Genomic DNA, 141,417 nt, shown 5'->3' on the forward strand with positions numbered 1-141,417 from the left:
TCTGCCCACAGGAAACCTGGGCCTGCTCTTGCTGCCACCTCTTTGTACTGTAGTCAGTGCCCCCATGCCTGCCCATCCCCTCCCCCGGTCACTCAGGGCCCCCTTTACCTGTACTGGTTCTCCATGGCCCTGCTCTCAGCTCGCTCTGGAACCCAGGAGTAACTGTCTGCCGCATTCTGGGGCTTCTTCTCCTTCTTCTCCTCCCTCTTCGCTCTCCGCTTGCGATAGACCAGTAGCCCCAGAGCCAGGGCCAGCAGGAGTAGGATGGCCACCACGGTGCCTAGGATGTAGAATAAAAGCAGCTTTTGCCCGTCAGTGCCATCGTTGTTTTGTGTGGCCACGGAGGAGTCCCCACCTGCAGGCTCCTGGGGGCCAGAGGCAGCTGTGGCGTGATGGATGCTGGGCTCCCTCCAGACGCCTGGGGACCCACTGGGGGCCAGCATCTTGAGTGGGGCAGATGTGATGGGGGCGTCAGATGACAGCGAAGGTCTACTTGTGGTGGGTGTAGCCTTGGGGGTGCCCTCGGGGCCCCTTGTGGGACTGGCTGTTGCAGCACGGGGCACGGTGCTCCCTTCTTTCTCTCCTTTGTCCTCCTCATCGGGGGGCCCAGATGGTGGTCCCAGAGACACAGGCCCCATGGTGCAAGAGACCCCATTTGGGGCCAGCACCCAGCCTGGCAGGCAGCCACAGTGGAAGGACCCTTGTGTGTTGAAGCACAAGCTGTCGCAGAGGGGGCCCCCCGGGCCCACACACTCATCCACGTCCTGGCACTGAGTCCCGTCCTCCCCGGCCAGGACGTAGCCCTCCTCACAGGAGCAGTGAAATGAGCCATCTGTGTTGGTGCAGCCCTGGGCGCAAGGCGAGCGACCCAGAGCACACTCATCCACATCCTGACAGGCCCCCTCTCCAGGACCGCCCGGCTCATAGCCAACCCAGCATTCGCAGCGGAAGCCCCCAGGGGTGTTGACACACTCCTGGGCACAGGGGGAGTCCTGGCATTCATCCACGTCCACACAGTCCAGCTGACTCGAGTCCAGCTGGTACCCTTGGGGGCAGCGGCACGTGTAGTTTTTCCCATGGGGTCCCAGGACGCACGTGGCCCCCCCACGACATGGGCTGGAGCTGCAAGGGTTTCGAGAGGCACAGGTCACCAGGTCATCCAGCAGCCGGAATCCTGGTCGGCAGCCGCAGAGGAAGGAGCCATCCCCCCCTTCAAAGCAGTCCTGGTGGCAGCCCCCATTGTTGAAGTTGCAGCCATACTTGGGGCTGACACAGAGGGGGCCCGAGCTGCCCCAGTCGAACACATCGGGGGCCTTCTCCTTGCACAGGAAATAATGACTCTGAGTCTCGTCCTTGTCACCTTCCCCACAGGCTACATTGGCCGCAGAGGCAAAGGGCACAGCCTCCAAGGAGGAACTGGTGGTCTGGAAGGGGGTGGTGTAGGTCACCTGACCTGGGCCCCCCAGGGCCAGAGGCCGGCACATGCCTTTGAAGCTGAACTTGCACACGAAGCCCTCAATGTTACTTCCGGGGGAGCCTGGGCTCCCACAGGGGCCCTCAGACCACTTGGGGAGGCGGCTGGGAAGGAGCGGCTGGGACAGGTCCAGCAGCAGAGACACACAGCGCTTGGAGATGCACGAGTTCCGGAGCTCCTTGTGCCAGTTAGAGTAAGGCGTGTCCTCCCCCCCGCCCACCCAGCTGAAGCCCTTCAGCGGCAGACTAGGGTCCAGGCACTTGCCCTTCTCTCGCTGGAGCCCAATCCAGAACTTGCTCATCCTCGCCGTCAGGGCTGCCTCCCGCCTCAGGAGCTGGGCCAGTACTCGCTGGACGTGCTGGGCCTCCTCCTTGCTCTTCACAGTGGCCAGGTTGCCCCCGTTCTGGTTGCAGTGGTTCTGGGCCTCGGCAGCGCTCAGCTTGCCCGAGTGGGCCGTGTAGCAGGCGGTCCCCACGCAGACCACCGCCTCCGTGTCAGCTCCCGTCCCCGCCCCGGGCTGGGTCAGGAGCAGCAGCAGCAGCAGCAGCAGGCCCATGGAGGTGGCCATCCCGGTCTCTGTGTGGCCCTCTGCGGGAGGCGAGAAGCCCAGCGGCGACAGGAGCTTCTATCTCGGCTCCCAGCTGGGCCCCAAGGGGAGCTGAGGGGTGAGCTGCAGCCACTCCGGCGCAGAGAAGGACACAAAGGCTGAGGGCTTTCCACGTCCCCCTGACCCAAGGCGCATCCTGTACTGTTGTACTTCTTATTTCTCACCGGATGTTGGGGCTTCCTGCAATGAATAGTTCTCTGACTCCTGCTGCCTTCATCACGGTGCTGTTGTTCATAAAAGGAGTCAGGCAGCTCTGCCGGGTCCCTGGCTCAGCACTGTGGAAACAGCGACGGGGGGAAGACGTTACAGCCCCGAGATACTGCCGGCTTGATTTTGGCTCCATTCTCTTTCTCATGGCATGAGGAGCCTCGGAGGCATGCCATGGAGTGAGCAGGGGCTTTGGGGGCTAGGAACTCGAGGAAGCTCCCTTAGTAACCCATAATAAAATTCCACTTTGGTTTGCAAACCACCAAAAGAGAAAAAAAAAATTCTGAGACTTAAGACACAAGGCCATGGATGGTTATAATTTTCAGCCTTTTTTAGAAGCAAACTGGACTTTCCTTTTGCCTAGCTCATGTTCTCTGTTGACTTTGGGAGCCTTTTTTCTTTTATCCTCCCATCGTGAACCTTAAATAGACAGGCATTTTTTAAATAGGATACGGGTCGTGGGAATGTCTGGGTTTTCAACATAATGCCAAGCTCCTCGATAATGTTAATCCAAATTGGGTGAAATTTGGCAGTTCTGGGGGTTTCATAGTGGAAATATTGCATTGTGAGGTGTCAGGGTCACAAAAAGCATCAGAAAGAAAATGAAAATGTGTCCGGCCTCGTGGCGCAGGGCTTGCAGGCTCACTTCCCCCGGCTCAGGATTCCTAGCAAGGGCCGGAAATCTGGGCAGGGAGCGGGAATCGAAGCCCGGGCAGGCCCTCCCGCGACACCGCGACTCGGCAAAAGCCAGGGACTCACAGTGTGCTTTTCCTGCAGCCACAGACCTTTGCTCATTGGTTGGGATCCCCCAGGAGGGGACCCTGAGACAGGATTTGGGGAGACTAGTTTATGTGGGAGGGGAAGTGAAACAGACAAGGAGGAAGCCAACCCATGATGACTTGCTGAGAAGGTGACCCTGGGCTGCTGGAGCCAGTGCCAGGAAACTCTGGGGGCCTGAGGGGACCACACCTCAGCACCATCTCAGCTGAGGGAGAGGCTCCACTGCTCTCCAAGTCCCCTGTCATTGGTAGCAGGCTGTATCTCTCACTTTGAGAGACTGACTATAAATTCTAGCCCTGCCCAGTGACCAGGGGTCTCTCTCACATAAAACTTGTTTCTATGGACAGACACCCTTGTGGCTCTCGTCTGACCCATGTCCAGTTTATTCCTATCAAGACAGCCACTTCCTAAGAGATCCCTGATGGGAGGAGAGTTGGGTTGGGGTGTGGGTCAGGGGAGATGCAGGAGGCAGCACAAGAAGACACAGGAAGCAACACAAGCACCGTGTCACTTACAGATCCCAGGGAGAGGGCAGTGCACCCCACGGGGCCAGCAAAAAGTGGGGAGCTGTCTGGGTCACAAACACTCACCTGGAGGGGGGTGAAGGGAGAGAGAGAGACCTGGGTCCTAAGCCTTTATTGGGGTCCAGGACGTTTCCCAAGCAGGTTTCCCAAGGGGACTTCTCACTGGTGGGTTTAGAGCAAACAGACACGGGCTCCGTGGGGTCCCTGTGGCTGAGAGGTGGGCATGGCGGCATGTCTGGGAAGTCCCTGTGGGGTGTGGAGTCACTGAGACCATCAAATGGGCTGTATCTGCCTGTCCCACAGGGAAATGGTCACCAGGAGGTGGGTGTACAAGGCAGATATCTGGGTTGGCCGCATTGAGGAACTGGGAGGGGGTGGAGCCCTAGACACCGTGTCAAGAGCAATAAACCCTGCTTCTGGTAGGAGAGGGTCCAAATTAGATTCAAAATGGATGCAATGCACAATTATAAGAATTCTCTACACAGCGGCAACTCTTTGGTGCTCTGCACTGACCGTGAGGGCCCCAGGGGAAGAAGCGCCACGGTGGAGAACACAGTGAACGCCTGTGGACCCGGCACCAGCGACCACCACAGTGGCCTCCATGGAGATGTTGAGTTGTCCCGGGGGCTAGGAGCTCGCTGGCTCCCCAAGGGACAAGGAGGCATCTCTGACTCCAGCTGGATACCTCCTAAGAATGTGCCTTAAGTCCTTGCATTTTAGCAAAGATATTTGAGACATTTTGGGAACTCTCCATAGAAGCCACCAGACCCTCCCTGTGCCCCTTCATTCATCCATCTGTTTGTCCATCCACCCATCTAACAATTGTTGATTAAGACCCTGCTATGCACTGAGTGAGGCACTGGATTCCAGGAGGGGATCCCTGCCTCTGTGATCCTGGAGTCCTGTTAGAGTGGACAACTTTGAACAAGTCACGGCACTGATGGCTTTATTGCAGGCAGCACAGGGGAGCGGGGAGGTCGTGGTTGATACAGGGGTGGCATCCTGACTGGGGGATGGGCAATTAGGAGAGACTCCTCTGGAGAAGACAGGCAGTCAAGCCGGAATCTAAAGGAGAAGCAGCTCAGATGTGGAATGGTGTCGGGATGGGGGAACAGCATGTACAGAAGCCCTGGGGACAGAGAGTGAGTGAAGGGCAGGGAGACCAAAGCCCAGGCAGTGGGAGGGAGGATGCAGGGGAAGATGGAGCCCTGTGAACCCCAGTAATGAAGGCTTGAGGCTTCGTCTTGAAATCCACGGGGAAACACTGAGGGCTGGCATGAGGCCTACATGTGGAAGGGGACTGGTCAGTGGACCCAAGCAGTGGGTGGGGGGGCCCTCAGCAGGTGGCCGCAGGTTTCCAGGCTGTGGAGTCCAGGTCAGATGTTCTCGGGGCTGGGTGGAGGTGGGGGGAAGGGCACCGGGCACGCAGAAGGACTGCATGGCTCCTGCCGGGAGCTGGGGTCCTGGAAGGCTGTGTCCGCTGGAGGTACCTGGTTCTGAGAACACAGGGGATTGCCTCTTGGGGCTCAGGGTCTCCCAGACCCCCTGTCCTTGTGACCTGCCTCCTCGGGACGCTAAGTGTGCCACCAGAGCTGGGTAAGCAGCCAGCTGTGAGGGGTCCAGGGAAGGCTGGTGTCCCTGGCTCCCAGTCAATATAGCTGGCCATGCATTTGAGTTTGGCAAGGGTCAGTCTTGTTCTCTGCTTGGGAGAAGCTTCATTTCTAAGGGTTTATTTACAAGCAGGTAACTTCTTAACATTCTGTAAAATCAATTCTGCAGCCCTAGCATCCACTCATAGCAGGGAGCCGTTCTCGTGGTCTAGGCCCCTGTTTGTGCAGCTCGGAGGTAGATTCCTCAGAGGTAGATTGTGATCTGCAGCATTCGCTCAGCATTCTACTTAGTTGGTGCTTAAGGATATGGGCTAAATGAGTGACTTTCAGCATGTTAGCCACTCTGACCCCCAGATCTTTGTCAAGATATCTTCTTTAGCTGTAAGTTATTCATCTTCCATGTGGGAACTTTCAAACCAATTACTGTTCACTTAGCCAAGTGATGACATCTTAAAGAAGAAAATGAACTAGCAAGACATATACTCTGTTTTTTATCCATTAACCTTGGAAGTATTTGTAAAGCACCAACAGTGAGAAAGACTATGTAAAATGCAGAAACTGCCTTGCCCTGGGGGTCCTTGGATTTTACTTTATTATTTTCAGTAACTTGGTTAACTCAGCCCCACTTCTCATCTATAAATGCAGAGGTGGGAACAGGGCCTCTGGAAACTTTCTTGCTCTAACATTAATAAAAGTGAAATCATGCTTAACTCTCCCCTCTGGAATTAGGGAGAAAGCAAGTTGGGAAGAGAGTGGACACTGAGACCATTGCTGAGCCCTCGACATACTGCACATGTAAGCAAACCTCTGTCTAAACTGCACACACCCAATTTCATCCCAAATTGACCCGCTGACTGCCAAGACACAGGGTAGTTTCCTATTCCTTGTCCCCCACATCTGACTTCCACTGTGTCCCTTCACCCTTTGGCTGATCCCTGCTGGGCTCAGGTGGGTTAATTCACCTGGGACACTTACAGCTAGGTTCTCTAGCTCCAGCCCCGCCCTTCTGTGTCCGCTCCCACCTATAGGGGACGCTCCTTAGAGGCTGTTCAGGGGATTCGTAGAGGCTGAGGGCATGGTGCTTCGACCTCAGGGGAGGATGAAGAGCTTGCTTTTCCTGGGAGGGATTTGGTGGAGTTTTACAAAGAATTTAAGATAGTCTGAATGCAAACTTTGAGGGAATTCTGCACCTCACATACTAAATTCCCCATGGATGGTGTTTCATCCCATTTTATTTAGAGAGCAGATTATACCAGACCTCTCCAAGGACCGATACTTAAACAGCAGGAATCAGCAGAAGGAGATGGAAAAAGTTTTTCTCGGCAGATCTTTGGACGGAAGCCACGTTAGGTGTTCTAGAACCATGGCGAGCCTAACAGCATGGCATGTACCCTGAGCAAAAGGCTCCTCACCATTTGTGTGTATTCTGCAGTCTTTATGAGTACTCTGAGCTTTCTTTTTAAATTGCCTTAAAAATTTACTTTGCACGATGCTGGAATGGAATGTTCTGATCTCAAATATGGGGCGAGTTTAATCTCAGTTATTTGGGAGCAGACTAATTGGTTTGTGGATCATTCAGGCATCCGGCCTGTCTTTTTCCTTTTTTTTTTTTTTTGTAACTAAAAATTAAATTAAAAAGGGAAACAAAGCACACTGCGTATTTCCTGGCATAACATGGTATATGGTAGACTCACAATGAGCAACAGTGGCACAGAAATGGTGGAGGAAATGAAACAGAACTGGAGTCACTGTGACCTGTCATTCTATGGGACCACTTAGGGATTTTGTGTTCAAAGTTTAAAACAGAAACAGAGTGAAAACTGTGAGACCTGATATTTTTGTTTGTCAGTACAGATTTTAGTTCATACATGAGGCGCTTAACAGAATTTGAATAACATTTTTGTAAAATTGAAATTTGTCCTTTATTAATCGTTTGCTTTAAAACTTAAAAAACTAGGAAAATCACTAATATTGATTATGACATGATGATTTCTGAAAGTCATTGTGTTGTACAGAGGTGAGGGGTGCTACAAGGTTCACCCTGGGCACAAAGATGCCAGGATTGCTGCAGGCAACCCCACTCGAGGACACCCGTCTGCCCTTGGGGGAGGCTCATCGATTGACCATCTGTCCTGCATTGAGAGGGATAGAGGCTGGGGGCAGTGGCTCTTGCCTATAATCCCAACAATTTGGGAGGCCAAAGTGAGTGGATCACTTGAGCCCAGGAGTTCGAGACCTCATCTCTACTTAAAAAAAAAGAGAAAAGATGAGTGGAGTGTGGTGGTGTGTGCCTGTAGTCCTAGCTACTCGGAGGACTGAGGTGGGAGGAGGATTGCTTGAACCAGGAAGGCAGAGGTTGTAGTGATCAAGCCACTGCACTCCAGCCTGGAAGATGGAGCCAGGCCCTGTCTCAAAAAAAAAAAAAAAAGAGAGAGAGAAAGGCTGGAACCTGTCTGCACTGGGTTACAATCCCACTCTGTGACTTACAGCTGTGTGACTAAGGTCACGTCTGAGCCACTCTGTCCACTGTTATATGGTACAGCTATCTGTGACTCCACACCCTCAGCTGTCTCCGACTCTCACAGGGCTTTGTGAGGGCTAAGAGAGTGCATACCTAAAAGAAGCTCAGAAAAGCACCTGGCAGGAACAGTGAATTCCTATCACACCAGGACACGGTGGCCTGAGACCACCCTGACTCTACTCCCGCAACTGGAACTGGGGCCTCAGCCAGTTGCTGGCTTTGGGATTGGGACCAACACTTTCACTTCTTGGGGCCTTGGTTTCTTAGTTTACAAAACAGGGAGGATAAGAGTCATGATGCCGCTGTCCTGTCAGTGGGATTAAATTAAAAGAGGTCCTAGTGGTAAGTGCTTCCTGCAGGGGCTGACACGTGGCCGACATCAGTGGACAACAGTCATGTCAATCTGATTGCAATGAGCAGAGACAGAGCCCACACCCCCAGGGCCCATCCCTGCCAAGGCAAAAATGAAAAGGAGTAAAACCTCCCTTATGTTTGCTGGAGACACGGAGCTTGTATTTTTCAAAAACTTCCCTGGCTTTAGAGTGTTTGTTTGGATCCTAGGCTGGGTAAACATTCTTCTTAGAGTGTTATTGATTTTTCCACATTTAGTAAATAGTCTTCTGACATAATTAATCATGTACCATATTTATAGAAAACTTGGCTGGGCTGAATGTTGTTTTTGAGGTTAACTTGTGCTCACCTCTTGACACTGGCCGTGATAAGCAAAGGCTACTCACCAGCCTTTGGAAAGAGATAAATCATGGAGGGAAACAGAGTTTTCAGCAGGATCGGGTTCACACATTTGATCTCCAGGGACAGCTCTGAGCATGAAATACAAGTCTCTAAATTATGCTCACACAGCTGGTGTGGATGATTTCAGGTTCCATTTGACATTAACAGCATCCTCAGTGATTCCAGTAAGTTGTCGTAACAATTTAGCCATATTTAGACAATATAATTTGATAGAAATAAAAATGATCTATTTAGCCTAACTTGTCAAGATCTAATTCTTCAGAAAAATGAGAACAATGACATCACAGTTGTTTGAAAAGAAGTCATTTAATTTGAATAGATAAGCCTGCTTTTCCGGGAAAATTTAATTTCCTTTGGGAAGCTGACTGGGGAATTCTGAAGATTCCTGAGGAGTATAGACTACAACTGGAAAGGAAGACCTCACAAGCACTGGTTGAGAACCCTCCAGTGCTAGGTGTATTTAGGTCCACACCCAGGAACCCTTGGGATGAGGGTTTGCAACCAGGGAGACTGTCCAGGAGCAGGAGGAAGCGCTGGGTCTCAGCCCAGTCTCCCAAGGCCAGGACTGCTGCCTTTGCCTTGCCGCATCTCAGTGGGCATCCCCAAGCTCCACTGACTTAGCACAAGATGGGAATAATAGCCCCTATCTTCTGTAGTTTCAACCACTAGTCAAAATGTGCCACTTACTAGCCACGTGCCCCTGGGCAAACACCGTTCCTCTCTGGGCTTCAGTTTCCTTACATGTAAATGGTGTCACATCCACAGAGCCATGAGGATTAAATGAGATGACTCAGTAAAGCGCTTGGCATAGTAGGTGGTAAGTCTGTGGTTCCACGATTAGTGGTATGAATACAATCTCACATTTACTGAATAACAGTTCTAATGATTTATGGTTATTATTTTTGCCCTAGGTGATTCTCTGGCAGGGAAGTCACCAGGAACCCTCCAGAAGGAAGAAATGTCTAGCATGTCCTAGGTCCCCGCACCCTTGCAAAGACCCAGAGATGAAGCAATGCTGGATAGACCCCACCTGCACACAGAGAAGAAAGGCTGCTGGAGAGACATCATCAGAGGAGAGAGACAGTGGCTCTAATCCAAGAATCCAGGCAACGTGTGTAGGGCTCAGGGTGGCATGTGTGTGTTTTCATGCCCAGCACCAGGACCTGAGCACTGAGAGCTTTCCCTACCTGCCATGGGATCCTGGTATCAAGGTGTTGCCCGAAGGTTTCAGCACCATGTGGTCAATTGTCCATGCATCTTTATGCCAATCTATCATCCCCGCTGCTGGGTCCCAGAGCCATTCAAGTTGGTCTGAGGCATTCAGGGCTTGCCATCTCCCAGTGGGCACAAGGCAGCTCCCCTGCAAGAACACTTCCCAGCTTTGATGACCTAACCCTCCTTGCTGGGGTGCAGATAAAGGACACGGCAGGTGCACTACCTCTGTAACCCTCACTCAAATATGCCAGTCTGTGGGCTCATATGCCTTGACCTCCAAAGCACAGACATGCCAGCTGGGCATAAGCTGGGACCCCTTTGGAGGGGAGCCAGAAGCATTCAGAGCCATCAGCAAAGCAGAGTCTGCCTCTCTGCAGGGAGCTGTCTGTGGAGCTCCCTGTGTGCCCTGATGGTAGGATTCAATCGCTCCACAGAAACCTGGAATTCTCCCTGTTGTCCTGAACTGTGAGAAGCCAAGTCCTGTGTTTTAGATACAATACCATCTGAATTCTGCTCTCACTGCTGGCCCATGTTCTGTGGCTTCAGCCGAGTAATTCCACTCTCCAGGGCTCTTTGTCATCCATCTGTGAGAGCCAGTCCGGGCAGAGAAGGAGAGGAGCAGGGCAAGCTGAGAATGCAGCCCATGATGCCGCCCCGATTATGGTGTTTCCTCACTGGACACGTGGATGAAGCGTGCTCGGGTTTTGACATCTCATAAAGAATGAGCTGACAGAATTGGGTTTGATTCAGTCATTTTGAAAATAAGCGAAGTTGCTTTTTGATATCCTTTTTGTCGAAAATGACAAATAGCTTGCCTTTGTGTATACCTGCCTCGTTTCTCAGTCCGGATATATCTGTTTCTTAGGAAGTGGGGGGACCAGCAGGAGGGGAGGAACATGGCTGTCTCATGGCCCCAGCAGCCAGAGAAAGCCCCCAGGTAGGTGCTGGCTGTGACATCAGGTCCCCGTGCACTAAAATAGTGGGGAGCAAGGAGCATGGGTAGGGCACATGCCCAGTCTGCCCCTGGTGAAATGACAGAGAAGAGCCCTTCCTAGTTAGGCATTCAAATCACGACTGGATCCCCCAATACACAAAGGCGTGGTTGATGTTTCCATGCCAGATCCTAGCACGGAAAGCTGTTCACCCAATAAGCGTCCACCCACGCCCCCACTTCTGGCCTGTTCCACTGATGAAGGTGCCCGTATATGTATCTGTCTGCCCATAGTGGGGTTTCTTTGCCTGCTTTTATTTTACCAGTGGCTACATTTCATCATCCAGCTTCATTTCCCATAGAAGTTCTGAATGTTGTCTGGTTTTCCTCGAAACTATGAATCACACTGTGCACGCCCTACCTCTCTCTAGCATTGTAAGAAAAGCACTCCTCTGTGCAGGACACAATCCTGTCTACTGCCCCTGAGAGCCCTGGTTCATCTCGTCCCTCCATTCCAGTTCCTTCTAGAAGGTAAAAGTTGGAAAGTGACCTGAGCCCAGTGCGGGACAATATGGCAGTGCTCTTCAAGGCCTCCGCTGGAACATCTTGTGTCTCCCAAGCTGGATGCTGTGCCTGGTCATTGGAGAAAGTAAAGGCAAAGCCTCAGGACAGCTTCCAGACACCAGTCTCTTCATCGGGACGAGGTCAGCTGCTGGCTCCCAGGTTGGGTCCAGCTCTTCATCATTTACTATTAGACCCACACAGTGTTTTAAATATTTCAGTGAATTGTGCATATTTAAGAAATGTGAGATTTTACAGAAAGATTTGCATTTCTGGCTTTTCTAAAAAAAAAAAAAAATCAAAGTGTCTTGCAATGCTGGCAACCAGCCCAACGTGGCAATCAGTGCCTGCATTAGCTTCCTCCTTAGTGCCGCCAGGCTGGCTCCTGCAGCCCTGGGAGCCTCAACATCACTAAATACCTATAACACAATAGCCTATGCATCTTCTATCGAAAGTCATGACAGTTCTTCAAATGAAAGTTAGCTGGGAACTATCCAGGATTCTCCCTATACCAAGCTTGTCCAACCTACAGCTCAAGGGCCCATGAGGCCCAGGATGGCTTTGAATGCAGTCCAACACAAATTCATAAACTTTCTCAAAACACTATGAGATTTTTTTGGTGATTTTTTTTTAGCTCATCACTATCGTTAGTGTTAGTGTATTTTATGTGTGGCCCAAGATAATTCTTCTTCCAGTGTGACCCAGGGAAGCCAAAATATTGGACATCTCTCCTCTTTATAAAGCAGGGAGGGTCCTTCTAATTGTAACATCTTATGAATTCTTGAAGACTCTACAACTGTTACTCTCCCTTATTCTTCTTAAGACCAGCTCCACTGTGCACCTGATGCTAGTAAGCGTTGGGACGTGCTGGGAGACTCCCCTATTCAGGGGACAACCCTGACAGATCTGAGCAATGATGACATTTCTGTCCCCAGCTGACACCTGGCTCAGGAGGGACCTGGCTCAGGAGGGACACAGACTGGCCCATGTGGCATAAGGGAAAGTTCCATATGCTTCTGGGAAAGTCCCCCTTGCTCTTAAACAGAGACTGGAGAAATGGCCAGCCTGTCCTCTGAGTGATCTTCTGAGGGCTGGTGTGCAAAGCTGCTGTGGTCAGGACAAGCTGGCTCAGAAAGGTGGCAAAAAGAGGGCAGGAGCTCGGGTCCCCAAAAGCCTCCTGGAACTGTGGGATTCACCAAACCTGAAATGATCCCACCTGAGACTTCTTATATGAAATTATTCTCATTCTTAATTGTTTGAGCAGTTATACTTTGGTTGTTACTTGCAGCCAAAAGCATTTTCTCCAGACTTCTGAGTCCTAAAAATTTCATTCTTTGACACAAGAGCTGACCCAGAGGCCCTGAAGCCCCTCTCAGGCCTGCAGAGCTTTGGTCTGTTTGCTGAATCAGATTCATATCTACACAACAGTTCTAGGGCCAAATTCTGCTCTCCCACACTCCCACCCACTCATATTGGAAGACAGAAGAGTCTTCTAGCTGAACTGTTTCTGGTGAAAGAGTAGCCTTCCTTCGCGGGCACTGACACTGAGGGAAGCAGCTCAGTGGCTACTTCCACCTGCAGATATTCCAGGTGGTGGCTCAGAACAGCTGACAACCATACCTGGGGAAGACTGGCCTTTATTTTTCTGGTTGTTCATACTCCAACAGCTAGCACCGTACGTTGGGGTCCAATGAAGCGAGCAGCAGTAGATGGCATGGCCAGGGCAAGGCAGACACGCTGGAGCAGTCGGGAAACCTGGCATCTACACCCATGCACTGGCACCCTCACCTTCCTGTTTCCCGTGGGAACAAAGTGGGCGGCAAATGCAGGGTGAGATACTGGGTCACTTCAGGCTCCAACTTGCAGAAGCTGTTTCAGACCCACAATGGGAGCAGGCTGCATCTTTTGCCTACTCAGGATAAAACGTGACACTGCTGCGTCATACAGAGATAGTTCTGCATGGTTTCCTAAGAAAGGCAAAGCCAGAATGCCCGGGGACTACCAGCATTTTACCTGAGTAATTACCATGTGAGCATGTTATCTTCAGGAACAATTTTGCTGTGCTTTAATAATTTATCTCTGAGCTAAAAAATTATAATTGAAAATGATAAGCACTTTCACGAGTTGGGTTGCCACACTGCAAAACCAATTTATTGCACAGAAGATTATAAAACACATTTCCATTCAACTCAGTCTCAAGTGATGGGCAGGTTGGAGGGGCTACAGAACCACAGTAGTATTAGGAAACTGCACAACTCGTATACCAAATAAAAGCATCAAGGATATGGGGGCAGCTGGAAAGCAGCCCTGCTCTGGTTGAGGGTTACTGTCGACATCTCCCTGTAATACAGCAACCTGATTCCTAAAGAAACAGATACAGTAGGCACTTCACTCAAACTAATGCTCTCCTCAGCCCAGGGCAGGGGAGCTCAGCCACAGGCCAGGTCCAGCCTCAGCTTTGCCAGATCCTTGCACGGGTCATGGAGGAGGCTCCTGGACCCGTGCAAGGATCTGGCAAAGCTGAGGTCCAGGCCAGCACAGCCCAGTTCTCTCCTCCTGCTGCAGCCAGGCTCTCAGCACGTGCATTCACCCCCACTGCTTTCCATCTGCCCACTTCTTCATTCATGGCTGTCCTTTCTGCCTCTCTGGTGTCCTGGGGCTGCTTTCACGTCGGCCTCCTCTGACCTCTGCAGGCCAACCACATGGGCCCCATCAGTCCTCTGCTCCCTGACCCTCAGGCATCCCTCCTGGAAGTGTCCAGTGTGTGGGCACCAGGTGGTCCACATTCCCTGGGCCTCTTCCCTGCTCTGGCCTCCACAGGGTTCCCTCCTGGGCCCTGTCTCTCTCCTGCCCAACTCACCGCTGCTCGGTTGCATCCACTCCCCACATGTCTCCTACTGCCCCATCTCGCGGCCTCACAGATGTGCCTGTCCACATCAGGCCTGTCCTTTCATCTCCCAATCAGAGCACCCAGCTGTCCACTATTTCCCAGAACATCTCAGAGTCACCAAGACCCAAACTACTCCCACTTCCTCCCCCAGTCCACCATCCGTCCAGTGATCCACGACGTGCAGGCGGCATCCTTCCTCCCACCTTCCCAGCCTCTAGGGATGATCTGGCTCCATGCCCTGGGCCAGTCCTCTTTTTCCCCGCCCATGCCCCACCTCCACCGCCTCTCACATGGGTGGGCACAGCACTGGTGTCCTGACCAGCCCCTGGCTCCAGCCTCATCCCCTATGCTCCATGCTGTAAGGTGAGATCATGTTGAAATAGAAGCCTGATCATTTGTTTTCCCATAAGCACACACACCACAGTGAAATGCTGCTGGGGCTTGCCATTGATCATAGGATAAAAATCAGATTTTTTTTTTTTTTTGAGGCAGTCTCACTCTGTTGCTCAGGCTGGAGTGGCACGATCTCGGCTCACTGCAACCTCCGCCTCTTGGGTTCAAGCGATTCTCCTGCCTCAGCCTCCCAAGTAGCTGAGATTACAAGCATGTACTACCATGCCCAGCTAATTTTTTCTATTTTTAGTAGAGATGGCATTTCACCATATTGGTCAGGCTGGTCTCAAACTCCTGACCTCAAGTGATCCGCCCACCTCAGCCTCCCAAAATGCTGGGATTACAGGCATGAGCCGCTGCGCCAGGCCAAAAATCAGATTTCTAACACGGCCCTGTTAGCCCTGGGACTTTGGTCCTTCTTGTTTTCTTTTTTCTTTTTTTAATTTTTTTTGAGACAGAGTCCCGCTCTGTCACCAGGTTGGAGTGCAGTGACGCGATGTCAGCTCACTGCAACCTTCGCCTCCTGGGTTCAAGTTATTCTCCTGCCTCAGCCTCCCGAGTAGCAGGGACTACAGGCACACGCCACCACGCCCAGCTAATTTTTGTATTTTTAGTAGAGACAGGGTTTCACCATGTTGGCCAGGATGGTCTTGATATCTGGACCTTGTGATCTGCCCACCTCAGCCTCCCAAAGTGCTGGGATTACAGGCGTAAGCCACCGTGCCCAGCGGATCCTTCCTATTTTCATGTCCACATTCCCCAGCCACAGTTCTGTGGGCCACCCAGTCCTTCCACAAGGCCAATACACACACACGCACACACGTGTGTGAACATGCATGCAGACTGAGTGACTGATGAACTCTTTTAACTGCATTAGGCCTTGGGGAGCTTTGCCCATCTCCCCACTGTAGATTCAGCCTCCTGGTTACATGCTCTCACTGCAAACCTCTCAACCTTGCTCCTCTTCCTCCCAGAACTGAGCATAGTGGTAACTTTGTATATGTGAAATTGATCTCCCAACAGTAAACTGTGAGACAGTCAGAGCTGGAAACTCATCCCTCTTGTCTATTGCTGGCTCCCTAGTGCCTGCTATAGGGAGCAAGTGATCAGTAACTACTTGATCCCAGCCATACATGGGAATCACCTGGGGTGGGGGACAAACCATAGTACCAAGCCCCATTCTGGACCAACTATATCAGACTTGCTGTGGGTGAGGCGCACGCGCACACACACACACACACACACACACACAGGTGATTCTTACACCAGCTCTGAGAAGCACTGAGGTTGGGAAGTGAGAGGTGGAGAGCTTGCTAGCATGAATATTGATGTCACAGCGTGAATCTTCACTGTTCCTTGTTCCTTTCCCCAAGGCCAAATAGAAGAGTCCCAGATGTTCTAACTAGCTTTATTTCCCCAAGTGTCAGCATTTGGCCAGCATGCCTGAAGATCTAGAAACTGCAGCTTCTCTGCCACATACAGCCAATGCTTCACCACCCGCCTTGTGCAGGGAGAGCAAGCCTCAGCTTTGCCTGTACACTGTGCTGTGCACACCAGATCCCCAGCATAGGACAGTAACAGCACAGGCACTGCAGGGGACTTCAGGGAGGCCTGAATGGCCCTGGACCCCCAGCCCAGACTTCTGTGCAGAAGAGTTAAGAGTTATTGAGTGACTGCAACCTAAAGGATATTTCTTCTTTAGGTCATTTAACTACACTACCAGCTTCTTGAAGCCAGGGGCTGCGTCTCGTGGACCTTATTGTCTGCTCAGCAATAACACAGGGCCTGGTGCTTTCTGACGAATCCACACACATGCACTGAGTGGAGCTGCGCTCACGGATGAGCACAGCTGCATCTTTCACGGAGGCTGCTTTCCTGTCAGCTTGCATTTCCCTGGATCTCTGTGTACTGTGGAGTACAGGGCCTTGGGCTGAGCCCAAAGCATTCTGAGCAAAGCATGCATGTATGGGCATGTATGGGAACTAGGAGTTCTAAACGCTTTCCCTTACCCTGTCCCCTTAATCCTCTTACCAACCTGCAAGACAGGTCCTTCCACAGTTTCATGTGAGATGAGTAACGGCAGTTTTCTCAGCTGTTAGGCAAGCTGATGCCTTGCCAAGCTCAAACCTGGAAGACTGATGTTGAAGAAGCAAGGAGGGTTGAAAGAGCCATGAGTGAACAAGGAGCCAGGAGTGATGGGGAGCCAGTAGTGATGGGGGAGCCAGAAGTGATGGGGGAGGAGCCAGGAGTGATGGGGGAGGAGCCAGGAGTGTTGGGGGAACCAGGAGTGATGAGGGAGGAGCCAGGAGTGATGGGGAGCCAGTAGTGATGGGGGAGCTAGGAGTGATGAGGGAGGAGCCAGGAGTGATGGAGGAGCTAGGACCCTAACTTATACCTGGAGTAGAAAGAGTAGGGACATGAGGAGGAGCATCCACTGAAGGAGTTTATGTTCCTTTTTGACCTGATGTGCCTCCAGAAATGGAGCCTGACAGAAACGGGAATCTGCAGCCAAAGTCCTTTGCCCTCTCTTGGTCAGGCTTTGCTGTATTAATTCCATGTTCATGCAAACATCTGTGCATGAGTGTCTATGACAACTGTATTCACAATAGCCAAAACCTAGAAGCAACCCAATTATCCTTCCACAGGTAAATGGTTGAAAGTGGCTCATCCATACTCTGAAATACTACTCAGTAATACAAAGTAATAGATTGATCCACACATCTACCTGGATGCGTCTCCAGAGAATTATGCTGAGTGGGGCAGCCATAACCAGAGGTTCATGTTGTATGCTTCCATTTATGCAATAATCTTAAAATGATATTCTATCAATTCTTTCAATGGAGAACAGACTAATAGTTGTCAGGGGTTAAGGTGGGGTGGAGTCAGGGGGCAAGTGAGTGTGGTTAAAAAAGGACAGCAGGAGTCATCTTCATGGTGACAGACATGTGCCGTGCTCTGCGACAGGGTCAGTCTCCTAGTGGTGATAGTGTTCCATAGCTTTACAAGGTACTATCACAGGTAAAACTGGGTAAAGGGTACATGGAATCTTTCTGTATTATTTCTCATAAGTTGTATGTGAATCTGCAAATATCTCAAAATAAAATGTTTTATTAAAAAAAAACAGGAGAGATTCTCAGGGCAGAAGTTTACTTATACATTGCATAAGAACTAGATGCAAGTGGCTTTGTCACCTGTTCGCTGCAGGGAAGTCACACCCGTCCAAAGGGCCACCAGCATCCACCTGGATCTCATGAACCAAAGGCCAGTGCTCATTGCCCAGCCCCGCAAAGCTGAGGTGTTCAGTGGGGCCAGAGCTGCAGGCCCTGGGAGGGGTGGGGACAAGCTTTGTGCCAAGAAGGTGCAGGAAGCCATCCAGCAGGGCTTTGATGGTGCAGTGGGCACTATAGCCTCTACCATCCTAAGAAGATGCTGGAACTGTCAACACAATAGCCAGTCCTCTGCAGGCGCTGTCTCCAGAAAGTTCTGTTAAAATGTAACACACTACAGAAGCAAAGGAACACCATTACCATCATAACATCAGGGATCTGCAGCACTTCCTGTAAGAGCCTATACACTAAATATTCTCAGCTTGGCAGGCCACTGGTCTCTGTTGCAACTATTTAAGTCCATCTTTGAGGCTTAAAAGCAGCCATAGACAATATGTACAGCAATGGGCATGGCTGTGTTCCAATAAGACCTTCTTTACAGAAACAGGCCGCAGGCTGGTTTGGTCCACATGCTGCAGTTTGCCCACCCCTCCCATTATTTTATATGATGTTTTTGTAGTTTGCGGGGCTTGTTGGCCCCAGCCACCACTGAGGGTGCATGGATACCTCTTAGCAGGTTCAGAGGTGGACCTCTCTAACTGAAGGGAAGCATGGGGCAGCTGAGGGCCGGATAAGAGCCTGGGGTTCTGGGAAGGGTGCTGAAGACCAGCTTGGATACCCACACTGGCCCTGTCAGGGGTCCTTAGAGCCAGATGGGAATAAGCTAAAAATGGGGTGAGATGTTTTAGCCCTCAGTATTGATGTCAACGGTGAAGGTGTCTGGGTCTTTCTCCCCCTCATGCCAGCTAAGGGTATGTTAATTCACCCTGAATCTGCCCAGGTCAATGTTCAAGACTGTGCACCAGGAAAGGAAAACACTTCATGGAGCAAGAAACCCAGGGCTGGCCTAGCTATGTTCCTAACAGAGCACTCACTCCTGCCCAGTGTTGCTGGAAAATCAGGGGCCGATTGAAAGCGCCTTCCCTGGGTTGTGTGACAGTGAGCTCTCACCACTAGACAATGGGATCTTTATCTGCCTTAGGGATTTTAGTAAAGGTGATCTTTCACAGTCTTGCCTTAAGGCAAAATCGAGCCATTGTTCTCATGCCTTATTTCTTCAAAACCTTCTGCCCAGGCCGGGAGCAGTGGCTCACGCCTGTAATCCCAGCACTTTGGGAGGCCAAGACGGGTGGATCACCTGAGGTCGGGAGTTTGAGACCAGCCTGACCAACATGGAGAAACCCTATCTCTACTAAAAATACAAAAAATTAGCTGGGCGTGATGGCACATGTCTGTAATCCCAGCTACCTGGGAGGCTGAGGCAGGAGAATCACTTAATCCCAGGAGGCAGAGGTTGTGGTGAGCCGAGATCGCACCATTGCACTCAGCCTGGGCAACAAGAGTGAAACTCTGTCTCAAAATAAATAAAAAAATAAAAATAAAAACAAAAAATAAAAATAAAAATAAAAAAACCTTCTGCCCAGCTCTTGCCTGCATCTGGATAGAAGACTCCTGGAGAAACAAACAGTAGAACTCACAGACCATGTTGGCTACCAAGTTCCTTCTCTAAAGCACACGAAGACATTGGGAAATGACTCAAATGCCAGGAAGGAAGTTTAAAAAAAAAGTGGAGGAGCTCATTTAAAAGAACAAAAAATAATGACAGGCAAGCTAAAATAACAAGAAAAGATATGACATCAGCTCAGGGTTTTTTTTTTCCTATAAATGATGCCAACTCCCACTCAGAAGAGTTGGAGTTGGAGAATTTTTCCTTGGCGGGTAGGGGAGGGAATGTGTGCAGATGCTTTCTGTGAAGGTGGGATAGGTGACTTCCTCTGTGCCCGGTTACCTCGCATATGTCATGCCCAGCAGCCGGGGGAATCTTCACCAGCTGAACCCATCACATAACCAGCTCCTAGATCAAGAAGCAGAACATTCTCTGCTCCCTAGACCCCCGGGTCATTCCCCCAGGCTCCATACTCCCCGCTCTGACAGCAGCGATGGTCACGTTGGGCTGTTGAGCATCCATGCATGCAGGGTGTGTGCTCTTTGTATCTGGCGTCTTTGGGCAATTCATCCGCATTGTGTGTGGTTGCAGGCTGTTCATCTCACTGCTGAGTATTCCACTTTGTGAATATGCCACGGTTTTGCAAATCTATTCTGCTATTGATGAGATTTAGATGGTTTCCGGATTTTGTTGTGCATGATTTGAGGGAGACAGAGAAGGGCCCACCACTCCCTGTGATCCATCTGAGTTTTCTGAAAGGCTTCCCTCCAGGCAGGTTGCTTTGCAGGCATCACTCTCACCCCACTGTTCTTAGCCAGGGGAGTTCCCTGAGGGGCCTGCACAAAGTTGTTATCGACTCCCCGACACTCAAGCACCAGGGGCCTTTCATCCCAGCAGAAGGGAGAGGAGAGGTAACTGGGGCACGTTTTGCGCCTTCACCATTGTATGTCTGAGTCATGATGTCTTTACAACTCCTCAGAGGTCCTCCGCATGCAATTCCCTCCAAACCACTGACAGGCAGCCTGAAGACCTGGTTAGGTACCGGGTTTGGGATAAAATAGACAGCCTTGCCCTCAAGGAGCTCACAGACAAGTTAAAAACTCCAAAACCAAGTTTGATTGATGTAATGCCAGAAAATGTAGCCAGAGTCTGGCATGCGAGAGTAGCGATTGAGGGTCTCTCTCAGGGAAGGAGGGGAAAGGGGTGTAGCAGGAAATTAGAAATTAGTAGAGAAATCAAACTTGCTTCAAGAAATCTTAAGTGACCGACTGCACTAGACATTTATTACATGGAAAGAGGAGTCACTGAGTAATGGTATTGGTGTAGAATCAAGTAATGATTGTGCACAGAATTCTCTTCTCTTTGTGGTTCATTGAATTGTTGTGACTTTTATATAATGGCCTGCAGAATAACAGTGCACCTCCACAAAACCTCAGTTCAGCCTAAAGGGAGGCTTTGTTGAAGTGAAAAGGTGTTTTTGAATTTTCCTGTTTTCTTTGGTTTATGCGCTGAGTGCTGATTCCCATGTCTGGTGACTTGTCACTCCTCGATGAACAGAAACTACCAGAGACAGGAGTGGGCCAAGGGAGTTGGCGACTGTGAGGTGAGGTCGGGGTCCTGGGGAGGAGGGTGGAGGGTGGAGAAAGAATAAAGAAAGAGGATGTGCTGGTTAACATTGAGAGTTCTGACTAACACAGAGGGTCTCTGTGCTGATTTGCTCCAGATACCACAGGAGGTGGCCCTGTCAGCCTGGAACCGGCATCGGGAGTGCCCGTGGGACCATTTGATTGACACTTTGCTCCTCCAGTTTTCTGATCAGACCGTGACTTTTGGCTGTGATATTGTCCAGGCCTGCCAAAGTCCACTATGGATGCCAGGTTCAGGGACCCATTCTGCCCTGCAGTTGACCCTTGTCTCCTGCTCAACCCTGAAGCCCCTGCAGTGTGTATAGACCCTGGACCCACTGGGCTCCAGCACTGCCTGTCACACCCCTGCAAGCCAGGTGAGGCTGGCTCAGGCTGGTGAGGAAGTGCTTGTGAGGAGAGCCAGGGCTCCATGCCAGGGTAAGAGTAGGACCAGGAACGATGTATTTGGTTATTGACTTTTCCTGCTTCCTGAGCTTTATAACAACACGGGGAAGAGGGTCCTGTGATCATCTCAATTTACAGACAAGGAGACTGGGGTATGTAGAGACCAAGTTTTTGTGCCAAGGCTGTGCTCAAGGTGAGATTCAAACTCCAGGCTCTTTGACTTCCCTACACTGCCTGTGCCGCAACCTCGGGAGCAGAAGGTCCGGAAATGTGGGGCAAGAAGTCAGGGGCCGGGGAAAGAGCCAATGTGGTCACCATTCTGCTGGAGGTGGGTCTCCAAGTGTCTCAGCTAGCATTGCCCTCAAAGATGCTCAGCAAGTTCTTTCACAGTAAGAAATTTCAGAGAAACTCCAAGGAGCTTCTCTGGAAGAGAACATCTGGGGAATGTCTGGCTTCCATGCACCCAGCCCAGTGCTGGTTGCTAGAATGCATAGCAATGACCTATGAGCAGTGGGCCCAGCAAATTATTAACTACAGCTTTTCAGGAAAAAAAATAACCCATTTGTATCATTTGCCTCTTTCCGTGGTATAAATACCTCCACCAGGGTCAGCTTCAGTCTCCTCATGATGTTGTGGAGCATGGAGCAGGGAGGAGGTGTGAGCAGCCTGCCGCGGAACAGGAGGCTCCACAGATGCAGATAACCTTAAGAGCACACGTTGCAGTAAAAATCATCAGGCATGCAGGTTTTACTATTTATTATTTTAAAAAAATATAATTTACTTACCTGTAGGTTTACAAAGTTTATTTTTAATAATGACTGTGTTTAAGAACCAGCTTGTGAGATTCCTGGAAATTTCACAATCTGCTCTTGCAAACAAGCCTAAGTCAGCCCAGGCCGGCTCCCGTACACCACCAGGTGTGAGGCCTCCAGCTCTGGAAATCTGGGCAGAGAAGGGGTAGCATGAAAAGAAGTCAGGGTTAACCCTGTTTAACCCTGGTGCTTAGTTACAATGCCTAAGCATAGAATGATAAAACCTTCAAACGTTAGTGTCAGGGGATGCTGGGCAATCACTGGTTCTACCCCTGCAGGTAGAATGGAGGATTTCAGTTCAACCGGCCAGCTACGCTCCAAGCCTAATATGGAAGTCCAATGTTTTCTTCTGCTGGTGTGGTGCAGGGCACGGATTTCAGGAAGTTTGTCAAATTGTTTATTCTATGAGAATCAAGAGCCAGGATATTGTGTCAGCCTTGCCTGTCAGCTGTTGTTTATATCACACTCGGCTCCTGTCTCTGGGCTTCTTTGCAGGGCCAGCTTCGCCTTGCTGGGTGCCCTGCCATTCTGCTGTCAGTGGAGCACTGCTGACCACAAGAACAATCGAGCAAAGGCTGTGCTGGGAGGTGCTGGCAAAGCCCATGAGAGAAACTAGAAAAATTCATGTTTCATAGACCCAGAGCCTCTTTAGAGTTTCACGCACAGAAGGACCTGCCATGTGAGCAGTGGGGCTGCATGGCCCAGCCTGAGTGCTTTGCTCTAAGCTGACCTTTGGGGTCGTGCACTGTAGTAACTTAGGGCTGCATCCATCCTGCATGAGGCTGCTTTCCTCTTCTCAAATATTACTTGTTTAAAACCTACTTTCAGAAAGACAACTAGATTAGGAATCGGGAATGCTGTGTTATCGCAAAGCTGGTAGCAATTTTAAAATCTTGAAAGAAGCTTGTTTCCGCTGTGAGCCTCAGTATTCAAATATACTTGTTTAAGGTATTAAAGCTCTAGCTCACTGATGCTATAAGAGTAAAAATGGCAAGATGTGAACAGATTTTTAACACTCTGTGTGTTAAGATCTGTTAGTCACCCTCAGCCTCGGCATTGTCCACATCTACATCATCTGCTTTGACCTGGAGCAAACTTATTGACTCTCCAAAGACCTCATTTTTCTCACCTTGACCTGGTGATAACCCATCACTTGGAAAAGCTTTTGTGGGTTACATCAGTTTCCAGCAGGCACATGGCTATTAGGGGGACTCAGCCTCTTGGGGATAAAAAGCAAAGCAACTTGGAGAGTTCATGGCGCCATGGGGCTGCAGGAAGGAAGGTAGCCCTAGCCTTCAGCCCCAGAACTGGCTGCAGGTGAACAATCTGAAGACAATCAAGTCCAGACTGGATGTCAGGGTCCCAGGGGTCATGTGGTGGATGATTAGAGACCAGAGTTTGGAGGAGTTATGCCAAATCCCCGGAAGCATGGAAATCCCCCACCTCTGCCGAATGTTACTGGATTGTGAGCTCCCTGCCCTGCAGCTGGTCAGTGAGGCTCCCACAAATCAGTACTGACAAATCCACATCCAAAAAGCCCACTCATACTTTGTAGCTCTTGTACATTATTTGTGATTTAAACTATTAGTTTCTCTCCCTGGTTTAAAGAAAGGTGCTTGGGGAATTTTGGATAACTGAATACCTGCCATCCCTAGATGGTACTCCCAAGTCTATGAGAAAGGGAGGTTTTAAGAGACCAGACCAGGCCTAAGTTGATCTCTTACACTGGAGAGTGTGATAGAGTTAGGGGTTTTGTTTGCATGCTTTTCAGTTGTGATTTTAAAACCACCTACCTTTCTCTCACCCATAGTCTTGATACTTGATGTGAGGAATAACCAGAAGAAGTCAACCCTGCTAACGTCACATGGCAGGGCACACAAGCTGGTGGCTGTGTTATTTTCCAACTGAAAAATCATTTATAAATCATTAATATATGGATTCCACCAAGGATACATACAAAAAAAAATGGTTTAGATAGAGGAGCCTACTCAAACATGCTCAAGCCTGGGTGCAGACATAGACTCACTCATTATTAAAGCTTACCCTGGAAAGAGCCACGTGAATCTTTTTGGGAACAATCATCCCATGCTCCAGCTGGAGGGAACCGGAGGCCTTTTTCTTCGGCCTTTTGTTTCACAGATGCAAAGAAATCAGATCCAGAAAGGTTAAGTGACTTGACCATGTTGAAACATCCGGTTAGCGACAGAAGCCAAACTAAAATCTAAGTTGTATGTGTGTGTAAGTGTGTGTGAGTGTGGTGTGTGTGCACGTAGGTGCACAGGTGGAAAATCTGTGTGTTTTTCTCCAGATCCTCGCTCTTAAGAGAGTCCATTCTAAGACAATCATCTTAATTACAAAATCAGTGTTCTGCATTAATATCATGAAACCATTATTGAAACAAAGTAGAGTATTGTACCAATTCAACAATAGTAGTATGATTAGGTAAACTGTCATGTAAACACATGATGTGTTATGCATCAATTAAATTATGTTGGCAATGAGTTTGTGCATATACAAGGCAATGTTTATCTTTAAACATTCAAGTAGGAGAAACCCAAGATCTGAAACTCTTCAGAGTAACCTCAACTATATCTAAAACTTTGCAGAAACCTGATGACCTGCCTGCAGTGAGCCTCTCTGGGTAGTAGACTATGGATGACTTTTTGGTTCCAAAAACATCTCTGTATTAAAGTACAATTCCTAAACTGGAAGGAAAATGGGAAGGTGTAACTAGAAGCTTGCATGCGGGCTCCTGACCTGGAGCAATTTGGTGACTTTGCCTGTTTTGCAGCTCTGGTCAGCACCTTGGCACATCCAGGGACCAGAGGTTGCAAGAGGACCTCTTTCTTACAAAGTCAGCAGTTTTGTTCCATGTCTGGCATGAGTTCAGCCACACAAGGATGGCTCTGGGGTTGAAAGTCCCCTTTTCTGGCTTCCTCCGGTGTGCTTTACTGACCTACCTCAGAGACCACATGTGGCCCTTGGGGCAGGTTCTCAGGCAAACGTCTGCCCCACTCCTTGAGAGAGAAAATGGGCTCCCAGTGCCCTGGACTTTGAATTCCTTTGTGTTTACTTCCCCAAAGCATCTTGAGAATTCACAAGCTTCTAGGCTTTTGCTGTGACCTCCAGTGGGTTTAGAATGCACCACGCACCAGAGAGGAGAAGCCAAAGGGTGGATGCGATGGTTTCCAGCCCTGGCTTTGGCGTCCAGTGGGAACCGGGCCGTCTCCCCCTGCTTTCCCCTTTACTGAACTTTAGTGTGGCTTGTGGTAGAATGCAGTCAGTTCAGGCTCTGTGGCCACCTGCTGAGTAAAGACTGGACCCTCTCCTGAGGTCCAGGCAGGCCATGGGAAATTTGAGTTATGTTCATTAAACAATGGCAATCTCTGCTTTTCATTTTCCTGACTTGGAGGGACTTGCTGGGGCAGGCAACACGCCCAAGGTATTTGTTAGCAATCACGATATGTTGTGTGGTGGGCTCGGCCAGATATGGGAGGAAGCTGAAGTCCTCCATGCTGCTCAAACCAAGGACACTGCCCACCGCCCCAGGACTGTACAATAATAAACAAGTCCTTCCACTGAACACTGGGGTGGGGGAAGCAGAAGGTGAAGCTAATTTTAAGTGTCCAGGAACTTATTTGAAACAATCTTGACCCAAACTGTTCTGAAGTTCTGTAGGAAATTGCATCTGCTATGAATTGTGGAGTTGGAGCTGTCTAGACCAGGATGGAGGGATATAGGCAGAGTGATGGGTATACGCAAATCCATGGAGGAGAGGGGTGCCAGGACCCTTTACACCCCAGGAGGGCACATGGGAAGGAGGGTCTGGTGGAGAGGAAGCTGAAGAGATGGCTGGCTGTGGGTGTGGAGTTCAGACTCTCTCCAAGTGCGTGTGTGTTTTGGGCCAGGCTGGGAGGGGCAGGCGTGACTTGGGCCAGCTGTCCTCCAAGTGAGCTCCCCATAGTAGCATCTGCAGCATGGAGGATCTTGTTACAAATGAAAGTTCCGGCCAGGTACAGTGGCTCACACCTGTAATCCCAACACTTTGAGAGCCCGAGGCGGGTGGATCACCTGAGGTCAGGAGTTTGAGACCAGCCTGGCCAATGTGGCGAAACCCTGTCTCTACTAAAAATACAAAAATTAGCTGGGCGTGGTGGCACGCACCTGTAATCCCAGCTACTAGGGAGGCTGAGGCTGGAAAATCTCTTGAATCTGGGAGGCAGACGTTGCTGGGAGCTGAGATCTTGCCACTACACTGCAGCCTGGGCAACAGAGCAAGGCTCCGTCTCAAAAGAAGGAAAGAAAGAAAGGAAGAAAGGAAGAAAGAAAGAAGGAAGGAAGGAAGGAAGGAAGGAAGGAAGGAAGGAAGGAAGGAAGAAAGAAAAGTTCCTACCCCTGGATTAATGTCCTGGGGCTGACAAAACAAAGTACCACAAACTGGGTGGCTTAAAATGACAGCTCTGGAGACTAGAAGTCTGAGACCAAGGTGTCAGCAGGTCTGCGCTCACTCTGAAGCCTCTAGGGAAGGAGCCCTCCTTGCTCCTCTCAGCTCCTGGAAACCCAGGTGTCCCTGGGCTTGTGGCCACATCACTCCAAGCTCTGTCTCTATCTTCCCATGGCCATCTGCCCCCGTTATGTGTTTACATTTGTGTCTCTCTTTTCTCTTCTTATGAGGACCTCAGTCACACTGGATTAGGGCCCATCCTGAATGTGCCTGCCTTTGAACTTAGTTACATCTGCAAAGACCCTTTTTCCAAATAAGGTCACATGCACAGCACTGGGGGTTAGGACTGCAACATCTCCTTTTGGGGAAATTATTCAACTTATCACAAACTCCGTCCACTGAATGAGAACGCTGGGTTTTAGCGAGCCCTCCAGGTTAAGAAGTGCTTAACCTGGAGGTTAATGTGCCTGTGTTTTTCCAATAAATGCTCAGAGCCTGAGGCAATTGGAGAGCATGTCTGTAGTTTGCAATATACAGGGTTACTCAAAGTCAGGCTTGGGACCAGCAAGAGTTGGATCCAGAGATGCATGATGTTTTAGCAGCAATGATATTCATGAAGCTTTTTGCTTCACTCCTTGTTATGGTTTGAGATCCCACAGCAGACCCTGAGACAAAGACCTGGAGGCAGGTGGTTAACTTGGGAGGTGGGGTCAGGGGAAGGGAGATGGGGAAGGGAGAGGAGACAGGGCAGGTGCTTCCCGAGACTGGTGCTCTGTTGGGAGCTGGAGCACAGTCTCGAAAGGACAGGTGTGAAACGTCCAAGAGCTGACCTGCCAGCAGCTGCCTCCTGCCCCTCACCACAGAGGGTGGCTGAAGCTTTTATGCCCTGGCTCTCCCAGCTGCCCTGCACGGGCTGCTGCTCAGGCTAAGGACCGAGAAGTGCTGATGCTTGAGGGACTCATGGTCAGTGAGGACAGGCTGTGAGCTGAGCTCTGAGCTCGGGGCGAACCAAAGATGGGAGAGGAGCATCAGTGCCCCCCTCCCCATCACCACATTAGAATCCTGCGGGAACTGGCTGGGTTCTCGAAGGCGTTGTTATCGCCCTGTGCTCACACATAAGGACCCTGAGACCCAGGGCCACTAGGGTGAGGCGACAGGGCAGGGCCTGATGCACCTGTCGAAATCCACTTCTAGCTCCCACCCTGCCCCCAGAGACATGCGCCCCATGGGCCGGCACACAGCAAGGGGCTTCGGGGCAGGGTGAAAAAATGGCAAATACACACATTTAAGCCAAAATAATGAAATGGCCCTGGCCCTATCAGCCTCGAAGCTACATCAATGTCACTTTTTTTAAAAACGTAAGAGGAGCTGTGAGGACATCCAGCCCATGGTCACTCCAAACCTGCCACCACAGACAGTTGGGGCCTCCCCGGAGTCCGTGGGCCGAATTTCACAGGCGAGCATTCCCAGGGGTCCTCACCAGCTGACTTAGTCAGTTTGGGCTGCTCTGGCAGCCCCACAGGCAGGGGCAAAGGCAGAAATGTGTCTTCTCACAGCTCCGGAGGTTGCAGTTTCAAGATCAAGGTGTGGGTAGGCCCGGCTCCTCTGAGCCTCACTCCCTGGCCTGCAGATGCCCCTCTCCTCCCTGCTCCGCACACAGTCCTCCCTTTGTGAGTGTCTGCGTCCTCATCTCCTCTTCTCGTAAGGACATAGTCCTATTGCATTAGGGTTTCAGCTAGCCCCCAGGGTCTCACTTACCTTACTCACTGCTTTAAAGGACTTTTCTCCTACTAAGGTCAAGTTCTGAGGTGCTGAGGTGACAAGGTCAACAAATGAATTTTGGGGACACAATTCAGCCAGTATCACTTACATGTTCTGATTTTCCTCCCCAAAATTCTACATGCTACTAGTTATTACTATGCCCATTTTAGAAATTAATGAGATACTCAAAGAAGTGCAGTAACTACAGCAAAATGCCACAGCTCAGATGTCTCCAGCTTCAAAATCCAGAAGACCCAGACAGCTCCTCCAGCACAGGAAGCCAGGACATCAGCTATAACAGCTGTGTGGTTCCTGCAGGTGGAGTTTGGCCTTGCCCAGGTCCTTGGAGGCACGACTTCTGTGTCTGGTGGAACTGTGCAGCATGGCTCAGACCCACAAGCTGTGTGATGGCTTATCATCCCTGTGTAGGCAGGGCATGCTGAGCCAGGCTGACTGGACACCTCTGTTCAGGAAGCATTACCATCCTACCAGCAAGAGCAGGTGAATAGTTTACATGGTAATTAGCCAGCATGCACTGTTCCCATGTGTTCATTCATTTGTTGAAAAACAAAATAAGACAAAACACTCCTTCCTGGCCCTACTAGCTCCCTGGCTTTTCTAGAATATGCTAAGCACAGGCCACTTCAGAAACTGTGAGTTCACCTCTCCCCCTGCCTGGATACTCTTTCTTGTGGTGTTCTCCTCATAGCTCACACACTCAGCTTCTGCAGGTACTTGCCCCCTCCCCCACATTCCCAGGTCTTACCTCCCTCACCTCCCCATCTTCCTTCATTGCACTGGTCACCTTACAGCTCTACAAGAGCAGAGGCTCGCCTGATGTGTGACTAATCCATCCTTAGTACCTAGAGCAGTAGCTGGAGTATGCATCTACGTGGCAAAGGTACTACATGAACACATGGGTTCAGAGTTCAGCCCATTCCACATGCATCTGCAACTCTTCGTCAGGCCCCAGAATGCAGCAGGAGTTTGATACCTGCCATGGGGGCATAAGGAGCAGCAGGCATTGATTGATGGATGGGCTGCCTTACTCTGGTTTCTGCAAATAAAAATAAGAACAATCCAGTCAAGGTAGACAGGAAAAGCCCTGTTAAATTTCTCCTATCAGCTTGCCACTGGAATCCTGCTGCTGTTGCAGAGACCTGGAGACATGGATGGCTTTAGAGGCCCCAGCAGGCACAAGACCTGGTGCACAGGCCCGAGCCAGGCTGGAGAATGACTCAGAGGGCAGGGAGGATAGAGGACCACCAGCCATTTGTCCCGTGAGTTGCATTAGACCAGGAAAGCCAAGAACCACTTCAACTAGTTGAGGAAAGCTGTGCCTGTTATGCTATGTCCTTCAGAGAGCTTTACATTTTTACGAAGTCCAGAATAGCTGTTGGTCGTCTCACAGATACTTACTTACCCTGCTGCCTCAACCTCCCTCCACCATTCACTGTCCTGATGAAATCAGATGATTTGCGAGCAGAGCAACCTTGAGGGGAAATGACAGCCCCTGAGTTCAGTGTAGTCTCAGGCTGGGCACAGAGGCCAGGCAGCCCCCCGTGGGCCTGGGGTGGGCTGGGCACTGGGAAGGAATTGGCATTTGCTCTGCACCTGCTCTGTGACGAGGCACACACAGTTTACATCTAGGGTGCCACTGCATTCTTACATTTTATTTTAACTTTACATTTTATTTTAAAGAAACTCAGGCTTGGACAGTGAAAGAGACTTCCTTGTCTGTGGGCACACAGCCAGCCAGCAGCAGAACTGAGCTTCTTCCTGCTCCCAGACCAGCCCTTCCCCACTCCCCCACAATCTAGAAGCTGTTCTGGAAGCCGCTGACTGCCTCTTGTCCTTGAGCAGACTTCCTGAGGTCTACACCACCTCTCTGGTTCCTGGAGCAAGGAAGGCAGGTGTTTGTGTCTTCTGGCCAAGGATTCTCAGGAACCAAGAGAAGGGATGGTAACTTTGACACTTCTGTTTTCAGAATTGCTCCTTGTTCTTCCCACCGCATTAGAGCATCGACTGCTGCTTCCTCCAGTGGGACCCATCCTGGTGCTGGCAGGTTGCTCCAAGTGTGGGCACCGACACATGCTGGGCAAACCAGCCCTTGAACCAAGAATTCCATTTGCTGAGTCTGAGAGGCCAGGTTCTCTTTGGAGTCTCAGTTGTAGCCTGTAACATTTGGGCTCTCATAGGCCATATTTCCCACCGCTGTCCTTAAATAGTACTTTAGTCAGATCAGATAACATTACCATACGCTCTAACTCTCCTGTAACTACTAAACCGAAACATTTACAAATATGATAAAACAAGCCTAGAACACCAGAATGGTTCAATTTAACACAGTGATGTAACACAACAACAAAAGGACAGTTCCTGGCTAACACCAAGTCTCAGCCTTCAGAGCGCCATGGGGCTCACAGTGTAGGTTCCCCCAATTCCGAATTACTGGGAAACTCCATTTGCCCAGCAGGGCACTGGGCCCATGCGGCCTTCATATGACAAGGAAGTATCATTTAACCTGAAGGACTGCTTCTGGGTCCTTTTTGTTTTTGTGTGGTTTTTTTTTTTTTCTTTTTTTCTTTTTTTGACAGAGTCTTGCTCTGTCTCCCAGGCTTGGGTGCAGTGGTGAGATCTCTGCTCACTGCAACCTCCGTCTCCTAGGTTCACGCAATTCTCCTGCCTCAGCCTCCTGAGTAGCTGGGATTACAAGTGCCTGCCACCATGCCCAGCTAATTTTTGTATTTTTAATAGAGACGGGTTTCACCATTTTGGCCAGGCTGGTTGTGAACTGCTGACCTCAAATGACCCTCTCACCTCAGCCTCCCAAAGTGTGGGGGTTACAGGCGTAAGCCACTGCACTTAGCCATGGTTTTATCTGCCACAAAGAAAACGGTTCTATTGGGCCCTCTAAATGGAAGCATGGGCTCCGAGAAGTCCCAGCCATTCTGAGTTGCGTAGCGGGCCTCCCAGTCCCATAGGCCTGACCCCTACCTCTTTTTCTTTATTGCCACCCAAAAATGTCCCATACATAACATAACTGCAGAAAGCTGATTATCCCAAAGGAGTCATCTGAAAACCTGAGTTCTGTAAAACACTGATCTAGACTTTTAGATTTCTTACTCTTTTTGAGGTTTTATCCTCTAACTTTTTCTTAACTATCGATGTCACCTGGAAAGTATTGTTTTTAATGCAACGTGTCATAATAATGAAACTAAAAACCATCAACTTATCTCTACTAATGTAATTTCAAATTCCAAATGAAAATAAAAGGCTATCCAAATTGATAAATTCTTCTCCAATAAATTAATTACTTATATTAATCTCATTAATTTGACTAGAACTCAGTTTTCTTTCAAAAAATGTCTGCGTCTTTATTGTTGCATAAGAGTGGTTGACTGTAGTCATTTCCCCAAAAGTTCCCCAGAATAAATATAAAAAACCCAGACTGAGTGAATTTCAACTTTCGAGTTCCATGAGGTTGTTCTCTTGGCTATGAGATAATTTGTAGTCAGGGCTATGGTACTTCTGAGAACCCACACAGATGCTGCAGCTCTAAACCCAAGAAGCAGCTGCAGTTTCTTTCTCACATGATTACATTTGAAGGTAATATTGTGCAATTTACAAAGAAGGGAAAGCTCAGAGAGGTTATGCAAGCCTCCCAAGGTCACACAGTGAATTTATAGGTTGGGTCAGGACTCAAGCTTAAGTCTCGGGATTCCTAGTTCAATGTTTTTACCTTGGCTAATTAAAGGCTGGACTGACAGAAGAAAATTATTTCGAACAAGCAGCTTTCCTTATTTCCAAAATCCTGCTTTGCTGCTGGAGCCCCCAGGAATGCATGGGAGGCTCACTGCGGATGCAGTTCCTGCCCCTCTTTTCACGCCAGCTCCACATCTTGAGTCACAGTCATGCCCACTTTCTCTGGCATCATAGGTCTTAAGCAACTTTTTCTACTCACGTACATGTTCATACCAGGGAAATTTTTTCCATGCATGCGTTAGCCTGCATATTTACCCGGAATGTGCCTGTTTTATCTTCTGAAGGCATCACAGCAGGGTGGTGAACAGTGTAGCCTCCAGGGCCCAGTGATCTGCTTCAAATCCTGGATCTGCCTCTTAAATGCTGTGTGACATTAGACAAGTGATTCAACGTGAATGCCAGGAAAGCCTGGGGTCACACTGTTCCCCAAGCTGTGGCTGTCAGCTTCCAAAGGCTCCAGCCTGTCTTTGGATAGAAGTGTCCAGTTAAGGATGCAAGTGAATGTGGCTTATCTGGAGAGGACCCAGGAGGCAGCCTTCAGGGGCAGGGCCGTGAAGCAGGGCAGGGTGGGAGGAGTCATGAGCTCAGTGGGTGCGTGAGCAGGTGGCCTCCACAAACAGCAGAGCTCCATCCTGCTGGGCACCGCTGAGCATGGTCTGGAACACACCTCAGAGTGGTCCCTGCAAGACAGATCCCCTCCAAATCAGGCTGCTGCTCTCTGTGTATCATCTCCCTCACTGGCCCACGACTCACCATCTGGCCTTGGGTTTTAGACCCTGGAGCTTTTTTCTAGTCTGTCTCTCCTGCTAGGTCGTGCATGAGTCACTCAGACCCAATGCCACACAGGGCAAGCTGTACTGGGCTTGGAGCAATCTCAGATCCAGACCAGACCTTTGGAAAATGGGTGACTTTGAACCAGAGACTTACCTCACTGGAGCCAGTTTTTCCATTTGGAAAATAAAGAAATTTGACCAGATGATCTCTGACTGTGAAAACTGCAAAGCCCACCTTTTTGTTCATATTTCCAAATCCTACCTGTATGTGTTAGCCCTTCTCTCTCCATTAGTGAGGGTCTCGGCCGACCTTCTGCACTATTTCTGCATGCGTGGGGTGGGGTGAACTTGGCCTGAGCTTCTGCGACCGCATTATCTTCCAGCCAGGGGTGGATGCTCTGTGGGGATGCCTTTCCTGGAGATGGCCACAGCTGAATTCCAAGGCTCAGATCACGGGCACACAGTTTTAATTTCTCAATCATCTCACCTCAGGCATTTTTCTTTTCTTTCAAAGTTTGGCCTCTCAGAGTCCCTAGAGGTGAGGGGCCTGTGACTTTATTCTGTGCTGGCATTTGAAGAGAACATGAATTATTTTAATGATGATCCTAGGAATGTTGCTGAAACTACAAGTGAAAGCTCATGGTCAGGCATCTTCCGGGAGCAAAGTGGAAATGGCTGGGCTGCACATGCTAGGGCGGAGCAGGCCGCAGCATGTTCAAGAGACTTTCCATCAAGGGATCTGGTATTTTGCAGACATGGCTTTGTTTGTATCCAGGGGTCTTACGAAAAATACTCACCACCGACTGGGCACGAGCACCCGCCCCTCAGAACAGAGGCTGGAGCCGGCTCCAAGCCCTTGCTGGGTTGTAGAGAGCCCTGGAGGAATGGGAACCCTGGGGAGGGGTCAGGAGGCAGGGGACACTCTGGGACAGCGAGCAGCAGCTGCTTCCCGCCAGCAGGCCACACGCATGCCTACCAGGGCACATCAGCCATAACTTCTGAATGGAGTATTCAAGCCCTGCCCAGACCTCCCTTGGGCCACAATTTAACAAAAAATATTCCCTAGCAGTGGCTGCATGCCACTCTGTGTTGTACCTTGTACCTGGTGGAAGGCAGGGCCTGCCTTGCCCTGGCATGGGGCCTGCAGGCTTTAGGGCAGACATCCTCTGTTGGAGTGGTGGGCAAAGCAGAGGGCACCCTGGCTGCATTAGGTGGGAAGTCCGGTGAGGCAGATGAGGGGCTGGTATGAATGGCAACTCACTTGAGAAATTAGAAGCAAGAGGCCTGGAGTGAATATATCGTCAGTCTGAAGGTGACCAGCGGAGAGCTAGAGCTCTAACACGAGCGGGCCCTTGGGGAAATGCCCGTGAGAGGACAGCAGGGGGATGCCGCAGGAGGGGCAGTCCCTGAGCCCACGCTGACAGAGGCTTTTCTCAGAACAGCTGCAGCTGGGGTCTGGGCAGGAAGGAGCTCCAAAAGGTGTCCCTCAGGCTCTTCACTCTCTTCTCAGGCACCCAGGGCCCCCTGCTTTGGAAAAATCACCCCACACTCATTCACACTAGAGTTTAAATGACTTTCTGGGTAAAGAGTAAAATGCCGCAGCCCAGTGAATGAAATTCTATGTCATGATGAATGCATCAGCAAAGACCAGCGGGGAGAAGAGTTTGATGCCAGGAAGCTTGGCCCTCAAATCACTCACAGCCCTAGGGGAGAAGCTGGCTTTGGGAAGAGGTGTTACAAACCCACTCATGACCGAGCCTCTGACCAAGAACCCTTCGTTGTCAGGTGTTGCTGTGTAGCAAACCTCCGCAGTCCTCAGACACACATCCAACAACATCTGCTTTACTCACAAATATGCCATCTGGGCGGGGCTCATGCAAGCTCCTGGATCCCTCACCCAGCATGTGGGCTGGAGCAGCCGAGGCTCCTCAGGCATCTCTCTCCATCTCCCTGTGGTCTTGACACATGCACTCTCCAGCGTGGCAGCCTCAGGGTGCTGGACCTCTGACTGTCAGCTCAACACCATCACCCGCAGCCCATGCCCCGAGAGATCGGGCAGAAGTTCCATGCCCTCTACGGCCTGGCCTTGGATGTTGTGCAGCATCACTTCCACCACAGTTTGTTCATTGAAGCAGCACAAAGGTCCCCCGGGGGTATGAAGGGAGGGGACACAGTCTCTGCTTATGATGGGTGGTGGCGAGGTTCAAGAGGGGCACGTGGGGCCAGAAATATTGCTGGGGTCAGCGTTGAGTAATACCGTCTGCCACCGCCTTGTTCTCCATTGCCAAAACATAAAACACCTTAAACCCTCCCTGGGCTTTCCCACATGCTGGGCTGGGTCCATGCTCCTCCCTCTCCTTTCAAAAGAGTGGTATTTGTAGGTCTATATGCAAGCACATAGCCAGTCTATCATCTCTATACATCATCCCTGATTTGACAGTCATCCCAAAATGTCATTGTTATGGTGTCCATTTTGAAGATGAGCACACTGAGCTCCCGCAAAGCCAGGTAACTTGCTGGAGGCCACACAGCTAGAGAAGACCTGACCTCCAGCTGTGCGACAGCCAAGGCTACACTGTTTGGCTCACATACTTCCTTATTTTGTTCCGCATGAGAAAAAGGGCAGAAGGAGCCATGTGGGGTCACTCAGGAGACTGAGGGTGCACCAGAATTCTGCAATGGGGGTGACCTGGCTGTTGGGTCCAGTCCTGTAGGAGTTTCCCGTGCTCACTCCTGCCCTCAGGCTGCAAATGCGCCTTGAGTGCCCATACAGTGCCAGACCCTTCTTCAGGCTCTGGGGTCCTTCAGGAAAGGGACTAATGCACCCCGACTTCCTGGCCCTGCCCCTCTCCCTCCAGCCTTTTTGGTAGGTCCACCCATTTTAAGCTTCCTTCCTGTGCCTGGAACAATGACATGTTCTGTGCTGAGTGTACAGCCCGAGAAGTCCCAACCATCACAGGCCAGAGTTACAGAAACTGAGGATCTGTTGGGAGGGACGTCTGTCTACCCAGAGCCAAGGCGCTCATTGTTCCCACATCTCCTAGAGCTGGGCTCTGCGCCTCTGCCCTGCCCAGGCCTGCCTGCCGCAGCCCAGGCTTACCAGCTCCCAGCCTGCAACATCCTTGCTCCTGAGCCCGCTGCTTCCTTGAGCACTGGTGTTGAGGTTTGCTAGAGCCGTTCCATGCTCTTCACATCCCCCTAGACCCCGGGTGCTGCGTGCAATGACATAGAGGAGGTTGGCTGGGACCCTCCCTCAGCACCAGATCCACAGATGGATGAGTATCCCTAGGGCTCCCTCAACTCAGCATGGCTGAGCCTGATTCCCTCCGGACGGTCCGCACACACCATGTCCCCCTTTCCTCCACCTCCTACACTTCAGCAAACCCCATGCCTTCGTCCATCCCCAAATGTCCATTTCTTGCCACCAGCACTATGCCCTCCTCCCCAGACCACCCCAGTCCCTTGCCTAGGCTGTGGCAGCAGACACCTGATGGTAGCCCAGTTGCCCCTTGCCCTGTGTGGTGTGGCTGCAGAGTGACCCCTTTCTCAGTGCAAATCAGATACTAAGACACCCAAAGTAAGACCTCCCCTGGCCCGCTTTACGCTGCAGTGGCCATGCTTCTGTCCTCCCCTGCATGGCCACAATCCGGTCCTCTCCCTGCCCTTTCCTTCCTTGTCTCAGGTCAGCTTTGGGATGGGGTGGGATGGGGTGGAGTATCTGCAAACTAAGTTGAGCCCCAAGCACCTGACCATACACAGAGCAAAGACTGCAGGGTTCTTTCTGGCCTCTGGGCCCCTGATGTCTCCAACTTGAGCCTTGCGAGGGCAGGTTCCAGTTTTTCCAACCTTGCCTTTCTCAAGAAGGGTTCTGCCATGATTCACAACTGCCCATTGAAGGACAAGGTTCCCAGAGGCTCTTCCACTGCCTCCTGCTTGGCTAGGGAGAAGCACGCGTGTGGGGAGAAGCATGCGTGTGGTGGTAGCCGACAACTTGTCGCCAGCAGGGACCCTGGGCTGGGAGCCCACTGGTTGGTTTTGCTCACCTTCTGCACAGCACAGCTATTGCAGGGCTGGCACAGGAGAGACCCTCAGGAGACATTTGCTGATTAAATAATTGACTCCCATGACACTCCCAACTCCTTAGGGCACACTCTCTTCTCAGCCACCACCCCCCGCCCCCAGCCAAAACCCGCTAACTTTGTTTGGATTCCACCAAAGCCACAGTCTGGGCTCTGTCCTGCCTCACTCTGTCTCCCAGCACAAGCAGCCTAGACCTCAAGCACCTTCCTAGAGCACCGACTTCTTGCAGCTTTCAGGACCTGCTTCTGGTTTCCTCCTACCCTGCACCCCATCCCCCCCTCCATCTCTCAAGCTGCCCCTTATCTTGCCAGATGAGGAGGTTCACCACAGAAATCAGCAGATGAAGAAGTAGATACATGAGAAACTTGCCCCAAATCCAAGAAAGCAGACTTTCCTCTCGGAACTAGCCCCCTGCGCCTGGATGTTGTGCGGCAGGCCTTGTTTCTGTCGGGCAGATGGCTCCTGGGTTCCTCCCCTCCTGCCCCCCGCATGCCCCGCCCCACCCCCAGGACTGCTGTCACCAGGCATGTGTATCCACAAAAAGATGCTTGCCCAGCGCCCCTGTGCGTCCCATGCCTGAGCAAGAAGCTGCACTTCCTCGGGCCTCCCAGCTCTGGAACCTGCTGCTGGATGCCTCTTATCTGAATTGTGACTCCTCAAGAGATAAGAGCCTTTTTCTTAACAGAAAGGCAGGAGTTTGAAGCCTTCTGTATCCTGCATCTCTGAGCTCAGGCCTCCCGAGAAGCAGGAGCCGACTTCCAGCGGAGAGCACTGCTGCTGAGACCTGCCTGGTGGTCAGCTTGGGCTGGTGAGCCAGGGCCAGGCACAGGATGGTGGGGGTGGTGGGGGCTGCAGAGGGGGAGGGTGGTAGCCTGGAGGACCTGCTGGGCTTGCAGGCCCCCACCTGTCCTGGGGAACTGAGCAGAGGTCACGACGGCAGGACAAAGCCCCTTCTGAGAGAAGGATCTGAATCCATTCCTCGCTTCCAGGTTGTTGTTATTTTTGCTGTGCTTTTGATGACACCAGCACTGCCTCTCTACGTACAGCTGATTAGCAACCCTGATGATGACATTTACGGGGTGTTCATATGTCAACTAGAGCATCTACGTGTTCCTGTGGTTTTGGAGCAAGAGTGATTTGAGTTTCAGAGATTTTTACTAATTCTTCTTCCCCTACCAGAAAAAAAGATCTTACCATTTGAGAGTGAGATGTAAACCCAGCCCTGTCTGACCTGAGTCTGTGCCCTAAGCCTATGCTAAGCCAAGCAGTGCCTGGAGCCACCACAGGTCCACACAATTCGTTAACATGATGAAGCAAGGATGGAAATTGGACAAAATAGTGTGCCTACTGAATCTAAGAATGAAAAATGATTGCACTCCTACTCTGAGTGCTTTGGAGCACTGCCCAGTTGGGCAAAGGGTCAGCGCCTGGGCAGAGGTCCCCACAACCTGGCAGGAGTGTGGTCGGCCACCCTATGGGCCTCCATCATGTGCAGTGACAGCGGGGCTGTCATGTCACCGTGTGGGAGGGCTTGCAGGTGAAGTGGTCTGGGAGGGGTCCCCCAGACAAAGCCAAGGTTCTGAGAGTTGGCCCGAACACTGCTGGATTCCACGGCGGGGGCTTGGGACAGCCGGACTCAGAGACAGTAGGAGGTGACAATGTATATACATCACAATGATCACAATATAGCCCCACACGTGCCTTCCCCACCAACAGTCAGCTTGCCATGTCCCTTCCCCGACATCCCCATCTTAGTCCCAACACAGAGGCTCCCTCTGCCCTGTGTCTGTTTAGCCAGGATGCCACGGTTCTTCCCCCTTCTCCCATGTCCTCCTCCACACACCCTTCAAGGGCAACCCCAGAGATTTCTCCTCCATGATTTCTAAAGTCAGTGGTAAATCTGTTCCTCTTTAAAATCTCATCACACTGTTCACCACTTCCCCTATAATACAGTTCCGCATGGCCACGTCATACAACCCTGTCATATTGGTGAGCAATTGCTGTGTAGCCAAAGACCCCAAAACTCAAACAGCATTTATTATTATTGCCCCCATGTCTGAGAGTCAGATGTGCATTTGCTGATCTCAGCTTGTTTGAGCTGCTGCAGGGTTGGGGCTCTGCTCCAGGCAGGCTTAGCTGTCACCACATGCACACATACATTCTGGGCCTCTGCTGTGCGCGTCACGTTCACTGAAGATCTTGGGATTGGGAGTTAGGGCGGTGGGAGGGCCCAGCAAAGTCACCTGGCGATGGCAGGGACACAGGGAGGAATGTAGAATGGGGCCGATGATGGGACCCACACGTCTGCAAAGCTGCGGTCTCCTTGAGGGGTGGAGACAGCAACAACTCACCGCACGCGGTGCTTCAGTTCACCATCTCCCTGGGACATTAGGGGTCCCCGTGTTATCTCATTTTGCTCTGGTTTGCATTAGTTTTTTATCACTTCGTAGATGAAGCCACTGACACCCAGAGAGGGAAAGTGGCCTGACCAAGGGCCACAGCAGGGGAGCGAAGGAGCCCCACAGTCCGGCAGGAACACAGCCTCTCCCTGGCTTTCAGGTTCACTGACATCTTCTCATGGCCTCTGTAACTCACCAGGCATCAGGGTGTAGTCCTTAGACCAGTGTCCCACAGCTGCCACAGAGTGGGAGCTCACCATCAGTTATAAGTCACTAGAAAGGCTTTTGGACATTATAAGCTACAATGGAAAATAAGTCATCTGTGGATTTTTGTGACAGATTCCAAAAATTTGAATATTTTGTCTACTTAGGTTTTTGGTTAATTTTATCCTCAAAACTGTTCTGCAGTGATTAAGCTGTACAAACTGCACCATGGGCGAATTGGCATATTCAGAAATGACTGATATTCTTGATTTCAGTTTTTTACTTTGTATGTAGCTCCTCAAGGAAACATCATGTAACTTGATTCCCTGGGAAGGTCCAGTGCATGGCACGCATGGGCCAGAGGCCACTCTCCTCCATCCGTAGACCACACGTGTGGACAAGCCCCCAGCATGCCTAGAGGAGCAAGGCCAGGGCTGTGCATGCTGAGGCGCCCGTGGCCAGTGTCAACAGGAAAAACTAACTCCGCCAGTTGTACACGTCAGCCAGGTGTGGGGTCATGCATTTCTCAACCCTCGGGGACTCCTCAGGATGGGATGGAAGATGTGTAGGTAGATTTTGAAGAAACTGCAGATGGTGTTTCAGAGAGACGGTAGAACCATCCATCTCCACTGTAGCCCAGGAATAAAACTGTGCAGCTTGACATCCCCTCTCCCATTCAGGAATAAAAAGGAACAAACAACTGATACACACAACATTTGAATCTCAGAATCACTATGTGGAGTGAAATAAGTCAGATACAAGAACATCTGTATGATTCCAATCACATAGAATGAAAATTAACCTCTAGTGGCAAAAAGCTGGTCAATGGTAGCCTGGGCCCAGGAGTGAGAGGGGCCTGTCTGCCAAGGGGCACGGGGAACTTTAAGAGGGAGCAGAGATACACTGTGGCGGTGCTGCCAGGGCCCCTTAATAATGCACTGTGAATGTGCGCTTTGTGAGACAAAGTAGTAAACATAGGAAACCACGTTTGCTCATTTGTGCTTGGCAGCAGAATTTCACAAAGTGCCTGTCTCTATAACGATGTGCAGCTCCCCAGAAAGATGCTCTGAAGACAAAACAGGATGGAGCACACACCCTCTCCGGACTCTTGCCTGAGTCACTATATTCTTTGCAGATAAATGGCCCTGGTCTTACCTTTTCCTACACGTAAGATAACATCTGACAGGGTCAGTGATTATTGCTCTGTAATTGAATCCATAACCTGATGCACTCTGACACCCAAGCTTTCATGTGACTTTGCACGTACTGGACCTCCCACCTATATGTCAACTGTGACCTGAAATACAGAACCTCAGTGGAGGCTGCTCCAGGGCTCTACGCCACAGCCTGTAGTCCTCGGTAAGCTTCTGAAGAAGACGAACTTTAATTCTTTAAAAGCTTGACAATAACTTTAAATGGATATGATTTATTGCCTGTAAATTATCCCTCAATAAAGTTGATAAGGATAAAAAGAAAAACTCTGTGATCTGGACACAGAACGAGCAGCCCTGGGTTATCTTTGCATTCTAGAAGGGGCCTAATATTTGTGTTAGTAGCAACAGCAGTGATGGCTGGAAGCCAGATTGTGCTTACTTGCACCAGGTGCTGAGCTGGGCACTGTATGCATCGGAGGAGGGGCATGGTGGCATGCTAATAGACCTTTATTTACAGTAACAGGCAGTGGGGTGGGTTCGGCCATGGACAGAGGTTTGCAGACATCCCAAGTTAAGGCACTCTGGCAGGTGTGCCTGGCGGGTCTTGGGAGCTGGGCCTCCAGAGGTTTGTGCTGACAAAAAGGCCAATGACCCCTCCTCCTGGCATTCTTGTGGGGATGGATGTGATGGGGTGTGGCACACAGTGATCAGGCCAGGTAACGGTGACTGAGACGCAGGGAAAAGGTGTTTCATTTAAGAAGGGTCGAGGTCAGTCTCCCCTCAGACCCAGCTTCCCTTGAGCCAGCTCAGTCCAAAGAGCACGCTGCCCTTCCTTCCGCACACTGGAGCACGCAGCCCTGGACCCACATTTCTCAACAGGAGCAAAAAAAGGAAGTCGGGAAGAGAAGCACAAAGCCAGTGAGTGAGGACTGGGCTTGCAGCACCCCCAAGGGCTCCCCAGGGAGAGGGTGGTTAGAACATCTGTGAGATTGCAGTCTAGGGTGACTCAGTGGAGCAACTGTCAAAGGTGCTAAGCTGGGATTTCTCAAGGCCCATCTTCCCCAGAGCTCCTCCCAGCCACAGACCCACAAAGGGCCTCCCTCATGGGTCTCAGTTACACCAGCTTCTCCCCACAGCACCAACAATCCTGTCAGCTTCTTCCCAGGCAGCAGCAGGCCTCACATCCCCACCAAAAGGGACACCATTGTGATAGCCTGGGCTGCAGAGATGCACGCCCTGCAGGGACAGCTGTAGGTCTTGGCACAGATACAGTGGCCTGGGCTAATCTTGAGCTGGGCCTTTGCCTCCTGGGTTACTGATGAGAAGCTCTGAGGCTGAGGCCAGTGGATGCCCCCCAGACCTCTCCACTCTCCCCAAGCACCCAAGGCCAGTTCTATGACTGTCCTGGTGAGTGCCAGATGCAGGGAAAGTGGCCCCCTGTGTGGGGCAGGTGGCTTCTGCATTTCTGATTAGGGGGCCAGGAAGGAGGCATTCAGGAGAAAACACCAAGTCAGAAAAAAGGTTCCCAGGACTGGGGACGAAAGACTCAGAAGGAGGGGAAAGAGGAAGAAAGCTGTAGGGGAAGGGAAGGGAGGGGGATGAGAAAAACGCTGGGGAACACCACTGAAGTTACTTCAAGCTAGCAACACTGGACGCTCAGGTCTTCTGTTGCATGGGTTACCGGGTTACATGCCAAGGGCTCAGTGGCTGCCTGTGGCTGGTGGCTCCTGTACGGGACAATGAAGATACAGAACTCGTCCATCATCACAAAAAGTACTACTGGACGGCACTGGCAAAGCCTAACCACATGTAAACTTTACTCAGGACATGAGGGGTTCCTGGCCTTCCGCCCCCACCCCCGGGAGCCTGGGGCCTTGGGTTTAGGCTGTCACTCAAACCCAGGGTCTCCCCACCTCGCCACTGTGGGCATTTGTGGCCAACCACTGCCTGTGATAGGGACTGTCCTGGGCACTGTAGGGTGTTGAGCAACAACCAAAACCTATCAGATGTCACCCAGTGTCACCCTGTTGACAGCCACTGCTCTAAATGGAAACAATGTGGCTTTGGGGTGAAAGGGGACCTGGGGGAAGTCTGGATCTGTCTCCAGAGCTTGGAGCTCCCGTGGGCCTGGCAGACGCTGGGGGTCCAGGGTCACAGGCTGAACCTGAGATGTTCCAACAGGAGGGGCCTGCCTGAGGGCCTGGGCTCAGAAATGAGGGGGCAGGAGTACATGCAGAGGGGACCCCTGCCTAGGGAGCTCAGGTCCTGCCTTGCAGGGACCTGAGGGGCCAGGCTGGAGGGAAGAAAAACTAGAGACCAGAAGATTCTAGAACACCAGATACAGCTATAGCAGAAGGCAAGGGGACTTAGAGTGATTTGGGCACTAGGATCAGGGCTGATGCGGGAGGGCAGGCAGGAGTGCTGGGGGGTTGCCTTGGTGGGGTTCGGGGAGGGGACTGAGCTGGGGTCAGGGACAATCAAGAATTCCTGGAGGGCAGCAAAGTAAAGAGGTTAAGCTGAGAGGCAAGGAGGCATCAAAGGAAGCGAAGAGGTGGGGACCAAGGGGACCCCAAGGAGTCAGGACTGAGGGGGCTGCCTGAGTGGGAGAAGAAAGGAGTCTGGGCCACAGGATTCTGAGGAATCTCACTCCTGAGTTGGGACCAGTGGGAGCCATGAGCCTGGGAAGAAAAGGGGCCCTGATGCGGGGCCAGGCCTGGGCTGGAGATCAGAGCCAGCAGGCCTCACGGAGCAGGATGTGAGCAGGGGGCACAAAACGCAGGGAAACCCAGGGGCTGTGGGCCACTAAGGGCTGGGGACAGCACATCAGGGCCCTTGGCCTGGCCGAAGCACAGCCAGGAGGTTTAACTCCAGGTGGAGTGGGCAGAGGTTGGTACTCGGGTCACATGGGCATGGCAGTTAGTACATGGACCCGGAGATGCCTGGACTGGGGCCTGGGCACTGGAAGTTAGAATGGGGGACTTTGGTAATGGGGATTGGCCAGGGAGGAGCTGGCATCGAGGGGCCACAGGAGACAGAAACTAGGCAAGGCAGCTTGACCTCGGCCCGCTGGGAATCAGGGGTCTAGGAAAAGGAGGAGTTTGGCGTGAAGGTGAGAGGCACGGGTTCCAGGGCACATAGCCCTTGTCAAGGGTGGGCCCATGGCTGTGGAAGGGAGTGCTGTGGATTATTGGACACTGGGCAGGGAGAGGCAGGGTCCAAGACAGCCAGGCTCTGCCTTGGCTGGGGCCTAAGTAAGGGTTTGGGGACCCAAGAGAGGTCTGTAGGCTGGAAATGAGCTGGACAGGCCAGAGTTACAGGGCCTAAAGCCTGGGAACAGTGACCGGGCTGAGGGATGGGGCAGGCTGGCCCTGGGAGGCCGAGGGGTCCAGGGGTTCCATGCACTGCAGGTCACCCTGCTGCATGGATAGATGGTGAATGTGGTTTTGGCATGGGCAGTGGCACAGCGGGAAGAAGACTGTGAAGCCAGCAGCAGGGACAGCCACGAAACCCTCAGCCTGCTCAGCATCTCCCCCTTTCCTCCGTCATCCTGGTTGGTGGCAGCCCCTCCGCCTCATCTCTGCATGGGGTGGGGGGGTAACTTTATATTATGAACTAATCATCATGAGAACCCCATAAGGAAGACCATATGGTTATCCCCCTTGCACAGATATATTGAGTCACTTACCCAAGATCACACAGCTAATTAACACCAGCGCCTAATTCAAACTCAGGCAGCCTAGTTCTGAGGCAGCGCTATTCAATCAATATGCACTTAGGGAACAGGCGGCCAGGAAGTGCAGGTGGGCCCCACCCTTACCCCTGCTCTGTGCTGAGGCCGCTGCCGAGCTGTCTATTCAGAGTCAGCTCCTCTGGTGCTGGAAGATGCTGGCACTCAGTGCTCCATCGCCTCTCAGTGAGCTGATCATGACAGGAGAATGACAGAAAATGACCAGGTGTTGCCACCCACCACTGTGAGGCTGGTGGTCCCTGTCCCTTAGAGAGGGCGAGCTGGGCTCATGGGGATGCAGAGGCAGCTGCCCTTTCCCACTGGGTGACCCTGGTGGAAATCTGGGAGCTGAGGGTGTGGACTGCCTGCAGGGAGGCCTCACCTAATACCTCTAATAAAAGCACCCCTCGTGTGCCGGGCACTGACCTGGAAGTTGGAGTGACTCACTTGAGGCACCAGAAATGCTCGCTGCAGTGCAGATGTTAGGACCTGGGTTCAGAAAGCAGATCCCTAAATGAGCCTCTGGGGTCCACGGCTTCTGGTCCACGTGCCCACGGCTTGGTGAGGTCTGGGAGGTCTCCCTGAGGGAGGCAGGACTTGAGTGGGACCGTGAAGGGCAGAAATAACCTGAAAAGTGGGGACAAGGCAGAGGATAGAGAAATGGAGGGAGGGAAGGCCTCCCAGGGCACAGTCCTTCTCGGAGGCCCCGAGACATGCCTTCTCCCCAGTTACCCTCCAATAAAGGGAATGCAGCACCACAAGAAGACTCAGTGGCACCATCCCTGGCTGCAGAGGGGCCACCCAGCTGCTCACGGTGTCCTCACTCCATTCTCATTCTTTGCCTAATGCTGATGTCTCGCATGGAATATTTTTCTTATCTACTTTGATAAGACATGGAGGTCAGAAGAAAATAGTTCTCAAACCAGAGTTGGCCTAAAACACTACACAGGCTGTAAACCACAGATTTCCTTCTGCATACCATCCCTGCTTCCTCTTCCCATCTGACTGTAAGGGAAAGCAGGAACTCCAGAAAGGGGTCTTTGTAACACACTTCCAGGAGATTTTTCTGCAAGTGGTCTCAGGCCACACTTCAGGAAACAGACTCAGACCATCAGCACTGGAAGGAATGGTGGAGTTTGGCCAGCCCAGTGTTTCCAACTGTGCGGATAAGACCCCTGCCGGGATGACCCTGGGAGAAGAGGTGAGGGTGAGCAGGTGCGTGGGTGCAAGGCCCCTTCTCAACCCAGGCAGGTCAATGTTATGTTTATGTGTTTTTATAGGGGCTTCTGGTAGTATTAGGTATAAGAGGGGTTTCAATGCTTTTAAAAAAACAAAAAGGCTGCAAACCACAAATCTCACCCTACAGTGTCACTCATGGACAGGGCCAGCCGGGAGTGTGAGCAAGACACAGGGCCTTGATGTCAGCCAGACTGTGGCCTGGGCAATGGGGTTGAACTTTCCTGAGACTCTGGTCCATAAAAGGCAGATAACACCTTCCACCTTGGCCTCCAGGGGACAACCCATAGGCCCCCCCGGGGTCAGTTCCCTTCCCTAGTCCAGGACCAAAGGGAAGCCATTTCCCAGTTCCTGGCCCAGGCTCAGTCCACCAAGTATGGTGGGAAGGCAGAGGCACGGAAGGCTTTAGCGGTACCCTCCAGGTGTTTGGGGCATAGCTGGGGTACAGCACGCAGCCTGAGCCCTGTTGAGGCTGCTGAGAGCTGACAGAGTGGGCTTTGCAGGGAGACAGACACGGTGGGCATTCTGAGGAGGTGGACTATAGCAGCAGGCGGAAGCAGGGGGCCTGGAACCAGGAGTGGAAGAGCAGAAGAGTTTCGAAGCAGTGCAGCCTTCTGCTGGGTGTTTTGGGTAATTCTGAAGTTGGGCGTGGACAGGAGGGATGCATGAGGCTGGGCACCCCACACAGACATGGGGCCTAAAAATGCTGGGAATGAGAGTCACATCGGAGGACCCTCCACAGCCCCCGGCACTCATCCAGGCAGTGATGCCTCCAGTTCACACCCTGGGTGGGGGGCAAATGTTAGTATCGACCTCCCTGAAAAGTAGCAAGGAAGGCTTTTTTCTTTTTTTTGCCAAAACTTGCATAAGACTTAGAAAGTTCCAAATGGCTCTTCTTGCTTATCCAGCGCTTTTGGCTGCCTGTGACACACTGTCCCTGAAGCACCAAAATTTCATAAGAGCTGAGGATAAAACCCAAAGAGGGCCACTCTCCAAGTCACCCAACATCCCAGACTTCACACTTCACAGGGTGAAAAGAATGTAGTCTTCTAAACATGATGCAAAGGTGTTAGCAAACTCAGAAGGTCTAAGTCACAGCAAGATTTTCTTTTATTCCACTTCCCTGCCAAGGATTTCAGTGGAACAAAATAAACCAGACCTCCAAACAGCACGACTAAGTGTGAAAGATTCAGTTATCTTTAGGTTTCTTCAAGCAGTATTTGGCAAGCCGCTGTTTTTGGATCACGTATTTTCCACAATAAGTCAATAGATATTCCATTCAAAAAAAGAAGCAAAATGAGTTTGAATGTTTTGTCAAATTATGCTTGAGCATAGCTGTATACTTACCCTGGCTTGGCAATTAAAATATTTATTAGCATATTAAATTCACAAACAACTATAAATAAAGAAACCTGGTTTACTTAAAAGCAGTGTTGTCCATTGGAAAACATGGCATCATGCTATGGATTGAGTGCCCTGTGTAATCCGTAGAGAGCTCACTCTGGATGACTTAAGCTATATTTGAGCACTCTGATTTTCCGTATCTTGATCCAGATGTTTGACATCTCAAGAGGCATGGAGGCCTGGTGTGGTGGTTCAGGCCTGTCATCCCAGCAATGTGGGAGGCTGAGGCAGGAGAATGGCTTGAGCCCAGCAGTTTTAGACCAGCCTAGGCAACAACCTGAGATCCCAACTCTACAAAAAATAAAAAAAATCAGCCAGGCGTGGTGCATGTGCCTGTGGTCCCAGCTACACAGGAGGCTGAGGTGGGAGGATCGTTTGATTCTAGGAGGCTGAGGCTGCAATAAGCCATGTTTGCACCACTGCACTCCAGCCTGGGTAACAGAGGGAGACCCTATCTTTAAAAAAAATTATAATGAAAAATAAAAAAATAATTTAAAAAAGGGCATGGTGTAGCCTGTGCTACTGAAGGGTCCTTTATCTCTGTCAGCCATTCCTAAAGTCCACTAGAGAATAACAAAATATTCTTTTTCCACCAATTGGTATTTATTTCTGTGATAACTGAAGAATTCCGCCACACAAGCATCACCCGGGTCAGCTGCCACAGACAGTGACCATATTTGTGAGGCTTACATGGTGACCAGGAGCTTAAATTGACCTCAGACCTCAAGAATCTCCTGATAATCTGACCACGATTAAAACGTGGCCCACAATCCTTTCAGCACGTGAAATGACTGGCCAGGCTTTCCAAGAATCCCAAAGACTTCAGCCCAAACAAGAAGCTGACCTCTTAGACCAGCAGCAGATCATCCTACCGCGGCCCTTTTCCTTATTTGTTAAGGCCCCGCTTCTTGTCATTATATCGTCAGCACGATTATTCGGTGTGTTTTCTGGTTGTGTGGTTTATGCACTATTTATTTCCTGATTCTTATCTTTTTCTCCAAGAATAGCAGCACAGACATCAAGTCAATTTCAGCATGGATTTATTCTGCCTGGAAGGTGGGTCCCAGTCACACTAGTACAGAGGTGACAAAATCATGTGTGTCCAGCAACTAAGTCCGCAACGCAGTCCCATTTAGTCCTCAGGGAGCTCATATGGCAGAAGGACTTGTTTCCCAGGAGAGGGCCGGGGCCTGGAGCAGGCTGATGGATTGCTCCTCCAGCAGCTGCAGAACTGGGCCTAGGACCGGGGCTCACTCTACCACTCATCTGCCCCGTCTCCATTAGCACCTAGCCTCAGAACAGCATTTATGAAGCACTTACCACACATACCCAGGAAAGGCTCGTGTTCTGCAGTGGTTACCTTACAATTCAGAATGAACTTTGAACAAATCCCTGAAGACAACGAGGCTGGCCGTGGATGTGCAGCTGCCTTGCGCCTTAGTGTGTCATCTGTAAAATGAGGTAATAGCAACGTATGTCTCATGGGTTACTACTGTCAGAGTCAAATGAGGTAATTGTAGGTAACGCCCTTTGCACAGTGTCAGGCACACCATGAGAGCTGGAAAAGCGTTGGCTTTTAACATTCCTCTTATTCTTCCTTTCTGTTTTCTGAATTTCTGGGTTTCATATCGAAGTGTGAAGAGGGATGAGTTTCAAAGGAGGTAGAGAGTCCCTTAAGCTAAAGGTTTTCCTTTGGAGGGCTGGGGGCCAAGAACACGAGAACCTTCTCTATCTGCAGGGCCTGGTCTTGCTTCCACATTGTGGAACCAAGGGCCAGCAGAGAAAGATAGAGACTAACCCCAGCCCCAGGCCCCAGAGGTGGGGGCTCCAGGATCACAAAGACCCCAGCTTGGCTCCGCCTCTCTCTTTCTCAATGCATGAGCAGCAGCACTGAGGGGACTGGGGCTTCCTGGAATTTTAAAAAGGGTTTTTCTAACAATTCCTGGAACTGTGAAGTCAGTGGGGAAGGTCATGGGTGGAGTGAGGTCATGGGCCTAGCTCCAGAAGTGTGCCGACAGATAAGGCGCCTTGGTCTGGGGCTCTCCAGCCTCTAACGCCCAGATGGCTTCCCTCTGGGGCTGCAAAGTTTACAGGAGAGACCAGATGATGGCACTGACAATGGAGGGTGGGTCTCCTCTACACTTCCCACCCCAATAGCTGCCTTTGCCCTAGAGGGGCCCAGACACATTCGTTGGCAGTAAAAGCTTCACCCTCCAGAGCAGAAGGGGAGGCCCACAGGCTTCTCCCTGAACTTCATCATCCCAGTGGATGCAGGGTCGGGGTATTTAGGGCTCTTTTCTAAGGAGCTGCATTAGGATCTCGGCACATTTTTTTCTTTGTTAATTTTGTTTATCTATCAATTCAACTTATTTGGGCTAAGGCCAGAAAAAGATTAGCTGGGATTTAGGGAGCATCCGTATCAGTTTATTGTGACTGTATTATGTAGGCGTCATTGATACGATGCAAACTCACTTTAAATGCCAACAGGCATCAGCAGGTGGAGATAGTAAGGTTAGCGCCCTTCACTAGAAGGCACAGACACTGGTTAGGGAGGGAGGAAGGCAGAGCCAGCAGCCAGCTCCTGTGGTGCCGGTTATCAACCGGTTATCAGATGGGTGCTGTGAGCAACTGATCTCCCTGGCTATGAGTCTGTTCTGGAAAACTGCGGCCTAACCAAGGCTGTCCCGGGCTCTTCCAGCTGCTCAGAGGGAGGGTCCTAAGATCTTACAGACATAGCTAGGTCATGCTTCCCATGTCAATCAGGGCAAACAGAACACACTAACAGTGAACAAGTCCAAGAGGGGATTAAGAAAACAATTCTATTTACAACAGCATCAAAAAGAATAAACATTTGGAAATAAAATTCACCAGCAAGGAGAAAGACTTGGACACCAAAACATTAAAAAAATACCGGCCGGGCGCGGTGGCTCACGCCTGTAATCCCAGCACTTTGGGAGGCCGAGGTGGGCAGATCACAAGGTCAGGAGATCGAGACCACGGTGAAGCCCCGTCTCTACTAAAAATCCAAAAAAATTAGCTGGGCGCGGTGGCGGGCGCCTGTAGTCCCAGCTACTCGGGAGGCTGAGGCCAGAGAATGGCGTGAACCCGGGAGGCGGAGCTTGCAGTGAGCCGAGATCACATCACTGCACTCCAGCCTGGGCGACAGAGTGAGACTCTGTCTCAAAAAAAAAAAAGACCAATGAAATAAATTAAAGAAGAAATAAAGAAATTAAAAGATTTCCTTTGTTCATGAATTGGAAGACTTAATATTGATAATGTGTCAAAACTAACAAGAGTGATCTACAGATGCAATGCAATCTCTATCAAAATCCCAAAGGGATTTGCTGCAGAAATAGCAGGATTCATCCTAAAATTCATATGGAATTTTAAGGGGCCCTGGAGAGCCAAACAATCTTGAGAAAAAAAGAACAAAGTTGGAGGACTCAAACCTCCTGATTTCAAATCATATTACAAAGCTACAGTAGGCAAAACATTGTGGTACTGGAATAAAGACAGATATATAGACCAATGGAATGAAATAGGGGGCCCAGAAATACACCCTTGATTTTCAGCAAGGATGTCAAGACCATTTAATGAAGGAAGGGTAAAATTTTCAACAGATGGTTTGGGAAAATTGGAAATACATATGCAAAAGCAAGAAGTTAGACCTTACCTCATATCATATAAAAAAATTAATTCAAATTGATCAGATGCCTAAACATAAGACATAAAACTATAAAGCTCCTAGAAAAAAACATAGAAGAAAATCTTTATAACATTAGATTTGGCAATGATATAACACCAAAACCAGGTGCTGCAAGAGTAAAAATACTAATAGATAAATTGGACTATATCAAAATTGAAATGTTTTGTGCATCAAAGGACAAAAAATGATAATAAACAATAATAAACAGAGTGAAAAGGCAACCCATTGAATGGGAGAAAATATTACAAATCATATATAGAATAAGGGGTTAATGTCCAGATTATATAAAGAACTCCTGCAACTAAACAACAACAAACAACAACAAAACAATTAAAAAATGTCAAAGGACACGAATAGACATTTCTACAAAGAAGATATACAAAGGGTCAATAAGCACATGAAAAGATGTTCAGCATCACTAATCATTAGGGAAAAGCAAATCAAAACCACACTGAGATACCGCCTCACATCCATTAGGATGGCTACTATTAGACAAACAAACAAAACCCAGGAGTCATAAGTGTTAATGAGCATGTATGGAAATTGGAACCCTTGAGCACCATTGGTAGAACTGTAAAATGGTGAAGCCACTACGGGAAATAATATGGTGGTTCTTAAAAAAATAAAATAAAATTAGAATAAAAGGAAAAGTAGAATTGCCATTTAATCTAGCAATTCCACTTCTGGGTGTATAACCAAAAGAATTGAAATTAGTGTCTCAAAGAGACATTGGTAACCCCATGTTCCTAGCAGCACTAAACACCATAGCCAAAGGTGGAGGCAACCCAGATGCCCATCAGCATGTGACTGGTAAACACAATGAGGCACAAACATGCCGTGGAATATTATTCAGCCTTTGTAAGGGAAGAAATTCTGATGCAAGCTACAAGGGTGAACCTTGAACACATTATACTGAGTGAAATAAGCCAGTCATGAAAAGACAAATAATGTGGGATTCCTCTTAAATGAGGTGCTAGAGTTGCCAACTCCATAGAGACCGAAAGCAGAAGGGCGGCTGGCAGGGCCTGCGGGGAGGGGCGGAAGTCACTGTTTAATGGGCACAGGGTTTCTGTTTTGCAAGATGAAATGAGTTCTGGAGATGGGTTGTACAACAATGTGAATGTGTGTAACACTACTGAACTGAACACTTAAAAACGGTCATGATGATGAATTTTGTTATGTGTATTTTGCCACAATTTAATTCAAAAAATATAAATACACACAAAATGTCTGCACAGAAACCCTGTTTTTGAAGGAAATGCCCTGTATTGTCAGTGAGTCAGACGTGGGCTGTGCTCCCAAACCTGGGTGGATTGTGCCCTCTGTGGCCCATCACTGCAGAGGGTGTCAGTGTGAGGAGGAAAAAAAGGGGAGTGGACAGGCTCTGGGCCACAGGCCCACTGCCCACTGTGGGACAGAGAGTGCTTCCCTGCTCTCAGGAGAAGAGAAAGCATGTTGCTCATGCACATAACACATTCACCTTATAGGGGGCCACTGGACTTCTAGCTTCCCAGACCTGGTTCATCTAAGGGAAAGCCATTTGTAGGGGCAGAAATGTTCCTAACTTCCTGTTCAGGGTCTCTTAATTCTATGGACATGAATGACGGCAAGGGCCATTATGCATTGATTCTGATGTGCAGAGTTCCAGTCTGAGCAGGACTATGCCTGTTGTACAGACTGGAAAGCTGTGACTTCAAGGGGTTAAGAAACCAGCCAGAGGCCGCACAACCAGCAAGCCGCAGAGGTGGACGGAGCCAGGCCGTTGGGTTCTGTTTGGGTTGTTTCTTGCTATTTAACAGACTGCCCTAAATCTCAGTGACTTAACACCCATTTTGTCACCTCTCTGGGTTGGGTAGGGTGGGGGCTCAGCTGGACACTTCTCCCGCTGTTTTTCTTGGGGTCTTTCCTGTAGTTTTAGCTCGATGGTGGAGGGGCCGGGGGTCATCTGGAGGTTAGACCAGGTGGAGGGGCCTCTCTTATTGTCTCCACATGTCCTGTCTTGTGGCCTCTCCAGAAGGGTGGCTCAGGGTTCCCAGGAATGAGTGATCCAGTGAGAAGCAGCAGCAGCTGTGGCCTCTCGCGGGCAGGCGGGAAACCGACACCGTTCACTGGTAGGTATTCTGCTGGTTAGGCGTGAGTCAGCGCCTGGCCCAGATTCCACCCTGGAGGGGCTGCACCAGGGCGTGAACTCTCGGGGCGTGGCTCCCCAACCCTCTTTAGAAACATTACCTTGAACACCATAGCTCAGAGCAGTAATCACCAGTCCACTGAGGCAGCAGAGGGGCCTACGGCTGGGACTGTGGGAACAGGGAAGCTGCACCCAGGGCTTCACCCACAGGCACCATCGCTTACTCTGCCTGGCTCGCGGGTCGGTGAAGGGAGTGGCTGCCCTTCTGCTCAGCTCGGTCTTTGTCCCATTATTTTCTCCATTTGTTCTGCTGAAGAGACAGCCAGGAGGCAGTGAAGTGGCCCCTCCAAGGTCAAGGCAGCATGCAAACCCCACCTGCCCGCTGAGCCTGACATTTATTTTATCACAATGGGTTTCAAGCAGGAAGATTGCCCTGTCCTGAGGACAGGACAGCCAGCTTCATGGGCACTTGACATGAAAACCTCCAGTGGCCTCAGTACCCAGGTGGGGGTGGGAGCACTGCAACCCTCAGGGCAAAACCAAGGAACATGAAGGTGTTGGGGATGCACCTGGGCCTCAGCCTGGCAAAGAGCCCAAGAAACACCCAGGTAGACTTTGGGAGTGGGAAAGACTCCACCCACGGTCTCCGAGAGAAGGAGGCTAATGGGGCAGGGGGTGAAGACAGGATAAATGAAGGAACGCAAGAAGCCTAAGGGGGAAGGTGGTTTGAGGGCTGAAGCCCAGGTTGAGACTAGAAGGCCAGGCAGAAGCATTCAGATCCCAGGTCCTGTAAATTCTTTCCCACTGGGGAAAGAATTTGTCCTACAGGAAGGCTGAGGAAAGGCTCTGCTGAGTCTATCTTCGCTTTGTTTTTTGCAAGAAAAGTTTTCCTTTTGTGAAAACTTATCATACAGATTGGGCCATTCTTGTCACACCCAACTAAAACACAGTCAAGAATCCAGTGGGGATAGCACCCAGAGCACAATACATTGCTCCAAAAATGTAATTATCTGTAGGCCTAGCAGCTGAAACTGCCTGCAGTAGCCTGAAACCAGTTTTATCTAAGACTCCTGAAATGACCTGCTGCAACTCTCAGACTAGCTTTGCCCATGGCTGTCACTTCCCAATCAGAGCTTGCCAGCTACTCAGAACCTTACTAGTGCTGGTGAAATTTCTCAAAGAGCAATGCATAACATTTCTTCTTTCTATAAAACCTCTGACCTTCTATTTGTTCTTCAGAGAGAGCACTTTTGATTCACGCTGGAAACTCTCTCCATCAGTTTGGTTTGCAAACTGATGTTGACATTAAAGCCCTCTCTTCGACTACCCAGCCATCCTGGTGGTCCTTTGGGTAACACTTGCTTCATGAGGCTGTACAATGGTCTAATAAGAGGGCAGAGGAAATTCATGGTAAGCCCTTTATCCCCAGGGACAGCTCCTGGCAGGACAGGTGCTGGAGGAGGGGGAAGGCTTTCTGTCCTTTTTCATTGCTTATCCCTTTTGTCTTGCCTGCATCTGATGTTGAGTTTGGTTTCTCAGATTAATATTTCTTTCCAGAGTAGCCAAAAAAATCATCTGCCACCGAGTTGGACTGGTTAGAGCACCCTCCCCTTGCATTTTTAATGATCTGACCAAATAATAATAATTCCCAAAGAGTCCTTAGAAATCCAGAGAGGTAGGTTTGCAAAATCAATGTTGAAAATGTCAGAACAGGCTTGCAAAATTCACATTACAAAAATTGCATGCAGCCCCCGCAATCAACTGAAGGCATCTGGCTGTTGCAGACACACCAGCCTCACCTGGCTTACCTCAGGTCTCCAATTTGCCCATCCATTTGCAGGGCTTCTCAAGCTCTCTGGGACCACCCAGCTGAAACAGAAGCACTGTGCTGTCCCCTGGGTAAGGAGGGAAGCCGGGCTGCTAGAATGACAAGGCATGGGAAAAAGGCCTGACTCCTGAAATATTGTTCATTCTCCAAAAGCTGTCTGATCAAGGATTTTCAGATGCATGAAGTCAAAGTTACCTACCCTTTTTCAGGGCAACGATATGGAAATGTAAGTCAAGATAAGCAGAGGAAAGGCAAAGAACTGTGAGGCCTGTGAGGGAGGCCAAAAAACATGCTCTGGCATAAGCCAGCAAGGGCAGCTTCTCAAGAAAAGAAATTCCGGCCCTTGACTCTTATGGACCCATTCTCTTTCTGTTGGCCTTAGACACAGAAACTAAGACACATGTTTAGTCAACGATGAATATATGAACATTAACATCAGACAAGATATTTGAAATTGAAAGTGACCTAGAAAATAAAACTATTGAGTGTATGATCATGTTAGACCCTACCTGCTGAAAAATTCCTTTAACAAGGGGTTGATTAAGTGGCATTTTAGAATTTAGAAAGCACTTCTCAGCTACAAAGATGATTGCTAGTTTCTTACCTAATCACAAAGAGGCACAGACTGGTGTTTTCTCTGTGGCTTTTACAGAGACCATAGTATATTATATACACAGCTCTACACTTAGTTTCTCTCTCTGAGCAAGAGTAGAGGGTTGCCTTGTTCTGTTAACGCTTTGGAGTGAGGTTAGCTTTGTGTGTGTGTAGGATTTATTCAGCTCTGGCCCCAGTCATTGGATAAAGGGTTTGCTATGATAAACATCTGAGCCTACATGCATGTATGGACACGTACAGGAAACGTCCTTACATGGGGACGCGTCAGGCACGTGGTGTTGGCATTCTTTACTTTGTGTGATGCTGCCAATCACCCTCTGTGAAGGTGGTGCTGGTTCACACTGCTCATCCTCACTTCATGGTGTGGGCACACTCCCTGGTGGGTCCCAACCTGCCGGGTGAAGCAGGAGCAACTCACTGCAGTTTTGAGTGCGTTTTTCTCATCTTTCCCTGTGTATAAGAGGCAGTTATTTGAACAATGAGATCACATGGACACAGGAAGGGGAATATCACACTCTGGGGACTGTGGTGGTGTGGGGGGAGGGGGGAGGGATAGCATTGGGAGATATACCTAATGCTAGATGACGAGTTAGTGGGTGCAGTGCACCAGCATGGCACATGTATACATATGTAACTAACCTGCACAATGTGCACATGTACCCTAAAACTTAAAGTATAATAATAAAAATAAATAAATAAATAAATAAATAAATAAATAAAGAGGCAGTTATTTTTCTGTTTCTGTCTCTATCCCTTGTCCATTTGCTGTGGAGTTGTTGATTTTTTAATCATGGATTAATAATAATAACTTGAAATAAAAAAACTAACCCCTTTGAATTTGATATATGATACAAATATATTTCACAGTATCATGTTTTAATTTTTTTAAGTTTTGTTTTATTAATATGTAGATTATTTCTATTTTATATGCAGTTAATGCATTAATTTTTTGGTTTTTATTTCTTGTCCCTTATTCATACTTCTCTTCTTTACCCCAAAATTATTTATTTTTCTAATTCTCCTACATTTCCTTCCAGTAAATTTATGATTTCACCTTTAGGTGAAATAGCATTATACTTAAATGCTATGTTATACCATATATATTTAAATGCTATATTAAAATGTCCATCCTGGACAAAGTCTGGAGCTCCTCAATCTCAGTTTTGTCTTCATGTTTTGCACAAGCTTTCTCTCTTTGTGTCTGGCTTACATTCTGCGTGTTGTTTTGGATGTGTGTGTTCCTCCTGCTTATTTGGACATTGTGAGTTCCATTTCTAGCTCATTTTGTTGTTACTCCTGTAACTCTATCCTTTGATGAGATAATGTACCCGTGATTTAGACAGAATTTTCGAAGCACTGTGCTTTTTCTATTTCCCTCCATCACCTGACCTTAGTTATGTTATTTTTAAAAATTCTTCTGGTGTTTACATCTGTTCTTTAAATATTAATTGATTTTATCAATTTGAATGGATTCCTTTTGGACCCTAGGAACAAGTATGGCATGTCCGAGGTATTCAGCTTATAACCAGGGCTTTCAAGATTACTTGAAAGGAAAACATTCAAAAATGTATTTTAAAAAATTGTTAAACAGGGAAGCATGAGACATTATGATGCAAACAGAGTGACCTAATGTTCTTAGCTAAGCAAGGGAGAGGTCCTCAGGGTCAGGTTTTCCAGGACGCAGTGCTACCCCAGCTTCCCTCCCCGCACCAGAGTGACTTTGGGGGCTGTCAGCCACACCCCACTCTGAGTCGGCCTAAGCTGAGTGTCAAGCATTGTGGACATGGCTGCAGCCAGCGGTCCTGGGTATGTCCCTCTGCTGACCACTTGACACCCAGTCCTGGTGGCTTTGACCGCAGCTTGGTCTTGGAGCTGTCCCCATGGCCCTCAGAGTCTCTGAAGGGAGGAATCCAGGAACACTACAGTAAACCAAAGCCCAGCTCTTTGCGAGGGCTGTGCTTCCATAAGTAAGGCACAGGCTGCGAAGTCCTCACCAGGAGTAGAGGTCCTCAAGAGACCCTCTCTGTCCTTTGTCCAGCCTCCTGGGCATCAGTGCCATCATCTCTGGGGACAGCGTGTATCTGTAGCTGTTCACTTTGTAAGCCTAATGCCCAGCATCTGTCTCCTGGGCATCTGTGTCCTGGGCATTAGGCTTAGAAAAACAAATGACAGGTGCCTCTGGCCTCTTGGGCCTCACAGTGTTTTGAGAACAGACACCTAGATAAGTGACAAAACGTCAAAGCTCCAAAGAGCAGCAGCAGGTGCAGGCAGGGGACCCTGACATAGAGATAGTGACTCTGCTTTCAGGGGGACACTGAAGAGTGTGATCTGAGGGGAGGTGGAGGGCTGAGCAAGCAGAGATTAGGCAGTGTTGGGATGGGGCCATTCCTCCAGCCTCCTGCCCACCATCTCACAACTCCAGTTTTTCCCACTTCCCGGTACCTCCTGTTAAAACCCTTTGAGACGGGACACATGATGAAAGCATTTGCACGGCCTTGGTCAGCTCGGACATCTGCCAAGGCTTGGATTCTCCTTTCATCAAAGCCAATGGATTCTGCACGCAGCTCCCAAGAGCTGGAAACAAAGTGGGAGAACCCTGTCTGGAGCAGTGTATTCATTCATGCGTGCATTCATTCAACGTGCATTTATCAAAGGGCCACTTTGATGTGCTGGAGATATAGGGATGAACAAACCGGACCAAGTCCTCCCCCGCACAGGGCTTGCCTTCTAGTGGGGTGGCAGCCAACATGAAATTAAACACAAGTATACTATCGAGTAGGTAAATGCTATGAACAAAAATGCAAAAAGCCAGATGCTCAAGGGCAGAGGCTGATGTTTTGGGTACGGTGGTTTGGGAAGGCCTCAGGAGCTCACCTTTGAGCACTAGGTGTGGCCAACATGTCGAGGGTAATGGGGTAGGTTTGACTAATCAACCACAAAAGAAGGCCTCTGACAGAACTTAGAGGAAGTAGCAAACGTTGCAGAAGGAACTAAGTTTGTCAAATCACAGCCTGTGTAGTATCTGGTCACAGAGAGAGTGGGTGGGCCAGGCCTGCATGGATCCTTGAGGAGAGGTCTTAGGCCGGCCGACAGCAGTCCAGGAAACATACCAGAGCAGTGCCCCTGGATAGGCTCTGGTCCAGCATGGGCTATGGTCCAACCCGGCCAGGGAAGCCCCCAGCCCCAGGCTGAAGGATGTACAGCAGGCGGCTTTCCTGGAAATGCTGGCTCGATCCAGGTCAGGTGCACGGAGTGAGGCCTAGTGGTGCCGTGAATGCCCACTCCTGCCACCAGCCCAACTCAGTGCAGAGGGGGACCTAGATACATTTGCTAGACAACAGGGTGCCAGGGCATTCTCTTCTCTTCTCATAACATAATATTTCCTGTACTATAGCTTACACTTCAGTAGGTGGCGAAGTCCACGTGAGCTAAGCATTCTGTGCAGTGGTGATTTTTGATGATTTCTGGTAGCAAATTGAGCCAATAAAATGTGACCACCATGAAGGTAAGAAGGTAATCAGGGTCTTTAGAGTCTTGAATGCATGGGTTATGAGCCCCACATTTCGGTCGCCTGTTAAATATCAGGCCTTTCTGGGTGATGGGCTGTCTAATATTCTTTCTTGCCTGTATTTTTCTACATTGTTTGAATTTTATATCTACACATGTATCGTTTAAAAGGGAAGCTCTTTTCCAAAATGCTAACACTCCTGTTTTCATAAGTATGATTTTCATAATCCCAAAGCAGGAAAAGCAGTCATCTCTGTGCTGAGCACTAGGGAAACCTCAGATGACTCAGCCCCATGGAAAGCAAGCCACTTCCTGCCGTGTTAAAGGAGACTGCGCTGACCTTCAAATCCAGCGAGTGGTGACACGGGTCTGTCAGCTAGTGTTAGGGATTGTGTAGTTATTTTTTATGAAGGACACAGGAAGCCAGAGAAAAGAGACATTCAGAAGGGAGAGAATTCTAGAAATTCATCACATTTTGTGGGAATCCTTAAAATAATAAGTTTGCAATAAAACTATTTTGAATCACTGAAAGTTTCACTTGTCTTTGGGATTCTATTATCTGGTAAAACAACAACAAAACAATCTCCTAACATCTTTTATTTCATGAGTTGTAGAACCAAGTTTAGATTTTGTACAAAGTTGTAAATTTGTATAGAAAGCACATGATTTATGGGGATAGGATAATTCCATCCAAACCAAAGGACAGGTAGGCAACAAAAATCTAGAAGCTCTTGGTTTCTTAGCAGCTAGTGATGCTGGAGAAATTTCTATTTCCAAGGAAAGAAGGAAGAAAAAGAGGGGGAGAGTGAGGTGAGGAGGGAAGAAAGAAAGAAGGCAGGAATACAAATGTCTAGATAGATATAATATGTGTGTGTATGCATGTGTTTATTTGTGTGTGTAGGTATTTATGTGTGCAGGTATTTGTGTATGTGTATTTGTGTGTGTATGCATATATTGTGCACCTGTGTGTGTGTGTGTGTGTGTGTGTGTGTGTGTGTCTGTATGCATGCATGTATATTTGTGATGCTGTTCTAAGTCTGGAGAGTCTGCTGCTGCTCCAGTCTGAACCACACACACTTGCCCTCCTTCCCAGGTGAGAAGCTGGCCCTAGCTGCAGGGCTGGCTGAAGAATGGAGAGAGATTTGATTTGTCAGGTTCATGTCAGATGTTGACAAAGTCATCTCTCCTTCTTGTTCACATGAGGTCCATTGTATTTCCAGCCTCCTCACCCTGTGGAAGTCCTGCCTGTCCCAGAGCAGGTTTTGCAGGAACTTACCACACAACTCAGCCCTTCATCAAATTTCAGCACCTGGACAGGTTGCTCTCCCTCTCAAGGCTAATTCAACAGAACTGTTGTCCCTACCATCAGTCAGATTTCAGGTCCTCCAAGGTCCAGTGAGCTTGCTCTGAGAACAGACTGTCTCTGCAGGGCTGCAGGCAAGAAGTGAGGTGAGCTATGTCTTTTCCAGTGAGAGTCACCTGCCTGGGTTCCCCGAGTCGGCCAACACCAGCTCTAGACGACGTAGCGTGGGTCACTTATCTGCCTCCACCTACCCGGAGATGTGCTGGGAAGCACAGTGACCCAGCCACCATGTCAGTTCTCTTTCCTCAAAACAGTGCTGACCACAGCTGGCTCCACAGAACAGATATCCATTGAGATGCTCTGAGGGATGTGTGGAGGGTTTCGGAAAATACACTCTCTCGGGGCTTGGAGGTCTGGCACCCACTCTAGCATGGCTGTGGCTCCAAGGAGAGCCTGGCCTTGCCTGGGAACCTCTGCCATGTCACCCTCTTCCCTGGCACTCCATGAAAGATGCAGCTCTCACAGCTCCCAGATGTTCTCTCAGCAGGAGCTATACAGGTTAGCAGGAGGCAGGAGGCCCAGACTCCTGGACAAGTGTAGGCAGCTCTCTCGGTGGGCTGCTGGGGAAACCCTGCTGGCTGGTGGAAAAGAGTTAAACCTTTAGGACAGAATTACATCCCTTAGATAACCCAATTCTCCCCAGCTTGCAGGGCTGCTCAAGTCAACAAGCTCTCCATACTCAGTGAGCCAAGGATGCCAGATGGCAGGCTGCGGGCACTGATGGGCCAGAGGACCAAGTCAGTGTTACGTGGAGAATGAAAACAGGGAGAATGAATGACAGAGCATGACCGGGCGGGCTGAGGTAAGGCCCAGGAAGGCCCATTTCCACAAAGAGCCACACGGCAAGAAGAAGCCAGCCTGGTGGGGAAAGCAGCCTGTGCAAAAGCTTGGTTTGTCCAAATAAAGAGAAGGAGAATGACACGGCTGCAGTCTTGTGAGCCATGGCAGAGGGAATTAGAGCAGCCACAGCGGGCAGTAAGAGGCCAGGAAAGGGAGGTCAGGACTTCTATCAGTGTTGTGGAGCAAGGCTGCTGGGTCTGAATCAGGAACATGAAATCATCTGACTGGTGGTTTTCAAAGAAAGAGCTTGCTGCCTGCCTGCGGGGAAGGACTGCAGGAGGAGGATGCTGGATGCAAGTAGGGAGGCTTTGCAGCAGGACAATCCAGGGTGACGGCGTGAGGTATGAGGGTCAGAGTTGAGATGGAGTCAGTCTGCAGACTTGGCATGGAAGGCGAGAACTCACAGAGAGAGCACGTGTGCTGTATGTGTCACGCAGGATGGCAACCGCTCCCAGACGGGCACTGATGGAAACAGTGAATCAGAGAAAGGGCTGAAACAGTGCCCTGAAGCCTGGCCAGGCAGGGTCACTGGGAGCACCCTGGTGGGGTGTGCAATTGTATGGTTCATTTGCCCAACACGGCACAATGCACAACAGAGAAAATCAAATCAAACTCCAGACAAGAACACTTTGCTTAAGAAAGCAGATGTGAGAAATGTGCCACTTGTTTGTGAAAGTTTTTCATCAAAACAGCTCTCACAGAGATGGGGGGGTTTGATTTAAATGAGAAATGTGCTTATAAAAAACAGATCTTTGGTGAGTAATGAATAGCTATTATCTTATCTATTTAATTATGTATTTAAACGACATATGAAATTTATTATATTTTCCTAAACAAGTTTGAATTATGTTTTTGATTATCTGAAGTGCAACAAAGTTCATCTGCAATGATTCAGCTGTTTATTCATTCTAATATATGGCCACCTACTACACTGTCTGGCACCTATCGAGAGTTTAACAGATGTTTAATTAATAAGTAAGCATCAGTTGGTGAATAGCAGTGCTATTCCAAGATCTTGAGGAAATATTAGAATCTATAAGATGTGGCTCTTCCTGGACAATCAGGCTGAACTCAGCAATTCTGCCACTTCTCAGAGGCCAAAACCACTCCATGAGAAGGCTCCCTATCAGAGCCAAATCACCTCTGGGCAGAGCCAAGATAAATCCAGTGCAATCTACATGAAGTTGTCTGTTTAGACCACACAGATCTGCACAATCTTCCCTACAGGGCCCTGGTGACATCTGCTGAAATGAATGAAGCAGTCGAATCAAGGGCACCATGCTTCACAGTCACGTTTCTCATCTTTTCGCTGCATGGACTGTTCTGCGGGGACGTGGCGGGTCTCGGGGCTGGGCAGTCTCAGAGGGTCAGGATCTGAGCGCACTATGGATCCGGGGAGAGGGAAGGGTTAAGAATCAGTGAGGAAGGGGCTGGGCAAGGACATTCTACCCACCCCCCACCCCCCGCCAAAAAAAAAAAAAAAAAAACAACTCACAGGAGGCAAATCTTTGGTGTGTATTTGCAAATGCCAAAGAGAAACATAAAAGAATGGTTTTCCTATGGAACACTGAAGAAAAATGTCGATCCTGATCTTTCCTCTGTCTCCTGCTTGCCCCCTGCCCTACGAGGCCAAGCAGCCAAGCAAGTGGTCAACAGGTGGCCTCTCCGAGCAGAACCGTTTCAGATGTTTAAGAGAAATGACATTTTAGGAGTGGAGCAATGAGCTCAACTTTCTGTGACAAACTTCAGGGGTACTTGTTTAAAAGCATGTTATTTGTGCTTCACCCACAAAGGTTCCAATTTGGAAGAGCTGAACTGGGCCCAGGAATGTATATCCTTTGTGTGTCCAGGAGGAGGTGTGGGTGGAGATAAGCAGCTCCTTGACCACACTTCAAGCAACAACTGGGGTGTGATTCTGAGGCATGTCTTCTCCTCCTCCATTGACTTTCTCCTCTCCAAAGGGTTATCACTGGTGTGACCAGCTCCTCCAGAGGTACCTAAGGTGATCTCATAGCAAAGACCCACGCCCTGGACCCATCCTGCTAGTGATGAATCTGAAGGTTCTGAAGGTTCTGTGCATAACCATGTGGAGCCTGAGTGCACAGGGGCCCAGAGCTATCCTGATTTCTAATCTGGAGCTCTTTTGTCTCTACCAAACTGCTTCTTTATTGAAACTTTACATCCTGAGGGGTTCACTGAATAACAGCGACCCCAAGGCACCTAGAAACAAGCAATGTCATGTTTCTGTACTTGGATTAGAAAACAGGAAGGGAAGGCAGGAGAGTGTGTGGTGTATCTTAGAAAAACTTTTTAAACGTGATACAATCTGAGGAAAATTTGCATTGATGCCAGTAGAGGGCTAGATAGCTTTAAAATTGATCATTTAAATGTATTGACGTAGAAACGTATTCACAATATACTTTAAATGGAAAGCTGTGTTAGGGTCAAGTCTTACAATGCGATTCCACGGTTGCACTGCCACACACACACACTTACATATGTGCCCAGAAAAGCATTGGAAGTAAACCACGTCCTCCTGTTAATAGCAATTGTTTCTGGGTGGTGGAGTTTAGGGGAACTGATGCACTTTTTTCTTTGGTTTTGCCCATCTGTACTGTAACTTTCCCCGAACAAATGTGCATCACTTGTGTCATAATTTACTTTTTTTAAATACATGGAAACAACCACAGTCTGTATTTATTCTCTGGTTAAAGTGCTAAGCCTTGTAATCTAGAATATTCATCTGTCCGAGACTGTACCCTGGGACTCATCTCACGATGAGACATTTGGCCTCCTCCCCAACTCAGTTTCAGAATTCATCTGCTGGATTTCTGAGTCCCACTGAGTGATTAATGTCACACGGGTGACAAGGCATGACTCATAGGCACCAAGAAAGCAGCAGCAGTGTGTGCAGGCCGGGAAGTTGCCACAGCCCTCACTCAGGGCTTCATGCACGCCAGGGCAGTCCTGGGTCAATGGTCTCTTTCCCCTCCTCCTGTTGGATAGATGAAGAGGCCTGAGCAGGAAGGTGGTGGTTCCGTGGGGAATCTTCAGTGACTGGAGTATGTTGTAAGGATGGTGAATCGTCACTTGGCCAGCCAGGGTTTGGCAGTCAAGACAGAGAGCAGTGTCTGGGCCCACAGCATGAGAGACTGCTGGACTTCAGTCTTCGGAGCAGGCAAGAACGGGGAGCTTCTGTGGATTTCTATTCCTGTCGCCTGTCACTGTGAACAGTGCCCAGTACTGCTGGTCAGTAAATGTTTGCTAAAATACTGAGCAACCAAGGAAGTGACTTCAGTTGAACTCTGTACCTGTTGTGTTCACTTCCTTTGCAACATGCGTGACTAATGGTTACTCCTTCTCTTGAATGCTTCCAGAAGAGTAGCACTCACCACCTCATGAGGAAAGGCACTGCAACTTTGGTCAATGATATCTGTTAGAAAGATCTTTTCCTATATTTAGAAGAGTGATTCTCATACCTGAGCATGTATGAGAATCAGTGGGTTTGAGGTGGGCCCAAGAATTTCCCTTTCTAACAAGTTCCCAGAAGATGCTGATGTGGCAGCTTCTAGCACAGTGCTTGGAAATCCATGAGTTTTCAAGAGGACAATCTAAAGTGTTCCTTTGTTTTCCTTTACTTCCCCTCATTCTCAAATCCTATGGGGATGACACAGAGAACCACAAACAAAACAACACACACACACACACACACACACACACATACACACACAGAGCACCCTTGTCCCTAGCTTTATCCTCTGGGATACACAGGACAAGCTCCTCCCTGTTCTATGTGCAACTTTTAAAATATGTGCAACTTTTAAAATACGTGGATGTGGCTTTCACATCTTCTTAGTCCCTCTTTAGCAGATTTTTTACAAAACAAATAAGCCAGGAAACCATGGTCTGAAAGGATTCCTGCTCTGGTGAGATCCAAGACCCACAGCGAGGGCGAAGACAGAGGTCTTGCTGCAGCCCCGGCTTCCTCCACATGGAGGTCCCAGGAAGACGGCATAAGCCATTGCCTCGATAATAACCTGCTTGCTAACTTCCAGCCAGTGCTTCCACATTTTCATGACTTCCAAAGGTTCAGATGAGGATGGTAGTTGTGAGTTTGGGATGAAGTCTTCTGAGCGACTCCTATGGCCCAGCCACAGGGACCTGGGGCTGGAGAGAGAGGACCATCCCAGGCTGCAGCAGCCAACACCTGTGTGGAGGTGCAGGCCCGTGGCCCCCAGCTGTGGTGGACACAGCTGTGCTTCCTGATAGCACCCTTCCCTGCACCTACACCGTGACATCCTCCTCCTCAGCCTGAGTGCAGGCACCACCTGAAGGGTATTTGGGGGAGGGCACCAGTGTCCCCAAGGTAGGAGCTAGTGCATATGGCCTCGTCCTTCAGAGGGACAATTCTGAGAGGCAATCTGCGTGCTTTCAAAGGCCCAGAAACACACCCTGTGTTGCCTCCTCCCTGTCTGACTCTTCCTCTTCCTCCTGCTCCCTGGGACCAGCTCCCAAACAAACTCAATTTCTTCTCTCAGTCGAAGTTTGCTAAGTGAGTGAAGAGTCAAATAAATGATGTTGCTTAACTCTCCCTCTGATGTGTGAATGTCCTCTAGGAACAAGCCTTTTGTAGGAGAACTGTAGGCCAGGGCTGAGTGCACCTGGGATGCAGGATCTCCAGGGGGGACCTATCACTTGTGCGAATTTAAACCTGCTCAGAGCTTAGGGCCCGGCTCTGCTCAAGATGGGCAGAAATAAAGAAGACTAAACATTTACATCTCAAGAGTTTATTTACCCTGGCCTGACTCTTCAAAAAATGCCATTGCTGCTACCCTGAGGATTAACCATGGCCATTTTTAGACCAGGTGCCATCCTGCCTTTAGCCTCGGGTCACCCCTCTGACTCACTGCCAGGAAACGGAGCCTAGACCCTGATGTGTGGTGAGAATTGGCCTGGTTTTCACCTGAGATCCACACTTGAGAAAGCTGATTGAACTCACAGCGTGCCATCCTGCCTAAGATCCTCTTCAGAGATTCTATTTCCCAGAGGGAGGGGATCACTTTCCGCAGTGGGGTTTCTATCTGGGACATTTCTCTTCATCTGTAGGAACCCTATTTAAAGGCTAGAAAATCTGAGGGAGAAGTGGAAAGAAGAAAGCTGTGTAGCTGTGACGATGGCCTGGGACATGGATTCCCAAAGCCTGACCCTCCGCTGTGCCCCCTGCTCCCCAGCAGGCATGGTTAGCCTGTCATGGAACCCTGCACCTGAGCCTGGGCGAGCTCCAGATTCCTCAGCACACAGAGCTCCAAGCTCCTCCTGCCAGGCCGCCAGGGCTGGCTCCCGAGAGAATGCACAAGCCTTTTGTGGTGTCTGAGAAAACACAGCTGAATCTACTAGGCAAGGGGTTGTATAGGGCACCTCGGGAAGAAGTCGCACAGGTGCCCCCAGAGATCTCAGGGGCAGGGAGGGGCTCACCCATAAGGGAAGGGGAGGACTCAGAAGGCTTTGAGGAAGAGGCAGCTCCTAAAATGGGTGAGGGCAGAGTGTGCCCTGAGGCCCCACAGCAGGCAAGCAGGTGACTGGAGAAGCAGCTAGGTCTGGTGCCTGTGTGCCAGGCTTGTATGCCAGGGCTGGGCTGCATGGGATGCACAATGCTACTGGGCCAGCACCATCAGCAGTGTACTGCCCCTCACACCCAGGGCAGGCCTTGAAGCTAAGAGAGGGATGGGGCAGTGCCCATCGTTCTCCTGCCACTGGAGTGTGACCTTCTGGTGCCATGACAGCCAGTGGGTGGCAGGTGCCTGCCCCTCTTCCCATAGGCTGCCCCAGGAGGAAGAGGGGCCCGTTCCTGTGAGTAGAGCACAGTGAAACCACTCTCTTTTCTGCACAGTGAAAGAGACATCCTTCACGGGGTGCAGAGAAGCTGCTGCCCTTTCCTCCCCGTCAGGCCAGAGTCTTCCCTACTCCCTGCTGGGGCCAGGGAGGACAGAGGCAGCCCTGAAGCTTCCTGTGGCTCAACTCTTGAAGGCTGCTCAGTTAGAGAAAAAGGATGGTGCTGACCATGGAGGAATCTCACACACACTCCAGGCACCCTGCCTCTGCCTTGCTCTCTGCAGTGGCCACTGAGAACTCTTAGGAATTGACCCTTGCTTCTTAGGCACTGGGCATGAGAGAGGGCCCTCCCTTGCTGTGGGGGCCTCCCAAGACCAGGGAGGCTGGGCCTCTGGAGGTCTCCCCTGAAACTCCTTACCCAGCGGGATCATGCCCTGGGCCTTTGTGCCTGCCGGAATCCTGGTGGGTGGAGGAAATCCGTTACCCTCATGAGAGCTACCTGCCTAGACCCCTGCTGACCTGACCTCACCTTTTGTTTGACCCAGGAACTTACCCGCCCCTTGCTGGGGGTTGGAACTGTCACATGTCCTAAGCCAGCATGAACAGGCAGGATAGTTAGGCTGACTGTGATTGTGCTGGCCATGATGCTCGACTTGGCCCTAGGCTTGACTTTGTTTCATCTGTAATAGTCTCCATTTTTTCTTGCTGTGAAGTAAGCCACCTCAAAACTTAGTGGCTTAAAACAGCAGTTTATTCTTCTTCCCTACCATGGGTTGAGTGTGTGGTCCTTCTGCTGTGCTTGATGTGACTGTGTGGCGTCGTCACAGGGGGGCTTAAATGGGGTGAGACACCAAGCATGGCTCATTCAGAGGCCCAGTGCTTTGGGGAACGGCCAGGAGGCTGCACTCAGCCAGGACCCTCAGCGTCATCTCAGGGTCTCTGCCTCTCTTCGTGGCCTCTCCATGTGGACTTTTTAATTACATGGCAGCTCAGCACTCCCAGAGCACAAATAGGAGCTCTATCTGTAGGAGGTGGCCAGGCCTTCTACAGCCACAGGCCCAGGTCCCTTCCACCACAGCATGTGGGTCACAGACCTGCCCTGACTCACACAGTGGAAGGCAACAGGGCAGCATGCACACCGAAAGCCATCACTGGATCCTGTGTTTACAGCATCTCAATTCCACAGCAACACCCGAGTTTCCATCAAGGAGGCAATGAAGACCCAGCCCGGGCAGCAGGAGGCAGCGGTGTTATCAGGGGCCCACTCGTTCTGAGGGACCATAAAAATACTAGGAAAAGATCATTTTTCATCTTGACTACTTAACAATCTTACAGTTTTATTATAGTCTTAAAGCTCCTGGCCAGGGTTTTATCTTTGGGAAGTATCTCTTTATGTGCCAAGTGCCACCAAACAGCATCTGTTGGTGCCTCCTCCTACAGGAAGCAAGTGCCTCCTCATACAGGAAGCACTGGCATTAGGAACACCCTGTATTTCTCGCCTGCAGCTGCACTGTGTCACTCACTGATGTCATTCTCCTATCTGAAGGGCTCAGGGTCCACTCTCCAGCCTGACCTGCTGCGAGGTCACTTAGCTAAGACCAGCTAAAAATAGCAACTGTTGCTCAGAAGCACCGGCTCTGCATCATGGGCTCACCCTGACGCCTATGCCTCCCCGGGGACAGGGCCGCACGATGGAGGAAGAGCCGACTGAGCCAGCTCCAGCCACCTTCTCCAAGCACAGGACCTTGTGAGCTGTGAGCTGACTAACAGCTTCAGCATCGAGCTTTGGGGGATATTAATGCTTAGCTGATAAGCATTAATCATATCCCACTTAAGTAATGGTTGGGCCAATTTCTGTTTTCAATTAAGAATAAAATGTAAGCATTTGGTTCATATATAAGCAATCTTCAGTGAATGGTAAATTATTATTTTGGGAAAAAAAGTAAAATGGACATGTACTTAGAACTAAACTCAGAGCCTTGGGCAGTGTCTAGGATTTCTCTTTGGAAGTTGGATTGGGAAGAGGATGTGCCTGGGAGCTTATTGGATCTGAGGGGTGGGAGGAGACTTCCCCAGATCCACCGCACTGCCACAGTCTCTCTCAAGGCATCTCCAAAGGTGGCATCCCAACCTCAAAGTGACAGAAGAAGAATCATGGGCCATCGGCGGCACTGGTTTTCTAGGTTGTGTTATAATTTTCATTTCCCCATAGATGAAAAATGTCAATTGTGTTCATCTTGAAGGCTATGTTAGAATTAGAATGCTATTAAAATTTTCATGGATAATCTTAAAAAAATGCAATGATGAACATAACTACCTCCTAGAAATTGTGTTTCTTTCTTCCTTTAAAGTGAAAAAAAATATTACCTGTTGCTACCCTGTTCACCATTAGCCTTCAACGTGAATGGTGCAAAGCATTTTCAGTGTTAAGGCGGTTAAAATGGTCTTTTAGGAACAGCTTAGACATTAGCAGAATGCCTTCCTTATTCTATCACCGTATTAGGAGAAACAAGCAGAGCCCCCACCCCAAGCCTGTATTCTGTCCACTCCCAGTAGGTATCAGACAGAAATCTGCGAAGCCCCTCAGTGCTTTAGGTGAATCGGTGCTGACATCAGCTCTGAACTTTCCTTCTTCCACCCAGGTCTGACAGAGGACAGGTGAGCAAATCTCCTCAAAGCAAGTCAGACAGAGCCTGGCACCGCAAGATCAGGGGAGAGGTCTTCAGAAACAGCAGGCTGACATTCTCCCCTTCCCAGAGGAGAAAAAGGCCCTCTAACTGAGAAACAGTTTCACCATCAGTGGACAGCTCTCCCATGCTCAGCCCATGCCCTGAGAGGCCAGAACCCCAGTGCAGGCCACGCACCCACATCCACTCCTCATGTTAGAGGTTGTGTGCGACTGCTAGGGCTGCTGGGTAGACTGTGTGGCTTCAACTACAGGCCTTGATTTCCTCACAATTCTGGAGGCCAGAAGTCTGAGATCCAGGTGCCAGCAGGGTGGGTTTCTTCTGAGGCCTCCCTCCTCAGCTTGCCAACGTCCATCTTCTCTCTGTGTCCTCACAGGGCCCTTCCTGTGTGTCTGGATCCTAATCTCCTCTTATTGTTAAAGATACCACTGAGATTGGATTAAGACCCAGCCCAATGACCTCATTTTACCTTAGTCACCACTCTAAAGGCCCTATCTACAATACAGTCCCATTCTGAGGTACCAGGAGTCAAGGCTTCAACACAGGAATTTTAGGGGAGACAGAATTTAGTCTCTAACAGAGGTCATCTCATTTAAACCCTTGGACTTGAAAGTGTACTCCTCATCTGAACTGCTGCAGGTAAGGATGGGAATTAAGAGACCCAAGGAGGAGTGACTGTTGTATCAGGACAAGCTTGCTGAATTGAAATGAAAAACAGAAATCTGTCCATTGTGCCAGTCCCATTCCCTCTGGACTCAGCTCTAACAAGGTTTGGAAGGCCAAACTCCCAGATGCTGAAAGACAATGAAGTTTAAAAACAAGTCCATTGGTGGCATCCAGATCAGAGTTTCCAATCAGATACCTGGTCCTCTACGATTTTCACACCCAGCAGGGAGGAGAGCAGGCAGCCCTTTCTTTCCACACTCCCTGCCCACTTCACAACAATAGTTGGGAATGTGTTTCTGTGAAAGAAGTTCACAGCCAGCCACAGTGGCTCATGTTTGTAACCTTGCACTTTAGAAGGCGAGGCAGAAGGGTTGCTTGAGCCCAGGAGTTCCAGGTTACAGTGAGCTATGATTGCGCCACTGCACTCCAGCCTGTTTCTGAAAGAGAGAAAGAGAGAAAAGAAAGAAAGAAAGAAAGAAAGAAAGAAAGAAAGAAAGAAAGAAAGAAAGAAAGAAAGAAAGGAGAGAAAAGGAAGAAAGAAAGAAAGAAAGAAAGAAAGAAAGAAAGAAAGAAAGAAAGAAAGAAAGAAAAAGAAAGAAAGCAAAAGAAAGAGAGACAGAGAGAGAGAAAGAAAGAAAGAAGGGAGGGAGGGAGGGAGAAAGGGAGGGAGGGAAGGAGGATGGAAGGAAGGAAGGAAGGAAAGAAAAAGAAAGAAAGAAAAAAAGAGAAAAAGAAGGTGTTAGATAAAGCTAGGTTCTTCTTCAGTTTGTCCAGTTCCCCTGTTCTTTATTCTCTAAATTCGGAGTAACCCGCCACCTCCCCCTGCCCCGGCTTTTGCTGTGCAGTAACCTGTCTAAACATGCCTAGACATGAGAAGCCCCAGTCCACATTCCTTCCCTTATGTGGGAATAGGTTAGCTTTCTAGTCCCCCCTCAGATGACCCTTTCCTCCTCTTCCTGGCTCTTCTATCACGTGCCTACCTTATCTAAGAAAGTTTGAATGTTTAGCCAATCAGGACTAGTTTAGATTGTGTGGTCCAACCCCAGTCAATGGGGGAAAGACACAGAGGTAGAATCTGCGTTAGGAATAAAAACCGCTACTCTCCGTTGTTCTGTGTGCTTTTGCAGTCATGATTGATGCAGGCAGCACCCTTCTGCAGAAGTAAATTTTGCCCTGCAGCACAAAAGAGGAAGGAAAGCAAGGGAAGGGAAGGGGAGGGGAGGAAGGGAAGGAAAAGAGAGAGAAAGAGAAAGAGAGAAAGAGAGGAAGGAAGGAAGGAAGGAGAGAGAGAAAGAAAGAAGGAAAGAGGAAGGAAGGAAGAAAGAAAAGAAAGAAAGAAAAAAGAAAGAAAGGAAGGAGAGAAAGAAATGAAAGAGAAAGAAAGAAAGAAAGAAAGAAAGGAGAGAAAAAGGAAAAACAAAGAAAGAGAAAAGAAGGAGAGAAGGAAAGGAAAAAGAAAGAAAGAAGGAAAGAAAGAAAAAAGAAGGAAAGAAAGAAGAAAGAAAGAAAGAAAGAAAGAAAGAAAGAAAGAAAGAAAGAAAGAAAGAAAGAAAGAAAGAAAGAAAAAGAAAGAGAAAGGAAGGAAGGAAGGAAGGTCTTAACACCTTGGTAATTTTTGTGCTCTTCCCTGGACTTTGGACTTTGCAGCCTTAGGGAGACAGAGCTCTTTAATGTACACTTTCCCATCAGGCACTGCATGGCCAAGAACCTGCCTGCAAAGCCCCCACTGAAGGGAGGGTTTCTCCAAGGAGCTCTCCCCTTTAAAGGCCCAGGATTGCTCCTGAGAGTGTCTACTCTGCCATCAATACCATAAAGATTTCATCAGACGGCATGGAGAGTGTTCAGTTGGGCACTCTGGGTTGAGGGGTGAGGGTCACAGTAGGGTCATCTGGATCATTTCCCTGTCCCCCGGCCCCAGCTTGCTCCCTGATTGCATGTCATTTGACTCAGGCTGAGCCTTGCAGAAGTCATAGCGGGGTGGAGATGACTCACACTATGTGGTTTTCCAACTGTTGGGAGCAGCCAGGCAGGGTCCTTTTGTCATGAGCAAGGCCATCGCCAAATACACATTGGCCAGGGTTCGATGAAAATGTGAAAGTCTCAGCCCCATCACTGGACTATGACAGAAGCCTGACCAAGTATCCTTATCGAAATGAAAACCTTTCATAGAGGTGGTTCTCCACCTGTCAGGAGTCACTGATCCTAACAGGGGCATGAGAGCTGAAAGGAAACTTTCACAGTCATTTAATATGACATCTTTGTTTTTCCCTTTCTTAGCATTTGTCCCGGGTCACCTGGCTGGGGGTCAGGGGGTACATAGGCCAGGATCCCAGCTATGACTTTAGGAATGCCTGAAGCTGGGGGGTGCTCGGGCAGCAGGGAGGTGCTGAGGGTGACATGAGGGTGTACAGCATGGCAGGGCAGCAGAATCATCCCAGAAAGAGAGGATAGCCAAAGACATCGAGGCACAGGCGAGGTTGAGGAGCTTCGACAGTGGCCCTGAAAGGTGTATGGAGACCACGTTTCAGGACTTTGGCCACAGTGGAATCCCCCGACTGTTTTTGGGGACTGTGGTCAGGGTGACCCGGCTGTGGCACATAGTGCCCAAAAACAGTTTCTCCACATCCCTGCAGGGCCTATCAGCCAAAATTTTAGCAGGCCTCAAGCCCAGAAATCACTGGAATTCAAGGCTCTTAAAAATAATACTTGGCTAGGATACATGACCACATGACATTATTTCTAGTTAAATCAAAAGCTATTGAGGACCATGTCTATTTTCATTTCATTTATACAGGGGAGGACACCTCCCAGCATCTGGGACAGAGGGAAGTACACGTCTTTACAACCTTGGATAAAAGTCATGTAACTCATGGCGCTTCACCTTTTCCCATGGCTGCCAGGGGGCTCAGATAGGAACTACATGCTTGAGTCAGCAACCTTCATTAAAGTAGAGTTTATCTTATGACTTTGTCTTTCTTCTCCTTCAGGGCATGTTATGTACTTTTAATCTTTATCTTTATGTATCCTACTTTTTCTACTTATTTTATTATAATTTGTCTTGAGTCTTTTTAGAAAACAGGAGAATATAAATTGCACTGGAAGAATGTTTTAATCCTCTCTTTAAAAACTGTTTCATATACATTATTTAATCTTCCCCAAAGCCCTGTGAACTCCCCTAGTGCCTTTTTTTTTTTTTTTTTTTTTTTTTATGATCGAGTCTGGCTCTGTCCCCCAGGCTGGAGTCCAGCGGCACGATCTTGGCTCACTGCAAGCTCTGCCTCCCAGGTTCACGCCATTCTCCTGCCTCAGCCTCCCAAGTAGCTGGGACTACAGGCGCCCACCACCACGCCCGGCCAATTTTTTTTGTAGTTTTAGTAGAGACGGGGTTTCACCGTGTTAGCCAGATGGTCTCGATCTCCTGACCTCATGATCTGCCCGCCTCCGCCTCCCAAAGTGCTGGGATTACACGCGTGAGCCACCGCGCCCGGCCTCCTAGTGTCTTCTGAGTCTTCCAAGGGTTGGGCAATTTTCCCTCCGGTCATGGAGCTGAGCCGATTTCACTGTGCTCTGATTCTCTAAATACTGCTACTCACGTAGGGCAATTCTGTTCAACACGGTGAGCTGGGCCGGCTGTGACTCACAGCACCGAGCCCCTCCAGGGGTGGGGAGCTGATCTTTCTCTCCAATATGCATCCAGATGAGGCAGCAGGTCTCTGAAGGGCAACTCAGTTCATCTCAAACATGATGCCCAGAGAAATGTTATTTTTGCTCCCAGTTCCACTCTGTGATTAGCAGCTCACATCTTCCCATTCTCAGGCAGCCCTGGGTGCAGGCTGTAGGTGCCAGGAGGACAAGGGACCCCTCTTCTTTTTATCTCCATAAACCCATGGCTGAAACAAGTGCTTGGTACTCAGTAGATAATCCATAAATATTTACTAAGTGAGTGTTAATTTGGGCAAGTCATTTCACTTCTCTGAGACTCAGTCTCAAAAATGTGGGGAGATTAACTCCCAGCTTCCTCCTAGTATCGTCAAGCAGATTAAATGAGATTCAGAGAAAGCAAAGTGGTTTGCATTGTGTGTCTTTCATTATTCATAGTCAAAAAATCACAGCTGATGCCCAGAAAAGCACCTTCTACCCTGCTGACTTGCACCTCCACTGATCCGGGAGCATCTTCTCTTTTAAGAATATGCTAAAATATTTGCTCTGGGGGAAAGGCACTTGTGCTGATCCAAAGAGATTCAGGAAGGAGGAGTCCTTTATGGCCTCATCTTGCCCTTAGAAACTTCTTCCAGCCCATTTCTCCATGCTGAGGAGGAAAGCTCAGGTCAAGAGAGCAGTAGAGAAAAGATCAAGTGCTCCTATGGGCCTTTTGAATACCTCTAACCCAGCCGTGCAGGGATTCACCTTGCTTCCATGCATCACGACGAGGGAGGGTCCATCTCCATCCCCTCCTCAATGGAGGACATCAAGCCACTGGACCAGAGCCCTTCTCTGATCGCTACCCCCAGCTGTGTTTCATGGGATAAGAAATCAGGTATTGTAATCCTCTAAAAGACACAGAAGCAATTTTAGAAAACATACATTGAGCTGGTGCTGACATTTTGGGATAAGTACATAAACATGGCATCCAAGAATTTAAGACAAGCACATTGCATGGGTGTCCAACATTTGCCATTGGCCATATTTGTGTTTTAAAGAAGAATTGTAACCTAAAAATAGGAATCACACTTTATTCATTATATTTTTCACAGAGCTTTATTTTTGTATTGAAGGCTGGAAGCTATTAAGCTGCTGTCTCCTTACAACTGACCAAAGCCTGTGTGTGCACGTGATTTTTATTCTGGTACTTTGCCCTGGGACATCATTTCTGCCCCTTGCCACCGGTGCAAGCTGGACTTGAAGACAAGGGTCCCAGCACCTGGTGGAACCGCCCAACAAGCACCAGAGTCAGTCACTGGTTCCTTGTACCCCATTTTCAAGCACCCAAAGTGGTTCTTCCCCTCATGTATCGTTAGATCTACAGCTAAGCCAAATAGTGAAGGTGAAGACAAAGGAAAGGGCTCAAGATAACATTTCCCTTCCCTGAGTTGAAGTCATTAGTGACCCAGAAAACAGGAAGGGGGTGAGGCCTCATTTAGGGAGAGGAAAAGCAGAGGAAGTGGCACCCGGGGGTGTGGAGCAGGATGGAGCACACTTGAAGTGCTCCTTAGAAGGAGGCTGGTGGAGCCAGCCTGGGGGTGGGGTGGGTGGGGAAGCTTGGCTGGGGACACAGAAGGGCAGAACCACTCCCAGGATTGTTTTCCAAGGACAATTTACAGTACCCATTGTTGGCTTTTCCTCTGGGTAATTAGACACAACATGGGAGCAAGGGATCCTCATTCATCTTGTCACTGGGTTTTAATTTTCTTGGTCCTTCAGCTCCCAGCTGCCCTGGCAGATGTTCTGTCCACAAGTTCCAGGAAGTTCAGCAATGCTTCTTCTGCACTACTTTCACCCAGAGCTGACATGGTCTCTGGTAAGCAGCTTTAATTTGATATGGCTGGATGTACTTTGGGGCTGGCTGCAGCAGATGAGAAAAGCAACTCTTTTTATGATTTCTATAGCAGGGTTCATTGTGAAATTTAAAGCAGAGAGGAGACTTATTTCTTTACCCTGGGTGTGACACCCTTTGAAGCTAGCTGAAGTAAAATGCTTTGCCAAGGAGGAGGGAATGAAGGAGTCAGCATACAGAATGAAACTGGACCTTAATCCATCAGTGAGATAGACACGGCTGCTTAACAGATGAACGAATACATTTCCATGGTGCAATGAATCATTTCAGTTGTCCCCTTAAGAGTACATTTCTGAGATGTATTTCTATAGTGTGTGTGCGTGCACCTGTGTGTGTGTAACCGAAATATAAATTGGGCTTCATGTGGTCCAGGCTATACACAGAGTCACTGTCAAAGCAGCACCAGGCTAAAACAAAAGGCATCTATGGTTAGTTTCAGTTTTCACTCAGGTGTCTGGAAGAATGCTAAAAGGGATTCAATTTAAAAACCAGAGCAACACTTCTTAAAATTATGTTTTATTTATTTTCTTATTCTTCCAAAACTCGGTAGCCTTTCACTTGAAATGGCAAACATTCACATCACTTCCAGCTTTTGAGTCTTTCCTATTTTCATCTTCTGTCTGTGCTCTATCAGCATTTTACATGGACTGTAAAGTTTTCTCCCTATTTACCCATTACCTGAATTCTTCAAAACAAAAGAGGGCTCAGAAGCTGATCCAAGAAGCAGGAATCTCCTTCCCTTCCTGTCTCCGCCCACCCTGCCTGTCTTCGTCCTCTCAACAGTTTCTGCACCCCAGACTTGGCTGGCTAACACCCAGCTCTCCTTAGGAGCAAGCAAGGGAGAGGCTGAGACTCATTCAGAGGTTTCCAGTCCTCTGAATGGGTCCTTAGGCAATGGTCAGGAAATGAAGAGCAGGGGTTTAGAGCAGGGAGAAACTGGAATTTTTTTTTAAGCCTATAGCACCTGATAGTCTCAGTCTCCCATCAAGGTACTAACCAGGCCAGACCCTGCTGAGCTTCTGAGATCTGCTGAGATGGGGCATGTTCAGGGTGGTATGGCTCTTGGCAGAAATATTATTTTCTGTGTTGCTAAATCATGTTGCTGCCCTAGCTTCCAGACCCAGCTCTGCAGACTTCTGAAAAGAAAAGCCCATATGGACGGGTGCCACCCAAGGGCATCTCCGCTGACAGCCCAACTCCCCCCCAGCCCCCAACACATACACAGGGCAATGTCTCCTTGTCGGGTGTGAGTGTCACCCTCTGGAGTTCTCTGAGACTCTCCCACACTGAGCAGCCTGGAGTCCAGCCCTGGGTTTCCTCACAGGCCTCAGGGTCGGTGGTGGAACACACCAGGGTCCTTGCTTGTGGAAACTCTCAGAGGAGGCTGTGCCACCAAGTAAGCGTCCGTGGGGTTTCGGATCGCCTCTGGGCCACTCCTGCCTCTAGGAACCTCGGCTGGCACCTCGAGGTGTGGGCAGAGGGAGAGGCTGAGGCAAGACAAGGCAGCAAGGTGAGCCCAGGAGGCCGCAGGAGCCAGCCCCAGCTCCCCCAGGAGGCCTGGCTTAGGCATGCTGAGGCTCCATCCCCCTAGCCTGCTTTTCACAAGTCAGGACTGACATTCTGTGCAGACCCAGGGATCCTGACAGAGCTGAGTAAAGTATGAGTGTGCAATCTGAAAGTTCTTGAGCCACACTAGCATGCGAGCACAGGAAACTGCTGTGCGAGTGCAGGGCCCTGGAGCAGATCCTCCACTGTGGAGGGGCGCAGCGGCTGTGGCCCCGGGCTGAAACGATGGCTCCCCAGCCTTCCTAGCTGTTGGGGGTGGGGTGCAGCGGCTGTGGCCCCGGGCTGAGACGATGGCTCCCCAGCCTTCCTGGCTGCTTCCCCATTTCCTCCCACACAGGCTCACCGCTGTAGTCCTGGACACACTGTTGGGCTGGTGCATAGCAGGAACCCAATACATGAGTTGAGTGACTGGATAAACCCGGAGGCACTGACACCCTCCAACGGGGAACCCCTTCCTCAGTTCACCTCGCATTTGCAGAAAGCAGAGTAACATATATGACATTACTAGAAAATAGCAGGGGAAATGTAAAAATTGGGTTCAAAGTAGCCTCCTGGAGTTGAAATGGCTGCAGCTGTGTGGAATGGAACAGCAAAGGCAGCTCCACAGCAGAAAAGGGTCTCAACTTAGGCCCTGGGAGATGGACACAATTTCCCACCAGGGAGAAGAGAGGCCAGACGCCTCTAGCCACAGGGATAGTTGGCACACAGAGGTGTTAACTTTGGGATGAGTGTGGTTGAAGCCAGGGAAGGCCAAGCCCTGGCATCTCACATTCAAAGGAGCAGGTTCTCCTTGGAGCAGCCCCCAATCCCCCAGAGGAGGAGGGACCCCCAGGTATTCTCCCTCATAGCACCTTTTTTCTCATTGTGCTCATTACATTTGTGATATAATTTAGAGTAAGTCATGCAATGACGTATTAAATATCTGTCTCCCCACCAGACAGCACACTGCATGAGGGCTGGGCCTTAACACTTGGGTTCACTGAGTACCTGGCACTGTGCCCAGTGTGTTGTAAGGTACTCAGTGACTGCGTCAACACGGAAATGAGAACGCCGGGGCAGCTGCTCCCCCACCCCTACGCTCGCTGCAGACATGTGCTCCGTAGAGAGGGCTCCTCTCGAGGCCTAAGAGCGCTCCTGGCTTCCAGGATGCATGGATAGATGTGTCATCCAGATGGACCCTGGTTGGCACTGGACAGAGGGGCCTGGGGCTGCGCCAGGACTGATGGTAGAAGCACAGCAGAGGGTTGGTCTGGGCACCCAGTTCAGAGGGTCCTGCTTGGGGGCACGCCCTCTCCTGGAGGAAGCCAATGCTATAAAATTCCGTTAGGGACACCCCAGCTTCTGCTTCCCTGGGTTGGAGGGGCTCCCACCAGGCCCCTCCTTCCCTTTGGCTCCCTATACCCCAAAAAGGGAAGATTCTAGCAGCAAGGTCCCATTCTGACTCCAAGATGTAAGTCCCGTGCCTTCTGCTGGCCAGGTCCCGCACATCCTGGAACTGGGCCGCAGGGATCTGAAGCACTCTGCAGGGTCTCTCCCCAAGACCTGACTGGCCAACCTCCTCTCTCCTCATCTCTCCCAATGAGGAAGGAGCTGTCTGAGGAGAGCAGGAGGCAGGCCCAGCCAGCCTTGGGCAGGTGTCCTCCTACACCGGGGACAGAGAGGGACGGTGCACACAGATAGCAAGCAGCCTGCACAGGCCAGCACTCAGTGGCTGCACTTGCCAAGTGGAGCTTGCTTCATCTGCAGCCCAGGCCTGTGAGCTACAAACAGCATCTGGATGAACATGTTGGGCTTTCACCTTTGGAACTGTGGTGAGGGCAGTATCCTCCTTGGAAAAGGGTTACAGCCCCTGCTGACCCCGTGGTTGACAGCTGTGAAGGAGGCAACAGTGACACTTCCTACAATCCCAGGCCAGCAGCCCCAGGGAGGGAACATAAAGAGACCCCTGGGAGCTAAAGCTACGACTGCTAAACAGAGCCCTGTGGGCATCAGGACGGGTTCAAAATGAGATATCTGGAAACTGGAGGACCTGCAGGGGTGGTCAGGGTGGGAGCATCTCGGGAGCATCTTCCCACCAGAGCAGGTACAAAAATCTATTTATTCATTCAACACATAGTGGCCACATGGTCAGATATTGCCATCTACCTTTGGGAAGACAGATGTGAGGATGAGATGGGACGGTCACAGAGGGCCAGCAGAGCAGAGTACAAAACCAAAGAGGAAACCCCTTCTGCAGCCTGGGGGAGAGCATCTGGCCCTGGACAAGGATGGAGGCAGAATGGTGGGCCAGAGAGGCACATGAAAGGTGATGTGCGTGGGACCGCTGGATGAATGGATGTCCTGAAAATTGCACCTTGATGGCAATTTTAGTTCTTCTCTGCAAAGCCATGTGCCTCAGCCTTGTCCACATGCCAGAATCACCCGGCAAGCTTTGCAAAATGTTGATGTGCAAACCCCAAGCACAAAGATTCTGGTGTCTCGGGCCCGGGGTGCAGCCTGGGCATCTTCATTTAATGCAAGTGATTCATTAATGTGTGACAGTGCTGGAGATCCCTGGCTTGGAGAATCCTAAAATTTTCTCTAGCTTTAGTTCAGTTGCACCTGTAGGTAGAGCAGTTGCAGCTGATGACAGGCAGGCTGTGGGAGCAGGAGCTCAGTTAGGTTTCTGGGCCTCTGAGGGCCGCAGGGTCCACCTACCCACCCGTAGATTCTGCAGTATTTATAACTTTTTTGGTTCTGCCTCCAGCTTTCTGGGGCTGTCTGGTGGCAGAACAGTAAGAAGGGAGGGAAAGGAAACGTAAACCGGTTGATTCCAAAGTCCGTCCTGGAGACACAGTGCAGCCATAGGCAGGCTGGGCTCGCAGGCTGTGCTGAGCTGCAGCTGGCTGGGACTGCACAGTGAGCTGCCGGACATGCAACAAAGCGGCTGGGGGCCTCGAATGGGCACTTCGCCTTCCAGAAGTGTGTCCCTTGCCAGGGTTATTCACGCTCCCGCAGGGCTGAGAGCTGGCCAGCCTCCTCCTCTCCCAGATGGAGCTCAGGGCTGTGTGGCGGCCGTGGGGGACCTGGGACACTGGCTGCTCCAAGGGTTTTCTGCCGGTTATATCCATTTGGGATGTGTCCAGGGAAAAGGCCTCTATCAGCTGCGAGAAAAAGAACACACATTCCCGAAATATCCGATAAACAAAGATGATTCCTTTATCCACCCCACTGGCCAAAATGAGCACCTGTGGCCTTGTCTTTCACTCAGGAAGTGCGGCCACCCTAGCCGCTCTCCCTCCTCCCACACTCCCTGCCATGTGGCCCTGTCCCCTCCTCGTCCCACTCCATTTTCCACTTCTGTGTCCAGGCCTTTCCTTCTCTCTGCACCTTTCCTCAGTGTAATTTTCAGCCTCAAAAAGCATTTTTTTAAAGAGGCATTCCTCTCATTGCCCAGGCTGGAGTGCAATGGCACAATCTCAGCTCACTGCAGGCTCTGCCTCCCAGTTCAAGCGATTCTCCTGCCTCAGTGAGCCTCTGGAGTAGCTGAGATTATAGGCACACGCCACCACGCCCAGCTAATTTTTGTATTTTTAGTAGAGATGGGGTTTTACCATGTTGGTCAGGCTGGTCTCAAACTCCTGACCTCAGGTGATCCACCCATCTTGGCTTCCCAAAGTGCTGGGATTACAGGCTTGAGCCACTGCGCCCAGCCAAAAAGCTTTTTAAAATTACTTTTAACTGCCTTTATAGCCCTCTGAGTCTTTGAGGGGAAAGAACTGTGAGGTTTCTCATCAGATCAAATTGTGGGGTGGCCTTTCCCAGAGAGGAGAAATCATCTCCTGGGGGAGGCTGGGCTGATCCCACGTTGGGAGCGGGGCTGCGGGTCCCACTCTTGGGCAGAGGCCAGCAGAGCATGCGCTCTAGTGGGGAATTCGAATAATGCGCGAGCCTCAGCAAGGAAGGAGCTTAGCTCCAGTGCAGGAGCACATAGGGAAGGTCTCAGCATCTCGGGGTAGGCGGGTGGTTGAGGCAGGGCAAAAAAGAGAGTCACCTCTGTGCTGGGAACTGTCCTTACCATGTGACCAGCTGCAAAGACTTCAAGCACGGCCCTGTGGGTGAGGAGGGCAGGGAGTCCAAAGATCCTTAGAGACTGGAGAAGCTGAGTGTGCAAACAAAAGAGAGAAGGTGGGTGTGGCCAAGAGGGGCAATGCCAGGAGTGCCATGGGAGATGCCTGCAGAGAGCTGCCCAGGGGCCACATCACAGCACCCCTCGCAGGTGCTGCTGACGCACCAGTGTGGTGACAAGCCACGTCCAAGCAAGCGATGAAAGGACTGAGTTGTTTTGCAAAAAGTTCTTGCCATCTCCTCCACGGAGAGTGGATAGGAAAGGGGACACAAACCCATCCATTTACTTATTCTTCCTTTAACAAAATCCATCCATTTACTGATTTCTTCCCTTAACAAAATGTTATTGACAGTCAACCCAGTTTAGTGATCAACAGGAATTTGTGAAGATCGGGACCATATCCCAGTGAATACGGTGCTCACCATCAGTGGGTGGAGGGGACTCCCATGTGAGCCCGCAAACAATACCCCATGCACGCATGTCCTTCTATAGGGTTGAGCTGAAAGCTCTGGAAGCACAGCAAAGTCACCAGGAGCTTCATTCTGGGAAATCAGAGTAGGCCTCATAAGGATCTGCCCTGGAGCCAGGTCCACTCAGCTGAGAGCCTGCATTTTTGTTGACAGACTGAGTGTGCATCAGTGCAGGCGCCGGCTGCAGCCCAAGGGGCTCGGGGGGCCCCAGAGCACACAGGGTGTGGATATGATGTAGGCATCAAAGACAGGTGAGGTTGGTAAGGAATCTTGGGACAGATAAAGAAAGTCTTAGCATCAAACAAAGGGTCCCCTCTTTTTCCTAGAAGTAGCAAGAAAACCCTTGAGGTGTTTGATCCAGGGCATAGCACAGTGAGACATGCTTTAGAAAATTAATGCAGGGCTTGCTTTGGTTTAGGTTCACTCAAATCCAAGTCATTGACTCCCACCTATTTAGAAGGTTCAGGGATCTCCAGGAGGGAAGTGGGGATAATGGTGCCATGGAATGGAGCTCTGTCAAGCCAGCATTACTAGGTGGGCAACGGAGCTTAATGCTTGCATAGAGGCTCTAGGAGACTGGGCAAACCCCGGGCCTCAGAGGCATCCTGGGCAGGGCAAGGGAGCTGGTGTGCTCTGAGCAGCTGGCTCGGGCCTTGGCCAGGAGCTCCTCCCGGGATGCTTGTTTCCTGCACTTCCAGGCACCTGCAGTGTGGGTGGCACAGCCCCAGTGGCTCTGGGAAGAGCCTTTAGGAACCAGAATGACTACACCAGCAGGTCCTGGGAAGTTGGGCAGAGCCCTGGGAGGATGGGCGGGACACGGCCAGGTCTGCCACAGAGAGAAAAGGGCCAAGGAGGGAAGGTGGGCAGGTGGCATCGTGCAGAAAGGTAAGATCTGTGTGTGAGAGCACTCTTGTGAGATTTCCACAACCATTTATTCTACCTGGCTTTAATTTTTAGAAACTTAAATGTTAGAAAACACTAATTGATGGCCGGGCACGGTGACTCGTGCCTGTAATCCCAGCACTTTGGGAGGCTGAGGCGAGTGGATCACTTGAGGTCAGGAGTTCAACACCAGCCTGGCCAATATGGTGAAACCCTGTATCAACTAAAATTACAAAAATTAGCCGGGCATGGTGATGGGCGCCTGTAATCCCAGATACTTGGGAGGCTGAGGCAGGAGAATCGCTTGAACCAGAAGGCGGGGGTTGCAGTAAGCCAAGATCGTACCACTGTACTCCAGCCTGGGTGACAAAGCAAGACTCTGTCTCAAAAACAAACAAAAAAACAAACAAACAAAAAACACTAATTGAGAGGTATAAGCAGAAAACATCTGGCATGACTAGCTATCACAGCCTTTCCCCACCAAAGACAAAACAAAGCAGATCTTGGCATCAGTGTGTGAATGTGGCAGCACACAGGAGACAACGAAACTGGGTCATCCCAGGAAAAGCCCTGCAGAAGGTCCCATCTTCAGCCATAGAATTTTTCCCAGGCCTTCCTTGGATGGGCTCAGTTGGGATGTTTTTCTTTTGTCTGGCTTCTTTGGATCAGTTACAGTGTTTTGTGAATAACTACTTCATTCTTTGTTATTGATGAGTAATACTCCATTGTATGGATGCATCACAGTTTATTTATTCACTCAAATGGCCACGGGGGCTGATTTCAGTCTAGGGCCGCTGGCTGAATTAAGCTGCTGCAAGCACATAAGGACAAGTCTTCTTGTAGACATGTTGTCCTTTCTCTTGGGTAAAAACCTCCGAGTGAAATTGCTGGTAAGTTAAAGTTCCACTTTATATATACTAAAATAAAAAGCCACCAATCTATTTACAAATACAAATGGTGGTGGAACTTACCATTGATATTTTTTAAAAACAACAATACTTGAATGATCATTATCAAAAGAATAGAAAATACTAAGAAGTTTCAAAACATAATTTAAATTATCTGAAATAGCTTCAAGTAGCAACAACCTTTTTTTAAATTATACCTTAAGTTCTAGGGTACATGTGCACAATGTGCATGTTTGTTACATATGTATCCATGTGCCATGTTGGTGTGCTGTACCCATTAACTCATCATTTACATTAGGTATATCTCCTAATGCTATCTCTCCCTGCTCCCCCAACCCCACGACAGGCCCCGGTGTGTGATGTTCCCCTTTCTGTGTCCAAGTGTTCTCATTGTTCAATTCCCACCTATGAGTGAGAACATGTGGTGCTTGGTTTTTTGTCCTTGCCATAGTTTGCTGAGAATGATGGTTTCCAGCTTCATCCATGTCCTTACAAATATCATGAACTCATCATTTTTTATGGCTGCATAGTATTCCATGGTGTATATGTGCCACATTTTCTTAATCCAGTCTATCATTGATGGACATTTGGGTTGGTTCCAAGTCTTTGCTATAGTGAATAGTGCTGCAATAAACATATGTGTGCATGTGTCTTTATAGTAGCATGATTTATAATCCTTTGGGTATATACCCAGTAACGGGATGTCTGGGTCAAATGGTATTTCTAGTTCTAGATCCTTGAGGAATCACCACACTGTATTCCACAATGGTTGAACTAGTTTACAGTCCCACCAACAGTGTAAAAGTGTTCCTATTTCTCCACATCCTCTCCAGCACCTGTGGAGAACATATTCTTGTCAATACTTATTTGATTGCAAAGAACAGAAATGATGTTAAGCAAGAAAAAGAAGGGATTTTCTCAGAGGGACACAGAGGTGTCTCTAGGTGACAAGGGCTAGGAGATGCAGCTGAGCTTCATGGTAATGACTGATCCCCACGTGGCCATTCTCATTCTCTCTCATCTCTCACTCTGCCTCTCCCTGGGCTGCTGGGCCTTTTCTCTCCACTGCCCCTATTCTAGTGTCCCTGCTGCAGAACATCTCTTGCTGGTTCATGGCACAGCGTGGCCTCCCTCCCTGAGTTGTCCTAATGCAAAAGCATTTGTGCACAGCACTGGCTGTGTGCCGGGACCCTTTGTTTCTATTCTCAAAAGAAAGAATCTAACTGGCCCAGCTCTGCTCAGCTCTCCATTCCTGGTTTTATCAATGTGGCTCGAACAGGGTCCCTGACACAAACCTGGCCACTAGGGAAGTGAGCAGGAGTAGACATTCCCGGGGAGAGTCGTGAGTAGGAAAACTGGCAAGTGTGGCTAACATGGCGCCTCCACCAAATGCCTTGCTAAAGAATACGCTCTACATCTGCTTTCTGAAAATGTAGTGATATCTTGTGAATACCCTTCCATGACATTGAAAATATGCCTGCACTGCCATTTGGAGGGACCATAGCCTGGTATCCTCTAACGTGATGTGCCAATACTGACTTGACAAATCCTCTACTGCTAAACACTTAGATCACCTTCAATTATTCCCTCTAATAAACTATACCTTGATGAACATTTTTGTACATAAATATTTTATTTTTCTTAGGATAAATTCTCTAGACCATGATAGAACCAATATCCAGTGGCATTATTTAATTTTAGCTTCACAATAACACCTTGATATAGGTATTAGCACCCCTACTTTACAGACATAAAAACTGAAGTAATGTAAAAGTAGACACAGCTCTTACATTTAAACACCTGGGGAGCGAGAGAACTGGCATTCAAACCTGAGTAGGAGTCAGAGAAAGATCCTGGGTCTGAAAATAAGCCATGGATGGGCGAGCTGTGCTGCAGCCAGATGGAGGCCCGACTCAGGCTAAAGGGAAATGGGTGTCAATGCTTGGTGCAGCAGAAAATGAGAAAGATTTGGCCTTCAGATTTATACACAGAGGTTCTTCCTGTCTCTTTCTCCAGTTAGTGATATCTCATGGAGGAGTTTTCTCCACGCTAGGAAATGGCTTCTCAATCCAAAGCACCCTAGAAAGGGACAGCATCTATGGAAGGTGCCTCCCCTGCACTAGCCTTTCTTACTGCTGCATTTTTAACCTTCTGGCTTGCCCTCCTCTGGATCCCCCTGGGGAACAGGTGGCCATATGATTCTTTCCATTTCACAGAAAGGAAAATGGCACTGGAGACATAACCCAGTGGCCTTCCAAGGGACGTGGGTGATGTCATAGGAGGAACAAAAAGAAGGACTTTTTGTGCCTAAAAGTGAAATCAACTTCAGCAGAGAGTGGGATGCCCACCCCCTTTCTGGGTCTTACATTCAATATCACACAAGATGGGTCGGGGCTGGAACCTCCTGGAACCTGACTCTCAGTCATGGGAGAGGGTAAGGCAGGAGCCCTGGGGATCTGGGAACCTGAGAGGGAGTAGGGTCACCCTTGCTGAGGACAGCCACTACTGGAACCAGACAATAACAGAAAAGAAGGGGGAGGGGAAGCCCCATCTTGCCATCATTGCTGAAAAGCAGGGTATAAAGAAAGAGCCCCACTGTGAAGGTAACTCTCCATCACAGATCCTGGGATAGCGAAGGTCACAGAAGAGAAGGGGGCAAAGCTGCCCTAAAACAGCAAAGGCGACCTGGCTCTGGGACCAACAGAAGGAAAAGAGGAGAGGACTCTGTTTCCTCAGGTTATTTCCTAAGCTGGCCAGCCCTGCCAGAAACACCCATCCTCCAGATAGGCCAGGATGCTGGCTGGCATTTTCTGATGAGGCTTTCCAGGTTCTGCAGATAAGTGTCCAAAAAGACTTGGCAAGTGACCCATAAAGATCACAGGGTTTATAAAACAACCAAGCACCGTTCCGCTCTGGCACGTGCCTCTCGCAAATTCATATTCTTTTCTCTACATTCTGGAGTCTGGATGTGTAAGCTTTGACTGGAGATGGGGTTAGGGGAACAGGATGAAATGCTGATGTGGGAAGACAGGGAGAAGTCACAGCTCAAGGGAAGCAATTCCCCTGCAGCCCACACAAAATTCATCTAATATTTACTTAAAATTAGCCACACCCCAGTCCATGCCTGATCTGAGGCCTCATTAGGCCATAAAGACTCACGTCTTATACAACGGGACTTTGAAAGGTTGTTGACAATGTGTATTATGAAAACAGCTATGCTTGGATTTTCAAAATTTTTGCACCGATGAACTTATACGGACTTTTTAAAATATCTTTGAACAGAATCTAGTTTGAGGCGCTAAGAAGGATAAGACATCAGTTTGAAAAGAGCCCTATCAGGACAACAAAAATTCTGCTAAAATTGATTTCCATAGGTTTTTGAGGAACAAGTGGTGTTTGGTTACATGAGTAAGTTCTTTAGTGGTGATTTCTGAAATTTTGATGCATCCATCACCCGAGCAGTGTGCACTGCACCCTATTTGTAGTCTTTTATCCCTTGCCCCCCTCCTTCCCTTCCCCCCAAGTCCCCAAAGTCCATTGTATCATTCTCATGCCTTTGCATCCTCATAGCTTAGCTCTGACGTATTGGTGAGAACATATGATGTCTACTTTTCCATTCCTGAGTTACTTCACTTAGAGTAATAGTCTCCAGTCTCATCCAGGTGGCTGTGAATGCCGTTAATTCTTTCTTTTTTATGACTGAGAAGTGTTCCATCATATATCTATACCATAGTTTCTTTATCCACTCATTGATTGATGGGCATTTGGGTTGGTTCCACGATTTTGCAATTGTGAATTGTGCTGCTATAAACATGCATGTGCAAATGTCTTTTTCATATGATGACTTCCTTTCCTGTGGGTGGATACCCAGTAGTATGATTGCTGGATCAAATAGTAGTTCTACTTTTAGTTCTTTAAGAAATCTCCACACTGTTTTCCACAGTGGCTGTACTAATTTACATTCCCAACAGCAGTGTAGAATGTTCCCTGATCACTGCATCCATGCCAACATCTATGATTTTTTTATTTTTATTTTTTGATTATGGCCATTCTTTCAAGAGTAATGTGGTATCTCATTGTGGTTTTGATTTGCATTTCCCTGATCATTAGTGATGTTGAGCATTTTTTCATATGTTTGTTGGCCATTTGTATATCTTCTTTGGAGAATTGTCTATTCATGTCCTTAGCCCACTTTTTTTATGGGATTTTTGGTTTTTTCCTTGCTGATTTGTTTAAGCTCACTGTAGATTCTGGATATTAGTCCTTTGTCAGATGTATAGATTGTGAAGGTTTTCTCTGACTCTATGGGTTGTCTGTTGACTTTACTGATGGTTCCTGTTGCCGTGCAAAAGCTCTTTAAATTAGGTCCCAGCTATTTATCTTTTTGTTGTTGTTGTTGTTTGTTTGTTTGTTTGTTTTTCCAGACGAAGTCTAGCTCTGTCTCCCAGGCTGGAGTGTAGTGGCACAATCTTGGCTCACTGCAAGTTCCTCCTCCTGGGTTCATGCCATTCTCCTGCCTCAGCCTCCCGAGTAGCTGGGACTACAGGTGCCTGCCACCACACATGGCTAATTTTTTGTATTTTTAGTAGAGACAGGGTTTCACCATGTTAGCCAGGATTATCTTTGTTTTTATTGCATTTGCTTTTGGGTTCTTGGTCATGAAATCCTTGCCTAAGCCAATGTCTAGAAGGGTTTTTCCAATGTTATCTTCTATAATTTTTGTAGCTTCAGGTCTTAGATTTAAGTCCTTAATTAATCTTTAGTTGATTTTTGTATAAAGTGAGAGATGAGGATCTAGTTTTATTCTCTTACGTGTGGCTAGCCAATTACCCTAGCACCATTTGTTGAAAATGGTGTTCTTTCCCCACTTTATGTTTTTGTTTGCTTTGTCCAAGATCATTAAGTATTTGGGTTTATTTCTGGGTTCTCTATTCTGTTCCATTAGTCTATGTGCCTATTTTTATACCAGTATCCCACTGTTTCTGTGACTATGACCTTATAGTATAGTTTGAAATCAGGTAGTGTGATGCCTCCAGATTTATTCTTTTTTCTTAGTCTTGCTTTGTGTATGCAGGCTCTTTTTTTGGTTCCATATGAATTTTAGAATTGTTTTTTCTAATTCTGTGAAGAATGATAGTGGTATTTTGAGGGGTATAGTACTTAATTTGTAAATTACTTTTGGCAGTGTGGTCATTTTCAAAATATTGATTCTACCCATCCATGAGCATGGAATGTGTTTCCATTTGTTTGTGTCATCCTTGATTTTTTTTAGCAGTGTTTTCTAGTTTTCCTTGTAGAGGTCTTTCACCTCCTTGGTTAGGTATATTCCTAAGGTTTTTGTGTTTTTTTTCAGCTATTGTAAAAGGGATTGATTTCTTGATTTGATTCTCTGCTTTGTCACTGTTGGTGTATATAAGATCTACTGATTTGTTTACATTAATCTTGTATCCTAAACTTTGCTGAATTCTTTTTATCAGTTCTAGGGGCTTTCTGGAGGAGTCTTTAGGGTTTTCAAGGTAAACGATCATATCGTCATAAAACAGTGACAGTTTGACTTCTTCTTTACCGATTTGGATGCCCTTTACTTCTTTCTCTTGTCTGATTGCTCTGGTTAGGACTTCCAGTACTATGTTGAAGAGGAGGAGTGAGAGTGGGCATTCTTGTCTGTTCTAGTTTTCAGAGGGAATGCTTTCAACTCTTCCCCTTTCAGTATGATTTTGCCTTTGGGTTTGTCATAGATGGCTTTTATTACATTGAGGTGTGTCCCTCGTATGCCAGTTTTGCTGAGGTTTTAATCATAAAGGGATGCTAGATTTTGTCAAATGTCTTTTCTGCATCTATTGAGATGATCATGTGATTATTGTTTTTAATTCTGTTTATGTGGCGTATCACATTTATTGACTTGCATATGTTAAGCCATATCTGCATCCCTGGTATGAAACTCACTTGACGATTGTGGATTATCTTTTGGATATGTTGTTGGATTTGGTTAGCTAGTATTTTGATAAAGATTTTAGCATCCATGTTCATCAACCCAAAACTAGTTTTCTTTTTTGGTTATGTCTTTTCTTGGTTTTGATATTAGGGTGATGCTGGATTCATAGAATTAATTTGGGGGTTCCCTCTTTATCTTGTGGAATAGTGTCAAAAGGATTGATATCAATTCTTCTTTGAATGTCTGGTAGATTTCTGCTGTAAATCCATCTGGTCCTGAATTTTTATGTGTTGGTAATTTTTTAATTACCATTTCAATCTTGCTGCTTGTAAATGGTCGGATAAGGGTATCTAATTCTTCCTGATTTAAGCTAGGAGGGTTGTATTTTTCCAGGAATTTATACATCTCTTCCAGTTTTTCTAGTTTATGTGTGTAAAGGTGTTCATAGTAGCTTTGAATGATCTTTTGTATTTCTGTGGTATCAGTTGTAATATCTCTCATTTCGTTTCTTATTGAGGTTATTTGAATGTTCTCTCTTCTTGGTTAATCTTGCTGATGGTCTATCAATTTTATTTATCTTTTTAACATTTTTTTATTTGAGAAAAGCATATATTCTCCCCTTGATTTGCCATTAGGGAATAATTTCAGGTCAAGGCAATCTTTTATAACTTGCAATATGATTGGGAGAAATATGTAATTGAGTGGCTAGTGTAATTTTAGTGTTAATCTTAGCTAAATCTTTCCTGCAATTAATTCCTTCATGGCCTCCACAAACCACCTATGACATGCTAAAACTTTCTGGCTTGTCCTGAATATTCTTCTTTTTAAACAATCAACCATTCTTTTTAGGGCAAGTATTTACCATCCATCCTTATAATTTTTTCAAGATTTCCACAAACTATCTACAACATGCTTAAACTTTCTGACTTGTCCTAAACATCTCTTTTAAACAACGAACTATTTTCTTTTAGACAAGTATTTACCACCCAAGATCCTTTCTTATATAAAATCTCTTTCCCTTACAACCTTCTTTTCATAGCCAGGATATGACATATTACCAAACCCAATAAAAAGTCCTTGCGGGCTCAGTGATAGTAAAACTTTCATGCTTCCTTTTTGTTGGTAACTATTATTTCTGCTGTAAGGATAATAATTAAGCAAAATACTATAGCAATGGAAACTCTCTGTCTGATATTCCAGTTAGAAGGTGTTACAGCTTTTGTCTCATTGCAAATAGAGTGAGTATCGCAATTCCTGCAAGTGTGGTGTAGTAGATAATTTTCATCTAAATTGCCAAGATATAACATTTCCCTTTTGGAGGTCTATGAAGTTACAAATGCAATCCCATGGATAATTAAAACCTTCCTGCAAATATGCATCAAAAGTAAGTTTTAATATCTGGCAGTACATCTAGAGGGGAAAAGTAGAAATGACGGAAAGTAAAAGTAGGACTGAGTAGGATGAGCAGCCCTTGCTCATTTATTTATCCTTTATGATTTTCACCTTAAGATCTCCTATTTCTTCACATTGGTATCCAGGACGTTTATCCGGGCTGTCAAAGGTTGCTCTATCAGCTTTCTAGGTTTGACTCGAGTATGATGTGTCCAGAAGTTGATACCTGTAACTTTTATCATGTTTTGATTAATGTTGTACCGTGATATCCCAGATGAGGTCCCCAATATGAAGCAGCTGCATTGTCTGGGGGATATACTCTGGGGTTCATCATTGTCCACCAGGAAAATTTAGGAGATAGACACATACGAGGAGTTTAGGAGCAGAAGTTTAATAGGCAGAAGAGAAGAGAAAGAGGAACAGCTCTCTATATAGAGAGAGAAGGGTCTCTGAGCAGAAAAGACCCAAAACACATCAAATTTATGGTGAAGCTTGAGTGGAAGAATGGTGAAACATTGATGCTTTGTGAAAATTTCATGGGGACAATGACCCAAAGAAATCAGCAGTTTGCAAATGGATAACTCATTTAAGAACAGATGAGACAATGCTGAAAATGAAGCCCATGACAGTAGAGCATCCAACATTAATTTGCGAGAAAAATATTCATCTTGTTCATGTCCTAATTGAAAAGGACCAATGATTAACTGCACAAAAATAGTCAACATATTAGACACCTCAATTAGTTTAGCTTACACAATTCTGACTGAAAAATTAAAGTTGAGTAAATTTTCTACTCGATGGGTGCCAAAACTCTTGCTCCCAGATCAGCGGCAGACAAGAACAGAACTTTTCACGGAAATTTTAATCAAATGGTATCTCCATCCTGAAGCATTTCTTCAAAGGGTTATTACAGGAGATGAAATATGGCTCTACCAGTACAATCTTGAAGATAAATCACAATCAAAGCAAAGGCTACCAAGAGATGGTGAGGATCCAGTCAAAGCAAAAGTGGACCAATGGAGAGCAAAGGTCGTGGCAATAGTTTTTGAGATGCTCAAGGCATTTTGCTTGTTGACTTTCTGGAGGGCCAGAGAATTATAACATCTACTTATTATAAGAGTATTTTGAGAAAATTAGCCAAAGCTTTAGCAGAAAAATGCCTTAAAAAACTTCATGAGAGAGCCTTTGTCCACCACGACAATGCCCCTACTCATTTCTCTCATTAAACAAGGGCAATTTCCACACTTTCAGTGGGAAATCATTAGGCATTCACCTCACAGCCCTGGTTTGGCTCCTTATTACGTCTTTTTCTCTCTAATATTAAAAAATCTTTAAAGGGCACTCATTTTTTTCAGTGAATAATGTTTAAAAAACCTGATTAACGTGGTTAAATTCCCAGGACCCTCAGTTTTTTTAGGGATGGACTGAACAGGTTTTATCACTGGTTTCAAAAGTTTCTTCATCTTGCTTATGTTGAGAAATAAATGTTTATCTTTAATTCCATTTTTTCACAATATCTTCAAAGTCCTCTGTTACTTGGCTTGGGTCCCTGGGGCACAAAATAGACAATGCACAATTTCCTGGAGTGTTGTTGTTATTATTCAAAAATAAAACAAGGGTATCTGTATTAGTTTAGCTAGTTTGTTCAGCAACGAAGTAGCAAAGACTGGGTGGCTTAAATAACAAACATTTATTTTCTCATAGTTCTGGAGGCCAGAAGTACAAGATCAATGTGTCATCAGGGTTGGTTTCTCTTGAGGTTGAGGCCTCTCTCCTTGGCTTGCAGATTACTACCTTATTTCTGTCTTTTCACATGGTCATCTCCTGTGCATGTGCACCCCGGGTGTCTCCTTGTGTGTTCAAATTTTCTCTTCTTACAAGGACACCAGTCAGATTAGATTAGGATCCACCCATATAGCATCATTTTACCTCTTTAAAGGATCTGTTTTCAAATATAATCACATTCTGAAGTGCTGGAGGAATATGAATTTGGAGGAATACAATTCAGCTCACAACAGCATTCAGATTAAAAAACAAAAAGTAAATCATTTCTATTCACAGGTAAAATAATCTGATAAATAGAAAAATACCAAAGAAGCCATTAAAAAACTATTAAAGCTAATAAAAGCATTCAGCAAAGTTGCAGAATACCAAATCAACAAAAAAGTTTTATTTCTACACATTATTAATAAATAACCTGAAATGAAAATTTAGAAACAATGCAATTTACTATAGTATCAAAAAATAGTATGCTTAGTAATAAATTTAACCAAGAGGAGCAACACTTGTACACTGAAAACTAGAAAACTTTACTGAAATAAATTGAAGAATACCTAAACAAATGAAAGACATCCCATGTTCATGGATTGGAAGACTTAATATTGTTGAGATGGCAATACACACAAAGTGATCTATAGATCTATTAATTTGCACACTTTATGTATGTACATTATATGTGAATAACAAGGAAAAGAAGAGAAAGAAAGAAAACAAAAACAAAGCCGTTTTCATCACATTTTGAGAGAAAAGAATCCAAATGGTATCCAATAAGTCCTTAGTTATCTTTCCAACTCCCCTCTCCTCTTCCTTACTATAGCATACTCCCACTTTATAGATTCTGACGACAGAACAAGATGGAATCAGAGATTCAGTATTTGTGTATCTGAAGACTATTATGGTAGTCTTAAAAAAGGCTTGCCCCAAAAATGGACCAGACTTCCCTTTACGCCCACAGGATGCTCCTAGGACCAAAGATAGATGCCAGAAAAGCTTCAACTCAGTGGTAACCAGTGCTCATGCCTGAGAACTGCCCATGGAACCATATGCCATGTGGTGCATCATGCTCCCATCCCTGCCTGGGGCCAAACAGAACCTTAGGTACTTCTGTCTGGACACTGCAAAAGGCACTGTCCAGTTCTACTAATTGGACCAGACCAGAAGCAACTCCTCCTACCTTGACTGGTTGCTGCTGCCTGACCCATCCACCTCTGCTTCCCCAGTGGGATCAGGCACACAGTCATCCTGGAGAATTTCAGCCAGTGGAGCTTCCGTGCAAAATTCTGTGACCCTGGGTGGACAAAGGTGGTGATGCTACCAAAGAACGATGTCTAGGGAGGCCACCAGGGCATCTGCAGAGAAGCAGAGAGCTTCCAATTCCTAATAGACATGACTCAAACCTTAAGAGATGTCGAGATATCAGGGGAGGTGTGCAGAGGACCCTGTAACTGATGCATCCCTCAAACCCCCTTCAGGAATGAAGAGCATAGCCCCAGCTCCAGAGCCCTCAGCTGCATGGTCAGTTCCTCCATGATTGCCTGGCCTGGAGAGAGCCCCCATCCAAAGTTACGCCTTCTTCTGGGGATGGCATCCACAGACTGCTCAATGTGGCCCATGAGGGTCTGGGCCCCTTGTCCCTCCAAGACAACTCTGAAGGGTTGTCTCAGCCTTCAAAGTCCCCATAGAATGGGAAGGGGTCTCAGCAGAGTCAGCATCACAGCCTGCCACTCCCTCTACATTGCTCTGTGTCTTTCTCGTCCCTTCCTAGCAGTGATCCCAGGAGCACCCTTAATGATGCTGAAGAAGAAAGAGTTAAAAGATGAGACAAAAAGTGAGTGTCCTTTCAGCTCCCCAAGCTGTAAGCAGCTCTTTCCTTAGCAACCTAACATATCGGTTCACAGTTTCTGTGTTTATTTTTTCTCCCAGCCAGAGCAAATCTAGACTGCTTGCTTTGGGCTGAATGTTGAAGAAGGCAGCACTGTTGGCAGGCAGAGGGGCTGTGGGCTGTCCGTCTTCCTCTTCCTCCGCTAAGGGAAACAATGGCAGGATCCAGTTGCTTATCTGCCTGCTTATCTAGCAAGCTGCTGGGTGTCTGGATCCTGCAGGGGCAGTGGGGGAGAGCCCTTAGCTCAGCACTGCCCTCCTGTGCTGGGGCAGGCATGGCAAAGCCCATGAAGTTGCTTCCCTCAGATAACCTTGTGTTTCCACCTGGAGAGGGGAAATAAAGACACATCACATCATTGGATTATGAGGAGTAAATTATAGAACGCACACACACAGTGATGGCATTCAAAAAATATCAGCTGTGGCCACCACTGTCTCAGCTCTTTGAACTTGGACTTGCAGGACTGGCCTCACTTGCAGGTACTGTGGCAAATTTCTCCCCATTTACAGTGACCTTCTGTTGACACTAAAATAGCTGTAGGTATGCATGGTGAGAAAATGTTAGACTTTATCCAAGAGTCAGGTTGCAAGACCAAGCTTCTCTACTTCCTGGCTATCTAGCTTTAAACAAGTCATATATTTGAGCCTCCATTTTCTCACAAACTCATTTCTCATGGATAGACAAACTTGAGAATCTGGTGAAATAACTCATATAAGAGGTCTTGACACCCCCAGCAAGCATTGGCTGATTCGAAGTCCACGGTGTAAAATGTAAGAAGGATTTGGTTATGCTGATAAGTAAATTTACCTGATCAGGACAGGTAGAGGAGCTCAAACTGACAAACAATACAGTGGCTGGGAAGAGAGGAAGATAACAGGAAGAACCTGTTATCTGAATGGTGGGCTGAGGAGGGCATTCCTAGAAAAAGGGAAGACACTGTCCTGAGTGTATTCTGCTCAGACCCATCTACTGTTTTATGAAACACCCTCCTATGGCTCCATTTCCTCAACACAATGGCCTGTCTTGTGTCACTGAACATGTTCTATGGCCTGCCTGTAATGTCTTCCTTCTCCCCTCCCATGCTCACCTCCACCCCAGTAAACTCCTATTCATCCCTCAAAACCCCAGCTCTGCCATCAAGTCTTCCAGGAAGGCTCTCCCAGCACCATCCTCACCTGCAGGTGGGTTTTGCACCACATCTATGCTTTGACCTGGGCTGCTGTTGGACAGTTGCCATGAGCCCAGACCTCTCTGAGAGCATGTGGAGCACCCTTTATGACACAAACAAGAGCTCAAGGATGGTGGCTGGGGTTCAGTCTGCCGCTGCAAATACCAAAAGCTGTCCTCATTGAGTCATCCCTCCCAGAGCAGGAAGAGCAGAGGTTCTGGGAAACAACCCCAAGGAGAGAGACAGGGCATTTGTGAGCTGTGCAGCCTCCCTGCTGGGACATAGGGAACTCTAGCTGGAGATGAGCAGGGCCTGAGTCTGAGGGTGGCCCTGCTGAAAGCACAGTAATAGGAGTTATAATCAGCTAAGAGCAGGAAATCTACTTTATTTTTCTAATGTTATTCTTTGCTTTCTAGATAAAACAGCATGTAAGCATCTCTGCAGTTGCTGTCCCCAGAGCCCACTTCCTGGATATTGCCAGCTGCCTGGACCAACCTTTCCGAAAGATCAGCCAGGTCACAGTGAGGGTCAAAGGTGAGCCACGGGCCTCAGCAGCTGCTGAGTGGATGGTGCGTGGGACTCAGGAAGTGACGTTCTCTCCCCGCCCAGCCCCCTTCCTCAGTCTATTGCTCCGAATCCTGGACCACACACTGCGTGCTGAGGCTCCATCGCTGTGCTGGGTGAGGGGTGGAGGACTGTCCAGCTGACAGCCACCCAGGAGGCCTGCCCAGGAGACCCAGCCCAGCCTCTCCTTGGAACCTGAAGAACTCCAGGCAGCTGATGGGACACTGGGGCCCAGGTCAGCCCCTCCCCTTCCCTGAGGTTGCCTGAGGACGCCTTCACTGTTCTAGAGAAGGAGGCCCTCCCCATGGCTGGGGACAGTCACAGCAGCTGCAGACAGATGATGGGAGGGAGCATTCTTTCCCTAACCCTAGAGGCGGGCGAGCATTCACCAAGTGTTGTTGTTAAAGAAAAAAAGAAAGAAAAAGAAACCAGGATTGTACCTGAGGTCAGGCAGACAGTGCTCAACTCAGCACTGGGAAGATTGCTAGAAGCCTTGGGCCTATCTAGGAAGACTGGGCCAACATGCGATCCCCTCTGCAAGGTGGAGGCCATGCACCTGCCTCCTGCTCCTGAGCTCCGGTATCCTCACTGTGACCCAGGCCCCACTGCAGCAAAGAGACACTGGGAATTAGCCCTTCTGTCCCCTCCTTGCCAGAAGGTGGGAAGATGTGTTGGTTGAGGGCCTAGAATTTTTTTCATCCCCAAAGACTTTCTTTTTTTAATATTATTATACTTTAAGTTCTAGGGTACATGTGCACAACGTACAGGTTTGATACATAGGTATGCATGTGCCATGTTGGTTTGCTGCACCCATCAACTCGTCATTTACATTTGGTATTTCTCCTAATGCTATCCTTCCCCCAGCCCCCAAACCCCTGACAGGCCCTGGTGTGTGATGTTCCCCACCCTGTGTCCAAGTGATCTCATTGTTAAATTCCCACCTGTAGGTGAGAACATGCGGTGTTTGGTTTTCTGTCCTTGTGATAGTTTGCTGAGAATGATGGTTTCCAGCTTCATCCATGTCCCTACAAAGGACATGAACTCATACTTTTTATGGCTGCATAGTATTCCATGGTGTATATGTACCACATTTTCTTAATCCAGTATCATTGATGAACATTTGGGTTGGTTCCAGCTCTTTGCTATTGTGAATAGTGCCACAATAAACATACATGTGAATGTGTCTTTATAGTAGCATGATTTATAATCCTTTGGGTATATACCCAGTAATGGGATGGCTGGGTCAAATGGTATTTCTAGTTCTAGATCCTTGAGGAATTGCCACAGTGTCCTCCACAATGGTTGAACTAATTTACACTCCCACTAACAGTGTAAAAGTGTTCCTATTTCTCCACATCCTCTCCAGTATCTGTAGTTTCCTGACTTTTTAATGACTGCCATTCTAACTGGCATGAGATAGTATCTCATTGTGGTTTTGATTTGTATTTCTCTGATGACCAGTGACGATGAGCATTTTTTCATGTGTCTGTTGGCTGCATAGATGTCTTCTTTTGAGAAGTGTCTGTTCATATCCTTTGCCTACTTTTTGATGGGGTTGTTTGTTTTTTTCTTGTAAAATTGATTGAGTTATTTGTAGATTCTGGATATTAGCCCTTTGTCAGATGGGTAGATTGCAAAAATTTTCTCCCATTCTGTAGGTTGCCTGTTCACTCTGATGGAAGTTTCTTTTGCCTTGCAGAAGCTATTTCGTTTAATTAGATCCCACTTGTCTATTTTGGCTTTTGTTGCCATTGCTTTTGGTGTTTTAGTCATGAAGTCCTTGCCCATGCCTGTGTCCTGAATGGTATTGCCTAGCTTTTCTTCTAGGGTTTTGATGGTTTTAGGCCTAACATTTAAGTCTTTAATCCATCTTGAATTAATTTTTGTATAAGGTGTAAGGAAAGGATCCAGTTTCAGCTTTCTGTATATGGCTAGCCAGTTTTCCCAGCACCATTTATTACATAGGGAATCCTTTCCCTATTTCTTGTTTTTGTCAGGTTTGTCAAAAATCAGATGGTTGGAGATATGTGGCGTTATTTCTAAGGGCTCCGTTCTGTTCCATTGGTCTATATATCTGTTTTGGTACCAGTACCATGCTGTTTTGGTTACTGTAGCCTTGTAGTATAGTTTGAAGTCAGGTAGCTTGATGCCTCCAGCTTTGTTATTTTTGCTTAGGATTGTCTTGGCAATGTGGGCTCTTTTTTGGTTCCATATGAACTTTAAAGTAGTTTTTTCCAATTCTGTGAAGAAAGTCATTGGTAGCTTGACAGGGATGGCATTGAATCTATAAATTACCTTGGGCAGTAAGGCCTTTTTCACAATATTGATTCTTCCTATCCACGAGCATGGAATGGTCTTCCATTTGTTTGTGTCCTCTTTTATTTTGTTGAACAGTGGTTTGTAGTTCTCCAACTTCACACCCCTTGTAAGTTGGATTCCTAGGTATTTTACTCTCCTTGTAGCAATTGTGAGTGGGAGTTCACTCATTATTTGGCTCTCTGTTTGTCTGTTATCAGTGTATAGGAATGCTTGTGATTTTTGCACATTGATTTTGTATCCTGAGACTTTGCTGAAGTTGTTCATTTTGTTATTTACCCAGTAGTCATTCAGGAGTAAGTTGTTCAGTTTCCATGTAGTTGTGTGTTTTTGAGTGAGTTTCTTAATCCTGAGTTCTAATTTGATTGCACTGTGGTCTGAGAGACAGTTTGTTGTGATTTCTGTTCTTTTACATTTATTGAGGCATGCTTTACTTTAAAATGTGGTCAATTTTACAATAAGTGTGATGTGGCACTGGGAAGAATGTATATTTTGTTGATTTGGGGTGGAGAGTTCTGTAGATGTCTATTAGGTCTGCTTGGTGCAGAGCTGAGTTCAAGTCCTGGATATCCTTGTTAACCTTCTGTCTCGTTGATCTGTCTAATGTTGACAGTGGGGTGTTAAAGTCTCCCATTATTATTGTGTGGGAGTCTAAGTCTCTTTGTAGGTCTCTAAGGACTTGCTTTATGAATCTGGGTGCTCCTGTATTCACTGGATATATATTTAGGATAGTTAGCTCTTCTTGTTGAATATATCCCTTTACCATTATGTAATGGCCTTGTCTCTTTTGATCTTTGTTGGTTTAAAGTCTGTTTTATCAGAGAGTAGCATTGCAACCTCTGCTTTTTTTTGCTTTCTATTTGCTTGGTAGCTCTTCCTCCATCCCTTTATTTTGAGCCTATGTGTGTCTTTGCACGTGAGATGGGTTTCCTGAATACAGCACACTGATGGGTCTTGACTCTATACAATTTGCCAGTCTGTGTCTTTTAATTGGGGCATACTACCTATTTACATTTCAGGTTAATATTGTTATGTGTGAATTTGATCCTGTCATTATGAAGTTGGCTGGTTATTTTGCCCGTTAATTGATGCAGTTTCTTTCTAGCATCGATGGTCTTTACAATATGGCATGTTTTTGCAGTGGCTGGTACCAGTTGTTTCTTTCCATGTTTAGTGCTTCCTTCAGGAGCTCTTGTAAAGCAGGCCTGGTGGTAACAAAATCTCTCAACATTTGCTTGTCTGTAAAGGATTTGATTTCTCCTTCACTTATGTAGCTTAGTTTGGCTGGATATGAAATTCTGGGTTGAAAATTCTTTTCTTTAACAATGTTGAATATTGGCCCTCACTCTCTTCTGGCTTGTCGGATTTCTGCTGAGAGATTCACTGTTAGTCTGTTGGGCTTCCCTTTGTGGGTAACCCGACCTTTCTCTCTGGCTGCCCTTAATATATTTTCCTTCATTTCAACCTTGGTGAATCTGACAATTTTGTGTGTTGAGGTTGCTCATCTCCAGGACTATCTTTGTGGTGCTCTCTGTATTTCCTGAATTTGAATGTTGGCCTGCCCTGCTAGATTGGGGAAGTTCTCCTGGACAATACCCTGAAGGTTGTTTTCCAACTTGGTTCCATTCTCCACATCACTTTCAGGTACACCCATCAAACGTAGATTTGGTCTTTTCACATAGTCCCATATTTTTTGGAGGCTTTGTTTGTTTCTTTTTACTCTTTTTTCTCTAACCTTATCTTCTCACTTTATTTCATTAGTTTGATATTCAATCACTAATACCCTTTCTTCCACTTGATCGAATCAGTTATTGAAGCTTTTGCATGTGTCATGAAGTTCTCGTGCTGTGGTTTTCAGCTCCATCGGGTCATTTAAGGTCTTCTCTACATTGTTTTTTCTAGTTAGCCATTCTTCTAACCTTTTTTCAACGTTTTTAGCTTCATTGCAATGGGTTCAAACATGCTCCTTTAGCTCAAAGAAGTTTGTTATTACCAACCTTCTGAAGCATATTTCTGTCAACTCGTCAAATTCCTTCTCCATCTGGCTTTGTTCTGTTGCTGACGAGGAGCTGTGATCCTTTGGAGGAGAAGAGGCACTCTGATTTTTAGAATTTTCAGCTTTTCTGCTCTAGTGTCTCCCCATCTTTGTGGTTTTATCTACCTTTGGTCTTTGATGTTGGTGACCTACAGATTGGGTTTTGGTGTAGATGTCCTTTTTGTTGATGTTGATGTTATTCTTTTTTGTTCATTAGTTTTCCTTCTAACAGTCAGGTCCCTCAGCTGCAGGTCTGTTGGAGTTTGCTGGAGGTCCACTCCAGACCCTACTTGCCTGGGTATCACCAGCGGAGGCTGCAGAACAGCAAATATTGCAGGTGGTAAATATTGCTGCCTGATCCTTCCTCTGGAAGCTTTGCCCCAGAGGGGCACCCACCTATATGGGGTGTCTGTCAGCCCCTACTGGAAGGTGTCTCCCAGTTAGGCTACATGGGGGTTAGGGACCCTCTTGAGGAGGCAGTCTGTTCATTCTCAGAGCTCAAATGCCATGCTGGGAGAACCACTGCTCTCTTCAGAGCTGTCAGACTGGGACGTTTAAGTCTGCAGAAGTTTCTGCTGCCTTTTGTTCAGCTATGCCCTGCCCACAGAGCTGGAGCCTAGAGGCAGTAGGCCTTCCTGACCTCTGGTGGGCTCTACCCAGTTCAAGCTTCCTGGCCACTTTGTTTACCTGCTCAAGTCTCAGCAATTGTGGATGCCCCTCCCCCAGCCAAGCTGCCACCTCACAGTTCAATCTCAGACTGCTGTGCTAGCAGTGAGCAAGGCTCTGTGGGCATGGGACTTGCCAAGTCAGGCACGGGAGAGAATCTCCTTGTCTGTTGGTTGCTAAGACCTTGGGAAAAGTGCAGTATTTGGGTGGGAGTGTACTGTTTTTCCAGGTACCATCTGTCACAGCTTCCCTTGGCTAGGAAAGGGAAATCACCCAACCCCTTGTGTTTCCCAGGTGAGGCAACACCCGGCCTGCTTCAGCTTGCCCCCCGTGGGCTGCACCCACTGTCCAACCAGTCCCAATGAGATGAACCAGGTACCTCAGTTGGAAATGTGGAAATTACCCATCTTCTCTGTCAATCATGCTGGGAGCGGCAGACTGGAGCTGTTCCTACTCAGCCTTCTTGGAACAGAGCCCCCCTCACAAAGGACTTTCTCTGGCTAACTCTGATGCTTTTCTGAGTTCTTACCTAAATTTCCCCTTCTCCTTCTGTGGCCCTGCCAGTTTTGTTTTGTTTTGTTTTGTTTTGTCCTTATCACTACCCTTGCTGCCTCCTCAAATTATCCAGAGCCACTGTTGTTTTCTAGAACATTGGCAAGCACGTTGATAGAGTGCCCACATTGTACTGAACTCTGAGGGGAATAGTCTCGTCCCCATCACTCAGGTGGGGAAACTGAGGTGAGGTTAGTTTAAAGTGGGTAAGCAGTGGGTTTGGAATTGGAGCTCTGGCTGGCTGGCTCATGTCCGTGCTCTTCCCACCACAGCAGGAGGCCACTGGAGGCTCCAAGGGCTCTGAAATGTTGAGAACTTCCCTGCAGGTACCAGCGAAGAGGGCAAGAACACAGCACTACTTCCTTGGATACTGTTTCCCTCCTCAGAGGGGTTTTCTGAGCTGCCCTGGGTCCTGTGAGGAAGGTAGGAATTACATTTCACTAGGGAACAGCCAGGGTCACCTCCTTGCCTGAGGCCCCACCATCCCATCAGCCTGGATGGGCCTGCTCAGCAGCCACACTCGCCCCTAGGCCGAGAAGGGGTGGGGCTCGGTTCCACAGAGTCTCCCAGGGCCTCAGGCAGGTACTCTAGGCTGATTCCATCTCCAGGTTCGCAAGTAAAAAAAAAGTCAACTGCCCAAAAGACTTCTCTTAGAACTCACAGCAGGTTAGGCTGGCAGGTGGAGTCTATGCTCGGGTGGTCCCATCTGCCAGGCCTGATGTTCCAGGTGAAGAGATTGGTGAGCACCAGGTGACCCCACCCAGGTGCACGTGGCTCTGTCGGGTACAGGCAAGTCTCTGCCCACCAAAGGGACACCACAAGGGCCCAGGCAAAGCAGAGCCTTTCTCACTGGGTGTCTGCTGGTGCTGATGTCACCAAGGAACACACCCCGGGCAGCTTAAACCACAGACGTTTATTCTTGCATAGGGCTGGAGGTCACAAGTCTGAGATCAAGGTGCTGGACAGCCTGGCTCTTCCTGAGGGTGGCTGGCAGGTCCAGTGCAGGCCTCCCACCTTGGCTGGTGGACAGCCATCTGCTCCCTGGCTCTCCATATCACCTTCCCCTTGTGCCTGTCTCTCTCCAGATCTCCCCTTCCTGTAAAGACACCAGTCCTACTGGATCAGGGCCCACCCGTGTGACTTCACTTTTACTTGAGTACCTCTCACAGACCCTAACTCCAAATCAGGTCACTTGCTGAGGTACTGCATGTGAAGACTTTGACATTTGAATTTTGAGGGGGCCACCGTTTAACCTGAACCACCAAGGACAGAGCCAAAGACCCTGGGTGACAGGCCCAGAACAGGACCTGGTGGAGGCTCTTCTTTAGGGGAGAGAGGGAAATGGGAGCCACCACTGGCAGAGCCTGAAGGCAGGGCAGCCAGAAAGAAGCTGTGGGAGTCCCCACCATGGAAGACCCTGCCGAGCATCCTGTGTCTCCTGAAGCAGACCCTGACATGAGGACTGGGGGCACGTGTTTATTAAGGGCGATCCCCGGAAGGAGGAGATAACCAGGTAGGGAAGGAGGGAACCCCAGGGCAGGGCTCTAGAGAGAGAGGATGACCCTCAGGAGCAGGAGGGTGCACCTGAAACCAGACCCAGCAAGAGATGGAAGCCCTGGGAGCAGCCCCACTCCAGGTCCTCTGCAGGAGTGACCCAGCTGCCACCAGGCTGCCCTGCCCAGCTCAGCAGGCCCTACGGGTGCAGGGAAGCAGATGGGCAGTGAGATCTGGGACCGGTATAGAACCACAGCTGCCACAACTGCCCATGGCTCCCTCCCTTCTTTGACGTCAGAGTGAGCAGGGCGGTTTCTGCTGCCTTCGCATTCCAGCCCCACACACCTCCCTGCAGCCTGGCACTGGAAACTGCTGAGCCATGCAGGGCAGCCTGGTGGCGGCTAGGACACTTCTGCAGAGGACCTGGAGTTGGGCTGCTCCCGGGGCTCCCATCTCTTGCTGGGTCTGTTTTCAGGTGCACCCTCCTCCTCCAGGAGGCAGGGGCAAGACCAGCTTCAGCCCTTCTTGCTCTCCATGGTCTGTATATGGACAGGGTGTGGGCCCGGGGAGACAGTTGTGTGGTGTGTGCATTGTGTGTGTGGGGGGGGTTGTCTGTGTGTCTGTGAATATTTGTGTGATATGTGTGTAGTATGCTCATGTGTCATGACTCTGTGAGGGTGTGATGGAAGAGTGTGTGTAAGAGAGAAGTTTGAGTGTGTGTGGTGTGTGCATCTGGTGTCTGTGGGTGATGTTTGTGTACATAGTGTCTGTGTGTGTGATGTCGGTGTGTTGTGTGGGTTTGTGTGTGTATATAGTGTCTGTGTGTGTGATGTCAGCGTGTTGTGTAAGGATTTATGTGTGTGTGTGGTGTCTGTGTTTGTGATGTTGGTGTGTTGTGTGTGGGTCTATGTTTGTGTGTGATGTTGGTGTGTGTGATATCAGTGTGTTGTGTGTGGGTTTATGTGTGTGTGTGTGATGTCTGTGTCTGATGGTGTGTTTTGTGTGGGATTGTGTGTGTGTGTGTGGTGTCTGTGTGTGTGATGTCAGTGTGTTGTGTGTGGGTTTATGTGTGTGATGTCGGTGTGTGTGATGTCAGTGTGTTGTGTGTGGGTTGATATGTGTATGTGTGATGTTGGTGTGTTGTGTGTGCATTTATGTGTGTGTGGTGTCTGTGTGTGTGATGTCAGTGTGTTGTGTGTGGGTGTATATTTGTGCATCATGTCAGTGTGTGTGATGTCAGTGTGTTGTGTGTGGGTTTATGTGTGTGTCTGATTTTGGTGTGTTGTGTATGGGTTTATGTGTGTGTGGTGACTGTGTGTGATGTTGGTGTGTTGTGTGGGTTTATGTGTGTGGTGTCTGTGTGTATGATGTCAGTGTGTTGTGTAGGTTTATGTGTATGTGATGTTGGTGTGTGTAATGTCAGTGTGTTGTGTGTGGGTTTATATGTGTTTGTGTGATATTGGTGTGTTGTGTGTGGGTTTATGAGTGTGCATGGTGTCTGTGTGATGTTGGTGTGTTGTGTGGGTTTGTGTGTGTGGATGTGGTTTCTGCCTATGGGAGGAGGTTTGCTCACAGATGGAGGAGAAGGAGCTCTATAGGCAAAGATCCCAGGGCCGTGGAGGAGGAGACACAGTCCTGAGAACTCCTTCCTCTGAATCAGAAGGACAGGAAAGGTGGGATTTTAAAGGAACAGAGAACCCTGGTGGGAGAGGTGAATCTGAGCTCCTCGGGCCATCGGGTGTCCTGTGGAGCAGAGGCAGGCCCGTGAGGGTGATTTTCAGAATGCTGCCTGCTTCTGAGAGTGAGATGAAGACCCTCTGGGGTCCCGTTGATGTCACCAATGTCGCCTGTCTTGAGGCATCTCTGGTCCAGACCTGGCTGGGAGAGAGAGCTATGGGTGGAGATGCACTGGGTGGGTGCTGGTGGGAGGGGAGGGCTGGCTTTTCCTCAGCCCCCAGACTTAGAGAAGATCACACGCAAGAGCTTGGAAGTCCTGGGAGGAAGTATGATCCCGAATCCTGGCACACTTGATCATGCGTGACAGGGACTTAAGAAAGCCCCTAATTATAGCCGTGTGGGGTTTGTCTCCCTTCTGAAGCTTGGCGCCCGTGTGCTCAAGGCAAGGGCGTGACCAAGGTAAGAGACCCCTTCTCTCCCTTAGGCAGAAGTCCTAGCAGAGTATGCCCACGCTGGTTAGTGCTGCTGCAAAGATGAGCCGAAGACCATGAGAGACCTCCAGGTGGTCCTTCTGGGGAGAAGAAATGGGTTTTGGCCCCAAATCCTTCTGCTGCATTTTTCCCCTATCCCTGGGAAGCCATGAGACCTCAAACCTGTGTTCCCAAGGAGGCGAGCTGCTGTTCCCAGGTGATGATATGATGTGCTTGGGGAAAGTAAGTGGCTGCCAGACATGGCTGAGAGCTGTTGTCACTGCCGTCAAGTGCATGTCTCCAAGCCATATCACACGGCGTCCCTCGATGTGAGGCCACATGGCAAGTGGGCCGTGGATCTCCCTCTGCCCTTTGCAAGCACGTAAGACAGCAGATTTTGCAGATACCTTGTGGCGCAGGGGAATTTCCTTTGGCCAGGTCTGAAGAAATAAAGCAGCAGGCACCGAGAACAAAGCCAAGGCTTTCAAAAGACAAGGAGCCAAAAAACTTACTCAAAATAAAAGTAGTTTTAAAATGTCTCTGCCATTGGTAGTCTCATTTTCTTTTTAATGTAGGAAATAGTCAAGTATTAAAATGACCAAAATGAAACAAGTGCCTCATGGACTGAGAAGGAAGGAGGAAGATAAAAAATGAAACCAGGACAGAGAAGAGAGGGAGGTTCTGGGTGTATTTGCTTTGGGATTACATGTGCGCATGTCTTGTTTTTCCCTTTTATATCTCCCTCATCTGAAATATGTAGCAAAGAAAAATTTAAGCTGTAAGAGGGAAACTTTTTCCAAACAGTGAAGTTTACCAAACTGTGGCCTGAGATCTATATTCACATTCTAAAAAACCATGCCCAATTCCCCACGCTAACAGCAGCTCCAGACCAAAGAGCAGCTCTTGTCTTGACCAAAGTGAATAACTATCTTAACACGAGGTGACTAGAAACCATCTGTCTTGAGACCAGAGAGGAGACCTGTGGTCAGTGACGCTGTTCAGCAAATACTTGCCATTCCTGACCTCCAGGCTCAAGGAGGGATTGGCCACCCTGGTCCCCTAGGAAGATGGGGCCATGTGCTGGCTCTGGACAATGGTCATGATGGAAATGGCATCTGCTCTTGCAGGCCAAAGAGTTTAATTGCCTCCAGAGCTCTCCTTCCCTCTGCAACAGTGACCTACAATGTCCAGGTAGCAGTCCTTCCATCACCTTGAATCTCAGAGTAAGAATGACATGGAGTAGAGCCCCCCAGGTAAGCTGTATTGAACATGTAACATGTAGATGAAATCAACTGTTGTTTAAATTCACTAAGTGTGAATTACATAGCACAACTATACTTATCTTAATTGACACAAGATGAGTTTGTTTCTTAGCTGACCAATAGCAAAAATCCAATAAACAGATGAATAAATTAATAAATAGATGGATGAATGGATGGATGGATGGATGGATCAGTGGATGGGTGGGTGGATAGATGGAGCTGTTAGATATGGCTCTTTGTTTATAAATCTCAACCACAAACTTTGTCACTTCTCCAGAATAAAACTCCTACATGGTAGGGACTCTGTGAATGTTATTAAAATGAGAGAGCTATTAGAAGCCAAGAGATGAGGCTGATTTTTACCTCTGGCTTTAGAATATTTGGTGCCACTGTGTATAAGCTTTACCCACCATTGACAAAAAGGGACCCACTATGGACACCTCAGGAAGTTCTTCAGCCTGCAGGCACTTCTGTTCCGGGTAGGGATTCAGGTTATCTAAACTCCAACCAAGTGTGACCAATAACTCTTGTTGCTCCTATAGCCTCAGCAAGAACACAAGCAAATATGCTCTCATTTTTGATAAAAAGCATGTCTATGATTGTTGATGTGCAAATATAAAGAGCCAAGCATGGAGAAAGAAGAACAAGAGTTAAAACATACCTCAGTGACCACCACCAGCCCTTACATACCTGCCCTGTCCTGGTCCCCTTCTCCAGGTGCCCTCTTCAAAGTATCCCAAACCAGAGAAACAATATAACCAGTGACCATCAGGGAGATTTCAGTTCCAGACCTAGGACCTGCAATGAATTTCAGGGGAAAAGTGCTTTCCTTTTTTATCATCTACTCAGAGGATGTTGACTGACAGCTAAAACTACTCAAAGGGTACAAAATTCAGCCTTATGGTTTCAAGAATAGTCAACCCTGCATGTGAAATCATCAGAGAATGGAGATTTGCCCCCTGTCCAGGCAGGCTCTTAAATTTGCAGTTCAGATATAAAAAAAAGGTCTCACTTGTTTACTTATCTGTTTTGCATATATTTTTTATTTTCTGTTGAGTATGATATTTGATATAAAAAAAAAAAAACTTTTTAGCTGAGGATGGCTTCTGGGGTTAGCCAGTTCTTAGAGACAGCAGAAGACTCAGCTGGGAGCATGCCTTTGATGCACCAACTAACCCATCCAGAGCCATTCCCTTCTATCTGGCCTGTACATCTCAAAAGGCAATATTCCTCTACCTTGACAAGCCCAGGGCCAGCTACCAGGCAACTAGAGACCACCAAAAGCCCCCTAAAATTATTCCAATTGGCCAATTCTAAATTGTTCACACTGCCCTGTTTTGCCTTTTCCATCGAAACCAAAATAAGGACTGAGGTCCAAGCTGTCCCTAGCTCCTGTCTTCTGCCATCTGACCAAAGCTTGGTGCTTCCAATGTGGCCCTGAGTTGTATGTGGTGGCCTCCTCTCTGGAACTGTGCGTGTAGTCAACTTTGTCTTTCTCACGTCTCCTTGGTGGTGGCATCTGACTGATTATCTCATAAAGAAACACAAAACATTACTGTTTCTGTTTCTGATCTTTAAAGCCAATGAGAATAGACATGCCCAGTGCTGCTGGGCAGGGCAACAGGCGCTCAGCACTGCTGTGGGAAAATGAACTCCTGCAATCTTTCTGGAGGGCAAACATCAACAAGGCTTGCCAACCTTTAACATGTGCACACACTGCCTCCCAGCCACTCCAATTCTAGGAATTTATCCTAAGAAGATAATGAGTTAATTGCAAATATGAATATCCAAAAGTGTTTATCACTGTTTAACATAGAATCATGAAAATTTGGAAACAACTACCATGGACTATGGTAGGGGATGGAATAAATAAACTTTGATGCCATATGCAGTAGAATGCATAAAACCTGCATTTGAAAAAAGTATTGTGTGCCACGAGAAAATACTGTATGATAAAGATCTTTTAAGGCTCTATGACATTTTCTGTATGATTCCGTTTAATTGTGTAAGTCTGTATATAAACAATGCTATTAACATCAACATGCTCTGTGGTGGGTTATAGGAGATTTTTATTCACGTCTCAGTACTCTTCTGTATTTTCAAATTCTTGACTGTAAAAATCTACTTCTCTAGAATAAGAAGAAAAAATCTATAATTTTTTAATTGATGGGGAAACAAACCTTGAATGATAGGAACCAACAGTTTTGTCAGTTATTCATAATTAATGCTATCAGTATTTAGTAGTTCTCTTCAAGCATGCAGGTTTACAAAACACCACTGGTTTATCATCTTGTGAATCAAGACCCATTTTCTTGAGTATAGAGGCTCTGGCATGGTGAAAACACTGAACACTTAATTCACAAGAGCTCAAGCAAGACTTGGCAAAAAAAGAAAAAAAAATCAAATCATTTTATGGATAAAGAACAAAGCCAAGGTGGAGATGGCCCCTTTCTCTTCTTTGTTAAAACTGATCATTGATCATTGATGGAACATGGAACTTGGGGTTTGGGGGGATTTGTTTGTTTGTTATTTGTGGTGGGGAAAAAAGTTTTCAAAATAGGCTTTGGCATAGCCCTGCCTGGGGTCAGGCTGAACTGTAAAAGCATTTCTATGATTGTTGAGCTCACTCAGTAGACTGAGTGTGAAGGGCTCTAGATCCCAAGACGGTCCAGAGAAGTCGTCGTGCATATGTAGGCAGCTCACACACCTCTGACTTCATGCAGCGATAATTAGCTCCTAAACTCAGTTTCAATTTGTTCACGCAACTCTTACCACTCCCAACCTCCACTCATCAAAGATCTGGGCTGGGTGTACTCAGTGGTGTTAATTTGGTGTCATTTATGTTCAGACATTAAGCAACGCTTATGGGATAAACTAAAATCTTGTCCCTCCCTGGGCTGTTGGCAGAGTAGCCCACACAATCAGCACATCTCATTGCCAACTGGCACCAGCTGCTGGACCCCTGCTTCTGGGTGATAAACACTGAAGAATGTGAACGTTACACCAGGAACACTTGTCATTCACTAGCTTCTGGCAGGAGCCAGTAGAATCCCTTCAAACCCCTTCCTGCATAACCCTTAAGCTACTTATCTCCTGGGCCACATCAGGTGATGTCATCAGATGTAGACGTGTATTTACAAGTTCATTACCCAAGACTTTGAAACTGTCTCCACCCCCATTCCCAAAATGAAGATGTTAACGTCCTCTTAGGAGAAAATGGAGAAGTGGCTTTCTCCAAAAGTCATTCTTACCCAGAAGACTATTGGGGGTAAACATTCAGGCCAGACCGAAGGTACTGTTGTCTTATGCTTTGATTTGGTTTGTTTTTCCTGTTTTCTGGTCAATTCCTGTGGCTCTTTTTCCTGGGGCCTGGCTTTGGAGGCAAGCCCAGGTCCATGACCTCCAGACCATGCAATCAAGCATGACTGGGATCTTCACTAAGAGGAGGCTGGAACCTGAGAGAGGTGCCTTCCATGAAGCTGGGAGAGCCCCACCAGCACTGGGCCATGGCTGTGGAGTTTGTGGAGACTGCCATCAATGAGATAATAATAATAAAGACACACTCAAATCTAAGTGGATAAAAGGCTTAGGCTGTATCCAGCTTTCTTTTAAGCACTTTACATAATTCATCTCATTTAAGGCTCCAAATAACATCATTGAAGACAAGATTGTATTCTAGACCCACACAATTTAGAGGATAGACAGAACCCAGGAACTTTCAAAATACCAGGGAAATGTCTTTTAAAGAGGCAGAGGCAGCTCCTAAAAAATATTCGATTCCCATACCTGTGAGACCTATGCAAGCACATTGGAAAAATGATATGCAATATAATACTTATTATATTGGTATTGTGGGGATTGTTGTTATAGTCATGTTATAGAAAACTAGCTCAACATAATAAAGGTTATATATAAAAAACCCACAGTTAACATCATATTCAATGGTGAAAGACTGAAATATTTTCCTGTAAGATCAGGTAGAAGAAAAGGATGCCCATTTTCACCACTTTTTCTCAACATTGTATGGGAAGACTGAGCCAGAGCAATGAATCAAGAAAAATAAATAAAAAGACATCCAAATGGCAAAATAGAAGTAAAATTATCTCTGCTCACAGATGACATGATCTTTTATGTAGAAAATCCTTTAGATCACATACATACACACAAACACACACACACACACACTCACACTTTAGTACCTTGAAGTGTTTCCAGTTCCTTCAAATAAAGTTAGGTTGTTGATGTCAGATCTTCTGTTTTAATGTGTTAACAGCTATAAATGTTTTTAAGTTAAAAATAAAAAAATGAATTCAGCAGGATAGAAAATTCAGAAAGTTGCAGGATTCAAAATTAACATGCAAAAATTAGTTCCATTTCTATACATTAACAATGAATAATCTGAAAAGGAAATTAAGAAAACAATCCCATTGACAATAGCATCAGAATAAATATTTTATTCTAAGAATAAAATACTTAGAAGCAAACATAAGGAGGTAAAAGATTTGTACACTGAAAGCTAAAAAAAAATTGCTGAAAGATATTTAAAGTATAAGTAAATGAAAGAAAAGTTCTGTGTTCATGAATTGGAAAACTTAATATTGCTAAGAAGTCAGTACTACCCAAAATGATCTACCAATTCAATAAAATCCCTGTAAAGATCCTAGTGACTTTTTGTGCACAAGTACAAAAATCTATTCTAAAATTATATGAATCTCAAAGGACCTCAAATAACCAGAGCAATCTTTAAAAAGAGGAACAAAACTGAAAGTCTTTCACTTCTTGATTTCAAAACTTACTACAAAACTGCAGTAATCAGGACCTCTACCTTTCACCATATACAGTCACCAACTCAAGATGGAGAGAAGATGTACATGTAAGACCTCAAACTAGAAGAATCCTAGAAGAAAACCTAGGAAACACCATTTTGGACATCGGCCTTGGGAAAGAATTTGTGACTAAGTCCTCAAAAGCAATTGCAACAAAAACAAAAAATGACAAGTGGGACCTAATTAAACTAAAGAACTTCTGCATAGCAAAAGAAACTGTCAACAGACAGCCTCCACAGTGGGAGGATATATTCACAAACTATGCATCTGACAAAGGTCTAGTATCTAGAATCTATAAAGAATTTAAGCAATTGAACAAGCAAAAAAAGACCCCATTAAGAGGTGGGCAAAAAACATGAACAGGCAAATTTTAAACAAAGACATATAAGCAGCCAATAAACATATGAAAAAGATGGTCATTGTCACTAATAATCAGAGAAATGGAAATCAAACCATAATGAGATACTATCTCACACCAGTCAGAATGACTTTTGTTAAAAAGTCAAAAAACACTGGGCAAGGTGGCTCACGCCTATAATCCCAACACTTTGAGATGCCAAGATGGGTGGATCACCTGAGGCCAGGAGTTAAAGAGCAGCCTGGCCAACATGGTGAAACCCTGTCTCTACTAAAAATACAAAAATTAGCCAGGGCTGGTGGCAGGCATCTGTAATCTCTCAGCCACCAGAGAGGCTGAGGCACGAGAATCATTTGAACCTGGGAGGCAGAGGCTGCAGTAAGCTGAGATTGTGCCACTGCATGCCAGCCTGGGCAACAGAGCAAAACTCTTTCTAAAAAAAAAAAAGTCAAAAAAAATATCAGATGCTGGTGAGGCTACAGAGAAAAGGGAGCACCTATACACTGTTGGTGGGGATGTCAATTAGTTCAGCCACTGTGGAAAGCAGTCTAGAGATTTCTCAAAGAACTTAAAATAGAACTGCCATTGGACCCAGCAATCCCATTACTGGGTATATACCCAAAAGAAAGCTAATTGTTCCACCAATAAGAGACACACGCACACACACACACACACACACACACACTTGTTCATTGGAGCACTATGCACAAGAGCAAAGATATAGAATCAACCTAGGTTCCAATCAACAGTGGATTGGATAAAGAAAATATGGTACATATACATCATAGAATACTACACAGCCAGTAAAAAGAATGAAATCATGTCCTTTGCAGCAATATGGATGCAGCTGGAGGCCATTATCCTAAGTAAATTAACACAGACACTGAAAACCAAATACTGCATGTTTTCATTTATAAGTGGGATGTAAATATCAGGACCTCATGGATATAAAGACAGCAACAATAGACACTGGGGACTACTAGAGAAAGGGGAGAGGTGGGTACGGGTTAAGAAAGTAACTTATGAGTGCTATTCTCAGTACCTGGGTGATGGGATCATTTACCATACCCCAAACCTCAGCATCACACAATAGAACCAGGTAAAAAATCTGTACATGTACCCCTGAATCTAAAATAAAAGTTGAAAAAACAAACTACAGTAATCAAAACATTGTACTTACATAAAGACAGACATACAGAATAATGGGATAGAATACAGAGTTCAGGTTTAAATTCTCACATATATGGTCAAATAATTTTGAATGAGGGTACCAAAACCATTCAACAAGGGTAAGGACAGTCTTTTTAACAAATGGCACTGGAAAAACACAATATTCACATGTAAAAGAACGAAGTTGAACCCCTACCTTAACTATATACAAAAATTAACTCAAAATGGATTAAAGACCTAAATGTAATTACTAAAACTATAAAACTCTTAGAAGAAAACATAGAGGAAACCTTCACATCATTGGATTTGGCAATGATTTATGGATATAGCAGTAAAAGCACAAACGACAAAAGAAAAAATCGATAAATTGGAATACTTCAAAATTTAAAAATGTTGTGCACCAAAGGACACTGTCAACAGAGTAAAAGCAATCCACAAAATGGAAGAAAATATTTGCAAATCCATATATCCAATAAGAGATTAATAGCCAGAATTTCTACAGATTTCACAACTGAAAAAAATGAAAACGAAAACAACCGGATTAAAACATTAGCAAAGGACTTGAGCAGACATTTCTCCAAAAAATATATACCAATTAACTTTATGGGATTTTTCCATCTTGGTAAGAACAGGCACTATTCACAGCTCTGAGTAAGCTTGGGGCATTGCTCAATCTAAATCTTTCAGATGCTTCTTTCCCCAGCCTTCAACAGAACCCATTAACAATTTGCTGAATATTTGAGGGGGACCCTCGGCATATCTTCAGAGCTCTCTTGCCCACTGTCTCCATGCACGTGTCTCCTCTTTGGTACTCATCCTATCAGTTCTAGTCAGTGGGTTCTCCCTGGACTCTCCACTCTGTGTCTTCAACTCAGAGTCTGCCAGGCTCCAGCTGGCTTCTCCTTCCTTGTATGTATTCTTTTTGCTTTTACAGAGAAATAAAGTGTCACATAATGCTAAGGTAAACAAAAACCCACCTTTCCAGTGCCATTTGTTAAACAGACTGTCCTTACTCTTGCCTGGAAACTCTCAAAGCAGTAACTGGGGCAATCATATGAGTTGCCTCATTTCTTCCCTGTCTCTCAGGGCTCCCTGTCCTCCATTGCCTGATGCTCCTTGTCTTGAAACTGTCATTTTATGTATTTGGTCTAGCTTTTTGGTTTTGTTTTGTTTTGTTTTGTTTTCAGGTGGGAATATAAATCCAGTCCCTGTTACTCCATCTTGCACAGAAACAGAGTTCTGCCCATGAATCTTTAAATTATGATTAAAAACAATCTTTCCTAAGGAAAGGAAGTAATTTTGGTGAGAGCTTTTCTTCCCCAGCGACATTTCAAAAGAAATGTGTGGCCAAGCATGTAACGGGATCTCCTCATGGGGAACTCTATCTCTGCTTGGTACCCGAGGAGAGGATCTGTGGCATGAAAGCAAAGCTATCTCTAAGTTGATGCTGCAGGAAGCAGAATCTCCCCAAGAACCAGAGGAGGCAGCCCCAATGTTCAAAAAAGCTCACCACCCATATGTGACCTCTCTTAGTTCCCATGCAGGAAACTGCTTCCACTGGATGGAGAAGATAAAGCCTTTAATCAGCAAGAGGTGGCAGATCATTCATTCATCCCTGCAAACCTGGGGTTAAATCACAGCTCATCCTTGGAGACAACTGAATCCAATCTTTTTGCTTTTACAGATAAATAAAATGTCACATAATGCTAAGGTAAACAAACACCTACATATCATGAGGTCAACATTTCCAGTGAGCCCTAGGGGTTATAGCAGTGGCTGAGAGGATTTTACAGAAGACAGGGAGGCCAGAGGGAAGACAGAGAGGACTCCAGGCCCATTCCTCCTTCAGTCAAAGCCGTTTATTTTATATGTGAAGAAGATTTCATCTGAAAAATCATGGATTTGATCCAACCGCTGCAATTTTCAGATGAAGAAGAAAAATCTGTAAAAGACTTACCCAGGGTCAGGCAGGAAGTTTAACATGCAGCCTGTGATCAGAACCCCGATCTCTTGCACCTCTGTGTGATACTTTTACATCTGGGTCACAGAAGGATGCTGGTGAATGGAACAGAGGCCACAGGGGTGGAAATCCCTGATTCCTAAGGCAAGATAATGCAGACTTCACAGACTTGTCATGAGGAACCAAGAAGCAGATGAATGCAGAATGCTTTGTGAAGAGTAAGAAGCAGCACAAACCCCAGGAATTTACAACAACTGTTCTTACCTACCAGACCACTGCCACCCAACTGGGCTGACAATTCCAAGCAGGCTGCTTCTCAATCCAGCATGGCACAGGACACCGACAGCCCCACCGGGGCATTTTAAATTTTGTCTTGATAATGGTTTTCTTCACAGCAGTTTGATCTGGGGATAACTCTGTCTACCATATGACTTCAAAGAAGCTATGCATGACCTGCAAGCTGAGTCCTTCCCAAGGTTGTGCTTGCAAGGGGAAAGGGAATACGAGAGGGGAGGATGCTGAGGATCTCCGTGGGCAAGGAGTCCCAGAGAAAGGTGTGAGTTTCCAAACAACAACCTGAGAGCATTGGGATACCTTGTCTGCTTCCTCAAAGCCAGCCCAGAAGTCTAATACAAATGGACTACCTGTGAGGCCCCAGAGCAGAGCTTCACAAACACCAAAGAACAGGTTTCCTATGCTCTCTGATCACTCTGCAATTAAGTTAGAAATCAATTGAAAATAAATGTATGTTCCTTTTGATATAGACAGTTGTGTGACCACATGAGGTTTGTACAGTCCCAGGACCCAACCCCAAAGGTTCTGGGTGAACCCCTGATTGAATGGTTATTGATTGACTAACAAATTGATGTTTTTGCTTGTTTGTATTTGTTGGAGTGAAACCTGTAGCCATGTTATGACCTCTGCTTAGACTGCAGAGCAGCTCAGCAAAGCACCGGTTTGTTTGTTTGTTTTTAATTCATCATCTACACACAATCTCTACATTTTTATAGACTATTTTAGAGGAGTTTTAGTTTCACAGAAAAATTGAGCAGAATCTTTTTTTAAATAAAAAACACATTGAAAGTAAAATAAACCTCAATTTTAGACCCAGTAAAAAAAACTACCAGGCATGCAATTTAGACGTCTTCATTCACACTTCTGCTTTCATTCACACTTCTGCCTTCATTCACACTTCTGCCTTCATTCACACTTCTGCTCAGCAAATGTGTGGTGAGGATGGTGCTGTGCAACGTACTAAGATGATGGGAGGACTGGTCCACAGCCGCGTGCAGGGCAACAGGGTGGAGTAAGTGCGCAGTGGTGGCTGCGCTTGAGGCTGTGGAATTTGGTGGCCAGGCCAGCCACCCCATGATAGAAATCTACCCGATACCGACGTACACAGTGAAAAGCCCCTTCTGCCGTGCACTGAAGCCACGATGATGTAAGTCCGAGCAGCCAGGTGCACAATGGGGGCCGTTCTCAAGGGCAGGGCATCTGGTCCCCATGAACATACTCAGGGACCAAACCTCAGCCATTGGAGGGGAAAGGAGCTCCCAGTTCAACACAACATCAACACTGGGATGGTCCAGTACAGCCCCCAGTGATTCATGTCTAAGCCCTATGGATGTCTGCAGCAAGGTGATAGAAGAGAAAAGGCTGCTTTACTATAAATCATTAGGGTGTAGCAATCACAGTTTGAGATCTGGCCTCCCAGGGAGGCTGAGGAGTGGCGGGCTTCCTCCAGAGATGGCAGGCTGGGTATCGGAACAGCACCTGGAAGGAGAAGCATGACACCTGGTGGAGAGCAAGGACCCGACAGCCAGGACCCAACCCGGACATGCCACAGGGAGCTCGGAGCAGCCTCAGGGACCCCGTCTACCCAGTGGGGGTGTGGCAGGAAGCAGTGACAGCCCATGGAATTTGACAAGTCCATGAGCACATGTGAGCTTCCCTCCTAAACCTGCCAGAAATTCTGGAGGGAATTTTACAGAGCCAACATCCGACAAGAATAGGTGGGGGAAGAAGCCATGGAATCATGGAATAGGGGCTGCTCTTTATGACAATGATCCCAACAGTTGGCGAGATGGATGGAAGTGTAACTTAGTGCTGTTGTGTTGTTAACTGGCATGGTCTTTGGGGTCAGACACACCCTCTGATCCCACTGTGCTACATGTGAGTTGTGTCACTGTCATAGGTAAATTTCAATCTCCCTTGAACTCCATTTTCTCCATCTGTTGAATGATAAGCTGCTATCTCTTGGGGCTGTTCTGAAAATCAAATGAGACCGAATTTCAAGGACTTAGAACAGATCAGGTGCTCAATAAGTGGCATCCAGGGTTTTCTTGAGTAGTTTGGTGGAACTGTTCCAGCTCAGAGTAGTAACAATAGACAAAGACACAAACTGTAGGTCAGCATGAAGGGGATGTGCTAGCTGCTCAGGAGGGGTCAAAGGGTGACTCCCAGTCGGGCTTTGGAGGCTTAAAGAGTTCAGCCTTAGTTGAACTTTAGGAGTTCCTCTAAAGCAGATGAGGCGGGGGGAAGGTTGCTACAGGCAGGGGAAGGCATGAAGGCCAAGTAACAGCAGCGTGGAACTTCAGAGAGCTCCCGGCTCTCCGATGTAGGAGACAGAGGGGTGAGCGGTGGGCTTCTAACCAGAGTGGAACAGAGAAGACAGGACAGGCCTCTGGATGCATGTGGGGAGAACTGGGGGGTGCTGGTCTTAGGCATATAAATAGTTTCCCTTTTCAATAAAGCAGCTCCCTAAATGTACAGCCCAGATATCAACTCAAACCCCAAGTCCCGCAGCTTCCCCAGGATTTCTGTCCATCCCTGACATCTGTGATTTCCTGGTGACTGCCACTCTAAGCTCCTCTCCTGAGCACTTGGCTTCACTCATCCTTTCTTCTCATTCATCATTATTATTCAGCCAGTATGTATTGAGGCTGTGGGAGTTGATCATAAAAATTGGATCATTCTTGTCACATCTGACTTAAACAGACTCAAGAGGCCTAGGGGAATGCACTCAGGGCACAAAACATTGCTCCAAAAATGTAATTGTCTGCAAGCCTGGCTGCGGAAACTGCCTATAACCTATATCTCATGGCTACTAAAACACCCTGACATGACTCTAAGACTAGTTTTACCCACTGCCATCACTCACCAAGCAGAGCCTGCCAGCTCCCCAAAACTTTACTCTTGTCAAAGAACATTCTAGAAAAAAAATCTAACATTTTACCTTTTTATAAAGCCTCCTACCTCCTCTTTGTCTTTGGACATCATACTGAAGACTACCCCATCTACATGTATGCCTTGCATTGCAATTCTCACATCCCAAATAAAATGTTACATTTAAGACATCCATCTCTACAGTTTTATTCTACCTTTAACAGTGCCTGCTATGTGTCAGGCACGGTTCTAACAAAAAAAAGTGCCCTGATGGAGGGAGGTGACATTCTAGTTGGGGGTGGAGGGTGGGGTAAGGAGAGACAGACAGCAAATAAACAGAAAGCAAAATATATTGAATGTCAGATAATGATCAGTGTCATGAAGAAAAAAATAATGCACTAGTGAGGATTAACAAGCAAAAGATGCAGCTAAAAACACTCTCTTCCTCCCTCCCCACCCACCTCATCTTCCTCTGTCCCGTTACCATGCAAAGCCTGCATTCTTGGTTCACCTTTGCTGCACTGGTCTTCTTTGGGTAATGGAACCCTGCGTGTACATCCTCCATCCCTAGAGGAGTGCTGAACTCAGCTACTCAGGGGAGCATGCTTATCTGGCATCCATTTCCAAAAAACACTTTCTCTATAAATAACATGGGCAATTAAATTGTTTAGAGCACCAAGGGTTTGCAGAGAACAAACATCATGTTGTTCACATTTGAGCTGGAAGGATTACTAAATGATTCCTGTTTTTCACTCTGATTGTTAAAACCTTGATAAGTCAGCTTATTTTTATTAACAGAATCACTGGGTTCCTCCTGATACGTGATGTTCAACTGAATTAACTGAGATTGGAGGCAAAGATTGGATGCAAGGAGTAACTGGGCTCACAACAAGTTTCTATTAACAGGCTAATTAAAGCAGGTTTTGATGGTTTTAGGAAATGTGGCCTCATCTGGGCGTGCAAACAAGGGCTCTGGGTCTGGAAGAACTAATAATAGCTGTTTGGCAACACTTTGCAGCAGAGCCTTGACACACTAGGTTGCTGGTAGCTTGCATTGTTCATCCCTCAGGAAAATATTTTTGTTTTGAAACTTACTAAACTGTTTTTGGTCTGTGGGGTGATGTTAATAGAAACAGGTTCTTTTCCTCCCTCTTAATCTTTTAAAGTTTGCCAAAATAATGGAAAATCCTGGGATACCAAACAACAAAACATTATCACTACCCTCCTGCCAATGGTTATAAAAAGACCATCCCCTAAGTTCTGTTCTCCTGATTGGAATGCTTGTCTGGAATAAGGTTATGACCTGAATATGCCTTCAACAGGCCGACTCATAATCAGGCCTTATATAAATTCTTAGGGATGTTAAGAAAAAGTATTTAAAATATGGAAATAAGGCCCCAAAGTGGGTGGCGCAATGTTTTATTACAATACTGGGGCCATATTTACTAAGGCCACATAAGGATTATTTAATTATCTAGGGAAATGCACCTGTGTTTGACCTGCCAGTTACTATTATTTGAGGCTATACACTGAGATCACATGATATTTTAGAGAACTTGTCTAGGAGAAATGCATATCATTTCTGTCCTGTAGGAAAATAATGCTAAAGATTACAGTTTTATTGCCCTGCAGGACATTAACCAACCAGTGTTACCTGTAAGTCAGCAAACACTTCAAGAAGTCTTTTCTGGTAGACTAAAACCTGTTCTATTTCTTTCTGAATCAACTTTATCATCTTATTTCTTCACTGATGAGCTGAGTGAAATATCTGACTTGGGTTCATTCTATATTTGTATGAGTCTTTTTTAACTTGTTGAAAACTGTACATTGACAGGAATGACAAATAACAAAAGTGGTGGCATATGACAGGCAGCAGCAATGTTCAACTTTACCTAAGCCTGAGACCTTGGAAAACACGGACACGTAAGAAAACCCCCACCCTCCTGTTCCTGGAAATGGCTTACTGCCGAAGCCTACCCTTCCCCATGTGGCTCGGATAAGACGCATGGATGACTCCTCGTTTACCCGTAACACACAGTCACAGACTCACCACCATTTCCATTCTTTGCCTCATAAATGATTAGCTGAATTGCCTGCCACAGTGACCAATCTGGACAAGATATCTTCTCATTTGAATTAACCAAACTTTGGTTAAGTTTCTCTCCTTCCCCCAGACGCACCCTCAGCCTAAGCCAGCATCAGAATGTGGACGGCCCCTCCTTGATGTTCCCTCCCGACATGAAGAGAACTGGCTGTCAGTTTCCTCATCAATTGTCCTTCTAGACCACCTGCGGGTCCCACTTCCCCACACCAATTCTTTCCAGCCTTGCTTTACTCTTCCCTTTCAAAGAAAACTCTTTTCTCCCTGCCTGATTTGGGAGACACTTGCAGATCCTGTCGTCTGTGCCTTTCCCATATTGAAATGGTCTTTCGGCGCAGCAGTGATCTTTTCCAGTAAAGTCTCTATAGCTAAGTCCTGATTTGTTCTTATTTGACCCTATTCTGACACTGCAAAGAGAAAGGACCCAACCCAGTGCTTTCACGGCAACCTGCTTTTCCTCTCCTCCCTGCCCCTCCTAGGAATCCAGACCCGGGACTACTTGATACTCAAGCTACTAGCCATGTGCCTGATAAGTGTCCTAAGTGGTTTTCTATAGAGTCTTTTTCCCCAAAATGTGGTTCAGGGAGCAAAACATCAAGGACACACGTCAGTTAGTTAGAATTCAGAATCTCACGCTCCACCCCAGACTCCCAGAATCAGAATCTGCATTTTAACAAGACCTCAGGGCGAAGCATGTGTACATGCAGGCGTGAGAAGCACTGCTGCAGGGCACACTGGCACAGGCCGCCCTAAATCCTTGCTCTCCCGGGGCTCTGTATCCAAGAGCAGTTTGTCTCAAATGGAAGGCCTTTCCAGCACAGCTGGTGCCTGCCAGGTGCTGTTCTCTGGGCTCCTGGGTGCTTACAGAGGCAGAGCTAAGTCTGAATACAAACATCGCATAAACCTCCTTTTATATGCTAATAAACCTCCTAGATTAAACAGCAAGCCTTTTGCAGGCACAATTCTCATTTTCTTTTTATGAAAGATGGTCACTAGGTCATTCTTAGACAACTTTACTTATTCTCTGCAACTTCCTTGCCTCCTTGCAGGAGAAACTTGGATTTCCAAAGCATTCAAAATGCATGGCCCAGCTGCTCCTCATATTGAAGTTGCGACCATGGGATTTGGCAACATTGAGCTCCGGCTCTGGGCATTGCTCTCACAGCTGAGAGTGACGCCCAGGCTCTGGCAGCCCAGACTTGTCATCCTGTAAATGAACAATCCCCAGTCCCCGGGCCTCATTTTATTCACTTGGCTGAGCTGCCTGTTTGCTTTCCGTTCTGTGCTCGCCAGCTCACTAAGCAAGAGGATCCGTGCCTGACTGCGTGGAGAAGCTGTAGAGGAAATGGCCACCCTGACTGTCCCAGCACCTCCCGGGGTGGCCCGGGGCCTGGGCCCTGAGCAGAACTGTGATAAAGGGAAGCAGGGAAGCAGTGCGAGAGCCCTGACCAGGTGCAGGAGCCTGATTCCGAATCCACCTCTGCCATGGGCAGATTGCATGATGCCATCAGAGCCCTCTAACCTCTGGCCTTCAGTTGTCACACCTGTAAAATGGGGAAATATTCTAAAGAAGTGGCTCAAAACCTGATCATCCATCAGCCTCCCCCCAAGAACATGGGGACAGTGCACATGGCAAGGCCCCATGCCCAGAGTTTCTGATTCCACAGTTTGGGATGAAGCCTAAGAATGCGCATTTCCAACAAGGCTTCTGGTGAGGCTGATGGCCCAGGGACCTCACTTTGGGAAGCTCTGTAGTAAATCCAGTTTCTCAGCCAGTCTGCTCTGTAGAGCTCCTGAGACAGACTCTTTCCCTAGGCCTCCCCTGAGGTTCTTACTTAAGCAAGTCTCCATTTTTCAAAAGCTCTGCCAGGTAACTCTATATGGCACTAGGGCTGAGAGGCACTGGGTGGATGTTTCTAAGATCCCACGTAGCTCTCACATGCCAGGATGCCATGATTTTGAAGCAGAGTGCCTCCTGCCTTGCCAAGGCTGACAGCACACACAGGGCAAAAGGCCATCGTCACATATTGGAATTTCACTCTTTGAAAACCTGGTAATCGTGTGTCCCATTTCAGCTCGAGCAGAGGTTCTCCAGAATGAGATCCTGCCCAGAAGCACCCATATCCCCTTGGAACTTGGCAGAAATGCAAGCTCTCAACCCCATTCCAGGTCCCCTGAACCAGAAACTCTGGGTTGAGAATGCAAGTATCTATGTCCTAAACACACTTGTGATGCTTCTAATTCAGCTAGTGTTGGAGAACCACTGACTTAAAGGAAGAGCTGTTTTTCTCTGTCCCAAATGCTCTGCTAGGAACACTCAGTGTGAACTCTGATCCCCAATGACAGCTGCCCTGGACTCCCTTCCTCAGACAGTGTGAAAGCCTGAAACGTGTTTAATTAATCACCTTAGAACCCAGCAGGAAAAAGGCTTCCAAAACCCACTGTCCTCAGAATTGCCCCTGTAGGGACCAAAGGACTCCAACTCGTCTGACCTGAAGCCCCATTGCATGGATGAAGAGGAGGCTGCTAGGTGGGGGCCGCTGAGGACTGAGAGGCCTTGGGCAGTTTCTTGTCTCCCTGGTGCATTAAGCCAAAGCTATCCACAGGGGTCAGAAGTTGTTGCCTGGAGAAGGTTTCACCATCAGTTCGATGTTATCTATTAACAAAAACAAAAACAACCCTACCCATGGCCGAGAGTTCTAACAGGTGGCTCCCCATGTCCAGGCCACATACTAGATCCATGCGAGCAGGGGCATGTGTACTTCGTAAGGCTCCCCAGGGGTCTCCAGGATGAGGCCAAGGTGGGGACAAGGACTCCTGTGCCCCACCAGCAGCCCTGGGTTAAAATTCTCACTATATGACCTTGGAAGTTGACCTGATCTCACTAAGCCTCAATGTCCTTTTCTGTCCCCACCCCCACCACCAGCATGGGGACAGGTGTCCTGCTGTTCTACTTAGCATCAAGTGTCCGGCTCTGAATGATGCTGGACACATTGTAGGTGTTCAATTTGTTGACTAACTAGGTGGTTTGAGGCAACAATCATATGTACCCCATGGGTATTTGAGAGAACTAAATGAGAAAAGGCAGGAAAATTGCATAGCATGCTGCCTGGCAAACTGGTGGTGCTTATTTATGTTTGCTATTGTTATTAGTCTGCATTTTTATATGTAAGATTTTCTCATGTTGATTCTCATATAGAGGAGGTCAATGATACACTAAGCTTATATCCCCTTGATAAAATTCTGAAAATCTCATTCAAAGAAAAATGCATCCAGATTTATGCTTCCACAAAAAATAACAGGAAACAGCTTTCAGCCAGGCAGTGACCCAGTGGAAGAGGCAGAAGGAATGGACCCCTTGACCTACATGCCTTGGCCCTGGCAAGGGAAACCCTGACTGTGGCCCTCAGGTCCAGCTCTCATGCCCACTGCCCTGCACTGCACACGCTGGCTGAAATGTGTCTGAGTCTTATCCACACATGGAAACAGTTCCCCTGGGGTCACTGGCTATCTTCCAGGGCTTAGGGCTTCCAAGGGTTACTATGCCAGTGGGATTTTTCCACAAAAAAGGGAATTCCAACCTGATGGATAGTTTTAGAAAATCTGCCACAGTGTCTTGGTGTCACCTGCTCATTCACAATGATGCAGCTGATGGATGCATTTCTACAATGACACATCCCTACCCTCTGTATGACCCTAGGTTCCTGTCATGCCATGAAGTGCATGACTATCTCTCCTGGGAGGGTCTACCCCCAAGGGACAAACATGAAGAGGAAGTTGACCACAGCAGACCTCCTTAAAGGTAGATTTTTCCAGGGCCCAGTGCCCCCAGAGCTATAGAGTATTGCTGATCTTCACTTGGGTTGGACAGTGATTTTTTAAAATATCTGGATAAATAAGTTTCTTATTTGGCCCCAGGAAGTTGGTTACTCTAAGTATATGCAAGGGTTGAGTTAAAATGGGGTGGGGGCCAAGGAAGGGGACAAAAGGACCTGCTCATCTCATCTCTATTCAGAAGTGGCTCTCCCAGTCCTCCACCAGGCTCAACTCAACTTGTAGGAAGAAAACAGGTTTCTGGCACCAGAAGGATCTGCATTCTATTGTCACCGCTACCATAATGACGTAGCTGTGTGACATTGGACAAGTTAATGAGCTGCCCTAACCATAGTGTTCTCACCTATGGGAGAACCATAATGGTTCATAATTCATAGAATATGTACAGACTGAGTGTTCATGTCACAGTGAAATTCACATGCTGAAACTTAATCTCCAATGTGATGGCATCAGGAGGTGGAACTTTTGGGAGGTGATTAAGTCATGAAGGCAGAGCCCTCATATACGGAATTAGTGTCCTTATAAAAGAGAACTCAGGGAGCTCTCATTCTCTTTTTCCGCAATGTGAGGGGATAGCAAGAAGACAGCCATCTGCAAACTAGGAAGCAGACCTCACCAGTGATTCTGCCAGTGCTTTGATCTTGAACTCCCTAGCCTCCCAAACTATGAGAAAAAAAAAAATCTTGTTTAAGCCACCCAGTCTATGGTAGATTGTTACAGAATCCTAAACTATGACAGGAATTAGTATCAAGAAGTGGGAATGGTGCTGTAAAAAACACCGAAAATATAGAAGCAGGTTTGGAAGTGGGTAGCAGAGTCTGGAAGAGCTTTGAGGTACACGCTAGAAGCCAAGGTTTAAGGAAGTGAAGGGTGTTTTAAAGGAGATTCTGGTAATAGTTCAGAAAGAAAAGAAGAGAGCTGCAGGAAAAGCTTCAATCTCCTTAGAAAACACCTGAATAATTCTGAACAGAATGTTGATATAAATATGGGTGATAAAGGCCATTCTGATGAAGTCTCTGCCAGAAATGGGGAGCATGTTTTTGGAAACTAGAGGAAAGGCATTCTTGTTACAAAGTGGCAAAGAACTTGGCTAAACCATGTTCATGTTATAGTGTTTTGCGGAAGGTAGAATTTGTGAATGATGAAATTGGATATTTAGGGGAGGACATTTCTAAACAAAGTGTTGAAGGAGTGGCTTGGTTCCTCCTAACAGCTTATGGCAAATGCAAGAAGGAAGAAATAACTTGAAGACAGAATTATAAGCAAAAAAGGAATTAGAACTTAAAGTTTTGGAAAATGCTCAGCCTTTTCATATGGAAAAAAAATGAGAAAGTATATTTGGAAGAGACCACTAAGTCTGTGGCCAAATGACACTTTGATAAAGAGATTAGCACGGCTGTGAACCACAAAGTTAATCAGGTAACCCAGCAGGAAAACTGCATGTGAGCAAGAATATGGGAAGGAGTGAGGGAAGATTACCTGACTTCCTGAATTTTATAGAACAGGACCGGAGAGCTATTTAAAAGTGCTCTGTTCTTCAAGACAAGGGAAGAATGGCCCTAAAGAAGATTCAGAGAATCACTGGGGCTGCATTTTCAGTTTCAAGCAGGGGGGTGAGCTTGATCCCTGCTAGTAGGGGTCTAGAAGGCAAAGTACCAAGCTAGAGAGATCATTCTCTAGCCTTAAGATCTCATGAGATTTGCAATGCTAGGTTTTGGACTTTTTTGGAGCCTGTCACCCTTTTCTTCTTTTTTTTATTTTCTCCTTTTGAAGTGGGAATGTCTATCCTATACTTTTCCCATCATTATAACTTGCTGAGTTTGACAGATTCACAACTGGAGAGAAATTTTGCCTCAAAATAAACCATACCTTGTGTCTCACCCATATCTGATTTAGATGATATTTAGATGAGACTTCAGAGTGGATGCTGGAATGAGTGAAGATTTTGGGGGCTGCTGGGATGGAATGAATGTATTTTGTATGCAAGAATATAAATTGGGCAGGGGGGCCAGGGCTGGAATGTTATGGACTGAATGTTTGTGTCTCTCCAAATTCATGTGTTGAAATACTGACCCTCAATGTGATGGATTAGGAATGTAGACTTTGGGAAGTAATTAGTTCACGAGGGTAGAGCTCTTGAGAATGGGATTACTGCTTTTCCAAAAGAGACCCCAGAGAACTCTCCTGTCCTTTCATCATGGTGAGGACACAGCAAGAGGAAGCCTATCTGGGGGCTAGGAGGTGGATCCTCCCCAGACACTGAAAGAGCCAGCACCTTGATCTTAGACTTCCAAGTTCCAGAACTGTGAGAAATAAATATCTGTTGTTTAAGCCACACCGTCAATGATAATTTGTTATAGCAGCCCAAGCTGACTAAGACAGCATGTTAGTGAGGTTTGAATGATGCATGTGTCTGATTAATAGAAGCAATTACAAGTATTAATAAAGATTAATAGAAACAATTACAAGTATTAATAAGGTGCCGAGCTGGGAGAGGGAAGGGGAATGCAGGGCCACTACCTCAGAGCTTTGAAGGAGCAGGAGTTCTTGGCAACAGAGACAATGACAAGCCAGGAAGGAGGACATACCTGAATCAGTACAAGGGAATCTATCCCTACTGCCCCTGCCTAGACCACTGCAGACCTCTCCTCCACCCTCAGGGCTACTTCATTCACTTCTCAGTGGTCTTTCTGCTTCCTGTCTTCCCTCTTACAGTCTATGCCTCTATCTCTCCATTATCCAGAATGAGCACAAGTTAAATAATACTGTTTTATGAGCACAAGTTAAATAATACTATTCCTTCCACTTAAAACCCTCCAATGCATTCTTCTTCTTGGATTAGACTCTTCTCCATGGCCTCCAAAGCTGCAGATGTGATCTGACCCATGCCGCCCTCCCCTCCTTCCTCTCCTCCACTCCCTTCCGTGTCATTCAACTCACTGAGCTTGTTCTGGCCCTGGTCCTTGCACTGGCTCTCAGAAAATGACTCTCAATATTTTCACACAGTGCACTCCTTGCCTCTCCAAGAGCCTCCTCTTTAGAAAAGGCCTAGAAAGGAGAGGGAGCCTGAGCATATGGCCCACGCTCCCTCTCTTTCCTCCACATCATCTCCCTCTGTGCCAGCACTACACGTGCACTCAAGCCTCATGGAGGCTGCGATTGGACAGGAGTGTTCCCTCCCTGAGGCAAAGTGGGATCTGGGGCAAGAGCCTGGGGCAGGCAAGGGGGTCTCTGATGTACCCCCACACCAGGACTTCACATCTGAGCACCCAACACTGACTCTCCTTGACTCCGGCTGAGACTCAAAGCACTTAGCCTTTCCTGGGACCCAGCCCTGTGCTCAGAGTTATAAAGTGATTGAAGCTCAGGTGTCAGCAGGTGGGTCATTGGTGGTTGATTATCCCTTCCAGACAACATTGGAGTTTCCTGAGGGTCTTGAAGATTCTGGTTCAAAAGTGTATCTTAGAGTGTGTAGTTCAGGAATTTTCCCATTCTCTGATGTTGGGAATCTTGTACAGAGGGTTTCAGTGATTCTTATCATAGTTTCACAAATGATCCTTACTCTATGGCTATCAGAGATCACAAAACTGACCAGAGACAAATCCACAGCTTAAGACCCAGCTCTGAGCTCACAGCCTGGGTCCAGGCTCTCTCTTTGCCCTGCTACTTGCCCTAAAAGTTGCTTAAGACTCTCTCTCCCCTTCAATCATGTGACCTGTAAGAGCCAGACACTGATGCCTGGTGCTTTTAATTACAGAGTGAGGAAATAACAAGCTTTGCTACAAAGATTGCTAAGTTGATAGGAGATAATGATCATTGCCATTGACATCTCACAAGAAGTTCAGACATCAAAGCAGCACCCACCCTAGGAACTGGGTTTTCATCTTATCCTTCCTCTTTGTGTCTTTATTTACTTATTGGCCTAGGACATTCCACAAGGACTGGAATAATGACATTTGTGCTGAGAGGATGATATCAGTTTGAAATTCGTGCTGTCAGGATAAATAGAAAACCCTTCACTATTTGATTATCTAGCAAGAAATTAATGGCTATCCATAAAATGTCTAATAAAATGATCTGTTTATTCTAGAAGCTGTAGGAACTCTGTTTGCTTTCCTCACCCTTACGCTTGTTCTTCTCAGTGCAATATGACTAATTGGTTTAACACAGACATCAAATTACCAGCCTGGCTCCTTCCACACCAGGAGAGCCCTGCAGAACCAAAGCAGTGCACACGCCCCTGGGGAACAAATGCCTGGGGCAGGATGCTGGGGAGCCGAATTGTTTGCTATGTGTTGCATTGATAGTTTTATTCCAGTTAGTGACCTGCAGTCCATCACAGGCTGCTTTGAAAACCCAAGATAGGGCGCATGGTAAGGGCTTTCTGTTAGGGTGGAGACACCACCCACCATCTTTTTGTTCCTAAGAACTGTGATCAGACCCAGAGTACAATCACGGTAGTAACATGAGCCAGTTTATGGAGGGAACAGAAATGGGATCCAAGAGCTTCCAGCTGACTTCAGAGCCCAAAGCCCTTCCCGTACACCCACTTCATACCTTCATTCCTTTCCTGGCTCCAGTGGAGTTTTTTAAATGCCCAACTTTGAAAAGTTCTTTTTAATTGAGTATGTATATGTTCTGAATTATAGTCAGAAATTTTCAGTCAATATATATAAGATATCATATATGTATATATTATACATATATGTGTACATATATTGTGTATATATACGATTTCAACATGTAAATTATTGAGAGGTTTTACATTCTTATATTGTATGTTAAGGCTTCAAGATCCAGTGTGTATCACACACAGCATGTCTCAATACTTACTGGCTACGATCCAAGTGTTTAATAGCCATCTATGGCTAGTGGCTACTATACTGACCAGCACAGTTATAGATAATAGAAAAGTAAACAACATTTTCAATATTAAAAAGGTTTGAAATAAAAACTATAGTTATCAAAGCTTATAGCAAATTTGAGATCAATCACTTATGAACGTAGATGCAAAAAAAAAACTAAACAAAATATTGGCAAACTGAATTCAGTCAATATGCATAAAAACATAAAAGACCATGTCAAAATTATTATATTCCAGGAATTCATGGATGGTTTAACATTAGAAAAATACATATACACACATATATATGTACTAAAGACTATGAAGGAAGAAAAGAACAGTAATTATTAATGATTTTATCTCAGAATGGTGTGATATAGGGTAATTTTTACTTTATTTTTTGTATTGCTTATTTTTTACATACTATAAAACAATTTTCACAATAGGGGAATAAAAGGGCAATCACAAAATTCAAAATTAAAAACAAGAATAAAAATAATAGAAATAGAGAAAAAATAATTTTGAGAGAATATTTTGTTTAACTGAATGCAAATAAAATAAAATGGATGTTATTCTAGAAATATATACAGTATTTTTATTTTTATTTTTCTTTATCTAGAAAATACAACCCTGACCTCAGAGGAAATAAAACATCTAAACAGAGAAGTTACGTGAAACAACTGGGAATGTTACTAAAGGTCTGAACCCTCACCACTAAAGTCCAGATGATTCCTGTGAAATCTGATAAAACCTTCAGTTCAAGTAACAGGTAATTCCAATGCCATTTTAAGTATTCTAGGTCAGTAAAACAGACAAAGCTTCATATTTATTTTTATTCAGCAAATAAGATACTCTATTCCAAGAAAGCATACACAAAACAATAAACTTATCTTCTTTATAATTATTGGTAGAAACATCATAAGTAAAATAGTAGCAAATACAAACCAGGAATACATTCAAGAAGCAATAGCCCATCAAGGAGGGTCTATCCTGGAGATGCAAGCACGGCCATACTAGGAAATCAATCCCAATTCACATGACTTTCTCTGAAGGCATCTTATAAACCCCACAGGAAAAATGTTCTGAGCACTCGTGATAAGCAGAATAGTGACCTCCCCAAAAAGGACTACACCTTAATCCCCAGAACCTGTAAATATGTTAGTTTACATGAAAGTGGGGAATTTAGGTGGCAGAGGGAACTAAGTTGGCTAAACAACTGACCATAACATAGGCAGATGTATCTGTTATCCAGGTGGGGCTGCAGATGGCAGGAGGGGACCACTGGATGGCCCAACTGAAGCGGCCTCTGGGCACTGGGGGAGGCAAGGAGGCAGTGTCTCCCGGAGCCCCAGCAAGGAACACAGTCCTCCCAGCACCTCGACTTCAGCCCAGTGATTCTTAGGCCAGACTTCCGAACCACAGAATTGGAAGATCATATATTTCTGTTTTTTTAAGCCACTATATTAGTGGTAATTTGTAACAGCAGCAATGGAAAACCATCACAGTACTTAAACAGCCCCTTTAAATCTAATAAACCAAAGTTAGAACTGTAGAGAATCAATGTTCTCTTAGGCATTACAATGCTGATTTATAAACTTCATAACATTGCTATATACTTATCAACTTAAACTCACAAGTCTAAAACCAATTTCACATTTCAAATTTAAACCACATTACATGTCAAGTATGCCACAAGTATTTCAACTCAAGACTTTAAAAAAACAAACACATGAGTTATCCCAGCACTTATGAACATTTTTTAAGTTTAGCTTGAGTGTGCTTGTGATGTGTTGGATGCACCCGTGAGTCCATCTGAGAGGCCTGGACTGCGTGGATCCCTCCAGTGCACAGGACTACACCCCCACTCACTGGCTCGGCCTGCATTCTGTGTTCTCATCTACACTGAAAGCTCTTAAAGGGCAGGATTTCTGAATTTCTCCCTCCCATCCCTTCCTACCCTGCACGGCACCTGAAAGCAGTTCGGGCTTCATGACTGTTTGCAGGTTGATCAGTCATTTATAGGATGATCAGTTATCTCCATTACTAGTGTAGTTATTTACAATTACTAGATCGTTCTCTAATTGCTAGTATAGTAATTACTGAACTACATAAAATATACTATATTACTATACTATGTAAAATTCTAGTATGCCCAGGCTCTGCCCTCACCTGTTTCTGGGGAAGAGGGCCCTGCCCCAGCTCCAGGCCTGGTTCTCCTAAGCCCAGGCCCTCCTTGAGGATCCCACCTCCTCTTGCCACTGATTGACTCATGAGTCCGGGCTTTGGCCAATCAGTGCTTGGCTTTCCCCCATGCTATTGATGTAAGTAGCCATGACATAAACTGGCCCAATCCAGCTGGAAGGAGAGCCTGTTATTCCATGACTGGGAGAAAAAGCCTCTCTCCTAGGGGCTATGAAAAAGGAAACATTGTATCCCATTTATGGCTGGTGGTCGAAGGGGAGCTGGTCTGAGGGCGAAACCAGCAGAGGAGGAAGAGATAACAAAGAACAGAAATTTGAGGGCAAACCCCAACCACAGGTACTGGGGCCACCTGAGCCCTGGACTCCTCTGGAGTGAGGCCACAGCCTGCAAGAAGAAAAGGTCAAGATAGTTATTTTCTATTTGAAAACAGAGGTTTAAAGAGCATATATGACTCCATGAAAGACCCTTTCTTCGTGACATCAAAGAGGCGTCCACCCAGGTCTAGGACAGGGGTCTCAGAACCCAGCCTCCTCCTGGGCTCTCCTCACAACACACTGCTCCAAAAGTTTGGTTGGAGGGGGATGCTGGTATATTTTAAATCGTGTCCTCTTAAATAGCCAGCACCCTGACACAGTGGGAGGGAATGACAGGATCTTTTTACTAGAGAAAATTTCAAATACAGTTGGCCCTTTGTGCAGGGGTTGGGGGTAATTAATTCCAGGACCCCCAAGGATACCAAAATTCTCGGAAGCTCAGGTCCCTGATATAAATTGACATCATATTTGCACATAACCTATGCACATCTTCTCGTACACTTTAAATAATCTCTCGGTTACTCCTTTTTTTTGGCATAACTGTTCATGTATTCCTTTACCCTAGATACACTGTTCTTACCTTTTTGCTCCTATTGTTTAATAAAAAATGAAGTCAGTAAGTTCAGAGGACACAAATAGATAGCACATGATCATGTCTCTACAAATATAGTTACTCCCTTGCTCAAAGTGTGGTCCACAAACTGGCAGCATCAGCATCAGCATCAGCAGGGAGCTACAGAAAGGCAGAAGCTCAGGTCCCACCTGAAAATATGGAATCCAAGTTTGCACTTTAATGAGCACCCAGGGGATCCATCTGTGCATGAGCATTTGAGAAGCATGATCCAGGACCGAGTCCTTGCCCTTCCTTCCATGTTCAAATGCATCATCACCTAAATCATACACCAAAGTTTCACCATTACAATGTGCCATAGGATGGACAACAATTCAAAACAAATTTTTTCACCTGCTTTTCTGATTTTTGAAAGATAACCCTTGTCCATTCACCTATTGGAATGAAGGAAATTGTAGTAGTATGATTGATCACCTATGGGAAGTTGGGAAGAGCAATGGGATCAGTGCATGGACTTACCAACTGTAAGAACTTTTAACACATGACTTAACTTCTCTAACTCTCAATTTCTTAATCTGAAACCTACCTCAGAATATTATTGCGAAAACCAAATGAAGAAATGTATGTGAAAGTGATTTTATAATTAGTTTTGGGGTTTACTACATTATCATGGTTTTCTTAAATTTTTTAATTATTTCAATATTTTTGGGGGAACAGGTGGTGTTTGGTTACATGGACAAGTTCTTTAGTGATGATTTCTGAGATCTTGGTGCACCCATCACCTAAGCAGTGTACACTGTACATATTGTGTAGTCTTTTATCTCTCACTCCCCTCCTACACTTCCTCTCAAGTCCCCAGAGTCATTCTTGTGCCTTTGCGTCCTTATCGCTTAGTTCTCACTTATGAGTGAGAACAGAGGATGTTTGGTTTTCCATTCCTGAGTTACTTTACTTAGAATAATGGTCTCCAACTCCATCCAGGTTGATATTAATGCCATTATTTTGTTCCTTTTTATGGCTTAGTAGTATTCCATGGTGTGTGTGTATATATAGATATAGGTATAGATAAAGATATAGATATATAGATATAGATATATAGATATAGATATAGATATAGATATAGATATAGATATAGATATAGATATATCCCACATTTTCTTTATCCACTTGTTGGTTGATGGGCATTCAGGTTGGCTCCATATTTTTGCAATTGCAAATTGTGCTGCTATAAACATGCATGTGCAAGTATCTTTTACATATAATGACTTATTTTCCTCAGGGTAGATACCCAGTAGTGGAATTACTAGATCGAATGGTACTTCCACTCTTAGTTCTTTAAGGATTCTCCATACTGTTTTCCATAGCGGTCGTACCGATTTACATTCCCACCAGCAGTTCCCTTTTCACCACATCCACACCAACATCTATTATTTTTTGATTTTTTGATTATGGCCATTCTTGCAGGAGTAAGGTGGTATCACATTGTAATTTTGATTTGCATTTCCATGATAAAAGTGATGTTTAGCATTATTTCACATGTTTGTTGCCATTTGTATAACTTCTTTTGAGAGTAGTCTATTCTGTTCTTAGCCCACTTTTTGGTGGGATTATTTGTTTTCTTCTTGCTGAATTTTTTAAGTTCTTTGTAGATTCCAGATATTAGTCCTTTGTTGGATGCGTAGTTTGGGAATATTTTCTCCCACTCTGTGGATTGTCTATTTACTCTGCTGATTATTTATTTTGCTGTGTAGAAGTTTTTTAGTTTAATTAATTTCCATCTATTTCTCTTTGTTTTTGTTGCATTTGCTTTTGGGTTCCTGGTCTTTGCCTAAGCCAATAGATGAATTTTTCTGATGTTATCTTCTAGAATTTTTATGGTTTCAGGACTTAGTTTTAAGTTTTTGATCCATCTTGATTTGATTTTTGTGTAAGATGAGAGATAAGAATCCAGTTTCATTCTTCTACATGTGGCTTGCTAATTATCCCACAAACATTTGTTGAATAGGGTGTCCTTTCCCCACTTGATGTTTTTGTTTGCTTTGTCAAAGATCAGTTGACTGTAAGTACTGGGCTTTATTTCTGGGTTCTCTATTCTGTTCTATTGGTCTACATGCTTGTTTTCATACCAGTACCATGCTGCTTTGATAACTATAGCCTTGTAGTATAGTCTGAAGTCAAGTAATGTGATACCTCCAGATTTGTTCTTTTTGCTTAGTCTTGCTTTGGCTATGTGGGCTCTTTTTTGTTTCCATATGAATATTAGGATTTTTTTCTAGTTCTGTGAAGAATTATGATAGTATTTTGATGGGAATTGCATTAAATTTATACATTGCTTTTGGCAGTATGGTCATTTTCACAATGTTGATTCTACCTGTCCATGAGCATGGGATGTGTTTCCATTTGTTTGTGTCATCAATGATTTCTTTCAGTGGCGTTTTGTAGTTCCCTTGTAGAGATCGTTTACCTCTTTGATTAGATATTTTCCTAACTATTTTATTTTTTGCAGCATTGTAAAATGGGTTGTGTTCTTGATTTGATTCTCAGCTTGGTCACTGTTGGTGTATAGCAGTGCTACTAATTTGTGTACCTTGATTTTGTATCCTGAAACTTTACTGACTTTATTTATCAGATCTAGCAGCTTTTTGGATGAGTCTTTAGGGTTTTCTAGGTAAACAATCATGTCATCAGCAAACAGTGATGGGAATTGCATTGAATTTATAGATTGACAGTTTGACTTCCTCTTTGTCCATTTGAATGCCCTTTATTTCTTTCTCTTGTCTGATTACTCTGGCTAGAACTTCCAGTGCTATGTTGAATACAAGTGGTAAAAGTGGGCATCCTTGTCTTGTTCCAGTTCTCAGGGGAATGCTTTCAACTTTTTCCCATTCAGTTTAATGTTGGCTGTGGGTTTGTCACAGATGGCTGTTATAACTTTAAGGTATGTCGTTTCTATGCCGATTTTGCTGAGGGCTTTAACCATAAAGGAATGCTGAATTTTGTCAAATGCTTTTTCTGCATCTATTGAGATGATCATGTGGTTTTTAATTGTGTTTATGTGGTGCATTACATTGATTGACTTGTGTATGTGAAGCCAGTCCTGCATCCCTGGTATGAAACCCACTTGATCATACTGTATTATCTTTTTGATATACTGTTGGATTTGTTTCACTAGTAGTTTGTTGAGGATTTTCGCATCTATGTTAATCAGGGATATTGGTCTGTAGTTTTCTTTTTTTTAAAATTATGTCTTTTCCTGGTTTTGGTATTAGGGTAATTCTGGCTTCATATAATAATTTAGGAAGCATTCCCTCTTTCTCTATCTTTTGGAATAGTTTCAGTAGGATTGATACCAACTCTTCTTTGAATGTCTGATAGAATTCAGCTATGAATTCATCTGGTCCTGGGCTTTTTTTGTTGGCAATGTTTTTATTACTGTTTCAATTTCACTACTTGTTATTGATCTGTTCAGAATTTCTATTTCTTACTGTTTTAATCTAGATGGGTTGTATATTTCCAAGAACTTATCCATCTCCTCTAGGTTTTCTAGTTTGTGCGCATAAAGGTGTTCATAGTAGCCTTGAATTATCTTTTGTATTTCTGTGGTATCAGTTGTAATAGCTCCCATTTTGTTTCTAATTGAGATTATTTGGATCTTCTCTCTTTTCTTGGTTAATCTTGCTAATGGTCTATCAATTTTATCTTTTCAAAGAACCAGCTTTTTGTTTCACTTATATTTTGTATTTTGTTTGTTCCAATTTTATTTAGTTTTGCTCTGATCTTTGTTATTTATTTTCTTCTGCTGGGTTTGGGTTTGGTTTATTCTTGTTTCTGTAGTTCCTTGAGGTGTGAGCTTAGATTGTCTATTTGTGTTCTTTCAGAATTTTTGATGTAGGCATTTAATGCTATGAACTCTCCTTTAAGCACCAATTTTGCTGTATTACTATTTTCATTCAGTTTGAAAATTTTTTTAATTTCCATCTTGATTTTATTGTTGACTCAAAGATCATTCAGGAGCATATTATTTAGTTTCCATGTATTTGTATAGTTTTGAGTGTTCCTTTTGGAGTTAATTTCGAATTTTATTTCACTTTCTCTCAGGTCTGAGAGAGTACTTGATATAATTTTGATTTTCTTAAATTTATTGTGACTTGTTTTGTGGCCTAGCATATGATCTTGGAGAATGTCCCATGAGCTGATGAAAAGAATGTATATTCTACAGTTGTTGGGTAGAATGTTTTGTAAATATCTGTTAAATCCATTTGTTCTAGGGTATAGTTTAAGTTCATTGTTTCTTTGTTGACTTTGTCTTGATGACCTGTCTAGTGCTGTCAGTGGAGTATTGAAGTCCCCCCCACCCACATTGTTGTGTTGCCATCTATCTCATTTCTAAGGTCTACTAGTAAATGTTTTATAAATTTGAGAGCTCCAGTGTTAGGTGCATATATATTTAGGATTGTGATATTTTCCTGTTGGACTAATCGTTGTGTCATTACATAATATCCCTCTTTGTCTTTTTTCATTGTTGTTGCTTTAAAGTATGTTTTGTCTATATAAGAATAGCTACTCCTGCTCACTTTTGCTTTCCATTTGTATAGAATACCTTTTTTCACCCCTTTAAGTTTATGTGAGTCCTTATGTGTTAGGTGAGTCTCTTAAAGACAGCAGATATTTGGTTGGTGGATTTTTATCCATTCTGCATCTTTTAAGTGGAAATTTAGGCCATTTACATTCAACATTAGCATTGAGATGTAAGGTACTGTTCTATTCATCATATTAGTTGTCATCAGAATACCTTGGGTTTTTTTTTCATTGTGTTATTGTTTAATAGGCTCTGTGAGATTTATGCTTTAAAGAGGTTCTATTTTGGTATATTTTGAGGGTTTTTTTCAAGATTTAGAACTCCTTTTAGAAGTTCTTACAATGCTAACTTAGTAGTGGTAAATTCTCTCAGCATTTGTCTGCAAAAGACTTTCTCCTTCATTTATGAAGGTTGGTTTGCTGGATACAGAATTCTTGGCTGATAATCATTTTGTTTAAGGAGGCTAAAGATAGGATACCAATCCTTTCTGGCTTGTAGGGTTTCTGCTGAGAAATCTGTTGTTAATCTGATAGGTTTTCTTTTATAGCTGACCTGATGCTTTTGCCTCACAGCTCTTAAGATTCTTTCCTTCATCTTGACTTTCAATAACTTGATGACTATGTGCCTAGGTAATGAACTTTTTGCGATAAAATTTCCTGGATGTTCTTGTAGCTTCTTCTATTTGGATGTCTAGATTTCTAGCAAGACTGGGGAAATTTTTCTTGATCTTTCCCTCAAATAAGTTTTCCAAACTTTTAGATTTCTCTTCTTCCTCAGGAATACCACTTATTCTTATGTTTGGTTGTTTAACATAATCCCAAATTTCCTGGAGGCTCTGTTCATTTTTTTAAACTCTTTTTTATTTGTCTTTGTTGGATTGGGTTAATTCAAAAGCCATCTTTTTGGATTCTGAAGTTCTTTCTTCTACTCGTTTGATTCTATTGTTGAAATTTTCTAGTGTATTTTGCATTTCTCTAAGTATGTCTTTCATTTCCAGAAGTTGTGGTTCTCTTTTCTTTATGGTATCTGTTTATCTGGAAACTTTTTCATCCATATACTGTATTTTAAAATTTTTCTTTGAGTTGGTTTTCTTCTTTCTCTGGTATCTCTTTGAGTAGCTTAATAATCAATCTTCTGAATTTTTTATCTGGCAATTTAGAGATTTATTCTTGGTTTGGATCCATTACTAGAGAGCTAGTGTGATCTTCTGAGAGTGTTATAGAACCCTGTTTTATCATATTATCAGAATTACTTTTCTGGTTCCTTCTCATTTGGGTAGACTGTTTCAGTGGGAAGATCTGGAACCCAAGGGCTGCAGTTCAGATTCTTTTGTCCCATGGGGTGATCCCTTGATATGGTACTCTTCCCCTTCCCCTAAGCATAGGGCTTCCTGAGAGCCAGAATGCAGTGATTGTTGTTGCCCTTCTGGGTGTAGCCTCTCAAGGACTACGGGGCTCCAGGTTGGTGCTGGGAAAATGTCTGCAAAGAGTCCTGTGATGTGATCCATCTTCAGGTCTCCCAGCTGTGGACAGCAGCACCTGTTTCAGTGGAGGTGGCAAGGGAGTGAAGTGGGCTCTGTGAGAGTCCTTGGTTGTAATTTTCTTTAGTGTCCTGGCTTTCTTCAATGCTGGTAATACTAGCAGTGAAGTTGTCACGTGGACAGACTCAATATCTCTGTTTAGCCAGGGTGTTGTAGGCAGTGGAATTAGCTGTTGTTTTCTCCTTCTTTGGAGCAGGGTTGTTCTGCTATAAGTTGCTGTAAAGACCTGAGTTGGTTGGCATCCAGCCAGGAGGTGGTGCTTTCATGAGAGCATCACTATGGTAGTATAGAGAGGATATAAGCTTGTCCTACATTGGCCAGTATTTTGTAAGTACTCGGATTTCTTAGGCAATGGGTGGGGCCGTAGAGCTCCCAAGAGTTTATGTCTTTTGTCTTCGGCTACCAGGGCCAGTAGAGAAAAACCATCAGCATCATGGTCCATATGGCCCTGCCCCTACTTGGCCACAAGGGACTGAGCACAGGGTGGATAGCTGGTCCTCAACCAGCAAGGACCTCTGGCTTCTGTGGCCAAGCTCAAAGTGTGAGTCAGTCATCAGACACCCCATCCCCTGGGGACCCAGACTGCAAAAGCAGGAGTCTGGGCCCACAAGGGGCAGGAGAGAAGTAAGAGTCACCAGATGGACCATGGGAGACCCTGAGAAGCTTGTGAATATACAGGCTGGTGAGAGGGGACAGGAGCAGATGCTGCTCTGAGCGACTGTGGGGAGAAGAAGAATCTCTTCCCCTCCACCCTCTGTGGCTTCTAGGTTTGTCCAGGCTCTGTGAGTGCCCTCACCATGGCTCTCTTTTCCAGGAAGAAAGTGGAGCACATCTGTCTGAGTTTGTTTCAAGTTGCTGTAACAGAAGGCCTCAGACTGGGTAATTTATAAAGAGAAGAGGTGTATTTTGGTTCATGGTTCTGGAGGCTGGGAAGTCAAAGATTGGGTGGCTGCATCTGTGGGCCTAGAGCTGCATCAGAACATGGCAGAGATGTGAAAAAGGAAGCAGGTGTGTGCATGTGCCAAGGAGACCCCACAGAATTCCAGTCCAGAGAGCAGCACTCGCTCCTGTGAGAAAGGCCATAACTCCTCTTAACAAGCTAATCACTTATTAAAAGCCCCACCTCCCAACACTGTCACACTGGGAACCAAGCACCAGCATGAGTTTTGGTGGGGACAAGCCATATTCAAACCATAGCAACATCTTTGTATGGTTATGTCACAATGTTTAAACAGAGTTTTGACATTATTCATTATATGTAAGCATGTTTCTCTCACCTCCTCTCTTTCCATCCATCTTCATAGACCCAGGGAAAGGGAAGAAAGAGAAGAATGGATACCACATTGGAAAAGAAAAATGTGTCACCTAGAAGGCTCCCAGGGGTCACCAAGAGGGAAAGGTGTTACCCATCCTGTCCGGCCACAGTGGGAAGACGAGGCTGAGGTAGGAAGGAGGAGAGGAGCTTCCTGCCCATAGCCTCTCTCTCCAGGCCAAAGTCCAGGCTGAGGGGACACCAAGAGCAGAAGGGCATTGGCTTTGCTCCTTTCTTGGACTCCTTGGAATAGCATAGCACACATCCTCCAGCCCAGGCTGCAACAGTGAATGCCAGACCTGCCCATGGCCAGGAGAGGCACCTGACCAAAAGGACCCAGAGGACAGCAGCAAGCAAACACCAAGGCAAGCCTGAGGCCAGAGCCACAAGGTCAAATGAACCCAGTTATGGACTGAATTGTGCCCCCTGGATCCGTGTGTTGAAGCACCAACTCCCAATGTGACTGTATGCAGAGATGGGGCCTTGAAAGAGGTCAGAAGGGTGGGGCCCTAATTCAATAGGTCTTGTGTCTCTGTAAGAGGAGATTAGGACACAGACACATATATGTGAAGACACAGGGAGAAGATAGCCATCTGCAAGCCAAAGAGAGAGGCCTCAAGATAAACCAACCTTGCCAACACCCTAATCTTGGACTTCAGCTTCCAGACCTGTGAGAAATAAATTTCTGTTTAAGCCACCTGTTCTCAGGTACAGTTATCATTTGGTACATAGAAAGGATTGCTTCCAGGACCTCCTGTGGATACCAAAATCCATGGATGCTCAAGTCCCTTGTATAAAATGGTGAGTACAGTATTTGCGTATAACCTACACACATCCTGCCATATACTTTAAATCATCTCTAGGTTACTTACCATACCTAATACATTGTAAATGCCCTTAAATAGTTATCTTGTATAATTTAGGCAAGAATGACAAGAAAAAATCTGTACATATTCAGTACAGATGCAACCTACCTTTTTGAAAATATATATATTTTTGATCTGCAGTTGGTTGAATCCATGGATACAGAACCCATGGACCTGGAACCCATGGCTGCCAGGGGCCGACTGGATTTTGTTTTGCAGCCTGAGCAGACCAATGCAACCCCTACAGCCCCGCCATCCTGGAGAGGTCTGGAAGGGGTTCTGAGAAGGGCTGAGCCATCCGAAGCAGCTGTGTCAATCTCAAGACCACAGACAGAGCTGCCTGGGACTGGGCTTTCAGGATGCGATGGCAGCAATGCATTTTCCCTGCTGTCCTGCAGGGTAGAGCTTGAAAGACAGCTCACAAAATAAAACAGATTTTCTGTCATGCCTAAAGCCAAGATGCCTTCCAACCAAATCATATATGTTATAGGCTTACTTAGGCCACCTCAGAGTCCCTTTTTAGAACACGGAGGAATACAAGGAGGGAGGGGGGCCAAGGGAGGCCGAGGAGGAAGGAATAGGTTGGCTAGGGAACACTGCCATTCCCTATCCAACCACAAAGGAATGGAAGTCCAGTAATTTTGAGGTGAAACAGAAAAGCAGAATGCCTGTTTGGGCATTAGGGTGTCCCTTGTGTCTCCTCTCCCATCGGAGCAAATCTCCAGTATATTCTGAACCCCAGATAGAAATCAGAACTCATTCCATTTCATAGCAAAGATCCTGCACCCCCAACCTCCGTGCCAGCCTATGAGTAACTCAGTGTATTCTGGTCTCTGGTCTCTCAAGATGTTGAAATGAGCAGCTTGCCCAATCGCATCCCAATGGGCTAAGAAACC

General features: G+C 46.9%; 1 protein-coding gene, 2 long non-coding RNA genes and 1 pseudogene across 18 annotated transcripts in view, besides 14 other annotated features; 1 reads left to right on the plus strand and 3 right to left on the minus strand.

The window, feature by feature from the left end:
* Nucleotides 1–2,174, minus strand: part of CD93 (CD93 molecule) — a 6,965-nt gene extending 4,791 nt beyond the window's left edge. The window contains exon 1 of the mRNA NM_012072.4: nucleotides 109–2,174. Within this exon, the coding sequence (NP_036204.2) occupies nucleotides 109–2,042 (1,934 nt within the window). The 5' untranslated portion in view covers nucleotides 2,043–2,174. The remainder of the gene's footprint in view (nucleotides 1–108) is intronic.
* Nucleotides 2,158–2,337: an enhancer, noted in NCBI's record as "active region_17627". NCBI's record gives its function as "activates an Ori minimal core promoter by ATAC-STARR-seq in GM12878 lymphoblastoid cells {active_cell/tissue: GM12878}" and the evidence as "EXISTENCE:reporter gene assay evidence [ECO:0000049][PMID:35858748]".
* Nucleotides 3,865–4,004: an enhancer, noted in NCBI's record as "active region_17628". NCBI's record gives its function as "activates an Ori minimal core promoter by ATAC-STARR-seq in GM12878 lymphoblastoid cells {active_cell/tissue: GM12878}" and the evidence as "EXISTENCE:reporter gene assay evidence [ECO:0000049][PMID:35858748]".
* Nucleotides 11,989–12,138: an enhancer, noted in NCBI's record as "active region_17629". NCBI's record gives its function as "activates an Ori minimal core promoter by ATAC-STARR-seq in GM12878 lymphoblastoid cells {active_cell/tissue: GM12878}" and the evidence as "EXISTENCE:reporter gene assay evidence [ECO:0000049][PMID:35858748]".
* Nucleotides 32,652–32,721: a silencer, noted in NCBI's record as "silent region_12721". NCBI's record gives its function as "represses an Ori minimal core promoter by ATAC-STARR-seq in GM12878 lymphoblastoid cells {active_cell/tissue: GM12878}" and the evidence as "EXISTENCE:reporter gene assay evidence [ECO:0000049][PMID:35858748]".
* Nucleotides 32,652–32,841: a biological region, named in NCBI's record as "ReSE screen-validated silencer GRCh37_chr20:23097446-23097628".
* Nucleotides 32,659–32,841: a silencer, noted in NCBI's record as "fragment chr20:23097446-23097628 (GRCh37/hg19 assembly coordinates)". NCBI's record gives its function as "represses an EF-1alpha promoter that drives an FKBP-Casp9 reporter gene in an ReSE screen in phorbol 12-myristate 13-acetate-treated (for megakaryocytic differentiation) K562 erythroleukemia cells {active_cell/tissue: K562(+PMA)}" and the evidence as "EXISTENCE:reporter gene assay evidence [ECO:0000049][PMID:32094911]".
* Nucleotides 34,109–34,288: an enhancer, noted in NCBI's record as "active region_17630". NCBI's record gives its function as "activates an Ori minimal core promoter by ATAC-STARR-seq in GM12878 lymphoblastoid cells {active_cell/tissue: GM12878}" and the evidence as "EXISTENCE:reporter gene assay evidence [ECO:0000049][PMID:35858748]".
* LINC00656 (long intergenic non-protein coding RNA 656) lies at nucleotides 40,918–48,486 on the minus strand. The gene is made up of 4 exons (NR_034149.1): nucleotides 48,349–48,486; nucleotides 44,815–45,015; nucleotides 44,479–44,579; nucleotides 40,918–42,388 (listed from the first exon to the last, which is right to left on the minus strand). It is a non-coding gene; the product is annotated as a long intergenic non-protein coding RNA 656 (long non-coding RNA).
* Nucleotides 52,283–53,482: an enhancer, noted in NCBI's record as "MED14-independent group 3 enhancer chr20:23117070-23118269 (GRCh37/hg19 assembly coordinates)". NCBI's record gives its function as "activates an origin of replication core promoter dependent on BRD2, BRD4, P300/CBP and CDK7 cofactors, and independent of MED14, by STARR-seq in HCT116 cells {active_cell/tissue: HCT116}" and the evidence as "EXISTENCE:reporter gene assay evidence [ECO:0000049][PMID:35650434]".
* Nucleotides 58,962–59,256: an enhancer, noted in NCBI's record as "tiled region #14145; HepG2 Activating DNase unmatched - State 9:DNaseU, and K562 Activating DNase unmatched - State 5:Enh". NCBI's record gives its function as "activates a minimal TATA promoter and a strong SV40 promoter by Sharpr-MPRA in HepG2 and K562 cells {active_cell/tissue: HepG2 | K562}" and the evidence as "EXISTENCE:reporter gene assay evidence [ECO:0000049][PMID:27701403]".
* Nucleotides 63,402–64,601: an enhancer, noted in NCBI's record as "CDK7 strongly-dependent group 2 enhancer chr20:23128189-23129388 (GRCh37/hg19 assembly coordinates)". NCBI's record gives its function as "activates an origin of replication core promoter dependent on BRD2, BRD4, P300/CBP, MED14 and CDK7 cofactors, with strong dependence on CDK7, by STARR-seq in HCT116 cells {active_cell/tissue: HCT116}" and the evidence as "EXISTENCE:reporter gene assay evidence [ECO:0000049][PMID:35650434]".
* Nucleotides 63,953–106,157, plus strand: LINC03125 (long intergenic non-protein coding RNA 3125). 16 transcript variants are annotated; one of them, NR_199691.1, is made up of 8 exons: nucleotides 63,953–64,264; nucleotides 75,622–75,718; nucleotides 94,560–94,622; nucleotides 96,261–96,378; nucleotides 101,720–101,800; nucleotides 102,250–102,400; nucleotides 103,063–103,490; nucleotides 105,633–106,157. It is a non-coding gene; the product is annotated as a long intergenic non-protein coding RNA 3125 (long non-coding RNA). The 16 variants fall into 16 exon arrangements; NR_199685.1 differs by lacking the exons at nucleotides 63,953–64,264; nucleotides 75,622–75,718; nucleotides 94,560–94,622 and adding exons at nucleotides 95,985–96,097; nucleotides 102,073–102,163; NR_199682.1 differs by lacking the exons at nucleotides 63,953–64,264; nucleotides 75,622–75,718; nucleotides 94,560–94,622 and adding exons at nucleotides 95,985–96,097; nucleotides 102,073–102,163 and having other exon boundaries at nucleotides 105,637–106,157.
* Nucleotides 66,096–67,079: an enhancer, noted in NCBI's record as "H3K4me1 hESC enhancer chr20:23130883-23131866 (GRCh37/hg19 assembly coordinates)". NCBI's record gives its function as "activates a minimal SCP1, AML or CMV promoter by ChIP-STARR-seq in naive H9 embryonic stem cells {active_cell/tissue: H9 hESC(naive)}" and the evidence as "EXISTENCE:reporter gene assay evidence [ECO:0000049][PMID:30033119]".
* Nucleotides 76,077–76,176: a silencer, noted in NCBI's record as "silent region_12722". NCBI's record gives its function as "represses an Ori minimal core promoter by ATAC-STARR-seq in GM12878 lymphoblastoid cells {active_cell/tissue: GM12878}" and the evidence as "EXISTENCE:reporter gene assay evidence [ECO:0000049][PMID:35858748]".
* On the minus strand, nucleotides 76,707–76,821 carry RNA5SP478 (RNA, 5S ribosomal pseudogene 478; annotated as a pseudogene).
* Nucleotides 77,702–77,751: an enhancer, noted in NCBI's record as "active region_17631". NCBI's record gives its function as "activates an Ori minimal core promoter by ATAC-STARR-seq in GM12878 lymphoblastoid cells {active_cell/tissue: GM12878}" and the evidence as "EXISTENCE:reporter gene assay evidence [ECO:0000049][PMID:35858748]".
* Nucleotides 95,262–95,556: a silencer, noted in NCBI's record as "tiled region #4869; HepG2 Repressive non-DNase unmatched - State 23:Low". NCBI's record gives its function as "represses a minimal TATA promoter and a strong SV40 promoter by Sharpr-MPRA in HepG2 cells {active_cell/tissue: HepG2}" and the evidence as "EXISTENCE:reporter gene assay evidence [ECO:0000049][PMID:27701403]".
* Nucleotides 106,158–141,417: the final 35,260 nt, after the last annotated feature.

This window comes from Homo sapiens, chromosome 20 (genome assembly GCF_000001405.40).
Source record: "Homo sapiens chromosome 20, GRCh38.p14 Primary Assembly".
Taxonomy (NCBI): domain Eukaryota; kingdom Metazoa; phylum Chordata; class Mammalia; order Primates; family Hominidae; genus Homo; species Homo sapiens.